The sequence below is a fragment of the Manis pentadactyla genome, unplaced genomic scaffold (assembly GCF_030020395.1).
Source record: "Manis pentadactyla isolate mManPen7 unplaced genomic scaffold, mManPen7.hap1 scaffold_226, whole genome shotgun sequence".
Lineage (NCBI taxonomy): Eukaryota > Metazoa > Chordata > Mammalia > Pholidota > Manidae > Manis > Manis pentadactyla.
The window spans coordinates 1-144179 of record NW_026644648.1 but is presented as its reverse complement, the minus strand read 5'-3'; the positions used below and the strand labels follow the sequence as shown (position 1 = coordinate 144179).

Here is a 144179-nt window from a genome sequence, read left to right as displayed (position 1 = left end):
GGTTGGGGCAGCTGTGGCAGTTTCTTAAAATAAGACAACAATGAAGTTTGTTTCACTGCTTGACTCTCCTTTCATGAACATTTTCTTTGTAGCATATGATGTTGTTTGTTAGCACTTTACCAACATAGAACTTCTTTCATAATTGGAGTCAGTCCTCTGATGCCCTGCCACTGCTTTATCAATGATGTTTATGTAACAGTCTAAATCCTTTGTTGTTTTTTCAACAATCTTCACAGCATCTTCACCAGAAGATGATTCCATCTCAAAACACTACTTTCTTCGCTGATCCAGAAGAAGCAACTTCATCTGTTATAGTTTTATCATGAAATCGCAGCAATTGTTCACTTCTTCAGACTCTTCTTCTAATTCTAGTTCTCCTATTTCTACCACATCTGTAGTTATTCCCTCCACTGAAATCTTGAACCCCTCAAAATCACCCTAAAAGTTGCAATCAACTTCTTCCAAGTTCCTGTTAATGTAGATATTTTGGCCTCTTTTCATGAATGATGAATATTGTTAATGGCATCTAGAATGGTGAATCCTTTCCTGAAGGTTTTCAATTTATTTTGCTCAGCTTCTCCAAAGGAATCACTAGCTATGGCAGCTACAGCCTTATGAAGTGTATTTCTTCAGTTAAGACTTGAAAGTCAAAATTAGTTCTTGGTCCATGGGTTGCAACATGGATGTTGTGTTAACAGACATGAAAACAACATTAATCTCACTGTACATCTCCATCAGAGCTCCCGGGTGACAAGGTGCACTGTCAATGAACAAGGAATCTCTTGAAAGGAATCTTTTTTTCTAAGCAGTAGATCTCAACAGTAGGCTTAAAATATTCAGTAAATCATGCTGTTAACATGTGTGCTGTCATTCAGACTTTGTTGATCCATTTACAGAGCACAGGCAGAGGAGAGTTAGCATAATTCTTAAGAGCCCTGGGGTTTTTAAACTGGTAAATGAGAGTTTGCTTCAACTTAAAGTCACCAGCTGCATTATCCCCTAACAAGACAGTCACTGTTTTTTGAAGCTTTGAAGCCAGGCATTGACTTCTCCTTGCTAGCTATGAAAGACTTAGATGGCACTTTCTTCATCAGAAGGCTATTTTCATCCACAATGAAAATCTGTTGTTTAGTGTAGCCACCTTCGTTCATTATCTCAGGGAGATCTTCTGGATTAAGTTGCTGCAGCTTCTCCACCAACACTTGCTACCTCACCCTGAAAGTTGATATTATGCAGATGGCTTTTCTTAAACCTCATGAACCAACATGTTAGCTTCCAGCTTTTCTTCCACAGCTGCCTCAATTCTCTCAGCCTTCATAGAACCAAAGACAGTTGCAGTCTTGCTCTGAATTAGGCTTTGGCTTAAAGAAACGAATGTTCTGGCTGGTACGATATCCAACCACTAAAACTTTATCCGTAGCAACACTAAGCTGTTTCACTTTCTTTTCATATGTGTGTTCACTGGAGTAACACGTTTAATTTCCTTCAAGAGTTTTTTCTTTGCATTCACATCTTGGCTGCTTGGCACAAAATGCCTAGCTTTCAGCCTGTGCTGGCTTTCAATATGTCTTCCTCAGTAAGCTTAATCATTCTAGCTTTTGACTTAAAATGAGAGACTTGCAACTTTTCCTTCCACATCAATACTTAGACGCCATTGTGGGGTTATTAACTGGCCTAATGTCAATATTGTGTCTCCAGAAATAAGGAGAGAGACCAGAAAACAGCCAATCAGTGGAGCGGTCAAAACACACACAATATTTGCCAATTTAGTTTGCATCTCATACAGGTGATTCATGGCACCCCAAAACAATCACAATAGTAGCAGCAATGATCACTGATCACAGTATTCACATAATATATAAAATAATAATGAAGTTTGAAATATTACAAGAATTATGAAAATGTGACACACAGACACAAAGTGACCAAATGCTGTTGGAAAAATGGCACCAATAAATTGTTCAACATAGAGTTTCCCAACCTTCAATTGGGAAAAAATACACAGTATCTGCAAAGCTCAATTTAAATTAGCAGCACAGAGGTTATGAGAACCATGTTTTGAGAATACAGGACTAGTATGACCCTCAGTTTTCTGGTTTGGGGAACTGACTCTTTGGTAGTTACATTAACCAAGATTAAATAAAGAGGGAAAGGAAGAAAGTTTAAAAGATGTAGGGTGACAATCATTCTACGATGGCTGGGACAATACCGTATTAGTTCTGAAAGTCCTCCATCCTAGGAAATCCCTTGGTCCTGGGCAAGACCAGGTGGCTTGTCGCCCATAATTTAGAAAAGAAAAATGTATTTAGATAAGTAAGAACTGCTTGCTGAAAGTCTACAGATGGATGTCTAATAGGCAATTATCAATCTGGAAACTAAGACAAGACATATAAGCTAGAAGTACACGTTTAGAAGTCACTACTACATAAGTAGAAATTGAAGTAATGGAACTAGATGACACAGGTCAGGATAAATTGCATAAAATAGCAGTAAGAGTAAAGAGGAGGAAAAGAGGAGCAGGAAGACGACTATGGCAATTTTAATGAACATCAGTATTTAAGGAAATGAAGAAAAGGAGTCTGCAAAGGAGAAGGCAGTTTCAGTGAAGACACTGAGGAGAGTGACAGGGTCATCAGTGTAAGCGATCGCACCTGGCAAAAGGGGTGATCCAGAACCCCAACTGCCGCAGAGAGGCAGCCGTTGGCTCTGGTATTTAGGAGACCGTAAGTGAATTTATTTACGTGGAGCTTTACTTACAGTTCAACTTATATAGTGCTGTATTGTAATATTTGAAGAATTAGTAAGAAGAGAGAAAGTGAGGACAATAAAGACTGCAAATTTCCTAAGACTGTACATTAGCCCAGACTAGCAAGTTATAGGCTGAATTCAGAAATCTCTTCACAGCCCTGCAAAGTGTTTGTTCTTCTTTCGTTTCATTCATCAGTAGCATTTAGCATTTGAGACAGTTTAGCTAAAATCCAGATATCCAGCTTTTCTTGGAAAATGAGAAGCTCTGGCATCTGGATTCTGCTGATGAGCACAAACTGACAATTTTCCATTGTCTCCCTCAGGCTTCACATCTTACTTCCTCCAGCAGCAGCCTGGTCCCTAGACATCTGAGAGTGAGATCCAGGTAAGTGAGATCCCCTTCTGAAAGGAAGGGGGAAAATATCTCTATAGAGGATGATTGGGTCCAGGGAAAGCTTTGACTTTATTGTCCATTTTAAAGAAAAGATTAGTTAGAGCCTATCTATATGCTAAATGGGAGAAGCAGGAGGATAATTATTGAAGCAAGGTCAAAATGTGAGAGGGATGTGATATAGAACAATGATGGACAAATCAGCCTTGGATAAGCAGAAGGATTCCTCCAGAGAACCTAGCTATGTATGTAACGAATCTATAATTTAAGAATATGACATTGTAGCCCTATTCAGATCACAAGTCGGCAATTAAGAAGACAATAAAAGCCCTAAAATTTTCAGTTACATCAAGAAACTCATATTCACTTTTCTAAGAGGCCCTGAGCATAGCTCATGTTTTTGTGGTTCTGAAGAATTACACCCAACAGTCCTTCGCTGCTACAGTGTGCTCTCATACAAAGGAATGGCTCCTTTTTTGGTACTGAAGGAAAATATATATGTTGAAGGATATGACATGAAAGTGAGATGAGCAACTTTGCAATCTCCTACTCATTTTCAAGAAATTCTCTTCAGTCATATCGAAACGCAGGTCAACCTAACGTAATCTTAACTGGCAATCTGCAAATGAATGATCTTAAAATTTGTCCATTTCTCTTGTGCATATGCTTCTGAAGTTTACCTAAAAAGATTTAGTGAAATTTGGGGCACAGCACACATTTGTTCTTACTCTCTTTCAAACAGATTCACAAAAGAGAATGCTCAACAGTCTTCTATGACCCACAGGCACAGCAGGTCACAGGGTCTGAGGAGAAATTTGAGATGAAACGAAGCCCATTGCTCTTCTATGCACCTTTTAAATTTTTCTCAGTTCATTTTAATTTAAACAGAATTTTGCTCCTGTGTTCTTTTCTCAACACAATAACATTTCTTTACAAAAGCTTTGATTCTTCTACAAAGATGAGAAGGCAAATGAGAAAGTTATTGAAACTGAGGAAGAATTACAATCCTTCCAAGCCTAGATACATTTTATAATTCCCCAGTCAGAAATCCTAACTTCTAACCTCAAATGTCATAACTTTCTAACCTTCTCAGAATCGATGCCATCCATATATTCATCCATTTCAATCTCATTAAGACTGACACAAAAAAGAATCCACTACTATTTATCTATTTCCTTTCTTCCTGTTTAAATATGCATCTCTGTATTAGTTTTGTTTTGCTGCTGTAAGAAATTACTACGAACTTAACTGGCTAAAAGCAACACCAATTTATTATCTTATCATTCTGAGGTTGGTACCCTAATGCAAGATCTCCCTGGCTGAAATCAAGGTGTTCGGAGGAGTCCTTCTAAAAACCCTAAAAGAAAATGGGTTTCTGTGTCTATTTTCTAGAGCCCCATATTCCTCGACTCATGGACCCCTCTGACCATCTTTGAAGCCAGCAGGTCCTTCTCAGCTGGCATCATGCTGACCTTGCTTTCTCATCCTAGATCCATTTCTGACGCTGACTCCTCTGCATCTCGCTCTTCCATTTTTAAGGAACCGTGTGATAACTACTTGTGAAAAGGTACTGAGTAGGATCCAAAAAGCTCGCATGCAAATCCTGGCTATACCATTAATTAGATCAAGATATTTTAAAATTTGTGAACCTCGACTTCTTTGCTTTAAAAACAAAGACAATAAACAGTTCACAACTTGACTACCTCACAGAATATTATGATAACCAAACAGACTGGTGACTTGAAATAGCAGGTAAAAGAAAAGTGACATAAACTTTAGAGAATATCAGCCTGCGTTAAAATTCAAGCTCTGTCATGTGTCCCTGAGCCCGTTTTTTAAGTTCTCCAAATAAGTTTCGCCATATATAAAATAAAGCTAACTTCTCACGGGCATTAGCAGAAATAAATAAAACATGTAAAGGTGCTTAGAATCATGCTGAAAGTTCACTGTAAGCACTCATTGTTAATTTTGATAAAGTGATTGAAATAATTTGATTACTGAGATTTCCATAGTTTAAATTCAAAGGGAAGTGATAAATATCTTTTTTTGAACTCTAGACAGTATGTGGTTACCACAATTTATTTTTTAAAGATCATAAATCTTTTGTTTTTGTCCCTTTCCTATTAGTAAAAGCACTTGGATTTTTTTTATAGACCACTTTTTCTTTTATTTTAGTATCATTAATATACAGTTCCATGAGCAACATTGTGGTTACTAGATTGTCCCCATCATCAAGACCGCACCACATACCCCATAACAGTCACTGTCCATCAGCATAGTAAGATGCTGCAGAGTCACTACTTGTCTTCTCTATGTTATACTGCCTTCCCTGTGCACCCCCTACATTATGTGTGCTAATGGTAATGCCCCTTATTCACCTTATCCCTCCCTCCCCACCCATCCTCCCCAGTCCCTTCCCCTTTGGTAACTGTTAGTCCATTCTTGGGTTCTATGAGTCTGCTGCTGTTTTGTTCCTTCAGTTTTTGCTTTGTTCTTATACTCCACATATGAGTGAAATCATTTGGTACTTGTCTTTCTCCGACTGGCTTATTTCACTGAGAAAAATATCCTCAAACTCCATCCATGTTATTGCAAATAGGACTGTTTTCTTCTTATGGCTGAATAATATTCATTGTGTATATGTATCCATTCATCTACTGATGGACACTTAGATTGCCTCCATTTCTTGGCTATTGTAAATAGTGCTGCAATAAATGTAGGAGTGCATATGTCTTTTTCAAACTGGGCTGCTGCAGCCTTAGGGTAAATTCCCAGGAGTGGAATTCCTGGGTCAAATGGTATTTCTATATTTGTTTTTGAGTAACCCCCATACCTCTTTCCACAATGGTTGAACTAATTTACATTGCCACCAGCAGAGTAGGAGGGGTCCTCTTTCTCCACACCCTCACCAACATTTGTTGTTGTTTGTCTTTTGGATGTTGGCCATCCTAACTGGTGTGAGGTAATATCTCATTGTGGTTTTAATTTGCATTTCTCTGATGATTAGCAACGGGGAGGATCTTTGCATGTGCCTGGTGGCCCTCTGAATTCCTTCTTTGGAGAACAGTCTGTTCATATCTTCTACCCATTTTTTAATTGGATTATTTGCTTTTTCTTTGTTGAGGTGTGTGAGCTCTTTGTATATTTTGGATGTCTACCCCTTATCGGATATGTCATCTATAGATATATTCTCTCATACTGTAGGATGCCTTTTTGTTCTACTGATGGTATCCTTTGCTGTACAGAAGTTCTTTAGTTTGAAATAATCTCACGTGTTCATTTTTGCTTTTGTTTCTCTTGCCCAGGGAGATACATTAATGAAGAAGTTGTTCATGTTTACATTGAAAGAGAGATTTGCCTATGTTTTCTTCTAAGAGTTTTATGGTTTCATGACTTCTTTCAGGTCTTTGATCCATTTCTAGTTTACTTTTGTGTATGGACTTAGACAGGAATCCAGTTTCATTCTCTTACATGTAGCTGTCCAGTTTTGCCAATACCAGCTCTTGAAGAGGCTGTCATTTCTCCATTATATATCCATGGTTCCTTTATCATGTATTAATTGACCATATATGCTTGGGTTAATATCTGGACTCTCTATTCTGTTCCACTGGTCTATGGGTCTGTTCTTGTGCCAGTACCAAATTGTCTTGGTTACTGTGGCTTTGTAGTAGAGCTTGAAATTGGGAAGCGAGATCCCCCCAGCTTTATTCTGCCTTTTCAGGATTGCTTTGGTTATTTGGGGTTTTTGTGGTTCCATATGAATTTTAGAATTATTTGTTCCAGTTCATTGAAGAATGCTGTTGGTATTTTGATAGGGATTGCTTTCAATCTGTAGATTGCTTTAGATGGGATAGCCATTTTGACAATATTAATTCTTCCTAGCCAAGAGCATGGGATGAGTTTCCATTTCTTAGTGTCCTCTTTAATTTCTCTTAAGAGCATCTTACAGTTTTCAGGTTATAGGACTTTCAATTCCTTGGTTAGATTTATTCCTAGGTATTTTATTTTTTTGAATCAATTGTGAATGGAATTGTTTCCCTGATTTCTCTTTCTGTTAGTGTGTCATTGGTATATAGGAATGCCACAGGTTTCTGTGTATTAATTTTGTATCCCGCAACTTTGCTGAATTCAGATATTAGATCTAGTCATTTTGGAGTGAATTCTTTAGGTTTTTTTAATGTACAGTATCATGCAAGCTGCAAACAGTGACAGTTTGACTTCTTCCTTACCTGTCTAGATGGCTTTTAATTCTTTATGTTGTCTGATTGCCATGACTAGGACCTCCAGAACTATGTTGAATAAAAGTGGGAAAAGTGGGCACCCTTGTCTTACTCCTGATCTTAGAGGAAAAGCTTTCACCTTCTTGCTGTTAAGTATGATGTTGGCTATGAGTTTGTCATATATGGCCCTTATTATGTTGAGGTACTTGCCCTCTATACCCATTTGGTTGACAGTTTTTATAAGGAATGGATGTTGAATTTTGTTGAATACTTTTTCATCATCTATGGTCATGATCATGTGGTTTTTGTCCTTCTTTTTGTTGATGTGGTGGATGATGTTGATGGATTTTCTAATGTTGTACCATACTTGAATCTCTGGGATGAATCCCACTTGATCATAGTGTATGATTCTCTTGATGTATTTTTTAATTCGGTTTCTAGCATTTTGCTGAGTATTTTTGAATCTATGTTCATCAGGGATATTGGTCTGTAGTCTTCTTCTTTTTTGCCTGGTTTTGGTATTACAGTGATGCTGCCTTCATAGAATGAGTCTGAAAGTACTAACTCTTCTTCTATTTTTTTGGAAAACTTTAAGGAAAATGTGTATTATGTCTTCTCTAAATGTCTGATAAAATTCCGTGGTGAATCCATCTGGTTTGGGGATTTTATTCTTGGGTAGTTTTTTGATTACTGATTCAATTTCATTGCTGGTAATTAGTCTATTTAGATTTTCTGTTTCTTCCTTGGTTAGTCTTGGAAGGTTGTATTTTTCTAGAAAGTTGTTCATTTCTTCTAGGTTATCCAGCTTGTTATCATATAGATTTTCATAGTATTCTCTAATAATTCCTTTTTCTTCTGTGGCGTCTGTCATCATTTTTCCTTTCTCATTGCTGATTCAGTTGATGTGTGTGGATTCTCTTTTTTGCTTAATAATTCCGGCTAGGGGTTTATCTATTTTGTTTATTTTCTCAAAGAACCAGCTCTTGGTTTCATTAATTTTTTCTGTTGTTTTATTCTTCTCAATTTCATTTATTTCTTCTCTGATCTTTATTATGTCCCTCCTTCTGCTGACTTTGGGCCTCATTTGTTCTTCTTTTTCCAGTTTCAATAAATGTGAATTTAGAATATTCATTTGGGATTGTTCCTCCTTCTTTAAATAGGCATGTTTTGCTATATACTTTCCTCTTAGAACTGCCTTTGCTGCATCCCACAGACATTGGGGCATTGTGCTGTTGCTTTCATTTGTCTCCATACATTTCTTATCTCTGTTTCAATTTGGTCATTGATCCACTGCTTGTTTAGGAGCATGATGTTAAGCCTCCATGTGTTAGTGGTCCTTTTCATTTTCATTGCGTAATTTATTTCTAGTTTAACACCTTTGTGATCTGAGAAGTTGGTTGGTAGAATTACAATCTGTTTGATTTTACTGAGGTTCTTTTTGTGGCCTAGTATGTAGTCTATTCTGATAAATGTTACACTTGAGAAGAATGTGGATCCTGCTGCTTCTGTGTGTAGAGTTCTGTACATGTCTGATAGGTCCATCTGTTCTAGTGTGTTGTTCAGTGCCTCTGTGTCCTTGCTTATTTTCTGTCTGGTGGATCTGTCCTTTGGAGTGAATGGTGTGTTGAAGTCTCCTAAAATCAATGCATTGCATTCTATTTTCTCCTTTTATTCTGTTAGTATTTGTTTCACGTATGTAGGTGCTCCTGTATTGGGTGCATAGATATTTATAATGGTTATATCCTCTTGTTTTACTGACCCCTTTATCATTATGTAATGTCCTTCTCTGTCTCTTGTTCCTTTCTTTGTTTTGAAGTTTATTTTGTGTGATACAAGTATTGCAACACCTGCTTTTTTCTCCCTATTGCTTGCATCAAATATCTTTTTCCATCCCTTCACTTACAGTCCATTTATGTCTTTGGTTTTGAAATGTGTTTCTAGGCAGCATAAATATGGGTCTTGCTTTTTTATCCATTCTATTACTCTGTGTATTTTGATTGGTGCATTCAGCCCATTTACATTTAGGGTGGTCATCAATACATATGTACTTATTGCCATTGCAAGCATTGAATTCGTGGTTACCACAGGTTCTAGGGAAGCTTCTTTCCTGTCTAACCATGTAACTTAACTCACTTACTATGCTAGAATTCTTTTAACGTAGAATATTATTTAGTAACCAAGATCTGAGGACTAGATGTTCTCATTGCCAGTGACTTCACACTGATTCTGTCCCAGTTCCATAGACAGAGGCAGGAAATACACGTATACTTACAGCCCACTAGGTTTTCCTTTTCCTGTGCATTTCATCTACCCTTTTTGCTATAATGAGAACCCTGATTCCCAACACCAATATGCTTACTCATTTATTTAATCCTTCAAGACACATAAAATAATTTCAGTACTATTAAGCCTATATCACTATCAGCAACAAAGCTATTAAATGAAGTATAGCAATTTTTCTGCATTTTTTACCCTAAGTCTATAACCCACTAAGTGTGTTCAGAGAACTATGCCCAAAAGTTCTTTGAAAAACTCCTTTCCTTATGGCTATTCATCAGTTTGATACAGTTTCTGCCATAATTAATTTAAATTTTTTTCTTTTATCCTTATTTCAGTTGTTCAAAATCATTAACATTTCAAAAGCGAGGTCAAAATATATGAAATATGTATTACATATAAAATATGTAATTATATATAATATATAAAAATTATATCTAATAATTTGCATTTCTGTTAAACTTTTCAATCAGTTCCCACATGTTCACCATAGCTTTTTCTCCTTTCTGTGCTCAGAATGGCACTTTTTAAAATAAGCATGTATACACACACACACACACTTTTTTCCCCTTGTTGTATTAAAAAGACAATATGCTCTATTAACTATTTTACACCATTTTCTTAACTTAATAATTTATCCTACAAATGATTCCACATCTGTTTTAACATCAAATGTTGAAATACTACCTTACACCAGTGAGAATAGCCACTATCCAGAAGACAAGAAATAACAAGTGTTGGCAAAGATGTGGAGAAAGGGGAAACCTCTTACACTGTTGGTGGGAATGTAAATTAGTGCAGCCACTATGGAAAGCAGAATAGAGGTTTCAGAAAAACTAAAAATAGAAATGCTTTGTGACCTAGTAATTGTACTTCAAGGAATTTACCTGAAGAAAACAAAATCCCTGATTTAAAAAGATATATGCCCCCCTATGTTTATTGCCACATTATTTACAATTGTCAAATACTATATTACTTGCTATACATTCACTACTGTTCCAGTTTCACTGTGAATTTATATTTACATTTAAGTAAATTACACTAATGTTAAAGGATTTTAACATTAAGTGCCCTTCTTTGTCATTATTTTGTAGTCTTTGACCTGATATCTACCTTTCCAATATCAGGATCAAAACCTTGTCCTCTCTTTGTTTGCATTTACCTCATAAAACTTCACCTTTTTATTGTAATTATTCTCAGTCCCTCGTTTCAGACATTGCTTATATCAGGATACAGCTGGATTTCAAAATCAGCTAATTGGAAAATCTTTTTCTTTTAATACATAAATTAAGACCATTTATATTATTAAAAATTCCATAATATTATATCTATTGCATATTAAGTTACTTTATTATGCTTTTTGTCTCTATTCAGAGGTCAGTTTTGCTGTTCTTCTATATTTCCTTTGATGTATAGGAAGGTACATATTTTTACTCCTAGTGGTTATCTTAATACTTATATTTTTTAAATGCTCTCATTACTTTATTTACTTACTTAGGTTTCAATATTTTCGTTCATAGAGTGTAATAAAATCTCTTGATACCCCCTATTATTCATGGCTCAGTCAATGAGGTTACTCAATATTTTACTTTATTTCGCTCTTCTCCCATTTTTGTTACATTCTTTACTTCATATATTCCTCTTCCATTCTTGTCCCCACCTTTATTTTAGTCGTGGATCTGCAAATCAATATATTCAATATTCCACATCATTCTTTGAACTAAGTTTCCAGAGTCAGCCTTGGCTAGATGAAACCATCCTGCTCTAGATTCCTCAGGAAGGGCTCATGAGCACAGAGTGCCAGAGGTGCTGCATGTTTAAGGTGACTCCTACACAAGCTGAATAACAGCTCCATATAAAACCCTTAATTTTCTTGAGTGCCTTAAAAATGTTTTAGGATACAAAATCAACACACAGAAATCTGTGGCTTTCCTATATACTAACAATGAACCAACAGAAAGAGAAATCAGGAAAACAACTCCATTCACAATTGCATCAAAAAAAATAAAATACCTAGGAATAAACCTAACCAAAGAAGTGAAAGACTTATACTCTGAAAACTACAAGTCACTCTTAAGAGAAATTAAAGGGGACACTAACAGATGGAAACTCATCCCATGCTCGTGGCTAGGAAGAATTAATATCGTCAAAATGGCCATCCTGCCCAAAGCAATATACAGATTTGATGCAATCCCTATGAAACTACCAGCAACATTCTTCAATGAACTGGAACAAATAATTCAAAAATTCATATGGAAACACCAAAGACCCCGAATAGCCAAAGCAATCCTGAGAAAGAAGAATAAAGTAGGGGGGATCTCACTCCCCAACTTCAAGCTCTACTATAAAGCCATAGTAATCAAGAGAATTTGATACTGGCACAAGAGCAGAGCCACAGACCAATGGAACAGACTAGAGAATCCAGACATTAACCCAGACATATATGGTCAATTAATATTTGATAAAGGAGCCATGGACATACAATGGTGAAATGACAGTCTCTTCAACAGATGGTGCTGGCAAAACTGGACAGCTACATGTAGGAGAATGAAACTGGACCATTGTCTAACCCCATATACAAAAGTAAACTCAAAATGGATCAAAGACCTGAATGTAAGTCATGAAACCATTAAACTCTTGGAAGAAAACATAGGCAAAAGCCTCTTAGACATAAACATGAGTGACCTCTTCTTGAACATATCTCCCCGGGCAAGGAAAACAACAGCAAAAATGAACAAGTGAGACTATATTAAACTGAAAAGCTTCTGTACAGCAAAAGACACCATCAATAGAACAAAAAGGAATCCTACAGTATGGGAGAATATATTTGAAAATGACACATCTGATAAATTTGACATCCAGAATACATAAAGAGCTCACATACCTCAACAAACAAAAAACAAATCACCCAATTAAAAAATGGGCAGAGGAACTGAACAGACGGTTTTCCAAAAAAGAAATACAGATGGCCAACAGACACATGAAAAGATGCTCCACATCGCGAATTATCAGATAAATGCAAATTAAAACTACAATGAGGTATCACCTCACACCAGTAAGGACGGCTGCCATCCAAAAGACAAACAACAACAAATGTTGGCGAGGCTGTGGAGAAAGGGGAACCCTCCAACACTGCTGGCGGTAATGTAAATTAGTTCAACCATTGTGGAAAGCAGTATGGAGGTACATCAAAATGCTCAAAACAGAGTTACCATTTGACCCAGGAATTGCACTCCTAGGAATTTACCCTAAGAATGCAGCAATCAAGTATGAGAAAGAACAATGCACCCCTATGTTTATCACAGCACTATTTACAATAGCCAAGAATTGGAAGCAACCTAAATGTCCATCGGTAGATGAATGGATAAAGAAGATGTGGTACATATACACAATGGAATACTACTCAGCCATAAGAAAAGGGCAAATCCAACCATTTGCAGCAACATGGATGGAGCTGGAGGGTATTATGCTCAGTGAAACAAGCCAAGCGGAGAAAGAGGAACACCAAATGATTTCACTCATCTGTGGAGTATAAGAACAAAGGAAAAACTGAAGGAACAAAACAGCAGCAGAATCATAGAGCTCAAGAATGGACTAACAGGTACCAAAGGGAAAGGGACTGGGGAGGATGGGTGGGTAGGGAGGGATAAGGGGGAGGAGAAAAAGGGGGGTATTAAGATTAGCATTCATATGGGGTGGGAGAAAGGGGAGGGCTGTACAACACAGAGAAGACAAGTAGTGATTCTACAACATTTTGCTACGCTGATGGACAGTGACTGTAAAGGAGTATATAGGGGGGACCTGGTATAGGGGAGAGCCTAGTAAACAAAATATTCATCATGTAAGTGTATATTAATGATTAAAAAAAAAGCAGTTCCTGTGTGGTAACCTCCAATGAGTTCTACACAATGATATAAAGGGCATATAAAAGTGTAGGCAAAGGGTCTGTTTGTGTTTATACAGAGGATCAAAGCCTAATTGGGCTACCCTGAAAATGAACTAAGATACAATATGGAAAAGAACTTCCAACATCAGCACTCTCTGGAAGACTCATGCCAGAAGATGATCATCAAAAATCCCCAACAAAGATCCACGCACTGCTACAGGTGTAGATGCACTCATCCCACCAGTTCCTGGACTTGCCATGGGAATGAAGAAGGAGATATCTAAGCTGGCCTGTGCATACAGTAAAACAACAAATTTGACTGGATTTATATTGTTGGAACTCAACCAAGAATTAGGAGAATTGCAAATTGTAGCTCTCCAAAATCTTACAACTACAGACTATTTACTGTTAAAAGAACATATAGGATGTGAACAGTCCCCAGGAATGGACTGTTTTAATTTGTCTGATTTCTCTCAGACTGTTCAAGTTCAGTTGGACAATATCCACCATATCATAGATAAGTTTTCACAAATGCCTAAGGTGCCTGACTGGTTTTCTTGGTTTCACTGGAGATGGCTGGTAATTACAGGTATGCTTTGGTTACGTAACTGTACTCCTATTATGTTAATGTGTGTGCGCAATTTAATTGGTAGTTTAAAACCTATACATGTTGAAGTTACTCTACAAGATATGTCAAGGAAATAATCAATCTTCCCATGTTTTCTTCCGCCTGCTACTTCTATAGCTTTTCTTCTTCCTTCCTAACTACAACCCTTAATTAGAATTTGTGCCTCATATCGAATTTACCGAGTATCATAATTCTTCCAAGTGGTAAAGACACCTCAAGACAAATCCTGGGCATAGAAGCCACAGGGCATAAATATGCAAAGAAGTAAAAAGCTAACCTTTTCAAACAATAAGGCTTCTCTCTCACTTACCAACTTAACATTTCCCTGTATGGCCCCAGAAGATGACTGGTTAGCCAGAGACGGGTAAGATTCCTCAAGGGAGGAACAACCAAAGACAGGCACAGTCACAGGGGGGCCATCAGGTGAGAAAAAGGGGGATCAACAGAGGTGAGGCTTAGAGCCTCCACCCCCCTGTTCTGAGAGAAATCTTCTGCATACGTGGATGTTTTATGGCCCTTGTCTAGCTTGGATTAACACATAGTCTACAGGCACTCACCTGATCATCTATATTTGCTCTCTTACAACACTAAAACTATGTTTTCTACCTTTATCTTGTATCTACCTACCACTTCAGCATTTTATTAAAAATAATAATAATAAAGAGAGAAATGTGGTATCCACATATAAATCAAGTATAAAAATCAAATGAGTATTCATATTTGAACTGTTTATAGTTCATAATGCATAAGCAAAATCGAAAGCTTCTGTGATGACTGCCCTTGTAATGTTCACCATGTAACTTATTCACTATGTAAGAATTTGTTCTCCATGTAAGAACTTGTTCATTATGCTCCAGAAGATTGGAGACTGATGATAATTAGGCTTGGGGTGGATTAATGACTGTACATTGAGCATTGACACCCCTATACTGAATTTTATTGTTGTTAACAACCATTTGATCAATAAATATGAGAGATGCCCTCACAAAAATATATATATATATACACACTTCCAATTGTAAAATAAATAAGTAACCGGGATGTAATGTATAGCATAAGGAATATAGTCAAAATATTGTAACAACTTGGTATGGTGATAGCTGGTACCTAGAATTATCATGTATATAAATGTTGAATCATTGTGTTGTACACCTGAAACTAATGTAATACTGTATGTCAACTACCCTTCAATAAAAAATAATTATCTAAAAAAAAAAATGTTTTAACACTATTGTTTTAAATCTTGCCTCAAGTGGTTTGGTGCTAACTTTCTTTTCTTTCCTTCAAAAGTGACCTTTTGTTTTTTGTTTGGAGACCAGCAGGATATCTTTAAAGTATAATAGATTAATTAGAATATGTCTCAGAGGTGACCATTGTATCTTCATTATTCCAGGTGTGTAGTAGGCCTTTTTAATGTTAAAGTCAAGTCTTCTATTTCCAGAAAATTCTCCTTGATTATAGTGTTAAATATTAGGTCTGTTTCATTGTTTTCTTCTCTTTTTCAGGTGTCCTAATTATGTATATGTTCATTCTTCTTTGTCTATGCTCTATATGTCTTTCTGATCTTTTTAATTCTTTGTTTTTTTATTATCATTCTGGCTATTTTCATTTAACTCCTCATTAAGCCTTCTAAAATGTTCAGTCAATTTTTCCTTGAGCTTTCCATATTATCCTGGGATGATTTCTCTTTTATTATTATTCCTGAGATCATTTTGCCTTTTTCTTCCACTTCTTTCCTGAATCTGATTCTCATCTCATGTATTCCTGTTTTTATGTCTATTTCTAGTCCAAGATTTTGTATTTCTAATGTAAAGTGTTTGTTCATATCTCATTGGAGGGAGTGTTGTGTTTCTGACTCCTGCTTCACTGTTGGTTTTGAAGAAATACTATTCATTGGCTAAAAAAAATTTCCACTTACTGAGGACAAAATTGTGGTCCCCGAAAATTCATATGTTAATGCCCTGATCCCCAGTGTAACTATATTTAGAGATAGGGATTTTAGTGTTAAGGATAAATGAGATAGGACTGGTGCCCTAATTCAATAGGGCTGTGGCCTTATAAGAGAAAGAGAGAGAGAAATCTCTCTCATTTTCCAGAAACATAAACCAAGAAAAGGCCATGTAGGCACACAGCAAGGTGGCTGTCTGCAAGCCAGGAAGAACCCCACCAGAACACAACCATACTGGCACCCCAATCTCAGACTTACAGCCTCCAGAACTGTGAGGAACAAATTTATTGTTTAAGCCACCAGCCTATGGGATTTTGTTATAGCAGCGACAGCTGACTAATACATCATTTTTTATTTATTTTTATAGTATGGATGTTGGATGCAGTTTTGTATTCTGTTCAGTTCTGTTCATCTGATGTTTTCCTATACAAAAGTAACAGGTTTATCTGGACCAATGTTGGCAGTTTTTAGAATTTTTAGTTCAAGCTCATCCTCCCCCATTATTATAGAGAACTGCAGTTCCTTTAATTAACAGTGCCATTTTTATGGCAGGTACTGGGGGTCTGAATGATCCATATCTTTTTCTGTTTTTTGTAAGTTTTCTTATTTCTGTAGGATTTTTAACTTCCACTGCTTGTGCCCTTTCCTTTCACCAAGACTCCTAGGAGTGCTCCCTACTCCAAGTCCCCCTCTCTCCCCAAAAAAGGTGCTTTCCCAATACATTCACCACTGGTTCTGTGCACTTCCCACATCTTTTCCTTTTCATCCCTCAGTAGCCAGAGCTTTGACCAAGGTCTCCACCCTGTTCTCAGTATTGCTCTAGGCAGGGTGTTGACTCTCTCCTACTGTGTGTGAATTTATCATTGTTTATCACTATTAGGTTCCTATCCACTTTTCTGCTCAGATGCTGACTGACTCCCTAAAGTCATGTGTTCTGAGAATGAATCTGCTGAATTTGTATGCTTTTTCACTATCTACCCATAATTTGAAATTTGTAATAGTCTTAGTGTTCTAATTATGCCATAGATATCAATTTTGGGTAATTTGATTTGCTCTTTTCATTGACCTGCATGGTTTTTGAAGAAATGCTTAGAAATTCTGATTTAGGTAGCTTTCAATACCTATAGGAAGCCGGCAGTCACAATCATCATTTTTCATTCCTTGTAACATGATATGACAGATGTAACAGTATTCAGGAAAATAACTGATTCAGAAGTCTAGGGATCTGGTTCTTCCTCGAGAAAATACCTGTAACTATAACATGCATTATGATTCCCATCTGGTGTGCACTGGCTCAAAGGTATTCCATTACTGATTTCTTGGCCCATTTCTTCAGCCCTTTAATTCCAAGTGCTCCTTTGGCATTTTCTCCTAAATATCTCTTTCCATTATGATCTTAATTTAGTTGGATTAGTTTCATTTGTCACTGAAGGTCTGTCACTCAATTTACCCATCATATTACTTGGGCAAGTCTACATACTCCTACAACTCTTCCTACCCCTCAGTACTGCTTGGAAGCTTAAAGAAATGACTTCACTTTATATAAGGGCTTTTAAAGGCACAGTGCTTTGTAAAGAGAAGAAAATATTTTATCATTAACCCAACTTTAGCTTAGAAGAAATAAGTTTAGGTGTTAATTGGTTATTTCAAGGTGTAACAGCATGTTTATATGAATTTCTAGTCCTTGGTTACTATTATTTTCATTGTATCTTACATGTGGACATCTTCATCTCAAGTATCTTAAACTTCAGCTGTTTGTATTTTAGCTATTTGCATTCCTCAAACTCTAAGACAACCAACTTGCAAATACCTTGTCTGGATTTTTATGTCTAAAAAATCTGAGTATATTTCAACCTTCCCCATCAGTATTCATCATCACTCCATCCATTCTATACTCTTTGGATTCACTTCATTCTTGCATCCATTTATGTCTATTTTAATATCTGGATATTTTTCCCCACAATTTTCAGACAAGGATTTTCTTCTGTTTTTCCTAACTCACTGCTTTTTTTTTTTTTAACTTCCAGGTTCAATCAGATCTTTTTCATTTCCTGGAAAAACTCCTGGAAGCATATTTATAACTGAGGAAATTTCTTACTAATCCTTGTCTTTTGTGTTCATACATGCCTTCCACACCCATATTGTCCCCTTGTTAATCTCACGATTTTTCCAAGCCTTCAGTATTCCAATGCACATTTTTAAAATAAAAGTAGTAGAAAGAAAAAAGAAAGTGAGAAAATAAGGGTTAATAAAAAGCTCCTAGACCAATAAGTTTCTATTCTTTAGTTCCCCCTATGTGCTGTGAATGTGTTCAAGAGTAAGAAAGGAAAATACAGGTTCAGCTCTGGAGGATCTGGGATGAATCTTAACAGCAGACTAATTTGCTACACATTGGTCTTTAGGCTAATAGTAAGACAGATAGGAGTTATAGAAAACAAGCAAATTAAAGATGAAGACATTAGAGGCACAATCCTACCTGGCACTTCTGACATTAAAAGACATGTAAAACCTGACAAATACTTATTCAGAAAAGGGCAGAAGCATGTTTACTTGCTCTGACTGTATGTTTGCATTGAAGCACGTGGTGTCGTTAAACATCCTGGGGGGCGAATGAGGAAGCCTGAGGAGTTTCCCAGTAGGTACTGGTGTGTGGAGACAATGGGTTTCCACCCAACTCAGACTAAGCAATTGAGGCCCTGCATAAAAAGATGGTAAATCAACATCCTTCCAACTTCTAACGGGAAGCAAAAGCATTTAATAGAATCCCATTTTTTCCCCAATGTGATGTATATTTTGCAAAGCTGCTATAAAAATAATAGTCATTATAGACTTCCTGCTTCTGTGTTCACCAATTGCACTAAGAGTTAGAGATACATTAGTCCATTTCAGTTTTAATTATTCTGACTTCTCATTAGAGAAAGGATTAATAACTACAATTTTGCTAACAGCATATAAAGCTTTTTGTGATCTAGACTTAATTTAGCCTAATTCCCAGCACAGTAAGAGCTACTGTACAGTCCATGGAATAAGACAACCTAATTTTATCACTCCATGCAGTTAGCTACATAGAGGCAATGGCCATGAGCCATTTGCCATTCTTAGTCTGTAGACCTTAATTCACTCTCATTTATCAGTTTTGAAAATCAAGATCTGCCTGTTTATAGAATGAAGTGTGCAAATTACAAGAGGGAAAGTTTGACAAACAGTTCAAATATTTTTAAACAATTGATGGGATAAGTATAACTCTAGTTTCATGCACATTTTTTATTTGTGTCAAGTTCTTCTATAAATATAATCATTTAAATCATGTGGCTATGCTCTACTACTTCTCATCTAAAACAGGTTTTTCAACGTATTCAAAGAAATACTTCTATAATGTCAGTGGATGCTATGCAAAACACAAAGAAACTGTTAGATCAAAATAAAGTTAAATATGCTTCTTTTTCATAAAAATTTTCCTAACCTTTAATATGACTTGTGTCTGATGAGTCATTAAGAGTACTGTGGAGTAAGTAGCATTTCTCAATTTAATTTGGCCTGGTATCCTCTTTATCATTAGTCTTCTCAAGAATCACCAAATCATGAGTTGGGAAATACTGATCCAATTAAAACTTCATTTTAAGTATATGAGAATAGGCAATATCCAGACAATAAACTTCCAGGTTCAGGAATTAATAAAATATACCAAGCAACATCTAAACTAAACTGAGGTCTTTATTCCAAAGGTATACAATGAAGTATTACCTTTTACATAAGAACTATGATGGGCCTGAAAATTGATGTAAAATGAGTGTTCTTTAAATGAGCTAATATGTGTTTCATATACATAAGACACAACCAATGCCAGAGAGAGAGGTTGAGGCAATATTTGGAAATGGTGACATTAGCTAGCTAATTTTCCAGTTGGGATTCATTTTTGATGAACACATTATAATTACATTGCCAAACAGAGGACAAGATTATGAGACACAGAACTTCAGTCTGTTTCACTGGGAATGGAATGGTATCAAATGAACTGAAGAACAAGGGAAAGATGCTCAGCACAGACCACTGTATAAAGATGCTGAACCCACCATAACAGGGTCTACAAGTACAAGAGACCTCTTGAACCTTGGTTGCAGGGATATAGGAAGGGGTAACAAAACAGAAGAAATATTAAAGCAATCTGCTGACTTCCAGTTTTGCTTATGAATAGTATTAAGTAACAGACACGCAGACTTTGATTTCTTTTTTAAAGTTTTGAAAAGCTAGGACAACACTGAAACAAGATGTTGGTGTGAGAAATGAGGAAGAAACCTCCCCCAAAAACCACACATAACATGAAAATACAGAAAATACAACTCATCCTGAAAGAGTGACAGGAAAAAAGACTGAAAGAGATGGCATACATCTGGGGAAAAGAGAAGACTTCATGAAAAGGGGTAAAGCAGCAAAGCCACAATCCAGCAGAAACCGAGCCCTCCCCCCACTGAACCTCACAGTCAGAAGGAAGAGAAATGGAACAGGGAGGGAGTAGAAGCCCAGGACGGCTAAACACCCACATCTAGAGATATGCTCCGAGAGCATGAACCCACATTACATGTTGCTCTGGAGAATAGAGGGGTTGGAAAACAAGGACAGGTGGAATACTTGGGGAGACTGAGATCACAGCCGCTTGTGGAGAACAGGTACCCAAAACCGGCTGCTCCAGGACAAAAGAAAGGAAGACAGCCTGAGAGACTTCATAACAGCGAGAGGGCTGCCAAAGGGGCAAGGATTATACAGAGCCTGCTGCTCAGGAGAAAGGACAGGTGGACAAAAACGTCCCTGAACACTCAGCCCAGCAGGTTGGGAACTTTCAGGAGCTTCATGTGCTCCATCCCCCTGGCTGGCAACACAGAACCAAGGCCCCGCACTGTAATAAGCAGCCTGCCACTGCCACTCTTTCCTACCAGACAGCACGTGCTCACAAACCTGCTTCCTTGCCATTACAACAGGCAAGATGGAGGATGGCCCACCTACAGTAACTAAAAGGGCATAGCAAACATACTCCTCCATGTGTGCTCAGCCCACTGGCCCTGGCAGTGGAGGCAGGCACTGCAGCTAGGAAGCAGGAAAAGAGCTCTTTCCTCCTGGTAGGTGCTGGTGCCAGGTGCATGCAACCCCCACCACTACAGGGGCTGGGCAGCTCCAGACAGTACAGCTTCTGGGCAGTAGATGGCGCTGCCTACACAAAGTTATAATTCCATAGTAATCATTAGATATATGAAACGGCAAAAGAATCTTATATAAACCAAAATACCTCAAACACCAGAAAGAGGGCTAAGTGAAACTGAGATCCACAGTGTCCTTCATAAAGATTTCAAAATAAAAATCACCAACATGCGCATGGAACTACAGAAAAATACTCAAGACCTCAGGGAAGACTTCAAGAAACTTTGAAAAATACAGTATCTGAAATGAACCATACAAGGAAGGGATTTAAAAGCAGATTAGATGAGGGAGAGAAGACACTAAATGAAATAAAATTAGATAACAGGAATACAAAGAAGCTGCGGCCCAGAGAGAAAAAAAGATCTCTAGGAATGAAGGAATATTAAGAGAACTGTGTGACCAATCAAAAGAAAACAATATTCACATTCTAGGGGTACCAGAAGAAGAATAGAGAGATATAGAGGGACAGGAAGTGCTTTGAGGAAATAATTGTGGAAAACGTCCCCAAACTGGGGAAGAAAAGAGTCTCATAGGCCATGGAAGTACACAAATCTCCCAAACAAGGGACCCAAGGAAGACAACACCAAGACATAATAATTAAAGTAGCAAAGATAAAGGATAAAGAGAGACTATTAAAAGCACCCAGAGAGATTAAAAAAAAAAGATCACATACGAAGGAAAACCCATCGGTCTATCATCAGATTTCTCAACAGAAACCAGCTCACCAACAGGAGGAAGAGAAACAGAGCAGGGGGGAAGTGGAGGCCGGGAATGCTGAACACCTAACTCCAACTTACAGGTCAGAAAGGAATGGCATGATATGTTTAATGCAATGAAACAAAAGGGCCTAGAACCAAGAAAACTCAATGCGGCAATATTATTATCTTTAAATTTGAAGGAGGGATTAAACAATTTCCAGCTAAGTAAAAGTTGAGGATATTTACCTTCCACAAATCATTAATGCAGTATATTTTAAAGGGACTGCTCTAGATGGAAGTGCTCCTAAGGCTAAATAGCTGTCACCAGAGAAAATAAAACCACAGTATAAAGAAAGTACAGTGAGGATTGAAGATGGCAATGTGAGAGGTGAGAGAGAGGCTTCCTCCTAAAACCACATATAAAATGAAAATGAAATTAATATAATTAATCCTGAGAGAGCAACAGGAAAGAGGACTGTGCCACACTGCATACACCTGGAGAAAAGAGCAGTCTTCACGGAACAGGGTAATGTACCAAAGCTGTGACCCAGGGGGATCCAAGCCCTTCCTCCACCCCAGCTCACCAGCAGGAGGAAGAGAAACATAGCAGGGAGGAAGTGGAGGCCTGGGACTGCTAAATACCTAACTCCAAAGATCTGCTCTGGGAGCACAAACCTACATTTCATGGTGCTTTCATGATACTCTCGTGATTACAGGGTTGGAAAGCCAAGACAGGCAGAATTTCTGGAGAGCCTGAGATTTCAGCTGCTTGTGGAAAGCAGGGATCTATATTCAGCTGCTCTGGGACAAAAGCTTATACCTGTGTGCTTAGCCCACTGGTTCACACAGTGGAGACAGGCATAGAGGCCGGGAAGCAGGAAATAGCTCTTTCCTCCCCCCAGACACCCATACCGCTCCCCTGTGACCACCAACATTGCTTCAGGGGCTGAGCAGCTCAAGAGAGAAGAGCTTCAGGACACAAGAGGGCGCCATATACAAATATGAAAAGCCAAAGGAACCTGGTTCACAGTAAAATTAATATAAACCCTGAGAAAGATGACATGGACATCATGAATATTCCTGAAAGGTAGTTCAAAACGAAAATCATTAACATGCTAATGGAGGTACAGAAAGATATTCAAGAACTCGGGAATGAATTCTGGTAAGATATCCAATCATTGAAGAGCACAATGGAGGGTATTAAAAGTAGATTGGAGACAGTGGAGGAGACGATAAATGAAATAGAAACCAGAGAAGAGGAATACAAAGGAGCTGAGGTATTGAGAGAAAAAAGGATCTCTAAAAATGAAAGAATATTGAGAGAACTGTGTGAACAATCCAAATAGAACATTATTCGCATTATAGGGATACCAGAAGAAGAAGAGAGAGAGAAAGGGATAGAAAGTGTCTTTGAGGAGGTAGTTGCTGAGAATTTCCACAGTCAGGGGAAGGAGATAATCTCTCAAGTCATGGAGCTGCACAGATCTCCCAACACAAGGGAACCAAGGAAGATAACATCAAGACATATAATAATTAAAATGGCAAAGATCAAGGATAAAGACAGACTTTTAAAAGGAGCCAGAGAGAGAAATAAGATAACATACAAAGGAAAGCCCATCAGGCCAACCTCAGACTTCTCAGCAGAAACCTTCCAGGCCAGAAGGGAGTGGCATGATGTATTTAATGCAATGAAGCAGAAGGGCCTGGAACCAAGATTACTTTATCCAACAAGATTATCATTGAAATTTGAAGGAGGGATTAAACAATTTCCAGATAAGCAAAAGCTGAGAGAATTTACCTCAGATGTACCATCTTTACAGTCTATTTTAGAGGGAGTGCTATAGACGGAAGTGTTCCTAAAGTTTAATAGCTGTCACGAGAGGTAATAAAACCACTGTAAAGAAAGTAGAACAGCAAATTACTATGCAAATGCAAAACTAAATTAACTATCCCCAAAGTCAATCAAGGGATAGACAAAGAGCACAGAATATGATATCTAATACAGAAAGAATGGAGGAAGAAGAAAAAGGAGAAGAAAAAGAAAAGAACCATTAGATTGTGTTTGTAATAGCATATTAAGTGAGTTAAGTTAGACTCTTAGATAGTAAGAAAGTTAATCTTGAACCTTTGTTAACCAGAAATCTAAAGTCTGCAATGGCAATAAGTACATGCCTATCAATAATCACCCTAAATGTAAATGGACTGAATGCACCCACCAAAAGACACAGAGCACTGAATGGATAAAAAAAACAAGACCCATCTATATGCTGCCTACAAGAGACTCATTTTAAACCCAAAGACATACACAGGCAAAAAGTGAAGGGATGGAAAAAGATATTTCAAGCAACTAATAGAGAGAAAAAAGCAGGAGTTGCAGTAGTCATATCAGACAAAATAGACTTCAAAACAAAGAAAGTTACAAGAGACAAAGAAGGACATTACATAATGATAAAGGGGTCAATGCAACGAGAAGAAGTAACCATTATAAAAATCTACGCTCCCAACACAGGAGCACCTATATATGTGAAACAAATACTACATAAATTTAAAGGGGACATAGTGTGTAATGCATTCATTCTAGGAGACTTCAACATGCCACTCACTCTGAAGGACAGATCAACCACACAGAAAATAAGTAAGGACACAGAGGCACTGAACAACACATTAGAACAGATGGACCTAACAGACATCTACAGAACTCTGCACCCAAAAGCAGCAGAATGCACATTCTTCTCAAGTGCACAAGGAATATTGTCAAGAATACATCATATACTAGGTCACAAAAAGAGCCTCAGTAAGTTAAAAAAGACTGACATTGTACCAATCAGTTTCTCAGACCACAAAGGTATGCAACTAGAAATAAATTACACAAAGAAAATGAAAAATCCCGCAAACACCTGGAGGATTCATAACATGCTCCTAAATAACCAATGGAACAATGACCAAATAAAAACAGAAATCAAGCAATATATGGACACAAATGACAACAGTAATTCAACACCACAAAATCTGTGGGACACAGCCAAGGCCGTGCTAAGAGGAAAGTATCTTGCAATACAGGCCTGCCTCAGGAAAGAAGAACAATGCCATACGAGTGAGTAGTCTAAACTCACAATTAATGAAACTGGAAAAAGAAGAACAAATGAGGCCCAAAGTGAGTAGAAGGAGGGACATAATAAAGATTAGAGCAGAAATAAATAAAACCAAAAATAATAAAACTATAGAATCAATTAAAGCAAGAGCTGGTTCTTTGAGATAATAAACAAAATAGATAAACCCTGAGCCAGACTTTTCAAGAAAAAAAGAGTCTTCACACATAAACAATATCATAAATGAGAAAGAAAAATTGCTATGGACACTACAGAAATATGAAGAATTATTAGAGAATATTATGAAAAAATTTAGCTAACAAACTGGATAATCAAGAAGAAAAGGACAACTTTCTAGAAAATTACAACCTTCCAAGGCTGACCAAGGAAGAAACAGAAAATCTGAACAGACCAATTACCAACAACGAAATTGAACTGGTAATCCAAAAACTACCTAAGAACAAAACACCTGGCAAAGATGACTTCACCACTGAATTTTATCAAACATTTAGTGAAGACCTAATACACATCCTCCTTAAAGTTTTCCAAAAAGTAGAAGAGGAGGGAATATGCCCAAACTCATTCTACTAGGCCAACATCATTCTAATACCAAAAAAAGGCAAAGACACCACAAAAAAAGAAAGTTACAGACCAATATCCCTGATGAACATAGATGCAAAAATACTCAACCAAACATTAGCAAGCCAAATTCAAAAATACATAAAAAAGATCAACCATCATGAGCAAGTTAGATTTATTCCAGGGATGCAAGGATGGTACATTAGAAAATCCATGAACATCATCCACCACATCAACAAAAAGAAGAACAAAAACCACATGATCATCTCCATAGATGCTGAAAAAACATTTGACAAAATTCCACTTCAAAACTACTAGATCTAATATCTGAATTCAGCAAAGTTGCAGGATACAAAATTAATACACAGAAATCTGTGGCATTCCTATACACTAACAATGAACTAGCAGAGAGAGAAATCAGGAAAACAATTCCATTCACAGTTGCATCAAAAATAATAAAATACCTAGGAATAAACCTAACCAAGGAAGTGAAAGACCTATACCCTTAAAACTGTAAGACACTCTTAAGAGAAATTAAAGATAACAATAAATGGAAACCCATCCCATGCTCATGGATAGGAATAATTAATATTGTCAAAATGGCAATCCTGCCTAAAGCAATCTATATATTCAATACAATTCCTATCAAAATACCAACAGCATTCTTCAAAGAACTAGAGAAAATCATTCTAAAAGTCATATAGAACCACAAAAGACCTCGAATATCCAAAGCAATTCTGAGAAGGAAGAATAAAGCTGGGGGCATTATGCTCCCCAACTTCAAACTCTACTACAAAGCCACAGTAATCAAGACAATTTGGTACTGGCACAAGAACAGACCCATAGACCAATGGAATGGACTAGAGAGCCCTGATATAGACCCAACCATAAATGGTCAATTAATACATGATAAAGGGGCCATGGATATACAGTGGGAAAATGACAGCCTCTTCAACAGCTGGTGTTGGCAAAACTGTACAGCTACATGTAAGAGAATGAAACTGGATTACTGTCTAACTCCATACACAAAAGTAAATTCAAAATGGATCAAAGACCTGAATGAAAGTCATGAAATCATAAAATTCTTAAAAGAAAACATGGGCAAAAATCTCTTGAATATAAACATGAACAATTTTTTCCTGAACACATCTCCTCGAGCAAGGGAAACAAAAGCAAAAATGAATAAATGGGACTAGATCAAACTAAAAAGCTTCTGTACAGCAAAGGACACCATCAGCAGAAAAAGGCATCCTACAGTATGGGTGAATATATTAGTAAACAACAAATCCAATAAGAGGTTTAATATCCAAAATATATAAAGAACTCACATGCCTCAACACCCAAAAAGCAAATAACTGCAATTAAAAATAGCAGAGGATCTGAACAGACACTTCTCCAAAGAAGAAATTCAGATGGCCAACAGGCACATAAAAACGTGTTCCACATCCCTAATTACCAGGGAAATACAAAATAAAACCACAATGAGGTATCACCTCACACCAGTTAGGATGGTCATCATCCAAAAGACAAGGAACAAGTAATGCTGGTGAGGATGCGGAGAAAGGGGAACCCTCCTACATTGCTGGGGTGAATGTAAGCTAATTCAACCATTGTGGAAAGCAATATGGAGGTTCCTCAAAAAACTAAAAATAGAAATGCCATTTGATCCAGGAGTTCCACTTCTAGGAATTTACCCAAAGAAAACAAAATCCCATATTCAAAAAGACATATGTAACCCTATGTTTATCGCAGCACTATTTGCAATAGCCAATACATGGAAACAATCTAAGTGTCCAACAGCAGATGAATGGATAAAGATGTGGTACATATACACAATAGAATATTATTCAGCCATAAGAAAACAAATCCTACCATTTGCAACAACATTGGTGGAGCTAGAGAGTATTATGCTCATTGAAATCAGCCAGGTGGAGAAAGACAAGTGACAAATGACTTCACTCATTTGTGGAGTATAAGAACAAAGCAACCTGAAGGAACAAAAGAGCAGCAGACTCACAGACTCCAAGAAGGGATAACTGGTTACCAAAGGGAAGGATATGGGGAGGCTGTGTGAGGAAGAAGGTAGATGGGTACTAAGGGGCATTATAATTAGCACACATAATGTGGGGGTGTGGCATGGGGAAAGCAGGATAGCACAGAGTAGTCAAGTACTGACACTGTAACATCTAACTCTGCTGATGGACAGTGACTGCAATGGGGTGTGGAGGGAGTACTTGATAATAGGTGGAAATGTAATACCCACAGTGTTGCTAATGGGAAACCTTCATAAGATTGTATATCAATGATACCTTAATAAAAACAAAATTAACAGCATAAAAAATAAGAAGCTAGAGCACCATTTTTGCTCACTCAGCATCCTACCTCATCTCGCTCTGGATACATGCAACTGTTTATCAAAGGTCTAGAATTCCAGAAAGATTTATAGAATATGATAATGACAGAGTATGGCTAATGGTACTCAGATGTCTATATAGTGGCAGAGGTTATAGATTACAGAAAATATCTAGAGATTTATATATCTATAATAACTATTACATTAAAGCTAGCACATATAAAATATATTACATGGCATGAATTATTATTCTAAAATACATATTAATTAATTCAACATTTAAGACTTTTCTATGAGGTTAAAAATGATCACTATTCCCATTAAAGATAAGGAAACTGAGGCACAAACAAATCAAGTATTGTCTAAAGTTAGAGATAGTACATGTATAAATAGAATTCAAACCCAATTGTCGAATTCCAGTTTCTTTGCTCTTAACAACTATAATCAGTCTAAAATATTTCCTGAAGTTTTAGTTTTAATTACTAGGAGTTGACATATCTAATAAAAGTAGTTAATTTTAAATTCCAAAACGAATCATTAATGTCTTTTGCATACAGTAAAGGCATTACTTCCTGGTTTTGAAAACCATTTCTAACTCAAAAGGCACTATCCACATGCTGTACGGGGATATGGGGATACCTGGGGATCTGTTTTAGAGCAGGGAAGCATTTTCCTTCAGTCAAGATGAAGCTGTAATGGAAAGACAGAAAGGGGGAAGTTTGACTTGGTTTCTGTTTATCCCAGGAGCTCTCTGACAGTCTGCTGACCTGCTGTTTTATACGATGAGACTGCAGACCCTGTCAAGGCAGCTTGCAGACAACTTACTTTTCATTTAGGAAATGTGTGCTTAATGGCTTCAGAGTCTGAGGTTTCCTTCGAGTCAAATTTTATAATATGCTGGATTTGGTTTCATTTCATTTGGAATTTGGCAGAAGAGGAGTTGTGAATGAAAATTCCTCATTTATGTACTTTTCTATGCACGCAGAAGAGAGACAAATTAAGACTTCATGTGAAACCAATACCTTGGTGACCGAAATTTTGATGTGCCTTAACATATTTTTTAAGATACTATATATTTTTATATATTTTTCCTGCTTTTCTCAATTTATAGAACTACTACAAATAATTTATATTGGTGTAGTTTAATATCTTTTAAAGGCGGTGATATAAGTTTATCTTAGGAGAAGGATATTTTGTAATTTTAGCATTGACAATACATAGTTTACAAAGGCAGTGTATTTCAGACTGTTTGAGTTTGTAAAAGATTAGTACATTTTTCTCACTACACATCTCCAGTATTTCTTAAGTGAATAATCATCACAGGATATCCGTATTAATCACCTACCCAGTGTCTGCTAATTAAATATGTACAGATATCCATGGTAATGCCAGTATTTGTATGATTATATTGAGGTATTAATGCCCTGGAGATATTAGTACATCCATCTCTTGTTTCTTCATCAAGACCATCAAATCTGCTTTGCTGGTTATGCATTCTGAACTATCCAGCACTTTTCAGAAACATAACAATGGAGAAGAAACAATCTGGGATATTTGGTATTATTGATCACAGCTTGTCTTGATCATTGAATTATGTGGGTGAAATCTTGTCAGAGAATTTTTTCTTCTTGTAGTTGACGTGATTCTCTCGGTGTAGGTTCTCAAGTTTTGAATGTCTGATGTGAATGTTTGATTTCTTTTCAAAGATGGGAAAAATATTTAGCTTTGTGATACACGGATGTAAGCAGAAAATGGAATGATTTTAGGAAATGGGTAATTAAGTTCTATTATTACTTGACAATGAGCTGGCCATATATTTATTCTGTCACTAACTTAGGAATGTTTACTATTCTATTTTCCTGAATACACAGAAGGTGACACAAATGTAATAGAGCAAGTATAAAGATACACTTCACACTTTATTCAACTCTGACCTGAAAAGATAAACAAATCACACTCTCCCCAATTCACATCACATTGCCGACAATAAGAATTTTACATATTTTCTATAATGCATTCTTTTTTTTTGATATCATTAATGTATAATTACGTGAACATTATGGTTACTAGACTCCCCTATTATCAAGTCCTCCCCACCCATACTCCATTACAGTCACTGTCCATCAGCATAGTAAGATGCTATAGAATCATTACTTGTCTTCTCTGTATTTGCTGCCTTCCCCATCTCTCCATCCAACTACATTATGTGTGCTAATGGTAAAGTCCCGTTTTCCCCCATATCCCTCCCTTCCCACCCATCCTCCCAAGTCTCTTTTCCTTTGGTAACTCTTAGTACATTTTTGGGTTCTGTGAATCTGCTGCTGTTTTGTTCCTTCAGTTTTTGCTTTGTTCTTATACTCCACAAATGAGTGAAATCATTTGATAATTGTCTTTCTCCGCCTGGCTTATTTCACTGAGCATAATACCCTCTAGCTCCATCCATGTTGTTGCAAATGGTAGGATTTGTTTTCTTCTTGTGGCTGAATAATATTCCATTGTGTATATGTACCACATCTTCTTTATCCATTCATCTTCTGATGGACACTTAGGTTGCCTCCATTTCTTGGCTATTCTAAATAGTGCTGCGATAAACATAGGGGTGCATATGTCTTTTTAAAACTGGGCTACTGCATTCTTAGGGTAAATTCCTAAGAGTGAAATTCCTGGGTCAAATGGTATTTCTATTTTGAGTTTTCTGAGGAACTCCATACTGCTTTCCACAGTGGCTGAACTAGTTTACATTCCCACCAGCAGTGTACGAGGGTTCCTCTTTCTCCACACACTCACCAACATTTGTTGTTGTTTGTCTTTTGGATGTTGGCCATCCTAACTGCTGTGAGGTGATAGCTCATTGTGGTTTTAATTTGCATTTCCCTGATGACGATTAGTGATGTGGAGAATGTTTCATATGTCTGTTGGCCATCTGAATTTCTTCTCTGCAGAAGTGTCTGTTCAGATCCTATGCCCATTTTTTTATTGAATTATTTGCTTCTTGTTTGTTGAGGTGTGTGAGCTCTTTATATATTTTGAGTGTTAACTCTTTACCGGATCTGTCATTTATGAATATATTCTCCCATACTGTATGATGTTTTCTGTTCTACTGATGGTATCCTTTGTTGTCCAGAAGCTTTTCAGTTTGATATAGTCCCACTTGCTCATTTTTGCTTTTGTTTCCCTTGCACAGGGAGATATATATTCATGACGAAGTTGCTCATGTTTATTTCCAATAGATTTTTGCCTATATTTTTTCCTAAGAGTATTATGGTTTCATGACTTTCATTCAGGTCTTTGATCCATTTTGAGTTTACTTTTGTGTAGGGGGTGAGACAATAATCCAGTTTCATTCTCTTACATGTAGCTGTCCAGTTTTGCTGACACCAGCTGTTGAAGAGGCTATCATTTCCCCATTGTATATCCATGGCTCTTTTATCATATATTAATTGACCATATATGCTTGGGTTTATATCAGGACTCTCTATTCTGTTCCACTGGTCTATGGATCTGTTCTTGTGCCAGTATCAAATTGTCTTGATTACTGTGGCTTTGTAGTAGAGCTTGAAGTCAGGGAGTATAATTCCCCCTGCTTTATTCTTCCTTCTCAGGATTGCTTTGGCTACTCGGGGTCTTTTGTGGTTCCATTTGAATTTTAAAACTATTTGCTATAGTTCATTGAAGAATGCTGTAGGTATTTTGATAGGGATTACATTGAATCTGTAGATTGCTTTAGGCAGGATGGCCATTTTGACAATATTAATTCTTTGTAGCCAAGAGCATGGGATGAACTTCCATTTCTCAGTGTCCTCTTTAATTTCTTTTAAGAGTGTCTTGTAGTTTTCAGTGTATAGGTCTTTTACTTCCTTGGTTAGGTTTATTCCTAGGTATTTTATTCTTTTTGATGCAATTGTGAATGGAACTGTTTTCCTGATTTCTCTTTCTGCTAGTTCATCGTTAATGTATAGGAATGCAACAGATTTCTGTGTATTAATTTTGTATCCTGCAACTCTGCTGAATTCAGATATTAGATCTAGTAATTTTGGAGTGGATTCTTTAGGGTTTTTTATGCACACTGTCATGTCATCTGCAAACAGGGACAGCTTGACTTCTTTCTTGCCAATCTGGATGCCTTTTATTTCTTTATGTTGTCTGACTGCCGTGGCTAGGACATCCAGAATTATGTTGAATAAAAGTGGGGGAAGTGGACATCCTTGTCTTGTTCCTGATCTGGAAAGAAATGCTGTCAGCGTCTCGCTGTTTAGTATGAAGTTAGCTGTGGGTTTGTCATGTATGGCCTTTATTATGTTGAGGTACTTGCCCTCTATACCCATTTTGTTGAGAGTTTTTATCATGAATGGATGTTGAATTTTGTCAAATGCTTTTTCAGCATCTATGGAGATGATCATGTCATTTTTGTCCTTCTTTTTGTTAATGTAGTGCATGATGTTGATGGATTTTCAAATGTTTTACCATCCTTGCATCCCTGGGATGAATCCCACTTGATCATGATGGATGTTCTTTTTGATGTATTTTTGAACTCAGTTTGCTAATATTTTCTTGAGTATTATTGCATCTACATTCAGCAGGGATACTGGTCTGTAATTTTCTTTTTTTGTGGTGTCTTTGCCTTGTTTTGGTATTAGAGTGATGCTGCCCTCATAGAATGAGTTTGGGAGTATTCCCTCCTCTTCTACTTTTTGGAAAACTTTAAGGAGGATGGGTATTAGGTCTTCACTAAATGTTTGATGAAATTCAGCAGTGAAACCATCTGGTCCAGGGGTTTTGTTCTTACATAGTTTTTTGATTACCAGTTCAATTTCTTTGCTGGTAATTGGTCTGTTCAGATTTTCTGTTTCTTCCTGGGTCAGCTTTGGAAGGTTGTATTTTTCTAGAAAGTTGTTCATTTCTTCTAGGTTATCCAATTTGTTACCATATAATTTTTCATAGTATTCTCTCATAATTCTTTGTATTTCTGTGGTATCCGTGGTGATTTTTCCTTTCTCATTTCAGATTCTGTTTATGTGTGTAGACTCTCTTTTTTTCTTGATTAGTCTGGCTAGTGGTTTATCTATTTTTTTTATTTTGTCGAAGAACCAGTTCCTGCTTTCATTGATTCTTTCTATTGTTTTGTTCTTCTCAATTTTATTTGTTTGTGCTTAAGTCTTTATTATGTCCCTCCTTCTACTGACTTTGGGCTGCCTTTGTTCTTCCCTTTCTAATTTCAGTAATTTTGAGTTCAGACTGTTCATTTGGGATTGTTCTTTGTTCCTGAGGTACGCCTGTATTGCAATATATTTCCCTCTTAGCAAGGCCTTGGCTGCATCCCACCAATTTTGTGTTGTTGAATTATTTTTGTCATTTGTCTCCATATATGGCTTGATGCCTGTTTTTATTTGGTCATTGATCCATTGATTATTCAGGAGCATGTTATTAACCCTCCATGTGTTTGTGGGCTTTCTCATTTACCTCGTGTAATTTATTTCTAGTTTCATACCTTTATGATCTGAGAAGCTGGTTGGTACAATTTCAATCTTTTTGAATTTACTGAGGTTCTTTTTGTGGCCTAGTCTATGATCTATTCTTGAAAATGTTCCATGTGCCCTTTAGAAGAATGCATCGTTGCTTTTGGATGGAGTGTTCTGTAGACATCCGTTAGGTCCATCTGTTCTAGTATGTTGTTCAGTGCCTGTGTCTCTTTACTTATTTTCTGTCTGGTTGATCGGTACTTTGGAGTGAGTGGTGTGTTGAAATCTCCTAAAATGAATGCATTGCATTCTATTTCCCCCTTTAATTCTGTTAATATTTGTTTCACATATGTAGGTGATCCTGTGTTGGTTGCATAGATATTTACAATAGCTATATCCTCTTGTTGGACTGACCCTTTGATCATTATGTACTGTCCTTCTTTGTCTCTTGTGACTTTCTTTGTTTTGAAGTCTATTTTGTCTGATACAAGTACTGCAACTCCTGCTTTTTTCTCCCTGTTAGTTGCATGAAATATCTTTCTCCATCCCTTTTCATGCAGTCTGTATATGTCTTTGGGTTTGAAGTGAGTCTCTTGTAGGCAGCATATAGATGGGTCTTGTTTTTTAATCCATTCAGTGACTCTATGTCTTTTGATTGGTGCATTCAGACCATTTACATTTAGGGTGGTTATCGACAGGTATGTACTTATTGCCATTGCAGGCTTTAGATTCTTGGTTACCAAAGGTTCAAGGGTAATTCCCCTACTATCTAAGAGTCTAATTTAACTCACTTCATGTGCTATTACAAACACAATCTAAAGGTTCTTCTTTTGTTTTATTTCCTCCTTTTTCTTCCCCCTACATTCTTCGTATGTTATTAATCATATTCTGTGCTCTTTGTCTATCCCTTGGGTGACATCTACTTAGCCTTAGGAATACTTGCATCTATAGGAGTCCCTCCGAAATGCACTGTAGAGGTGGTTTGTGGGAGGTAAATTCTCTCAACTTTTTCTTATCTGAAAATTGTTTAATCCCTCCTTCAAATTTAAATGATAACCTTGCCGGGTATAGTATTCTTGGTTCAAGCCCCTTCTGCTTCATAGCTTTAAATACTTCATGCCACTCCCTTCTGGCTTGTAAGGTTTCTGCTGAGAAGTCTGATGTTAGCCTGATGGGCTTTCCTTTGTATGTAATCATATTTCTGTCTCTGGCTGCTTTTAACAGTCTGTCCTTATCCTTGATCTTTTCCATTTTAATTACTATGTGTCTTGGTGTTGTCTTCCTTGGGTCCCTTGTGTTGGGAGATCTGTGGATCTCCATGGCCTGAGAGACTATCTCCTTCCCCAGATTGGGGAAGTTTTCATCAATGACACTTTCTATCCCTTTTTCTCTCTTCTTCTTCTTCTGGTACTCCTATAATACAAATATCGTTCCATTTGGATTGGTCACACAGTTCTGTCAATATTTTTTCATTCTTAGAAATTTTTTTTTCTCTTTGTGCCTCAGCTTCTTTGTATTCCTCTTCTCTAATTTCTATTCCATTTACTGTCTCTTCTACTACATCTAATCTGCTTTTAAATCCATTTTATGTTTCATTTCAGATGTGGAATTTCTTAATGATTGAATCCCCACCTTAAATTCATTCCTGAGTTCTTGAACATTTTTCTGTACCTCCATAAGCATGTTTATGATTTTATTTTGAACTCTCTTTCAGGCAGATTGGTGAGTTCAGTATCATTAGGCCCTTTTTCTGGGCTTTGTGAGGTTTTGGTGTGAACCATGTTCTTTTGACATTTCATATTTCTGTGTGGTGCCCACTAGTGCCCAGAAGCTCCAGTCTCAGGAGCTGCTCAGTCCCTACAGTGTGGCTGTGGGTCGTAGGGAAGCGGAGCTGGTGCCTGGGGGGAGGAGAGATCTGTTTCCTGATTCCCGTCTGCGGTGCCTGTCTCGTGTCAGAGCCAGTGGGCCGAGCACACAGCTGTAAGCCTCTATGCTTTGTGTCTATAGCTGTTGTAGGCGGGGCCTCCCTGTGGCTGGACTGATGCCAGTGCAGTGATTGCCAGTATGCAAACTGGTGCCGGCAGGCTAGGAGGAAGGCGCAGCAGACTGTGTGTCACAATGGGGGGCCTCGGAGCTGAGTAGGAAGCCAGGGGGATGGGGCCCCTGAAGCTCCTCGAAGTCCTTACCAGCTGGGCAGAGCATGCTCAGACAACCTTGTCCAGCTCTCCCCTCCCCTGCACAGCAAGCTCCATGCAAACCCCACTCCTCCAGCAGCCCTCTCGCTGCTAGGAAGCCTCTCAAATGGCCTGCCTTTCCTTTGTCCCAGAGCAGCCGGTGTGGATCCCCATCCTCCACAAACGGCCGGAATCTCAGTCTCTCAAGACCTCCACCTGTCTGAGCCACCCAACGTCCAGAGCATCACACAGGGTAGGTTTCTGCTCCCAAAGTCGACCTCCAGGGCTGGGTGTTCCGCAGTCCCAGGCTTCCACCCCCTCCCCTGATCCGTTTCTCTTCCTCCCGCCAGTGAGCTGGGGTTAGGGAAGGGCCTGGGTTCCGCTGGATTAAGGCATTCGTACGTTACCCTGTGTTCGTGAGGTCTGCTCTGTTCATGAGGTCTGCATGCAGTCTGGTTCAGCCTTCTTTCTTGTTGATGTTTTAGGGTTAGTTGTAGCAATTAACTATATTTTCATACTATTTGTGGTCTTGGGAGAAATTCTCCATCTCACCTCTCACGCTGCCATCTTGAATCTCATCTATAATGTATTCTTGAAATAAAACTATCACCATCTTTATTTTTAGCAATAACAGATGAAAATTCTCCCTAAGATTTAGAATTAGAATGTTCCACCAAGCTTACATTTATGTAAAAAGAAAAAAGAAATTAAAATCTAAATAACATATTTTCAGGTCTTTAAAAAGCTGATGGAAAAGACTTCCTATGATAATTAGCCAGATGTAATTATAACACTTTATGTGAAACTCAACAAAAAACAAAAATAAAAACAGAGCATTTTCAATTAAATAAGAAAAGCAGCTACAAATTTAAAACACAAGCTAAAAAAAAAATATTTCCCAAACACTGAGCATTTTGGAGCAAATGGGGGGAGGATGTAACTTCCACACACACTGGGGAAGAATTAGTCAAATAAATGGTGCAGCTCTTAAAGTCCCAGCATCATTTACTTAGACTGGTAAGACTTGTGGACATGGGCCAGGGACAGGAGGAATAAACAATGGGGATGCAGTTCCACATTTCAGAATAGCAGAGTGCCATTCAGAAAGTCTGTGCACTTGGAAAGAGAAACAAGAAATAAAAACAGAAAGAAGGAAAAGGCAAAATAGTTATTGTTTGCAGTAGATGCGACTTATGTTTAGAAAACACCAGAGAAATGAAAATAAAACAAACTATGTGAACAATGAAAAAAAGTGAATCAAGAGACTGACTACAAAATCAAAATATAAGAGTAACAAACAGCTTTTATCATATATAAACCAAGTAAGTTTGAAAATTTGATGGATAAATAGTTCTTATTTTCAGTAGGAATAGCAAAAGAAGATAAAACATTGAGGAAGAAACTCAGCAAGAATTACATAGGGCTTATACAAAGAAAACTTTAAAGCCCCACAGAGTCACATTAAAAAGCCTGGAATAAATGGATATACATAATGTGTCTGGGAAAACCAAAATTGCACACCATTATGATGCCAATTCTCTCTAATCTACTGAATCAATGTGACCTGAAATAAGTTGAAAGCAAAATTTTAACTTTGATCTGTTAAAATAAACAGGAAGAACTAGTGAAGAAAATTGGAGTGTTACAGAATATTAAAATATATTAGAGTTGCATAAATTAGAGTAGCTTGTTATGAGTGAAGTAATACACCCACAGCTCTCAAATCATGCAGAAAAATCACCTAGGATGCATATTAATTCTGAAATTTCCCAATGGGTAAAACACTGAAAATTCTGATTTTCTAGGTCAGGACTAGAGCATGGAGATATGCATTTTTTATAAGATTCCCAGATGATTGTAACACAAGTACAAATATCCGTCCCCTAACTAATCTCCCAGTTTAGGGAATTCACTTTTCACTCTGAAATGTATCACCTGATGCCCTCTAAATACTGAAAACACAGCCAGTGGGCAACACTCTATTACATTCACGAAATCTGTTTTCACGGTTGAGTCAATTATTCTTTCTCAGAACTAAAACTAAAAACTCAGAATTGTTTATGCCTATTTACAGCAAATAATTACCTAATTTAATATTATGTAAACCCATGAAATGTGTTCTTAAAGAAAAAGGTTGTTGCTATGAAAATTAAGTTAAATGTTTTAGAAAACTACAATAAAATCTTTTGAACTAGTGTGGATAAGAAAACTCTTAACAGATTAGGTCACAAATAATAAAAAGGATTCTCAGATTGCTTATGTCTTTCTTTCAAGATCTTGCCCAAACTGCCCCAATATTGATGATACAAAAATTAACAGAACCATAGTCATAGAAAATGCCTGAGATCTAATTCAAGAGACTGGCAAATTGCATTTCTAAGTTTTATATTAAAACATTTAGGCTATTGTGGTCTTTTTTTTTATGATTCTCTGCTTTAACCGGTTTTTTTGATTAACAGAAAACACTATTTCCAATCATGTTGGCTAAACAGACATCTTCTCTGATGAAAAAAAGCACAATTTGAAAAACAGTATACTAGACAAATAGATCAATGAAACAATAGTGTTCACAGATGAACCCGTTAAATAGGAAATTTGGGAAATAATATATTTCCAAATAGATGGGGGAAAGATAGAGAAATCAATAAAGGATGCTGAGAGAATCAACCAGTCACTTGGAAAAATATTATACAGCTGGATCAAATTTTTTGTATTCTTACCAAAAAATACATTTGAAAAGAAAAACAATTAAGGTCAGAACTGTAGGGAAAAAAATCACAATTGTACAATTGAAAGGAGGCAGATGGTTTCAGCATGACATTAAATGTAAGCCATAACGGTTTTAAAAACAAGACAACAGGCCCAAAACGGAGTTCTTTATTCTAAACCCCATATCACCAAACAGAAACTTTATTACAGTTTCGGTTCTTCCAGAACTGCAATCTTAAACCAATTAGGAATCACCTGAGCAGTGCTAGTTAAGTAATCTGCCTGCCAGACCCCTGCCGTTCCCTAAAGGAACGTAACCTTACAATAACCAGCTCCCCCTCATCCCACCGTTTTCTGCTTATTCTAACTCCTTGATTCTCTGCCTTAAGCCTCTGAAAGTCTCTGAAAGTACAGCTCGTCTAGGCGCCTTGCAGTTGGATTAGATGCTGCCCGACTCAAAACCACTGTCGCTCAAATAAACTCTCAAAAATTTTAACATGCCTCAGTTTATGTTTTCATAGTAACCGTGGGGCAGGGAGACTTCAGAGGTGCCCCGACGACCCGCGGGAGCCACGAGCCAGCGGACGGAGTACCTGGTGGGCGCGGGACTCGCGGTTTCCCGCGCTCGCGGACGGCTTCCTCCCTCGCCGCCGGCAGGCGAGCCCAGGGCCCTCCGGGATCCTCCGCAGCTTCTGCAGTCGGGATTTCGGTAGGCAGGTCAGGGTTCATTCGGGCAAGGCTGTTTCCAGACTGGATGGGAAACGGACAGAGGCGTCCTGGGTCCGACGTACAGACCCGACCGCGTCCCGGCTGGGCTGGGTTGGAAACCAGACCTCGTCTGGGCTCATTCTGGGTCCGACTTAAGCTGAACTGGGTGCAGTGAGAGGCCTCAGGTGGTTAAAATTCTGTTGCAAGGCGACAGTAGCAGGTTAACCTTATCAAAGATGATCTTGAATTCGAGTGGCCGTGTTAGGAGGCGGCTAGGCAGACAGAGGCAGAAGGGGGCCAGGCCGTCACCGAGGAAGACGACCCCCTGGCCAGCCGCTAAGCCCTCCGTAGGTCCCAGTTCCAGGTCAAGGACACCTGACCTGGCTCGGGGGCTCCCGTGACTACAGGGCACGCGCAGGGTCTGAAGACCTAGCATCCCCACCTCATTAGACTAACATTAGCACTGCGGCTCTGGCCCACCTGTGGGCTTCGCTTGGGTACTTCCAGCTGAGGTGCCTGCGCGCTGAGAAAAAGTTGATACAACCCAGAGCTGTCAATCAACCTGTCGGTCAAAGGACGTAAGACGCAGGGCAGGACTTCCTGCCTCTTAAGAAAAAATAAAGACCAATCTAACCCTAATAGCCGGGTTTGTTCAGCTTACCCCACAAGCGTCTCTACGGTCTGGAGAGCGTATTTTTTGCCTCACCGCATTTTCTTGCTTTCTGGTCTCTTGACTGAATTATTTCCTTCAAGAAGACAAGAAGTCAAGAAACAACACATTTCACCGGTAAGAGCTGCAGTGGAGAACTTTTAACCTGGATGGGCGTATCAATATCCAAGGTGTCCTAGAGAAAGAGGGATCTCAGCCAAGTATCTGCATCTTTTTCTGTCCAAAAAATCACATTACATAGAGATTTTGGAAATTATTTAAATGACTTTGGGAAAGGACGTAAGACGCAGGGACTCGCTGGGACACTGCACCTGCTCCGGAGCCTACAGCCAGCATCCTGGGAAAACTGGCAGTAGTCGGCACAGGCTAAAAATTCTTACCAAAGTCAGCTCTCCTAGATTTCTCTGTGGTACCTGATCCAGAGAGGAAGGTACAATTTCACGTTGCTCTTCCTGTCCAAATTCAGATTGGCAGGCAAAAAACATCTGTTAACAATTAGATGTTTGAATTGTGACTCTCGAATTTGTTTTCTAGTAATCATGTGTTGTCAATCCTTTATCTCCTGGGAACAGCTATTGCCTGGTATTTGTCTCCTTTTGTGTCCTGAGAACTTTGCTTGGCAACCGTCAGATTGGTGGCCCCAAAAACAGGCTGAACAGAAATGTGTGTTGTACTGCATTTGCAGCCGGGGTCCTACAAACATTCCCTCTCCGGGATCCTGCTAATGTGCATACAAGTAGAGGATTCTCTAATGCCTATTTATTCATGAACTCAGAATCACAGCAAGGCTGCTGCTTCCTTTTTTTGACTTTCCTGTATTCAGTTGTTCCTTGGGGTTAAGAGTTCTCCATTGGTGTTCTATTTATTAGAATTAGACAACATGTGTTAATATATTTATTGATGTTTATAAAACAGCACTAACACTGACAGACAAGACTGACCTCAAAAAGCTGAGTTTTAGGTTGACCTGCAGAAAATTTAAGGATTTTTAGAGGAGTCAAAAGTCAGGTGTCCTTTGGAAAAGATGATGAAAAGTCAGAAGGATGTCTAAAGATTCTGGGTTGGCCAATGAAAAATCGAATGGCCTAAATGAAAGTATTGCATCCTTGTTCAGTATCAATTCACTAATCAAGACTTCATTGATCAAAAGCTTTTCTAAAGAATGTTTTGGAAAAAACGTAGTATTACATTTTTTATTTTCTACTGTTATTTAACTTTTGCAGCAACATGAGAAATAAACTGAAACACTTTTTGGTGATATCTAACTCAGAAATATTAATATTTGACAACTTAGAAGAAATTTAACATATATTAGTATAAAACTATGTAATTTGTAAATGGGAATTGTATCTTTTACTTAATATTATCAAGGCTAACATGAAAATCTTCATATACACTCCCAGAATGACTTTTAGGAAATTCCAAAATATGGTATATAGTAAATTGACCAATCAGCTGTTTAGGGAAGCTTGCTTGAATTTTTTTTTTTTAAGCAATTGGCAACTAGCTTTGACATATATTGGGAATCCCTGGTAGGCGAGGCTCTAGGAATGAAGATAGGCAATACTTCATTTGTACTGCCCAAAAAGGCTGAAAGTTCTAGAACTTTCCAACACTGGGCAGGGACTACAGATAATTATCTGGTGGAACCTGACAGGACTATTTAATAAGTTAAGATCCAGGGGAATATTCCAAAGTCATTTAAATAATTTCCAAGATCTCTGTGAAATGTGACTTAATGGACAAAAAAAAAGATGCAAGTACATTGAAAAGTACCAGAAACTTCATTGAGTCTGGGAGTTCTCCTAAGAACAGTTTTTCTATCTTTGAGGAAATAAATTACCCCTTTTCTAAGGTCTCAATAAATTTCCCTTCTCCGAAAGTCTCAGAGGATGCATGAGGCAACGTCACTGAAAGCCTCTTGGGATTTTCCTAATGATGATTCACTCTGAGCAGAAACTCTGCATTCTTATTACATAATGTTTCTTATCATGGCATAGGTTTGCATTTGTCCAGTAACCAATGGGAACTGGTTTCTCTCTATGGTATGCCTTAGTGGTAACATATATAAGAATTACCTAGGGAAAAATTTAGTGCTACATCCAGCATGAGTGAATGCTTCTTCATACTAAAACAAAATATATATTTCTCTCTGCATTTTTTGACAATCTAATAAACATTTACTTGGGGAAAAATACCCAACTATCATCACCAATAACATACACACATATATATATACAAATGCTATTCCTCCCTTACACGCATGCACACACACTTACACACAAACAAGCAAAATACATTTTCAAGGCTTATCATGTGTCCAACATGACACTAGTCCCTGGAGGTACAGAACTGACAAGCGTAGACTACTCCACCGGGAGTCATTCTGAAGTCTGGGCCGGCCACAAAGTTCTAGTGCTGTGAGAAGAGAGGCCATTCTCAATACACAGTGATGATTGTCGGTTATATGGAGCTCCTGCCCTCCCCTTTATTTCATGGAGGGAAGAAGTTGAAGCCATAAGTAGACCACTAAAAAGTTTTTTTTTTTTTCTAAAAAAAAAAAAACAAATCTGCTTAACGTTGGAGCCAAACCCTACTAAACCTTACTAAACTGTTGGCTCTAGTACATCAGGGGAAACATAACTTTAGGGGCTTAGAGAAATGTCTCCTCTCACCTGCCCAGAGTACGGAAGGATGTTCATGCATTATGATCATGTTCCAGAGAAATCGGCTCTGCTAGGGGGAGGGAGTAGGGTTTGTTGTGAGAATACAGTGTGGTGTGCAGTAACAACATCTAAGAGAAGCAATAGTCACAGATAACATGAAAGGGCTGCTGAGCTCAGGAAAGGAAGCAAGCTGTGGATACCAGTAGTAGACTAGGACGTGTCCTTGAGTAAACATGAGAATCCTCCCAGCATGCAGTGGGAGTTAAAAATGGCAATATATAGCTTGGAATCTATAAAGTGTGGTCCTATGCTGAAAAGTAAAGTTATATGTATGTATAATGCATCATAAATAGAGATGTGCATATACATAGATGTACATAAATAGAGATGGTATATGTTAAGAGTGGTTAACATTGGATGATTAGGTATGTGCAATTTTAATATTCTTTCTATAATTTTGTTTTCCAGCTTCCCTATGATTGAGACATATGCTTTATAATATGCAGTGCTTTATAATATAAAAAGTTAATGTTAAGATGATCTTTATCTTTACTCTCATTTGTTAGAAAAATTGTGAAAAGCAATAGGTGCATTATCAAAATTCCCTGGATAGAATCCAGAAATAACTTCAGAAATTCCAAAGTTACTAAATTTTCTTATTTGAATTATCACTTTATTGTGTAAGGTGCATTGTTATGTCCAGCGTTGCCTTAACGGCATAGAATAACAGCCCATAACAGCTTTTATCTTATTGTTGTTAGAGCACATAATTACCTACAATTCAACTTACTATTTTTGAAAAAAACCTGCTAATTCTTTCAAGAATGAAATTGTTAAAGTTTCATTTTAAATCAGACTATTGTATAAGATTATATATATAACTTCTTCTCTAGCTGAATTTTATCTTTTATTTACCATCCAGATGCAATGGAGAAAAAAACTTTTTTTAATAAAAATTCTAGGCTACATAAAAATATTGCTAACATAACATTTATTCTCCATTTAAATAGCAGTGCAGGCACACTGCAGAGGAAATATTTCCATATGGCCTACATAAACACCGTGGTTATTGATCCCTTAAGGGTTTCTGTGCTGTATAATGTTTGAAGACTAGGAGAATATTTCTATAGCATTTTCTACATTATTAGTTTCCTATTATGATTTTTTTTTCATTTTCACTTTAAATGATGGGTCTCCACTACTACTTTTTGTGGCATATACTACTCTTAACTGCTGTCAGAGTTGCTGAATACCTTTGGTTAGTGTGTTTGATCTACGCTTTGAACCTAGAAAACTGATTTTTAATGAGAACCAAAGATAGATATATATGATACATATACATATATGCTCATGCATATATATGTACACATACACATATATCTATATACACAAACATACATACATACATATAGGCCATTATGGGATTTATGCTTGAAAAATAAAATAAATTAGAGCAGACTGAATCCTGGGTATGAAAAGAGGTGACTGAGACAGAAAGGGGTTTGCCCAGGAGAATCAGTGTCAAATTCAGAAAAAACAAGGTTGTTTTTTATTCCCTATCTCCCCTCCATTTTTTTATATATCTCTGTTAATATAATATTTCCTACTGTGGTCCTCAGAAGCTTAATCCCTGGAAATACTAGCAAGAAGAAAAAAAAGAAAACATTATGGTCAAGAAATGTGGGGGAGCGTGACCTAGTGTACTGCTTTCTACAAGAATCCCAGAGTACATCAGAATACTACAGGTTCCAAAGTCCTGTGATGAATAATCCTGTCCAATTTTTCCCAAACCTATATTGCAATAAAAGTGTGTTTAAGGTAATATTCAGCAGCACCCATAAAAACACATTATCCAGGTCCTGTCTTTCATTATCAGACTTACCTTTTAAACATTAAATAAAGAGTATTCTCATTTTCAGGATTGTGTGTTTCTGAGTTGTCTTCCCACTCATTTTTTAATTCTTTTCATCTTTCCCATATTTCTTATTCCTCCATTTGCTCACACCTTAACCTTTCTTTCATTTATTCATGTTTGTTTAAAACACCTACACTGTTTATTAAGTCTCTTTAACTTATTTCTCATTCCCCTTCATTCTTCTCTGTTATTAACGGCCTTTTATAAAACTGAGCACTTTCATATATTCTTCCTTCTGTTTCAGTTATTTTTCCCCAACTTCTGGAGTTTGCAAATTCCTACTTATCCCCCTCCCAACAAGCACACAGATAAACACAGGATGTGGTATATTCACTGTGTGCTATCTGAGGTCTGGCCTTGCATTAATCTCATACTCCACGCCCTGAGAGGTAGAAACCATGTCTGTCCTTCTCAATGGCACATCTTCAAATGTACCATAGGGCACGGAGTATTTACACACTGTTTAACTGTTGAGTGAATAAATGAATGAATGGTTTATGCCACTAACAGGACTGTATTCTTCAAAGATTCTTGAACATGTTTATACAAAGAGTATATAGGAAATATTTCATTGTTTGAATGCAGTTGCTGTTGTAAAGGCTTTCGTAGTTGAGCAGATCAGTATTTTCCATGAAGGAATAGTAATTTGAGACCTCTAATTCCATGGAGACAGGTAACAATACTCTGTAGTTTGGATTTGACAAACTCTTTATATATATTAATCTGAACCAATTAATTTTTGAGAATTGACTTTGTACTGCTTGGCATACCTACTCAGAACAGTGAAAACATCCAAACCTGTTTCTGTGTAAAAAAGAAATGTTTTGCTTGTTTATACAGAATATCAGGCCCTCAAAAATCCAAAACAGAGATAAATTTAAAACCATTTACATATGAATGAGAAATGTATGGTTATTAACTGTATTATATGCTTGATTTATTTAAAATAACAAACATGATATAAGGATCAAAATAAGCCTATTTACTAAAAGCAGATTGCATTTCATTACAATGCAGCATAAAAGAAATTTAAACACACAGAAGAATGATATAACAAAAAAAACTTCATAAAATGCATTACTTCATTCCAAGAAAATATTAAATATTTATTGTGGCCTGATAGGTTGATTCATTTGGGTAATCAATAATTAATCACTCTGAAAGCTTCAGATCCTTTATAAATATCAAAGACTCTTAATAATTGCTTTACAAATCCTAAGTAGCATAGAATGTACAGACTTTATATATCAAGGGGAATGAATGCAAGTTAGATGAGTGCTGTAAAATGAATAAACTAAATCCCAAATGTTCATATTTTGAAATGTTTACTCTTACAAAAGAGATCAGTATGATGACAGGGAGGTAAAAATACCATCCCTAGCCACAGATAAAACATATGTATGAACAAAAATGTCAACAGAGCAAACTCACTGCCAGTTCTTTTGAAATTAAATATGCATCCAACTCACAATTAGTCTGCATAGAGGAAGAAATAACTTACACAAGTGAGATTTACAGATTAGCACTTCAGCCGTTTGTATTAGCTCTATTCAACTACACCATATGAGAAATGTTAGAATTAGTCATTTGAGTTTCAACTCCTTTATATGCTCATCCTCCAGTTATAATAACCATAACTTTGAGGATTATGATGATTGATAATCAGCTTCACAATTATTGGGTGTGCACAATAACCTACACCAAGACTGTACCCGTGCAGTCTCATAATTCTCTTAATGATTTATTTACTGGTGGATGTTATAGCAAAACCTCACCATAGTGAAATGTGATGTATAAAAATTTCAGCTACACAATACAAGAAGTAATGTTATTGCAAGTACAATTAAATGACTAGGTTGACCCTGTACAAGACATGGGTGAGGGGTGAGAGGAAGAGGTGAGATGCAAGTTGCAGCCATCTGAACCTCAACTGTGCCTATATCACCTTGTGACATTTGTTAACTCTGGCTTCAAGAGCTCCATGTCTGACAATGATGGCTTAGACTCCTAGGTCATAGGCAGTTCCAGGAATCTTTCCATGCCCATTTGGCCAAAGAGATATGGAATGATAGGGCTGAGAAAAATTCTAGGGACTTGGAGACTCACTCACCTTCTCCCCTCTTCCTGGAATAGGCTAGCCTGTCACTTAGACTTTTGTTCCCATCCACATCTCATCATGGCTACCCTCTGCACATAGTATAATGAATAGAAGCTAGTCAGGGAAGAACCCAATGCTAATTGCATTATCTGAATGTGTATTATCATCAGGTGTTACAATTTTATCAAGCCTGCTATAAGGAAATATGAAACTGAAACGTAAAGAAGTTAAGGAACTTGACTTAACAATCTAATCCTAGGATTCTTTTCTTTGAAAGTAACAGTAATCAACACCAATTGACAACACACAAAAAGTTGGAAACTAGCTTGTTATAAATATTCAGGTATTGCCTCTTGACACTCAAAGTCAGAATATAATCAGGAATAAGCTGCACAAGGTGATGGAGTACCATAGGGGGCAAAGAAATGCCTCAGTCCCTGTTTTCTCTACATTCTCTCTGCATTATGTCATTGTTACAAACCAGCTAGCTTTGCTTCCATCCTTGTGGCAGATAGACATCATCAGCTTGCAAATATTATTTTGTCCATTTAAGATATCAGACAGAATAAAATTAAAATCTTCAAGAAAGAATTTATTAAGTATCTCTTGGATTCCATTTTTTTTCTGGTGCTAGTGACACAAAAATAAACAAGATACGATTCTTGCTATTGAGGAAGCTATACTTTAGAAGAAAATGAATATGTATAAGCAAATAATATTTACATGATACGAAAAATACTAAAACTAAAGTGCTTTGTAAGTGTTTCCTTTCTTCTTTCTTCCCCCTACAATCAGTATACTTCAGAGCAGCCTCACAGCTTACCAATCTGATCATGGAATTCCCCAGTTTAAACCATCCATAAACCTCACAAGCATTTCTAATAAAATTCAAACTCATGACCACAGACTAAACCTCCCACAGGAAATATCCCTGCTTATGTTTCCAATTTAATCTCCTACCAGTCTATCCCTTGCCTCTGCCACAAGCCAAGCCCATCCCTACAACAGAAGACATATGCCCCTATTAATACCTCTGCAAGGAAGATGCCGACCCTAGTTCTTGGTTAATTTCTTCCTATAATTCATTTCCTGTAAAATGTCCCCTCCTCTGATAAGCCTTTCAAAACTAAGATATAAGAAAGCACCCCCTCTTTAGTTACTTTTTATCACCATGACCTATTTTATTTTCTCCTGGCATTTATCACTTAAGTTTATATTTGTTTAATGTCCGTGACTCCCACAGAGTCAGTTCAGTAAAAGCAGGGATCTTATCTGTTCTTTTCACTACTTCGTGCCCCAGAGTGTAGAACAGCTCCTGGCATATCACAAGCAATTCATACAATTATTAGTCAAAAGAGTGAGTGAATTTACAGAGTATGGGGCAGGCACAGAGGAAGGGGCCTTGGACAAACAGATTCATAAGACTACTTAGGGCAATTACCTTAAGTCTTCCACAGTCAAATTTTCAGATGCATCCAATACTGTCTCTTGTGATACAGTTTCTAGACCTCACCAGCCTCAAAAGCCAAATGGTTGTCTATTTGGCAAATTCCAGTTGCAAGCCTCTCTCTTAAATATGACTCAAAACTGACTGCAAAAATCCTAAAAGAGTCTGTGCAGCACAGAGAATAGTCAGATATGTACCTCTTATGATATGTTCCTTGCATTTCTATTGGTCTAAACTAAGAGGAGGCTAATTCTTTTTTTTTTCAATATTGAAAAATTAACTTTATTTCAATGCACCAGTAATGAAAAATTCAAAAATTCACATAAAACAATTCCATTTGTGAAAGCATCAAAATGAACAAAATGTTTAGGAATAAATTTAACAAAAGAGGTACAAGACTTGATCACAAAAAATACAAGACATTATCAAAAGAAATTAAACAAGACCTAAATAAATGGAAAAACCTTCTGTTTTCATGGATTAGAAGGTTTACTAATGTTAATTGGAAATAGTCTCAAATTGATCTATATGTTCAATACAATAGAAGACGCTAATTCTTAAGTAGCATATACCAACACAAAATATTATTGTTTCAAATTCAGGTTATAGTGGATTAAAACATGCAGTCCCCTTGCTGAAGCTAAGGCTCATTCTATATAGTGACAGATCATATCTATACCAAAATACCGGTATTTACTTCCCTCCTATTAAATTGCATCTTTGTTGTCTCAGCTTTGTATTCTAGGACTTTTGTATTCTAAACTATTGAGATCATTTTTCCCTTTTTATTGAGATATAATTGATATATAACTGTATCAGTTTTAGGTACACAACCTAATGATTTACAATATGTATATACTGCAACATGAATGATTTCCACAATAAGGTTAGTTAACATCCATCACTTCACATAGTTACAAATGTTTTTGTTTTTTTCTTCTGATGGGCACTTTTAAGATCTACTCTCAAAAACTTTCAAATACACAATACAGCTACAGTCTTGGTGCTATACATTACATCCCCAGGACGTAGAAGAACTGGAAATTGCCCTATTTGACCACCTTCATCTATTTCAATTGAGATCATTTTGAATGTTCATTTTAATACCTATCATATCAGTTATCTCAGCTAGCTTTTTGTCAGCAGTAAACTCTACTAGCATAGTTTTCTCTCTCACCATCTAAGTTAATTGATTAAAATGTGGATGGCTAATCAATATTTCTCTACTCCTAAACCTGCTAAACACGATCCAAATTGATATTTGATTAGACTACTATGTCTACTTTCTACAATGATAATGAAAGAGATATTATATTCCTCACATATCAGTAGTTTCAATGTTTGAATGAAGTTTTTTTCTCTGCTTTTCTTTTTAAGGTGAAGGTTTCATAATTGTTAGAAAATACAGAAACCAAGCAAAACTGAGGCAACTGTCTTAACAACATAAACAATAATAGATTTTAGTTCTTGAAAGTGTCTTTCCTATAATATACATTAAAAAAATAACTCATTTTTACCCAAGCATTTATTTTTAAATGTTAGCACTTCAAATGTAGATGCTAATTTTAAATCCTTTACATATTATGCTGTGCAAGTGAAAATAAAGATTTTTAAAATTTTAAACAAAATGCAGAAGAAATTATTTAAATCACAAGTGACTATACTACTTGTTATTAGTAAATATAAAAATCTGAAATAAGTTGATAACTTTCTGGCAAAATATCACTTACCAAAACTGACAATAAAAGTAGACAGCAGTATAAGGTAATATTCTACTTAAGCTATTGGTCAATGCATAGAGATAAAGGAAGAAAATTAAAGATATTAAAAAATTAAAAATAGGAAAAGATGAAAATATAACTACTTGCAGCTGAAATTATTGTGTACTTGGAAACCAAAAAGAATTCACTATAAAAGTTCAACAAAAATAAGAGAATGTAGTTTAGTACCTGGGTATTCAGAAAGCAATTGCTTCTGTTATATACCAAATAACCATTAGGAAGCAAAGCTTTAAAGGAGGCAAAGATTGCCAGTAGAATAATAGTAAGATGATAAAATACCTAGAAATAAACTTAACAAAAATTACATAAGCCCTATGTGAGAAAAAGTCCACAAAAGTAGATTTAAACAAAACTAAGTTTTCCCATATTTGTAAATAGAAACACCTGACTTCATAATGACAATTTTTCCTTAAGTTTATAAATGTAATATGATCCCAGTAACAGCATCAGTACTATGACACTCTACAACTTAAAGTTTATATAGAAAAAAATAGAAGCGAGAATAGAAAGTCTGAAAAGAGGAGAGTAAAAGGTGAGAACAGTCCTACTGGGTATTAAAATATAAAGCCTCAAAACTTAAAATAGCATGGCAATAGAAAGTCCAGAAATAACCCCAAATGTACATAGGGATTTAAGATACTAATGAATTTTGTCAGGCAACTGAGTAGTCATCCTAAAAGAGATAAATTGGATCTGTATCTCACACTATAGTACAGATTAAACTCTAAATAGATCAAAGATTTAAGAATACAAATAAAACCATGAAATATCTAGAGAAAACTGGGCAAAAAAAAAAAGACTAAAACTTAACAAAATCTCCCTACATGGTTTCTGTATGGAGAAATAGTGACTTTCCACTTTGGCCTTAGAATTGTAACAGTTGGGGTGCCATTAAGGAAGGAGAACCTAGATAGCTAGACTTAATGCAAGGACTTGGTTCACAACTGTGGGGTCCAGGGGCTGCCTAGGCATGACCAGATGTGGGGGGAACAGTCCATCAGGAAGGGTGGGCTGGAAACCCTCAGGCAATGGCTTCACCTAATTAATTGTTTGCAGGTGGAATTTCTTCTTCTGGGGGACTTCATTTCTGCTCTTACGGTCTTTCAACTGTTTTTCAAGACCACCCAGATTATTGCGGATAATCTCCTTTAGTTAAAGTCCACTGGTTATAGACTCTTATCACATCTACAAAAATGCCTTCACAGCAACACGTAGATCAATATATAATTGAATAACTGGGACTACAGTCTAACCAAACTTACACAAAAACCTGTACATTACATAGGAAGAAACAATGTTCTACTAGGAAAGCTGCTATCAGAATATTCATGAGGTATCAGAATTAGGTTATTCTTAAAAATTAAGAAATTCTCTTTTCATACCTTTTAATTTAATGTGTCCTGATTTTTGGGGGGGGAAGTATATAGGCTAGAAACCCAAACAATGGAGCAAAACAGATGATAATGAAATGTAAATGGTTTCCAACTCAAGACAACAGACTGAGTACACACATATGCTTCCTTTCCTCCAGACTGAATTAAAATCACAATAAAGGAATATTTAAATAACTCCAAGAATCCATCAGGAACATAAGCATAACTCTAGGTGTTTCAAGCATAATAGGAATTAATACAGAAAAATAGAAGTTAGCGAGGAATAATAATCAGAAGGGCTCTAACAACAGGAATAAATAGCTCCTAGTTCTTTAGATCACACAGCAGCAAACTGCAATCAAGGAAGTTTACAGTCAGTCAAGAAAGTTCACAAGAGATGCCGTTGCCCGCATCCCCCAGGCCAGTGACTAGCAGTGGCACATAAGTCCAGCAGCTGCTGCAGGAGCGCACACCGGCTAGAGCTTAATATAACCGCAAGGAGAAGAATGGCTCCTGCTTCTCTTTTTCTGTCCAAATCTTCCATGAGTGCATCTTATCAGAAGAACATCCTTAACTGGCAAAAACAATCTTGAACCAAGCTATTCTAGCAGAGCAGTTCCCAGTTTTTAAGCCTTTTGAGGTAGAGTAGAAAACAGGAAAGAGTGGAAATGAATAACTTAACCAGCGAACTGGGAGAAAGGTCATCATCAAGAAATTTCAACACATTTCTAGAAGATGTAAATCAGATGGAAGTATTCTGATAAATGAAAGGGGACAAGGCAGCATTATAAAATATTCAAATAACTGGGCTGCAGTCAATGAGGTAGACTATTCTTGTGGTGTAATTATGGGCAGACATTAGTCCACGGTGGACAGGTACAGAAGATAAAGAAAAGGTAAAGGTACAGAAAGAGACATTAACTGGAGATCTTCTTATTTAACAACTGGGCAAATTCCCCTCCCATCTATACCCTCATGCATAGAATCAATCAGAAATAGTTTAAATTGTACAATAATTAATTTATTATTTTGAAATCTACAGAACTACATGTGTGAAGGTAAAGTGGGGGAACTCTCATGAGTGTTAACACCCAGCACAGATCCTTCATTGGGTTATTATTTGGGAAGCAACCGATTTTTAGTACATTGAAAAAAATGACTATAATATTTTGCAACTCCTTTCACTGAGTAGTCTCTTTTCCCATCCCTTGAACCTGGACTGCTCCTCTTGCCTTATTTTGGCCAATAGAATGTGGCAAAAGTCACTGTGCAAGTTCTTGGAACTCCTGTCTCCATCCCCTCAGACTGTTTCTGTCGTGAGGTAAAGAAGCCCAGCACGGACGACCCCAGGAAGCAAAGGGTTAGGCTTCCTTTCCCGACTCCCCAGCCCTGCCAGCTGAGCCTCAAAACCTCAGACCGTCCATCCCAGCTAAACTGACAACTGAATGAATCCACTTGAATGAGCCCAGGCCATACTCGTAAGAGTATGAGAAGCACTACAGGGTGGTGGTGGTTGTCAGTCATTGAGTCTGGGGTGTTTTGTATACAACAAAGGCCACTTAAAACTCACAGAAGTCTCAGTTTCCTGCACACTCAGAATAGAAGTTTGTCCATAGGCATGTCCTGTCCACAAACTCACCACTCCTTCCCTTACCCAAATAACCCTTATTCAATGAGGTCTTTTTTAACTACCCTGTTTTAAGTAATAAACATAATCAACACCATCTGCTTATACTTCCTCTCCATTCACAGAGACAAGAGATTTGTATTTGTTACATTCACTACTGTGCATTCAACTGTACCTACCACACAGTAGGACTTCAATTTTTACGTGCTAAGTAAGTGAATAAATGAATTGATGGAGTGTAAGTAGTGAAATATTAATTCTAAGCACATTCACCTTTGAGTGAAACAGGGATCATTACTTTGGACCAAAGAAGATGGAATCGCAGTCTTACCATCCCCTGAGAAAGGATCCCTTAGCAGCGATCAAGAAGGAAGGAGGAAGATTCACCTTATGGATAAAGTGAATGCTACATACTGGTTTTTATATTTTTAAGTTGATCTGTATATAAATTGTAAAAGACAATTATAAAATGTGATGCTATTAACCTCAACAATGTAAAAGAAGCCTTACTAAATACTTGAAAAAGAAGTGGGGGAAGAAATAGGGCTATAATAACCTTATTATGCATAATAGGAAAAGAAAAAAGCAATGTCTAGAGCCAGTCGAAGAAGAATTGGGGTATTCAATATAGTATTCAATTGCAAAAGTGACTTCTGGGAAAAGGGAAAATAATGACTATCAAAACCTGAGAAGATAGCAGAGACCAGGTTGGAATAAAGGAGACAGATATCTGATTAAAGTTCCATTTTGTTCCAGAAAGAAGTTAGTAAGTTGCTAGTAAAATAGTATATACAGTGATTTGATATTCAAATATAGCCACCAAAAAAAAAAAAAAAAATAGGTTACACCAAAATAAAAGAGTTGACCTCAGATATAGGCCTGGAAAGAGGTGGGGTACCTTTTGTTTTTGTTATAAACTCCATTGTAAAATTTAATTTTTTTAACCATATGCAATAATATCCTTATTTTTTAAAAACAGTCATAAATGAACGAAAGTTAAGTGTAAAACAAAACAATATAAAATGTTAATCCTGAGAAAAGTGAAATTCATTATTTCCTAGACATTCTTTATAGATCATGAATAAATCTTCATAGTTAAAGTAAAATCAAAGAGAAACTTATCTGTGAGCTATGAAAACTATGTGACACACAAGCAGATTTGGGAAAATAACAGAGACAGTGCCACTCAACATTTTGCAAATCTTTATTGTGATCACAGATGTCAAAAGACTAAAGAAATGCCATAGTCCAGTGTAATAGTTTCTGGTGCTGTTGGTGAACTTTTTTACTATGACCTCCCTCTAACTGTGATCTTATGTAGTTCTTAAGTTATTTCAATCTGACTTTCTACAAACAAAAACTCAATCTCTGTGAAGACTACGAAGTTGTACATTAAGCAGAAATCAGATCAATTTACTTTTAAGTTTGAAGTATAAAATAGCTTTCTGGAATTTTACAGAAAAGCTAATTTCTTCTACTGGGTCTGAGGATGTTCAATTGTTTTGTGAACTTCAGAAGAGTTGATTGTATTATCCATTCCTAAGGTTTTCTTTCTAACTTTGCATTTAAACCTACCTCTTGAGACTCAGCAGAACTGTAAATGTATTGAGTAGGCAGAGGTAAAGAATCTTTTAAAAATAACAGTAATTTTAATGAACTGAGTTGGAAACAGGAAATTAATAGAAGGAAGGAAAAATAGCACAGTCATGTTTTCTCTAGTCAAAACATACAATTTAAAATTAAGATAATCACAAAATTGATGTACCACTCTATGTAATGTAGTGTCCTGGCTTGAATCCTGGAACAGGAAAAGGACATGAGTGGAAAAAATGGTGAAATCCTAAAAAAATCAGAAGTTTAGTTAATAGTGATGTACCAATTGTCACCAACTTAATTTTGACAAATGAAACATGTTCATATAAAATGGTAACATCAGGGGAAACAGGGTGAAGGGTATACAGAATCTGTCTGTACTATTACTGTCAGTACCTGGGATTGGCAAAATGGGGCAGGAATTAAGTAGTAGTGGGACTTTGTAAAAGAAATATTTGACACAAGGGCAAAATGATTAACCTGTCAGATCCAATAGAGGCAAGGAATGCAAAATACCTTGACGTGGCCAGGTATTTACATATGTCCAGGGATATGTTCGTTCTAAGATACTGTCCAGTTGAATTGCTACAACAGAATATGACAGACTGGGTTTCTGACAGACTGCAGATACTTACTTCTCACAGATTTTGGGGCTGAGAGGTCCAGAGCAAGGCACCTACAGATTCAGAGTCTGGTGCGAACCCACCGGTTTACAGGTGGCCGAGTCCTCACGTGGCAAATGGGTGAGGGAGCTCTGGGGACTCTTTCACAAGAGCACTGATCCCATTAATGAGGACTCCACCCTCATGACCTAATCGCCTCCCAGAGGCTCTGACTCTAAATACCATGACACTGGGGGTTAGGTTTCAATATGTGAATTTGGAGAGTGGGGGGGACATTCAGTCCATAGCACCCATTTAACATACACAATAAAAACTCAGAAAAACAAAAGTTTCTGCATAGAGATTTCATTTATTTTCTCATAGATGGTAAGCTTCTGAAAGCTCTAGGTCTTGTTTGTAGCTGTATCCCTGATATTGGGAACATAATAGACACCAGTTAATATCTGATAAGTAAAAAATAGTTTCTCATTAAATATCGTGGCATATTAAAGCTCTAACATGTCACAATTACTCAGACTGAACTGACTAAATGGAACTAGACTAGTTCTGATTCATAGCATGGAGACAGAGCTAGTTGTTGTATAATTATTAGTGAATGCACATCTAGATCGGGTGATATTATTAGGATTGTTACTGACCTCAATAGGACTGTTTGCAGAGAAGTATTTTTCTACAGTTCTTCAGTTGCTGCTTCTTCCACGAAAAAAGATTATATAGCTTTAAAAAAAAACTCTCCCCAACATAGTTAAGAAATATGAATACTTTAAAATATGAAAAGATTTAGCTGTGTACTATACTAATGATTTATTACTTTAGTCCGAATATTAACACATCTCTGAAAACTAACTATATTATTACCAAAGATAATATATCTATAATTTGATAACCTTTATTAACAAAGCTGGCTCTGGATTCAGGAAAATCCTTTCTCTATCAGGGTTAGAAATTCATACATTTAAAACTACAATATTTAATACCTCCATCTGGGAAAATAGTAGAAAATATCTAACTTTGTAACCATTAAAAGAGTTTAATTATTCAGAAGATTTTTAACAGTGGAATTCATTTCACTGACAAGGAGATTATTAAATGTTCTAATGGAATCATTCATTTGAAACAGACTTTCATCTTACAATTAATTTTCCAGTTATCAAAGTGTTAATTTAAATGAAATGTTCATATATTTTTCATGTAATTAATAATATAACTGAAATTCACAAAGTTCAATATCTAGTGTATGTGTCATTTTATGGCTTACTTTGTGATTGGACCAAGAATATACAGTTTTATATATATCTTAAGGAATATACTCCTCAAAGGAAAACCCATCAGGCTATCATCAGACTTCTCAACAGAAACCTTACAGGCCAGAAGGGAGTTGCATGATATATTTAATACAATGAAGCACATGGGCCTTGAACCAAGAATACTATACCTGGCAAGGTTATCATTTAAATTTGAAGGAGGGATTAAACAATTTTCAGATATGAAAAAGTTAAGAGAATTTACCTCCCACAAACCACCTCTACAGTGCATTTTGGAGGGACTCCTATAGATGGAAGTATTCCTAAGGCTAAATAGATGTAACGAAGAGCACAGAATATGATTCACAACATACAAAGAATGGAGGAGGAAGAAAAAGGAGGAAAAAAAAGAGAGAACCTTTAGGTTGTGTTTGTAATAGCACACGAAGTGAGTTAAATTAGACTGTTAGATAGTAAGGGAATTACCCTTGAACCTTCAGTAACCACGAATCTAAAGCCTGCAATGGCAATAAGTACATTCCTGTCGATAACCACCCTAAATATAAATGGTTTGAATGCACCAATCAAAAGACATAGAATCACTGAATGGATAAAAGACAAGACCCATCTATATGCTGCCTACAAGAGACTCAGTTCAAACCCAAAGACATACACAGACTGAAAGTAAAGGGATGGAAAAAGATATTTCATGCAACTAACAGGGAGAAAAAAGCAGGAGTTGCAGTACTTGTATCAGACAAAATAGACTTCAAAACAAAGAAAGTCACAAGAGACAAAGAAGGACATTACATAATGATAAAGGGAGCAGTCCAACAAGAGGATAAAACCATTATAAATATCTATGCACTGAACACAGGAGCACCTATGTATGTGAAACATATATTAACAGAATTAAAGGGGGAAATAGAATGCAATGCATTCATTTTAGGAGACGTCAACACACCACTCACTCCAAAGGACAGATCAACCAGACAGAAAACAAGTAAATAGACAGAGGCCCTGAACAACACATTAGAACAGATAGACCTAATGGACATCTACAGAACTCTACACCCAAAAGCAACAGGATACACATTCTTCTCAAGTGCACATGGAACATTTTCAAGAATTTTCAAGAATATTCATATACAAGGCCACAGAAAGAGCCTCAGTAAATTCAAAAAGATTGAAATTGTACCACCAGCTTCTCAGATCACAAAGGTATGAAACTAGAAATAATTTACGCAAAGAAAACAAGCCCACAAACATATGGAGGCTTAATAACATGCTCCTAAATAATCAATGGATTAATGACCAAAGAAAAATAGAGATCAAGCAATATATGGAGACAAATGACAAGAATAATTCAACAACACAAAATCTGTGGGATGCAGCCAAGGCCGTGCTAAGAGGGAAGTATATTGCAACACAGGCATACCTCAGGAAAGAAGAACAATCCTAAATGAACAGTCTAAACTCACAATTAATGAAACTAGAAGACGAAGAACAAATGAGGCCCAATGTCAGTAGAAGGAGGGACATAAAGATTAAAGCAGAAATAAATAAAATTCAGAGGAATAAAACAATAGAATCAATGAAAGCAGGAGCTGGTTCTTTGAGAAAATAAACAAAATAGATAAACTCCAAGCCAGACTAATTAAGAAAACAAAAGTCTGCACACATAAACAGAATCAGAAATGAGAAAGGAAAAGTCACCAAGGACACCACAGAAATACAAGGAATTATTGGAGAATACTATGAACAATTATATGGTAAAAAACTGGATAACATAGAAGAAATGGACAACTTTCTAGAAAAATACAACCTTTCAAAGCTGACCCAGGAAAAAACAGAAAATCCGAATAGACCAAATACCAGCAAAGAAATTGAAGTAGTAATCAAAAAACTACCCAAGAACAAAACTCCAGGGCCAGATGGCTTCACTGCTAAATTTTATCAAACATTTACTGAAGACATAATACCCATCCTCCTTAAAGTTTTCCAAAAAGTAGAAGAGGAGGGAATACTCCCAAACTCATTCTACAAGGCCAACATCATTCTAATACCAAAACAAGGCAAAGACACCACAAAAAAAGAAAATTACAGTCCAATATCCCTGATGAACATAGATGCAAAAATACTCAAGAAAATATTAGTAAACCGAATTCAAAAATACTTCAAAAAGATCATCCATCATGATCCAGTGGGATTCATCCCAGGGATGCAAGGATGGTACAACACTCGAAAATCTATCAACATCATCCACTATATCAACAAAAAGGACAAAAACACGACCGTCTCCAGAGATGCTGAAGAAGCATTCGACAAAATTCAACATCCATTCATGATAAAAAACTCTCAACAAAATGAATATACAGGGCAAGTAGCTCAACATAATAAAGGCCATATATGACAAAACCACAGGCAACATTATACTTAACAGCTAGAAGCTGACAGCTTTTCCTTTAAAGATCGGGAAAAAGACAAGGATGCCCACTCTCCCCACTTTTATTCAACAAAGTACTGGAGGTCCTAGCCGTGGCAATCAGACAACACCAAGAAATAAAAGGCATCCAGATTGGCAAGGAAGAAGTCAAACTCTCCCTGCTTGCAGATGACATGATATTGTACATAAAAAACCATAAAGAATCCACTCCAAAACTACTAGATCTAATATCTGAATTCAGCAAAGTTGCAGTATACAAAATTAATACACAGAAATCTGTTGCATTCCTATACACACTAATAATAAACTAGCAGAAAGTGAAATCAGGAAAACAATTCCACTCACAGTTGCATCAAAAAAAATAAAATACCGAGGAATAAACCTAACCAAGGGAGTGAAAGACCTATACCTTGAAAACTATGGGACACTCTTAAAAAAATTAAAGAGGACACTAATAAATGGAAATTCATCCCATGCTCTTGGCTATGAAGATTTAATATTGTCAAAATGGCCATCCTGCCTAACACAATCTATAAATTCAATGCAATCCTTATCGAAATACCTACAGCATTCTTCAATGAACTAGAGCAAATACTTCTAAAATTCATATGAAACCACCAAAGACCTTCAATAGCCAAAGCAATCCTGAGAAGGAAGAATAAAGCAGGGGATATCTCGCTTCCCAACTTCAAGCTCTACCACAAAGCCAAAGTAATCAAGACAATTTGGTACTAGCACAAGAACAGACCCATTGACCAGTGGAACAGAATAGAGAGTCCAGATATAAACTGAAGCATATATGGTCAATTAATATATGATAAAGGAGCCATGGATATACAGTGGGGAAATGACAGCCTCTTCAACAGCTGGTGTCAGCAAAACTGGACAGCTACATGTAAGAGAATGAAACTGGATTATTGTCTCACCCCCTACACAAAAGTAAATTCAAAATGGATCAAACACCTGAATGTAAGTCAGGAAACCATAGAACTCTTAGAAAAAAATATAGGCAAAAATCTCTTGGACATAAACATGAGCAACTTCTTCATGAACATATCTCCCTGGGCAAGGGAAATACAAGCAAAAATGAACAAGTGGGACTATATCAAACTAAAAAGCTTCTGTACAGCAAAGGATACCATCGGTAGAACAAAAGACATCCCACAGTATGGGAGAATATGTTAATAAATGACAGATCCGATAAAGGGTTGACATCCAAAGTATATAAAGAGTTTACACACCTCAACAAACAAGAAGCAAATAATCCAATTTAAAAAATGGGCACAGTATCTGAACAGACACTTCTCCAAAGAAGAAATTCAGATGGCCAACAGACACATGAAAAGATGCTCCACATCACTAATCATCAGGGAAATGCAAATTAAAGCCGCAGTGAGATATCACCTCACATCAGTTAGAATGGCCAACATCCAAAAGACAAGCAACAACAAATGTTGGAGAGGATACGGAGAAAGGGGAATCCTCCTACACTGCTGGTGGGAATGTAAACTCGTTCAACCACTGCAGAAAGCAGTATGGAACTTCCTCAAAAAACTCAAAGTAGAAATACCATTTGACCCAGGAATTCCACTCTTAGGAATTTACCCTATGAATGCAGCAGCCCAGTTTGAAAAAGACAGTTGCACTCCTATGTTTATCGCAGCACTATTTACAATAGCCAAGAATTGTAAGCAACCTAAGTGTCCATCAGTAGATGAATGGATAAAGATGTGGTACATATACACAATGGAATATTATTCAGCCATAAGAAAACAAATCCTACCATTTGCAACAACATGGATGGAGCTAGGGGGTATTATGCTCAGTGAAATAAGCCAGGCAGAGGAAGACAAGTACAAAATGATTTCACTCATCTGTGGAGTATAAGAACAAAGAAAAAAATGAAGAAACAAAACAGCAGCAGATTCACAGAACCCAAGAAAGGAATTGGAGAGGATGGGTGAGAAGGGAGGGATAAGGGGGAAAATGGGGAAATACAATTAGCACACATAATGTAGGGGGGTGGGGACATGGGGAAGGCAGTATATACAGAGAAGACAAGTAATGATTCTATAGTATCTTACTATGTGGATGGACAGTGACTGTAATGGGGTATGTGGGGGGGACTTGATAATAGGGGGAGTCTAGTAACAATGTTCAAGTAATTGTACATTAATGATATCAAAATAAAAATATATAAAAATAAAATAAAACTATTAAAAACAGTTTAGAAGAAAAAAAGAGGCTGTCATTTCCCCATTGTATATCCATAGCTCCTTTGTCATATATTAATTGACCGTATATGTTTTGGTTAATATCTGGACTCTCTGTTTTGTTCCACTGGTCTGTGGGTCTGTTCTTGTGCCAGTACCAAATTGTCTTGATTACTATGGTTTTGTGGTAGAGCTTGAAGTTGGGAAGCGAGATACCCCCTGCTTTATTCCTCCTTCTCAGGTTTACTTTGGATATTCAGGATCTTTTGTGGTTCCATATGAATTTTAGAACCATTTGTTCCAGTTCGTTGAAGAGTGGTGTTGGTATTTTGATAGGGATTGCACTGAATCTGTAGATTGCTTTAGGCAGGATGGCCATTTTGACAATATTAATTCTTCGTAGCCAAGAGCATGGGATGAATTTCCCTTTGTTAGTGTCCTCATTAATTTCTCTTAGGAGTTTCTTGTAGTTTTCAGGGTATAGGTCTTTCACTTCCTTGGTTAGGTTTATTCCTAGGTATTTTATTCTTTTTTATGCAAGTGTGAATGGAATTGTTTTTCTGCTAGTTCATCATTAGTGTATAGAAATGCAACAGATTTTTGCGGATTAATTTTGTATCCTGCAACTTTGCTGAATTCAGATATTAGATCTAGTAGTTTTGGAGTGGATTCTTTATGGATTTTTATGTACAATATCATGTCATATGCAAATACTGACAGTTCGACTTCTTCCTTACCAATCTGGGTGCCTTTTATTTCTTTGTTTTGTCTGATTGCCATGACTAGGACCTCCAGTACTAGTTGAATAAAAGTGGGGAGAGTGGGCACTCCTGCCTTGTTCCCCATTTTAGATAAAAAGCTTTCAGTTTCTTGCTGTTAAGTGTGATACTGGCTGTGTGTTTGTCATATATGTCCTTATTATGTTGAGGTACTTGCCCTCTATAGCCATTTTGTTGAGACTTTTTATCATGAATGGATGTTGACTTTTGTCAAATGCTTTTTCAGCATCTATGGAGATGATCATGTGGTTTTTGTCCTGTTTGTTGATGTGGTACATGTCATTGATGGATTTTCAAATGTTGTTCTTTCATTGCATCCCTCAGATTAATCCCACTTGATCATGGGGTATGATCCTCTTGATGTATTTTTGAATTTGGTTTGCTAATATTTTGTTGAGTATTTTTGCATCTATGTTCATCAGTTATATTGGTCTGTAATTTTCTTTTTTTGTGGATCTTTGCCCAGTTTTCATATTAGAGTGATGCAGGCTTCATAGAATGAGTTTGAAAGTATTCACTCCTCTTCTACTTTAAGGAGAATGGGTAGTATGTCTTCTCTAAATGTCTGATAAAATTCAGTGGTGAATCCATCTGGGTCGGGAATTTTGTTCTTGGGTAATTTTTTGATTACCAATTAAATTTCTTTGCTGGTAATTGGTCTGTTTAGATTTTCTGTTTCTTCCTTGGTCTGTCTTGGAAGGTTTTATTTTTCTAGAAAGTAATCCATTTCTTCTAGGTTATCCAGTTTGTTAGCATATAGATTTTCATAGTATTCTCTTATAATTCTTTGTATTTCTATGGTGTCCCTCGTGATTTTTCCTTTTCTCATTTCTGATTCTGTTCATGTGTGTAGATTCTCTTTTTCTCTTAATAAGTCTGGCTAGACATTTATCTATTTTATTTATTTTCTCAAAGAACCAGCTCTTGATTTCATTGATTTTTTTCTATTGTTTTATTCTTTTCAATTCTATTAATTTCTTCCCTCATCTTTATTATGTCCCTCCTTCTGCTGACTTTGGGCCTCATTTGTTCTTCTTCCAGTTTCAGTAATTGTGACTTTAGACTATTCATTTCAGATTGTTCTTCTTTTTTTAAATAGGTCTGGATTGCTATGTACTTCCCTTGTAGAAGAGCCTTCACTTCACTGCATCCCACAGATGTGGGGGCATTGGGCTATTATTTTCATTTGTCTCCATATATTGCTTGATCTCTGTTTTAATTTGGTCATTGATCCATTGATTATTTAGGAGCATGTTGTTAAGCCTCCATGTGTTTATGAGCCTTTTTTTTTCTTTGTACAATCTGTTTCTAGTTTTATACTTTTGTGATCAGAGAAGTTGTTTGGTACAATTCCAATCTTTTTTAATTTACTGAGGCTCTTTTTGTGGCATAGTATGTGGTCTATTCTGGAAAATGTTCCTTGTGCAGTTGAGAAGAATGTGTATCCTGCTGCTTTTGCATGTAGAGTCCTGTAGATGTCTATTAGGTCCTTCTGTTTTAGTGTGTTGTTCAGTGCCTCTGTGTCCTTACTTATTTTCTGTCTGGTGGATCTGTCCTTTGGAGTGAATGATGTATTGAAATCTCCTCAAATGAATGTATTGCATTCTATTTCCTCCTTTTATTCTGTTAGTATTTGTTTCAAATATGTAGGTGCTCCTGTGCTGGGTGCATATATATTTATAATGGTTGTATCATCTTGTTGGACTGCCCCCTTTATCATTATGTCCTTCTTTGTCTCTTGTTACTTTCTGTGTTTTAAAGTCTATTTTGTCTGATACAAGTACTGCAACACCTGCTTTTTTCTCCCTATTGTTTGCATGAAATATCTTTTTCCATCCCTTCACTTTGTCTATGTATGTCTTTGGGTTTGAGATGAGTCTCTTGTAAGCAGCGTATAGATGGATCTTGCCTTTTCATCCATTCTCTTATTCTGTGCATTTTGATTTGTGCATTCAGACAATTTACATTTATGGTGATTATTGATAAATATGTGCTTATTGCCACTGCAGGTTTTGGATTCATGGTTACCAAAGTTTCAAGGGTATCTTCTTTACTATCTGTCTAATTTTAACTCACTTATTATGCTATTATAAACACAGTCTGATGATTCTTTATTTCTCTCCCTTCTTATTCTTCCTCCTCCACTCTTTATATGTTAGGTGTTTTATTCCATACTCTTTTGTGTTTCCCTTGACTGCTTTTGTGGATAGCTGATTTTATTTTTTGCTTTTAGTATTTGGTTGGTCTGCTTTCTTTGCTGTGATTTTATTTTCTCTGGTAACATCTATTTCTCCTTAGGAGTATGTCCATCTAGAGCAGTCCCTTTAAAATACCCTGTAGAGGTGGTTTATCAGAGGTAAATTCCCTCAGCTTTTGCTTATCTGGAAATAATGTTCAAATTTAAATGATAATCTTGCTAGATACAGTATTCTTGGTTGAAGGTCCTTCTGTTTCATTACATTAAATATATCATGCCATGCCTTTCTGGCCTGTAAGGTTTCTCTTGAGAAGTCTGATGGCCTGATGGGTTTTCCTTTGTAGGTGGTCTTTTTCTCTCTCTGGCTGCCTTTAATACTCTGTCCTTTTCTTTGATCTTTGCCATTTTAATTATTATACGTCTTGGTGTTGGTGTTGTCCTCCTTGGGTCCCTTGTGTTGGGAGATCTGTGGGCTTCCATTGTCTGAGAGAGTATTTCCTTCCCCAGCTTAGGGAATTTTTCAGTAATTATTTCTTCAAAACCACTTTCTATACCATTTTCTCTCTTTTTCTTCTTCTGGTACCCTTATTTTGTGAATATTGTTCCATTTGGATTGGTCACACAGTTCTCTTACTATTCTTTCATCCCTAGATATCCTTTTGTCTCTCTGCCTCAGCTTCTCCTTATTCTTGTTCTCTGATTTCTATCCATTAACAGTCCCTTGCACCTCATCCAGTCTGCTCTTAACTCCTTCCATTGCTTGTTTCATTTCTTTTATTTCCCTCCAGACTTCATCCTGTAGCTCTTCCATATTTCTCTGCAGCTCCATCAGTTTGGTTATGACTTCTATTTTGAATTCTTTTTCAGCAAGATTGGTTAAATCTGTCTAAGCAGGCCCTCTCTCTGGCATTTGAGTGATGTTGGACTGGACCAGGTTATTCTGCCTTTTCATGGTGATAGAAGTGATCGCTGGTGAGTGGCGGGTATGTCAGCTGGGAGAACACAGTCCCTTCCTGCTTGCTGGTTGCCTTGCCCTTCTCCGCTATCTGTGCTGGTTAACCGCATACAGAGAGCAGTCCCTGCATTAATCCCTTGATCTGCCATGGGCAGGGAGGCCCTCGGGATAGCCTAGGGCACTGGCAGGGGTCACAGACAAGAGGCGTGTGTTCTCCTGTGAGAATGGCGCCCCTTCATGCCTTCCAGACTTTGCGCCAGCTTCCTCTGACTGTACTGGGCACCTGCACTTAGGAGGCAGTCTCTGGGTCTGGCCCAGTTAGCTGCACACTGGGAGACGAATCTTTGTGGTTGCTGTGGGCAGGGCTGCTCCCCAGCTGGTCCGCAGCAATGGCAGATCAGCTGGTTTGCTTGCAGTGTTGGCAGACGGTAATGAACAGCAGGCTTCTTATCACTGTGAGGGGCTTTGGACCTGCATTGCCACCCGGGAGTTAGGGCACCTGAAGTTTCTTAAAATTCCCAGTCTGCTGGGTTCAGTGTTCCAGGACAATTTTGTCCACCTGTTAAGCCCTTGGCCCTTTAAGACCTTTAATGTGCCCACTTTTATTTTGTCCCAGGGGAGCCGGCTGTGGGTACCCACTCATAGTCTCAGTCTTGGATTTTGCTTTTCTGTCTCTCTAATATCCAGTACACCATGCAATGTGTCTTCTGTGATCCCGGTGCAGATTACTAGGGCTGGTTATTTAGCAGTCCTGTGCTTCCACTCCCTCCCCACTCTGATTCTTTTCCTTCCACCGGTGAGCTGGGGTGGGGGGAGTGCTCGGGTCCCACTGGGTCACGGCTTTGTATCTTACCCTTTTCGTGAGATGCTGAGTTCTTGCAGATATAGATGTAACCTGGATGTTGTATTATATTTTCTGGTCTCTCTTTTAGGAATAGTTGTATTTGCTGTATTTTCAAAATGTATATGATTTTGGGAGGAGATTTCCACCACCCTATTCATGCCACCATCTTGAGAATCCCCTCCAAAATTCTTATATAAGAGCCACGGACTGTGCCTTCAAATATAATTTTGTTATTAAAAATAACTTAGAAATGAAACTGTTTATTGAGGACATTTTTATGTCATATTTAAATGAGAGGGTTTTTTTTTGTATATAATTATTTTTTATTGAAGGGTAGTTGACACACAGTATTACATTACATTAGTTTCAGGTGTACAACATAGTGATTCAACATTTATATACATGACAATTCTAGGTACCAGCTATCACCATACCAAGCTGTTACAATATCTTGACTATATTCATTACATCCCGGTAACTTATTATTTTACCATTGGAAGTGTGTACTTTTTTTTTTGTTTGTTTGTTTGTTTGTTTGTGAGGGCATCTCTCATATTTATTGATCACATGGTTGTTAACAACAATAAAATTCTGTATAGGGGAGTCAATGCTCAATGCACAATCTTTAATCTGCCCCAAGTCTAATTTTCATCAGTCTCCAATCTTCTGAAGCATAACAAACAAGTTCTTACATGGAGAACAAATTCTTACATAGTGAATAAGTTCTTACATGGTGAACAGTACAAGGGCAGCCATCACAGAAACCTTTGGTTTTGCTCATGCATTATGAACTATAAACAGTCAGTTCAAATATGAATACTCATTTGATTTTTATACTTGATTTATATGTGGATATCACATTTGAATGAGAGGGTTTTTTAGTAGTGTTTCTAAATGTGAATTCCTTTTATATGGCCTAGTTTCCCTCATTCAAATCCCTAACCCATTTACTGAAGATGTAATTTGTGCAAAGCATTATGCCACGTGTTAAATGACACTGCTTCCCTAATGTGAATCATTAACTTGGTGAAAGCTAAGTGCATCAGAATAATCCTGGAAGCTTTCATAAACACAGATTCCTAGGTCCCTTTGCAGATATTCTGATTCAGAGGTAGGTGAGGAACATCTGAGTTTTTTAAATCTCCCAAAGTGATTTTACTACAGAAGCAGTTTTAAGAATAATGCTGTAAATAAGTCAAAAAGTAGATGATATGGCTCTCTCTTTTAAGGGGCTCACACTCTAGTTATGAAACTGTACCACATACTGCTATCATTACATCATGGGAAAATTGTGGTAAATGCTGTTAAGAGATTTACAACTGAACCTCCATGATAGGACTTTTTCTTGATAGCCTAAAAGAATGCTCTATGACAGGGGTTCTCACTTTGGGGTCCATGAAGTACCAAGAGGTCCATGGATAGTAGGAGGTTGTTAGTCTTTATTTCCACTAAATGCTAACTGAAATTTATAATTTTCTGCAATTATTAATGTAGGCAAAAATTAGCAATGTCTGAGATCACAATAGAGATCTTAAACTATTGTTTACTCTTACTACTACTTCAAAGTTTTCAGTAGTTACTGTTACATAATGTGCTACCAAAAGCACAAATATATGTTACACATGTACAACTATACACAACTCTTTGGTGTCTTACTAATTACATGTAGCCTTTTTCTTAATTATTCTGAGGTGTCGTAAATGGTTAAGAATGTCTGATCTGATAGAATAGTGGACATAGATAGGATTTTACCAATCATTTAATCCATCTTCTTCATTTAAAATTGAAAAATGAAGTGTAGTGAACACTGTAGTTGACTTACCTCTCCCCTAATTAGTTTTTATAATTGACTTCAAATCAAGGGCAGAATTGGATTGTTTAAAGAAAACACCATCCCTCCTATCAGTGATTCTCCTGGAATGGGCTGCTGCAGGGCTGGAATGCCAAACTTTTCTGAGAAAATTCTATTTTTTTCCTTAAATAAGAGAGATAGGATACCATTCTTTGTCCTCCACTTAAGTGAGTATGAAGAAAAGTCCCCTTTTTTTGCTGATAGCCATCTTTCAGTTGTGGTTGGAGCCATCCTTGTAACAAAAGGGATAAATCTAAGAGAAAAGAGGAAAAGAAGGAAGGTGATTTCTCAACAACTGATTGATGCTGACCCAACTCCACCTTTGCATTCCCAGTTACAAGTTAATGATATGTTCTCAATTGTTATTCTGTATTTTTAAGCCATTGTGAGCTGATTTAAAATTGTTCACAAAGTTGATTTAACATCATTCCACCTATATTTTTAATTCAATATTAACACTACTGTGTGCCAGATACTTCCCTAAGCAATTTATTTATATTGAAACCTACATTCTTCACAAAACCCTATTATTGTCCCCATTTCTACAGATGAGGGAATCAAAGTGCAGAGCAGTTAAGTCACTTGCCCACAGTGGTCCAGTCAGTAGTGAATGGAACTGGGATCTGGAACTGCCTGAAGACTGGAGATCCATAATGGGTGTGTAGCTCCCTGCCGCCCACCCATTTTCTATCTCCCCAAAATCTTACTGCTAGGCTCTATAAAACCATGGGAACTATTTAGCTGTGTCTTGATTTTACTTATGCATGTAAGCCCCATGAGAAAAAATGATAATTGAAAGAAAAAAAGAAAAAATCTTGCATTTGCTTAAAATGTGATAAGTGTTTTTACACAGTTACAATATCAACATTCTTTCAGGAATTGCTGTTTTGTGACTGAGGAACACCTGAGTATGAAGTAAATTAGAAAACTGCATTCTAGGAAGTAAGGAGCTTCATTGGGTTAAGGTTTAATTTTGGGGTAATTTAGTAGCAAATAAGAGGGGAGAAAAAATGTGTCAATATCAAGCAATGGCCACCTCAAAAATGGTGATGTGGTGGGTCCTAGAGGGAGTCAACATGGTGAGTATACAAAAGGGTTCTGGGAACTGAGCAGTGGGAAAACAGAAAAGCAACTGGTGAGCCAGAGACACGTCACTGGGGCTCAGTTCTGGACAATTCTAGTTACGGTAGGCAATTCATGTGGCTTGATTTAATTGGCTTTACATGCAAACTAAAACCCACAGGTAGGACTCAGGTGTGCAATAGTCAATACTATGTAATCATTTAAAACCTGTGTTCTAAACTTGTTAAATCAAAACAGTTGCAAAGAGTATTGGCTAAAATAATAGATTTGTAGTTCTTCCCCTATACAGCTTCACACAATGGGTATCAAAGAGGAAGAAACATTTGCATTTTAAAGAAATATCCATGATGGGTCTTCAAATCTGGCAAATTTCAAAATTACTGATTTTAGATTAATCAAATAAAAAAAAGAGAGAGACAATAGTTATGACTATAAAACGGGGGATGCAATACAAATCAGTTCAGTGGAGATTTGAACAACATTCTTTTTAGGTTGGAAACATGTACAACCTTCATTCATGAGATATCTACTGACTACAAACTATATGCTAGCCATTAGTGCTGTATGTAAGTGGTGATTTGTGATAAACATATTGTGATTTTTCTCCCCAGAAGTAGTCAACAGGAGAGATACATAAGTCAATAGGCAATTTTAATACACTTTGATAAATTCAATATCAGAGTTACGTAGTTTTTTTTATAATTTTACAGTAGCACATAGAAGCTTATGACCTAATTTTAGGAAGCCATGCCTAAATTGAGAATTGAAAGGCAAAGGAGGGATATGTGCAGGATATGCAAAGACGGAAGTCTTCCATGGAGTAAAGCCTTATGTGAGGTGGTGGCAAAGCAGGCAGAACAAGGCGGGAGAGTGACATAGAAAACAGATGATGAAGGGTCTTCAGAAAATGCAGAGAGACACTGGAGAGATTCAAGCAAAGCATAATCAGGTTTGTATTTTAGAAAGTGACTTCAGAGTAGCGAATGAATTCCAGTAAGACCAACTTTATAGTCAAAGAGGTTAATTAAGAAACTGGAGAAGTAAATCAGGCTTTGATTATCGTCACCTTGTATTAATTTTTTTTGTTATGTAATATTATCACAGACTTAGTGGCTTAAAACAACACATACCTGTTTCTGTGGATTGAACGTGGCTTCCCTGCCTTACGGTTTCTATGACTGCCAAGTATCAGCCAGGGCTGTGTTCCCACGTGGAGACTATGGAAGGGGCGGCCTTCCGTTCCTTATGGTTGAACTAAGAGCGTCGGTGTTTGCTGACGCTCGGTCAGATGCTAACCCTCAACTTCTGAAAGTTACCGGCAGTCCTTGCCATGTGACGTTGCTCAACATGGCTGGGCTGGTAGAGGCATCCTAAGGTCTGTCCGTCGTACCTGAATTTAAAAAAGGTCATTAAGGATGAAAAGAAATGTGTAAGTTCAAGCTGTTGTCAGAGCGTCTTGAGTGAGCTTACATTTTTACATCAGTTACCATTACAATTGAGCAGTTCATGAACCTGCAGAATATTTCTTAAACATAAAAACAAAAGCATCTGACCCTTCGCTTCTTGAGTGATTATTTTCTGTATTAGGTGCAAGTGCTGGGACTATAGAATAATTGTCGTCTATGCTGTGTAATGATTATAAACTAGATGTTTGCTCTGAGTAGAGAAGAAGACTTGGAAGGAATATTCCCCTCCATGGACAGTGACTTTAAAGACATTCTTTAATTACTAAGAAAAGATGCCCCAAGAGTGCCACCCTTTCCCAGAAACACTAACAGCAGGCATTAGTCACAGTCTTGGCACAGGAGCAGATGCTGGAGTCATGGAACTTCACTTCCAAGTGGCTAAAACCAAGCATTTCATTTCAACATGTCACAGCTATTTGACATTTCAGGAAAGAGATTACGAATTAGTTTAAGTAAATTAGCCAAAACCTAAGGAATTTTTTCTAAATTACTTCCACCTTGTAGCATTGCCATATGTGTCTCCAAATTCTACTTGTCCTATATATGTCCCGAGTGTGTTATTATTCAGAGAGAGCAAAAGCCTGTTCAAATCATTTGCAGAAATCCCATAAGCTCTAGCAGTATCCTGGGCAGCTAATAGGACTAAACTAGGAATCTTTCACTTAACTGCAGTGCTGAACGTTCACATTCTTGAGTATTGATCTAATGACAGATTACAAAGCGTTCCTCAGTAGGCTTACAGATCAAGTATTATTTTTAACTGATTCCCCATGTAATTGATGGTATATAGGAAGGCAAGTGGTTGTTTCATTGGTATTGGTGCTGCTAGGTGATGCCAGGTGGATCTGAAATGCCTTCCTGATCACCAAGATGTCACATCAGACATGCAAACTCAGTTTGCCCATAGTGAGCCACCACCCCAGTGGGTAAGTCTAAACTGGATGCAGAATGTTGCCCACTGACGTGCCGGCGTCTTTTGGAACAGCTGTGGAACAGCCTTGTGCTCACTCCCCTTCATGGAGTTTTATTTTCTCCAGCTTGCTGCTCCTGCAGGCAAGACACATGGGCAAGGAAACCAAGTGATGCTTTGGAGTCTGCAAGTGTAAATTAGGCTAGAAAAACAATGTATGTAGTTAGCAAAATAACTATGACAATGCTTATATGGCTAATTGTAATACTAATAATGATAAACATAATTTTGTAGTAATGCTGCTAGTAGTAACAATAGCTAATATTTTGGTGGTTCATAGGGGCAAGTCAGAGTGTTGAAGTAGTTAATCACCCTAAGCTAATTTTAATTCCCCATTTAGAAAAGAAACTAAACTTTGGGTCTATTTATATGTTTTATCCAAAATACCTCACTCATAAGTGCCAGAGGAAGATTCACACTTAGCTGTATCTTTCTTGAAGTTCTTTGAAGTTCTTAAAGATATATAATATGGCCAATTTCATTGCAAGGATGTGAAAAATAAAACAATCTGAACAAACTGCTGGTTGAAATAAAAGGGAAAATTTTTAACAAAAGTATATTTAGGAATCAGTTTTTATCATCCATATTTCAAAGCATATAATGCTGTCAAAAAATATGCAATTATTTTTTCTGGAAATCATAATTAAAGGAGTTTAATTAAACATAATTAAAACAACCCATTCCTCAATGCTGATAAATAGATCTGGTGTTCTATAACTGTAACTTGGTTATTTATTCCTTCTATTTTTCTAAAGTCCATTATTTTCCTTTAAATGTTTGAGATGATGTATTTCACAGAGTTTAAAAATAAGTCTGTTCCATTGGGTTGGTTACACCTTCTCCATGTTCACCCCTCAGACAGCACACAAACACTCTTTGTTATTACCTGTAGCAAAAAATGCTTGCCTGTGAAATCATTACCTTCGGTTCTCAATAAAGTCTAAGGTTGAAGCACTCAGCTCATGATTTTTACCCCCTATTTTCTTAGCTTGAATTCTGGACACACAGTCTTGCCATTATAAATACTGCCTGTGAGAAATAAGGAAGTAGAGCCACTTGTGTGCTTCACCAACGGACGTGCCAGATGCCAGCCAACTGCCTAGCATGCAGCCAGTAAAGCAAACAGAAACCACACTGAGGCTTCCATGCATGGAGAATTGTAAGCATAGGCTCGCCGTTGCTTTTATTTGAAAGTGCCCAGTTTATTCTACACATTTTATATATCATGCTCTACCCAGGGCACTACAGAGGATGTGAGGAACAGGATAAACAGTATAGAGCAACTGTATGATGTGTGGGAGGTGGGGACAGCCTCACTGTGAAATGATTGCCCCTTTTTCTACTCACTTTTTTTTCATTGTCTCCCATTCCCACATACTGAGAACATGTTTACCAACCAATGACAGTGTCTCAAGTTGAAAGTGAAGTCATGCCTAGCGCATTATCTACAGCGCTGTCCTCAAAACCTTTCTTTTCCTTTCCCTTTCTCTTCTTCATTCCTGGATAGTCTAATGGTCCAAGCACAGTTGAGAAAGCCTGTGCACTTCTCAATACCCATCATCATTTCAATACAGTCAGGGAAAGCAGAACAGAGCCTTGTGGGGAAAATAATTACACTATTTGTTAAGTTACTGTCTCTCAGCTCCAAACCTACTTTCTCCTCCTCTTTGCAATAGGGCTCTGCAAACCACTTTTGTTGTATACAAACGGTTGCCCGTCAAGCTTTGACAACGAGGGGAGCCAGAGGAGCCTGCTAAGTTGGAGGAGGAGGAAGAGGCTTGCTCTTTCCTGTTCTCTGCTGGTTGCTGTTGGGCTTCCAACTGCTATGGTTCCTGTGGGCATCGCGTCAGCAAGGCTTCACGCTGGAGTGGCAATCCCTCCCCACAGGGTGGCAGAGGAAGACTGGGAAGTGGAGACAGAAAAGGAGACATTCTCCTTTCCGTGTGTTCCCTGTATGCTTCCCCTGGGATTCTTTCCTGCCTTAGTGTCCTGGGAACATCAGCTCAGCAACACATCCTCCCCCTGCAGAGGCAGTTCCTTCCCATAGCAGCAAGTGAACCCCACTTTTGGTTCCGCCAGCACTCACTGCGCCAGCCACACTGATGTCGGCACCGTAGACTGGCATCAGAAGTCTGGCTCCCAGCCCTGCAGGACCCCTCTTCCGAGCTCAGAGGTGCAGCACCCTCGCCGGAGAGCTGTGGCACACCAGATCCAGTCTTGCCAAAGGCCAAGAGAAATATAGCTGAATGACAAATTATCAGGCTCTCTCTGTGAACTCTATAAAGAACTTCCAGCAGTTGTAGAGTGTTTCCAGAGAGCAACTGGAAGATTAAGGTCATGGCTTTAAAGCTGAAGATTTAATTTTTCAGATGATGCTCTTGGTTGGGCATTTTTGGACTCTCTTTTAGAGACTGTTAATATCACTCTGTTCACTAATTTTAACTACTCTATTTTCCCTAAGAGCTTACACATCTTCAATATTGTAAGCTTGTAGAGGGTAGGAACCTTCTGTTATGTATTCTCAGTACATGGGCAGCGCTCAGTATGTCTGAATGCTTACAACAAAGGAATTGTTTGGCTTTGGCTGTAGTTCCTGATTTGTGAACAGCAGGTTGCCAGAAAGGCTCTCCCTACAGCGTTTGGAGACAGGGTGGTCGCAGAGAAATAGAATGGTAACTTAATAGCGGCCTTAATTCAAAGTATCAGCAGGGAAGGAAATGTGAGTAGCAGCAAGAAATGGCAAATTGCAGCTTCTACAGGGCAAAGGTAAAAGAGAGTCAAACAAAACAAAAAGCCCAAGAGACTCAAAAGAGTTATATTAAGATTATATCAGTAAAAACTTCTTAAAACAGCAGTCTCCGGGCCTGACTATCGGCATCATTAATATCACAGGCTAAGAATAGAAGCTGTGAAACCCTAGGAAGCTACCAAAAAGTGGAGAAACACTGAAGGGGTGAAACATACAACTAAAGCAAAGAAAAGCTGCCTCTTGAAGCTTTTTATTCTGCAGCAGTTTCACCCAGAGCAAGCTGCTCCCTTTCCAAATGCCTTAAATCAAGCAGCAGGTGTCCACAGCCTCAAGGTAAGAAATATTAAGCAGACTTGAGGCATTGCAGAGGTGGAGCTGGAAGATTTGTCAGGGTGGTTCTCTGCCAATTTTGTTTCTTTTTACCTTCATATCCTAAAAACAGACAGGAATAAAATTCTGGTTCCATATCCCTCTGTTGTGGATGTCACTGTCATCCTCCACATACAAAGAGGGACGCCCGTTGCTCCTATGAGGCATGGACCAAGTTCCAGTCAAATTCATTTAACTGTTTTAGACATGTTTATATTCAAAACATTTACATATCTTTTCTCATCCTGTTTCTTTTTTAAAAAATAGAAGTATAAGGTGGAGATTCACGATCAAGACAAAAAATGCTACAGTCCACTTACTTTCTATTTACGTGTAATAAATCTTGAGATTAGCATTAGTTCTAGAGATGCTTCCAGAAGAAAATGTCCTGGACTCGAGAATCATACGGTCAAAATCTCAGTATTGGGAGGGAACCTAAATGTTATCTAGGCAAAGAAACAGCAGATTTTTCCTGTGAAAGACCAGATACTGAATATCTCAGGCTTTGTGGACCATACCGTTTCTCTCATATTGCTCAACTCTGCCATTATACCATGAAAGCAGTATCTGCAATATATAAATGAATGAGCATGGTTGTTTTCAATAAAATTTTATTTATAAATACAGGCAGTAGGCTGGATTTATCCCTTGGATCATAGGTTGTGTCCCTTGATATAGGCTATCAAGCCGTTTGGTGGAAGAAACTCCTCTAAGATGGAAGCAAAGTGGTCCTGAATATTTGGGCTCCACTTGATTATTCATCTTTTTATTTGTTGGAAATAATACTCCAACAGTTAAGAGCATAAATCTTAAGTGTACAGCTTGATATATTTTTGCATATGCATATACCCCTGTGGACACCACCCAAATCGTGATACATTTTCAACAGCCTGCCAAGAAGGCTCTCCTGTCTCCCTGCTGAATCAGTTACCCACAGAAGTAACCCCATTCTTACTTCATCAATATAAACTAATGCTGCCTATTCCTGAGTGTCACATAGATTGAATCGAGCAGATTATGGTATGTTATCTGAGGTTGCTGGTTGTTCAACATAATGAGGAATTATTTATCATTTAAAAAATTCTTGTTCCTCTGTTTACAGATGACATGATATTGTACATAAAAAAACCCTAAAGAATCCACTCCAAAACTACTAGATCTAATATCTGAATTCAGCAAAGTTGTGGGATACAAAATTAATACACAGAAATCTATACACTAATGATGAACTAGCAGAAAAAGAAATAAGGAAAACAATTCCATTTACAATTGCATCAAAAACAACAAAATACTTAGGAATAAACCTAACCAAGGAAGTGAAAGACCTATACTCTGAAAACTACAAGACACTCATGAGAGAAATTAAAGAAGATACCAATAAGTGGAAACACATCCCATGCTCATGTATAGGAAGAATTAATACTGTCAAAATGGCCATTCTGCCCAAAGCAATTTACAGATTCAACATAATCCCTATCAAAATACTAACAGCATTCTTCAATGAACTAGAGCAAATAGTTCCAAAATTCATATGGAACCACAAAAGACCACGAATAGCCAAAGCAATCCTGAAAAGGAAGAATAAAGCTGGGAGGATTATGCACCCCAACTTCAAGCTCTACTACAAAGCCACAGTAATCAAGACAAATTGGTACTGGCACAAGAGCAGAACAACAGACCAGTGGAACAGTCTAGAGAGCCCAGATATTTACCCAACCATATGTGGTCAATTAATATATGATAAAGGAGCCATGGATATACAATGGGGAAATGACAGCCTGTTCAACAGCTGGTGTTGGCAAAACTGGACAGGTATATGCAAGAGAATGAAACTGGATTATTGTCTAACCCCATACACAAAAGTAAACTCAAATGGATCAAAGACCTGAATGTAAGTCATGAAACCATAAAACTCTTAGAAGAAAACATAGGCAAAAATTTCTTGAATATAAACATGAGCAACTTTTTCCTGAATGCATCTCCTTGGGCAAGGGAAACAAAATGAAAAATGAAAAAATGGGACTATAGCATGCTAAAAAGCTTCTGTACAGCAAAGGACACCATCAGCAAAACAAAAGGCATCCTACATTATGGGAGAATATATTTGTAAATGACATATCCGACAAGAGGTTAACATCCAAAATATGTAAAGAACTCACACGCCCCAACACCCAAAAAACAAATAACCCTATTAAAAAATGGCCACAGGATATGAACAGACAGTTCTCGAAGAAGAAATTCAGATGGCCAACAGACACATGAAAAGATGCTCCACATCACTAATCATCAGGAAAATGCAAATTAAAATCACAATGAGCGGCTCACACCAGTTAGAATGGCCAACATAGAAAAGAATAGGAACCACAAATGCTGGTGAGGATGCAAAGAAAGGGGACCCCTCCTGTACTGCTGGTGGGAATATAAACTAGTTCAACCATTGTGGAAAGCAATATGGAGTTTACTCAAAAAACTCAAAATAGAAATACCATTTGACCCAGGAATTCCACTCCTAGGGATTTACCCTAAGAATGCAGGAGCCCAGTTTCAAAAAGACAGATGCACCCCTATGTTTATCGCAGCACTATTTACAACAGCCAAGAAATGGAAGCAACTTAAGTGTCCATCAGATGAATGGATAAAGAAGATGTGGTACATATGCACAATGGAATACTACTCAGCCATAAGAAGAAAACAAATCCTACCATTTGCAACAACATGGATGGAGCTAGAGGGTGTTATGCTCAGTGAAATAAGCCAGGAGGAGAAAGACAAGTACCATATGATTTCACTCAACTGTGGAACATAAGAACAAAGCAAAAATGAAAGGAACAAAACCGCAGCAGACTCACAGAACCCAAGAATGGACAAACAGTTGCCAAGGGAAAGGGACTGGGAGAGGGGTGGTGGTGGGAATGGAGGGAGAAGGGGAATAAGGGGCATTAGGATCAGCATACATGATGTAGGGGGGGTGGGCACGGGGAGGGCAGTATAGCACAGAGAAAACAAGCAGTGACTCTATAGCATCTCACTACGCTGATGGACAGTGACTGTAATGGGGCATGTGGGGTGACTTGATAATGGGGGGATTCTAGTAACCACCATGGTGGTCATGTAATTGTATATTAATGATTCCAAAAGAAAAAAAAAAGCTTGCTCTAAAGTGTGAAATTGCAAACATATCTATTACTTCATTTATGTCAAAAAACTATTGAATGATATGGCAGTGGTTATGTAAGTGTAGTAGATCTTTTTATCCCCACCACTGTATTTATTTAGAACTGAAGTTATATTAGAATTGACTTGAGCCCCGTTAAACATATTGACAAATGGTTTATTATCATACACTTGAGACTCCTTCTCTTCCCGTCATATCAAGCCCCTTACCCATCATCCCAGAACCATAACAACTTATGCAGCACAACAGAGGGGTGGTCCAGCCTTCCTCTCCCAGGCTGGTAAGAGACCCAGTGTCTACCAGTCTGCAGCTGCCATCACTGCAGTTTGTCCTCCCAGCCTGACAGGTGTGCTGAGCAGAATGCTCTACCCCAGCCTTGCTGGCCCATGACGCCATGACAGCTCTCCACAGTTCTGTCCAAGTCTCTCTTGCTGAGCTCCCTGGCCATAATCCTTTGAGGAAAAGCCACTCTGCCAGCAGCTCTACATCCCCCATTTTGAACTAGACCATAGATGACCCTCATTTAAGGCCCCAAAGCTTTGTCGTGCTAAGGCCTATAGCTTTGTAGTGCCAAGTTCATGAGGCATCCCCACAGCTATTTACTCTCTTCCTCAGAACCCTATCCTAAAAAAGAGTCAGGACTCTGAGATGCAGTTGGAGTTAGCAGTTAAGAACATGAATTCTGGATTCAGACAGCTCAGATCCAACCCCAGCCCTTTTACTTACTAGCTGTGTGAACTTTAGGAAGATACTTAACTAATCTGTGCCCTTTCCTGCCTGTACAAAACAGGGGTGAAAACAATTCCTACCTTATAGGGTTAATGTAAGGATTAAGTTAATTAATGCATCTAAGTGCTTGGAATAATACCTCACACACAGTAAACTAAGCTGTGTAGCAATAACAAATAACTGAAATGCAAAGCCTTCCTGCTCATCTCTTTTGTGTAATAATTGAGGTATTACTTTTCTGGGCCCCATAGTAATAAAGCTTAATTGCCAGGGTCCGTTTAGTCAAAGGATCCAAACTGGGCAGATACAGAAACAGAAAGGCTAAGTTTGAAACTGAATATATTGTATGAACTTTAATGGCAAAAAGATATACATATGCATAGAAAATCTACAGAAGGAAACATCAAAACATTAGCAGTTACACACTCACAGCTTGAAACTGTCAGCATATGGATAAATTTAATTCTCATTTGTATATTTTTGTAATTTCCAACACAATAAACTTACAACTTTTAATTTTACTGTTAAATTGTTTTCATATGTAGTGTATTGAAAATAATGTAAAACTTGTATTGGAGCTAGAACTCCATATAGTAGAGGCATAACCATTAGGCTAGTCAACTGGCATATAGATAAGGTTTAAAAAGCATGTAAGATAGTATTTCCATATATACAAGGAGTTCATTTATATTCAGGCTGTTAAGGGAAAAGTGAACAAACTTTCAGCTAAGAAAGTGATTTTGAAGTCTGTTAAACCACTGTGCCTTCCCTTCCTTTGTGAATGGTCGCAGGAGCCTGCTGGCTGGCTTGTACCTGCTCATGTGAGAGAAAACCCACACGGATACACCAAGAGTGGTTAGAAAATTCCAGTAGTACAAACATTGCTTGGAAGTCTGATACGAGCCAGGCATTATGCTAGTTATTAGGGATATACAAAATGATGATTTACTCTAGTTAATAGAGTAAAACATCATTATCTTAAAATTTTCAGGGTGGAAAATTTGAAAATAATTCCATTCATTTTTATTCTACCTTAACCTAGGACTACATATATTTTTAATCCTTGTGGAATGTATCTTGATTATTGGAGTTCCTGTTGCATTTCACAAGTTTTAAATATTGACTTAGACACACACACACACACCTATTGTTTTTGATTGTTAAAGTTGGCAGCTCAGGAAACAGACTCTGTTCCTTTCATTCATTGTTCAGTTTTCTGCTCTGATGGACATCAGTTTGTTTAATAAGATGGTAAGTCTGGGAAGCAGTTCTTAAGAGTGAACTGAATAAAATAAATTGCTTACTTCCTTCTACTGTAATTTTTTTTAACTCTTCAAAGAATTCTCCTGTCTTTGGTCTTCCCGTTATTCCCCCACCAATGCCAATTATTAGGACTACCACACTGAAATGGAAGACTGAGAATTTGAGGAAAGGTTAAAGTAACTTTTCTGTGTTTGTTTTACTAGTCATTATACCACCTTTTGTCACAAACACTCTCTCAGCAGAAGCAGATGGATGTCAGAGAAGCGTAATCAGAATATGGGCAAAGAACCTCCACTCACTGGGGAGGTAACTTGAGTTGGAGAAACGGATTTTGAACACAGAGTCACAACACCTAGGTCCTAGTCCAGGGGTCCCACCGGGACCCTCACTAGCTGTGTTAATCAGTAGGCTCTAAACTATCTCCAAGCCTCAGTTTCTTTAGCACAAAATGCACAGCTTAATAAACACAAAGCTGCTAAAAAGCCCAAATGAGCCTCTCTTCCTTTCGGCCTTAGCCAAGCAGTCTTTGGCAATATACGTAATGTATAATTGATCTGTTTCTCTTCTAGTAGTTACAAAATTATAAGAAAGCAGCTAAAACAGTGTACTGGGGTCCATTCACCTGAGGAAATACCACTAGCGGAAAAAGAGAGAAGCAGGTGACCCTATACGTTTAAATTCCTTACTAGGGGGACCTGTGGGTTAGTAGGCTGTTACCATATACTAGGAAGAAGAGACTTTATTTCTGAAATGTCCTGACATTTCATAAATTTCCCTGATATCTTTAGCTAAGGATTACCTATAGCGAATAAGACCCAGGATCTAGGAGGCACAGCTCCCTGAGCAATGTCATTTAAGCTATGTAGTTCTCTGGGGATAAAATGAAGGTGTTTCATAATTATTTCACTCCTGATAGTATGAAAAGCCAGCAAAGCACACTTAGGGACCTCATCTGTTCTGGGCCAGAAGGGCACATCCAACATGGAAAGGGCCTTGTGTCCATGCTCTCTGCTTCATCTGAGCCTTTTCATGTCCTTTGTCCTCATTATCAGGGGATTAGATCTCTGATTGCTGTGAATCTTGTATGGCCATCCAGGCCTATGTGTTAACACAGAAATATTCCAGAACTATTCTATCAGTAGCAATAGTAACAACTTGATCATCCCTTCCTCTGAGAGAACTCTCTGGCCTCACAAACATTTTGATTCCATTCCATAATCATGGAAGAGTCTCTTCTTTTTAACAGTCCCTATGTTAGCACAATTATACTACAGTAACAAACCCCCAAAATTCAATAGTTTGAGGATCAAGAAATATCTTTCTTTCTCTTTAAGAGTACAAGGTAGATATTTCCTGCTCAGGTGGGGTAGGAGAACTGCTCTGTAAAACTGTTTGAGGACCCAGCCTTTTGGAGGCTCTGCCATCTCCAATGGATATAATTTCCAGTTTCAGCGTGAGGCTTGTGATCCCAGACAGCCATAAAGGAAAGAAAGCCCAGAGGAGTGACTTAGGGTAGTTCATGTGCCAGGCCTGGAAACACATCCATCACTTCGGTGGCCTGAAGCTCTGTCACAGGGCCTTACCTAGCTGCAAAGGGGACTATTAACTACAGAAAAGCTTTATGCTGGGAAAGAAAGAGAGAGAAAGGGAGAATGAATTTTGGACAGCTAAGTCTCAGCCACAAGCCCTAAAAGATGGACCGATCCTTTCTGAGTTTTAAAACAAATAGACTACCACTAAAAGAGGTCAGGCAAAAGGTTTTTGACAAGTCTTTTTATGTTCTGTCCAAGAAAACATTAAGTAATTATCAGATATTTTCTTCACTAATGTCTTAGCTCTCTGCTGATAAAGTTTTTACATGGGTTTAAACAGCTGAGTATAAACTCTCCTCCACCCCCACATCTTAGACAAAAAGAGAAATACAGCAACAGTCATATTCCACAGATGTTACTCAGCAGCTGCATTAAAAGAGAGGATGTGTTTTCCATCCACCACTGCCCAGCTACACACACTGTGCTGGCACTGTGGGCAATGCGAGCCTCTGCCTGCACACAGCCTCCTCTCCTGGAGGGAAGATGAGCAAGCAGGCCATACTCCGGGGTGGTGAGATGTGCCAAGAGGAGAGGACAGCGAGTGGAGGCAAGAGATTGAGGGGGAGCAGGGCCATTTTGCATGGGGTGCTCTGGGAAGGCCTGAGGAGGACAGGTGAGCAGAGGCCTGACCAACCAAGAAGGAGAGAGCCGTCCTGCTGTGAAGGGGAAAATGCTCCACATAGCACGTGCAAAGGCCCTGAGAGAGGAGCAAGCAAGGTCACAGGAGGAAAGCCAAGGGAAACGATTAGGCCTGCAGGCAACCCCGAGGGCAAAATCCAGCAGGTGGATTTGCCCAGAGTCCAGGAGGTGGAGGAGCTGGGCAGTAAGTCTCAGCATGTAGCCCTACCCTCTGGAAGCTCTGCATCTTGAGGACTTAATAATTCCAGCACCTCCCAGCTAAGTACTTCACGTACATTGTCTCACTGGAGCCACACAACTCTACGGGAAAGTATCTTCCAGTCCCTTTCACAGGCTTGCAGACAGGCTCCAAGAGATTAAATGGAAGACAGAGCTGGAATTTGAATCCAAGTCTGTCTAATTCCAAACACTGCATCCAATCCTAGAAAACAATGATAATGGCTACCACTTACATGCATATAAGAACCTCTATTTTATCAATGCCTCAGTGACACGAATCCATTCTACAGATGAACAAACCTGGAGAGGGTTATTAAGTAAGCCGTACAACCGCACACTTTAAAGGTCAGGCCGGCATCAATAACACGGCCTCTAGCTCCAAGGTGACGCCGCTGTAAAGACACACAGCACCAACAGGAGGCAGGAGGGCCGGGGAGAACACCCGTGTCAGATGTGTGCCATGTCCAGAACCAAGGCGCTGGAGCCCGCTGAACACGGGTCCGGGTAACAAGGCCGCATAGAACTGCAGGGGCTCAGTTCCCAGCACGTGTGGGAAGACCAGAGCCACACATGTCATCTTTTCAACTCTTCTCAATGTTTGGAAGTTTTCATAACAAGAAAACTTTTTCTTTAAAAAGGCAGAAAAAGCATTTCCAGAAAAGAGACTAATAAAGCTGAGAGCAAGCAGGGGGGAGTCAGGACTGAGAAGAGGGAAAGGAGGGTCAGGCCCACGCAGGGGGCCTAAAGAGACAAACGGGCAGGCAAAACAGATAAAGCCGCAGTGCGCTGCCTACCCGGGCCACACTCTGCCCGCAGTTACTACGGCCCAGAGCTCACGCATTCATTCCACAGTAAATGTCTACTGAGCACCTACTGGGCACAAGGTACCTTCCCAGGCAGACAGCCAAGCTCCCGACCTACCTAAGGAAGCAATGTCTTTAATGGAGGATTTCTTAATGGGGGGCAACACACATTCACATCTGCCTACAGCGAAACACAGTCTGCATGAATACATTCTGAACTTGACCAGGGAGCTAGGGACCCGGGAACCAAGGCCTCAGACCAGCGTCTCAAGGTCTGTGAGCCTGTCTTTGGTGCACAAGGGGCAAACAGCACCCGGTTTCCCACTCTCTGGGGCACTGTCATCAGAGAAGAGACCAGATGGGACAGCGCTATGTCAAAGCACTGCTTCTTACGGACCGCAGCTGGATGCATTAACGATTTAGAAGAATTCATCGTGATGCTCCAGTTAAATTTTTTTTTAACTGAAAACATTGATAAGGCTGTTAAAAAACAAAACCCAAAAAAAGCCAGTAATTGATTCCCATGATACCACTGCCATAAAAAAGAAAAAAAAAAGTCAAGGTTTCATCTATTATTGAAGACAGGATAATATCTCTTTGGTTCTTATCTTCAAGAAACCCAGTGCAGGTGGTGAGGCTACAGGCTGGGAAATGTGGCCACAAACTTGGGAAACTGTGCCTTTACTCCAAGGCCTGTTTGAGTTCTGAATTTCCTTACAAGGCTTTCTTCCCCACGGAGTTCTCAACTGGCCAGAACTTCTTATGGGGGAAAGGGATGTTCATAATCGCAGTATGAGGCTCTAAGAGAGGCGATCTTTTTTTCTTAATTAAAGACTATTTTTCAGAGCAGTTTTAGGTGCACAGCAAAATCAGAAGGTACAAAGACTTCCCATACACCCCCTGCACCCCCTCCACAGGCACAGCATCCCCATTACCAGCATCCTGCAGAAGGGACATTTGTTAGAACTGATGAACCCGTGCTGACCCAACCCAACCCCCCAAGTTAACATCAGGGTTCACTCTCTGTGTTACTCATCATGTAAGTTTGGAAAATTGTATAATGACATGAATCCACCATTACTATATCATAGAGTAGTTTTGCTGCCCTAAAAATCCTCTTTGCTCTGCCTATTCCCTCCTCCCTGCCCCCAACCCCTGGTGAAATCTCCTCTTAATCAAAGAAATTACCCCAACTTGGCCAGCCTTCTGCTCAGTGATGGCACATCACGCGCATGTCTCATCTACACTAATGAGCTGCTTGCACCAGATCTAGCCGGAGAGCTCAGCAGAGTCCCCGTGCACAGCACAGACACCCCCACTGCCAGAGTGTTGGCACAGGGTGCCCTGGGATGCTCGGGACAGGAGCGCCATGCTCAGGGGCCTTCAGTCCCTTGGCTCTGAGCCTCTCCTGGAGGGAGCAGTTCACCACCCCTGAACATAATCCTTAGGCTGAGATGTTTATTTCATGCACCCTCCTGCTGTTACCAATCCCTCTCCTGGACTCAACTACAGAGACAGCAGTCGGCCTGGTCCAGCAGCCTCTGACCCAAAGATTTCCTGCAGGGTCTCCTGAGAGACTTTAACTGCGTTATTTTGGCCTACCCACAATTGCTGCATGTATTTCCTGCCCAGAACCCATCTTTTCTCATGTTCACCACCCTACTACCAATGTGATTAAACCAAAGTCATCTACTCAGACCCAGATGAAAAGGCACCTCACCTAGAAGCCCTCCCTGATTTCCCTACCCCTCAGCAAGCTGCAGAGCATGCAATAATGTACTGCCTGTCTCCTGCAATTAACTCACAACTCTGTAAAGGTGCACAGGGAGTCATCTTGGGTCCCTAGAGCTGCCACACACTGGGTGCTCAGTCAAGACTCAGTCATGCAAAATGAAAGACCCAGAAAGGCTATTCCTACTTAACTACAATACTACCAAACTAACAGCAAACGTAACAGCCACCGCATAGTGAACACTTTCTATGTGCAACCTGTCAGCACAAGACAAGCCTTGTTCAATTCTTACAACCACCTGATGAGGGCGCTCAATAATACAAAGCAAGAAACCACACTGGGACAAGGCCTGAAGGGCCCCAAGTCACCGTCCAGACCCTCTCTTAGGCTGAAAAGCGTGGAAATAGTCCTGGGCAGGACCAAGAGCTAGAAAGAAATAAAGTGCTTTTTAGTGGGGAGCTGTGAGGGGCAAGAAGGTGGTCACGTGGGGGTTCCAGTAGTTTCCATTCCAGTGACAGGAGCAGGATCCATAGAAAGCTGCTGTCAATAGGCTCCTTGGCTCATCAGAGTCCTAACCCCAGCTAAGCCACTTACTAACCTCAAGCATGCTTCCACCTTTGCAAAATACAAAATGGGGATACTGCCACGTTCCCTGCAGGATGGTTGAAAGGATCAAGTTCCCAGCCTGGTGTACACATGGCAACAAAGGCAGGGAAATGACTCAGGGTCCTGGATTTTAGAGCACAATCTCTGGAGTCAGGACCTGGGTTCAGATCCTGACTCAGCAGCTGGGTAGCTCTGAGGCAGATACCCACCCTCTCTGAGCACCAACTTCCTTATCTTAACAGTCGCTTCCTCATACAAGTGTTGTAAGCATTCAATACAGTAAAATGTAAATGAGGTGCTTAGAACAATGCCCCGCACATAGAAAGCATTCAACACAGGTTACCGATCACAATAATGAGAACCTTTCCCTTCAGCGGTGGGGGACAGACAGACAGGGACAAGGTAACAGTGACTACCTAAGTACAGGTTGGTTCAACGGACCACATTTTCAGGAGTTAGGAGGTGAGCTCCTGTGTGCCTCGACCGTGGGAAATAAAAAGGAATTTTGAAAAGTGGTCTATGTCCTAGAGCGTCAGACTAGATAACAGAATTTTCTGAAGTGTCAAACAAGATCACCACGGGCAACGTGAGAAGTCAGTCCCAGACGGCGAAGAGTCACTTGAAGGAGACTGAGCAAGTGTCTGGGTTCTGGGCTTTTAGGCATGGCATGTGGGGATTCCAACCCTGCCACTCAGACTTTGCAGCTGAAAATTGTAGGTTTCAGAGGAAAAAGAAAACTTAAAGGAAGAAGTGTTTCCCAGAAAGTTCCAGAAAACATACGAATGCCCTTCTGACAAAAACAGCCATGGTAGCCTGACCTGAAGGGGCCCAAATCACACTGCACAGAAGTCCCCCAGGAGCAACAGTGGGATGGCCAATGCGGACCTGACCCACGCCCTTGATCCAGCCTTTCCTGCCACCTGGCCCTGACGCGGAGCACCTCCACCCTCATGGACTGCGCCCCTATAACTGCATCCACATCAAAGCAACCGAGGACGCAAACACAGGTAGAGTACTGACACTAGGAATCCTAAAAAAGCCATCACAGAAAGAAGGCCATCAGGCTATACCCCCGGTCCCATGCTGCCATCACAGAATGTTTGTGGTAATGGTCAAAAAAGAAATGGCCCAAGAGTCAGTACCCCACACAAAAATAAATAAATAAATATAAAAATCACTCTTTTGGCAGGCTTTAAATTTATACGCATTCACTTTGCTGACTTTCCTTGGGCAGAAGAGCCAGGAAGTAATGTCGGGGTTGATTTCCATCTATCACGTAAATACCGCATTTCTCCAAGTGCCAGTGACACGCACGGGCAGAGGTGCTCCCTAACCTGCAATTTTGTCTCTTCTCCCCAGCACCACGCATCCCATTGTTTCTTCAGTCTCCATCATTGTGGTTTCCTTATTCTTTATTACCTGCCACAGCACACATTTCAAGTGACAGCAGAGCAGCATTTCTGCACTGCAGCCCTCAGAGTTTCACTGGGTCTCCCTCTCCTGAGGCTCAAAAAGGCAAAGGACCATCCAACTGGAAATCCTGGCCTGGCTTCAGATAACCGAACAGCACCTCCGTCAGGTACACAGGAGAATGTTAACTTTAACGGCATCACTGTGAAAAGGATGGATTCGTCCATAAGTGTTGCTAGGAAGGAACGATTTGGGGAGTAAGAAACAAAACTTATATCACTGTTTCTGCTATGTATCAAAATAAATTTCAAATGGAGTTATTTAAATGGACAATGTATAAATAAAAACTATATAAATATGTAAGTAAACCTTTATGCTACCTTGCAGAACAAGTCCATTAAAGAAATAATAATTTTCGTTTTTTGATTTTTATTAATTTCTGCATATCAAGGACCAGTCTAACAAAAAACTGACCCATTGTGGAAACTTTAAGGTCTTTAGGGCAGTAAACAACCAGAGTGGAAAGAACACCAGTTTTCTAATTGAATCCCAGACCCCCCTTGTCTCAGCTCTGGGACCTGGGCAAATGACAATCTCTTTGCCTCTCAGATACCTCAGCTGGAAAAATGGGACTAATATTGCCGACATCATAGGACAGGGGTTGGCAAAGGTTTTACTGGAACACAGCCACTCTCATCCATGTTCGTACTGTATATGCCACTCTCACTACAGCGGCAGAGCTGAGCTGTTCGACAGAGACCAAGGGGCCTGCAAGGCCTACCGCAGTTACCATCCAGCCCTTTACAGAAAAGGTGTGCTGAGCCCTACCTTAGGACACAGAGCAACTCTTCCGTCTACCTCTGACTGACAGCCTTCTCCACCCCAGGGCTGGAGGTGGCTCTGTGGTTAGGTGCATAGCCTGCCAGACACTCATGCCCTTCTGTGGGGGATGCTGGTAGCCCCCAGTAAGAGACTGCACACTGCCTTTAACATATGGGAAAGGGCATTCAAGCGGCTGCGGCTTCCACACTGTGGACCCCTCCCCACAGCGCCAAAGGTCTCCTCAGCTTTGCTTCTGGTCCTCCTGCTGTCCCCACTCAGCCTCCTGCTCTGGACCTTCTTCCTCCACCCTCACCGGTTTCCCAGAGGCGGCCGCACCTCCACCCAGGGCTCACCTCCGCCTCTCCCCAGCAGATGCCCAAAGGCCGCGTGCACCACAGCACTTCACTGGCCCCTCCGCACCTCTCTGCTTTGTCTCCCACCACATCAAACCCACTCTCCTGCTCTTTAGCCTCTGTGCCTTGTCACAGGTGCTCTGAGGGCCTGGAAGTCCTGGGTGCTTCCCTGACTCTGGGCCTCCTTCAAGTTCCAGCTCAGAAATCACCTCTTCTGTGACTCCCTCACCCACTGGCTGTGGCGAACGTGCAAGCCAGGAGGACCGCCTGTCTTATCCATGCCCCTCTTCACAGACGATGCCTCCACAGGCCTCCCGGTCCCCCTATACCCCGTGGCACCTGGTGAGATGTAGTGTGTCTGGTTGACTCGAACTGAGAATCATACAGTCTTCCAGAAGCGGGGGTGGGCCACAGGCTGAGTGGAGATGAGGAGGATGGAGCTGATGCATCCAGCCTGAGAGCAGATGGTTCTAAGTTGCTCCAGCAAATCTATCTGCTGGAAGCCAAGCTGAGGACAGTTTGCAGCTTCTGGTCACCAGGTGCAGAGGACTGGCCAAGGGCGAATGAGATGCAGGCACAGAGCGGCAGCCCACCAAAGAGAAGAGTGAGGAAAATCCCTCCGGATAAGCCCACGTGGTGCAGAGAAAGTACTGAGATCCACGAAGTGGCTGGCATCTGAAAAGTCAAGCACAAGCTGCCACAGGGCCCTGCAGCCTGACACTAGGGCAAAGCCACAGAGGAACCCCACTCAGAAAAGAATCCTATTGGTTCAGTGAACATGCCACTGGCTGACTGGGTCTCCTGCTGTGCAAAGGTAGCCAAGACGGTTCACTGAGGATGACTTGCTGAGAGAGTGCAGCCACAGGAACAAGGCAGGCATGTAGGAATGGCCACCCCAGATCTTGCCCAGCTCCAGCAAGCACCCAAGCCCCTGTGAGCCCCTACAAAACTCTGCTCTTGAGTCCTCCACCTGAGCAGGTCCTGAGTCGCCCCAGCAAACACACCCAGGAGAGCTCATCGGGCCCCCTTTCCCAAGCCCGCGCCACACAGGTATGCACCTCCACACCAGAACTCTGTCCTTTCTTGGTGCCCCCACCAAGCTACCGGGGCTCCAGGGTCCAGCACAGCCCCTGGCCAGGGCGAGCCTGAGAGACGTTTAGAATGAGTCAAGGGCCAGATGAATAGGCAAAGTAATAAACAAGTGAATAACCAACTGACGCCCACTGCTAAGACCTGCCCCTCATCTCCAGCAACTGAGCGTGGGATGGGCCAGGCAGAAATGTCAACGGTGTTTAATAACAAGTTCAAGGCCTCACCAGAGAAGTTAACCACCAAATGCACAGCTGTAATTTCCTGCCCTAGTGACAGGGATTCAGACGCAAACTGAGCTTTTTCCAGTTCTCTCGGGGATGGATACACATGGAAAAGAGGGGAGAAATTCTTACTTCTCATTACCAAGACCTAAAACCTGACCAGTCCACAAAACCACGCCTCCCTCCTCAGCGTAGGAATCCAGGTTTCAAATACATCAGCAGGGCAGGGACCAAGCCCGTCACCCAGGAACTCAAACAGAAACACGGACCCCACTACAGCTGACACTCCACTCTGATTATGGGTGATTATGGGTGGATGAGGTTACGATATAAAGTCCTGAGGCAGTGCCTGGAGGGTGGGGGAGAGACCTCCCATGTCAGCCATCAAAGGCCATCAGTGGGGGGAACTATCTTGAGATCAATTGATCTTCAACTCCCTTTTCAAAATAAAAAAGGGAAAACCGTGGTAACTAGACAGCTACATCTGGATGGCTCGTGCATGCAGAAGCATACACACACACACTCACTCTCTCACACACATATGCATAGAGCTGTGTACTAATTCTTTAGCTTTATATAGTGTCTTTTCCCAAAGACCTCAGAGAGCCTTACAAACACTCCCCTGGGGCCCGTCCTCGGTTATATATAAAGAGAGCACTTATGAGGGCACATGCCCAGGAATAAAAAATGTCCTTCTGTGGATATATACTTAACCTACACCATCATTTTTCAAACTTACCATACTGCCTTTTATATCTTTTTCTACCTACCCACTCCCTTTTCTTTTATCTCCAAGAGAAAGGATAAACTATACTGAGCTCTAAAACATAACTTTTAAAAATCAGTCTTAGGCCCATTCCAGCTTCCTGTGCTGTCTCTCCTGCCTCTCCCTTTCCCCTGCCCACCCAGGGTTCCTACTCTGAAATCTGTTATGATGGGAGGGAAAAAAATGCCCAAGATATGTTCCCAGGGCTCAGATGGTCAGTAGCTACCGTGCACTGTTTTCCGTCTGCCCAGCAAGGTGAGGGTGAGAAGCACTTTAAATACGCCATCTCATTAACTGCCACATCCTTGAGAAGCAAGGTTTACTAGACATCATATGGATAAGAAAGCAAAGGCCCAGAGACTGGTGGTGACATGCCCCAGGACACACAGCAGGGCAAGGACCCACACTCGGTCTGGCTCCCCTGGAAGCCTGTCCCTGACCTGTGCTCCCACCAACCCAGGGTGCCCACTCCCTCAGGACTCACACCAACTCCCAGTGTACGGCCTGTCCTGACCTTTGTCTGTCCTCATCCTCTAGAAAATCAGGAATCTGATTAAATCCTGCCCTCCCATCATCCACCAAGCTTTGAAACTACTATTTCTACATAATCTAGAAAAAAAAAAAGGCTTGAGGAACCCATGGCAACAGAGTGAGAAATATAAGAAAATCACAAGGGACAGAAGAAAAATACTTGGCAATATCTCAATAAAATTCTAGATCTTTCAGACTTCCATACATGTAGTTTTTAGGTTCTTTGCTCATTCTTGTGTGCGCACACACACATATATGCTTGCGTGCTCTCTCTCTCGCTCTCTCTCTTACACACACACACACACACACACACACACACACACACACACACACACACACAGTGTTTGTTTACAGTAACTTATAGTGCAAACCTTAAGGCAGGTGTCCCAAAGGCAAATGCAGACAGAGCCTCACAAGTAATGAACACAAGGAACTTCCCAGAGGGACCCGGGGACAGCTGGAAGTGGGGAGGACATGCGCTGCCGAGGCAGCAGACCCTGCGTCCAGTCCACTGTCCCATGCAGGGATGCATGCGGACTGCCATCAACGTGTCCGATGCGTCGAGAGAAGCCAGCGCACACCTTTCCTATACAAATCTGACTTCACAAAGGTTCTGACCAAGCAGAACCAGTGGATCACAGGGTGGGCCAGCACTGTGAGACCCCCTGCCCTAAAGTTTGAGCTCCTGACCACAGGTTAGTTTGGAAATGTCAGGATAAGAAAAGCCTCTGTTTTAAAAAATCAACCCTCTGTTCTAGATCAGAGAATGACAGAAGTGTGGAGATGGAAGGGCTGCAGGGCAGAGACCTCGGGAGGTGGAGAGACCAGCAGCAGCTAGGCCCCCAGGGCAGCTCCCAGGAACCTCCAAGTGACAGACTCAGGGACCAGAGAAGGCCGGAGCACCCCTGCCTTGCCCCACCCAGAAAAGCCTCTGAGACAGCACCTGCGTACACAGGAAATTGTCACATTAGGAGTATAGAGGGGTGGGGGGGCCTATTTTTTTCACTCATTTATCAGAATATAGTTGATACACAGTATTATATTGGTTTCAGATGTACAGCACAGTGACTCGATAATTACATACATTTCCTAATGGTCTCTTTCAATTTCAGGCTTTTCCACATATATTTTTTTCTTATCAAGCAGTCAAGAAGCAGTCACTCCATTTATCTCTAAAAAGAAAAGGAGGTCCCAGCACATCACTTAGATTTAAGGATGTAGCCACGAGGACCAAACACAGAAACAGTTTTAAAGGTTGCTTCAAGGAGAAGAAATAGAACCAAGTGACTTATCTGGCCAGTAAGAAGAGGGAAGGGGTTGGAGGGAGTGGCATAGTTGTTTTCTTTTTAATCAATACCTTGAGGAATTCACATAACATAAAATTACCCACTTTAAAGCGAGTTCAGTGGCATTTAGTACATTCAGTGTTGTGCGGCCAGCACCTCTGCCCTGTTCCGGGCTCTCTGCCAGCCCGGTGCAAACCGCACACCTGTGAGGCAGGGTCTCCCCCAGCTCCCCTCCCCAGCAGCCACTAATCTGGTCCTGTCTCCGTGGCATTTCCTATTCCAGATATGCCACATAAACTGACTCCTACACTATGTGACCTTTTGGGTCTGGCTTCTTGCACCTAGCATAGTGTTTTCAAGGTTCTTCCAAAGCATGGCTTGTCTCAGCTCTTTTAATTCCTTTCCATGGCTGATGCTATTGCACGTGTGGCTAGACCACGTGTGTTCATCCATCCATCCACTCACTGGTGGACACTGAGGCTGTCTCCACCTTCTGTGAATAGCGCTGCCATGAACATTTGCATTCATGTGCTTGTTGGAGTCCCTGTTCTCAGTTCTTCTGGGTAAACACCTAGGAGTGGAATTGTGGGGTCATGTGGTGATACTATTTCACTCTTCACAGAACTGCCAAGCTCTTTTCCACAGTGAAGTGACACAGTTGTTTAAAATCCCTGCATCTCATGAAAGAGTGAAATGTGTTTGGTAGATATCTGTCTTCACCCCCCAAGCACAGTCAATTCTTCCTTTTGCCATATTCACCTCAAATATTTTAACAACAAATTACATAGTTGAAAAACAAATTTTGGAGAATGAGGCAGGGGGTTGAGAGGAAGGGTAGAAGACAGCTGCTCACCCCAGATGCTGTCACAGGGCACAGACTGGCTTGCTTAGCCATCATATGCGAAGCTGGCCTCTTCTCTAGCAGTGTGCAGGGAAGAGCTAGTTATATGCTGAACTGTTTTACAAAGAAAGGCCCAGGGGACAAATTCCTAATTATCATTACCATGACCTAAAACCTGACCAGTCTACAAAACCACGCCTCCCTCCTCAGCACAGGAATCCCAGTGAAGGGTCTGGGTTAAGGGACAAGTGGAAAACAAGTGTTACCCGGATTGTGTCAGATAAATGTGAAGCCCCAGAAAGCAGGGCCTACCTGCTCTTCATTGCAAAACAGCTAACTTAGCAGGCACTCATAGAGATAGTACATTCCACAGCAGTATTCACCCGGGCGTTGGTGAGTAACCTGGGCCACCACCCTGACGCTGTTACAGCACGAGTCCATTTGGTTACTCAGAACCCCCCCCAATGCACACATGCACACGCACACACACACACACACACACACACACACACAGCCTGTGCTGTGCAGCAGGGACCAGCAAAACTCCCCTGAGCCTCTTTGGACACAGCATGTCCTATTCTTCTGCCCACACCCCTGTCTGTGGATCTACTGGCCTGGCTCCTGAAGCCACACAGATCCATGACCCTGTGTAAACTGACGAACCACCTTCCTCCCTGGGGCTGTGAAGGAGAACCCCATCCCTACGGCAGGACAGGATTCCCAGCAAGAGGAAACGACACTGGTGGCACTGCTCCTCCCCCACAAGGTCAAAGACCCCAGTGCCAGAATCATCTGAGCCCACAGTTTCACAGATAGGTAGAAAAAAACCAGAAGTGACTCCTCCCTGCTAGAGCCGAAGTGGTGAGGGAGCTTAGGGAGCCACACAGTGGGGGAAGGTGGCTTCCGCCATGCGGGGACAGGGCAGATGATGGAAGACAGCAGGGTCACGTCTCACCCAGGCAGTGCTACACATTAGCACCACATAGGCAGCTATTAAAAAAAAACTAACAACCAAGAAACCAAAGCTCAGACCGCACCACAGCCTAGCTAACCCAGAATCTCCGGGGGGACCCAAGTAACCATGTTTTTGTGGGAAGCACATCAGCTGATGTGGAAAGGCCCCGGCAGGGCTGCGGGAGACCCCAGGCTGAAGATGCAGCACAGCAGCCTTGGGCACAGCGAACATCATAGACTCCTACTGCAGGCGGGCACTGCCCCGGGGCACCTCACAGACTTCAACGCAGTCGGCTCTCCCAACAGCCCCCGAGGTACATGCTGTCGCCATTCCTGTTTATCAGATGAGCAATCTAAGGCTCAGAGAAGTTAAATAATCTGCTCTGGGTCACACAGCAAGGCAACTAGGGTCCTGCTGTGCCTGGAGCCTGCGTTCCCCCAGTGAGGCTGCAGAGCGAAACGGCAGAGGCCTCTGTCCCAAGGATCACAGCGGTTTCTCTAGGGAAGTTTTCAGGTGTTTCCTCCTCCTGGGAAAGGTGACTGATCACGTACCCCAACACGCAGACAAGCCCTGTTAACCGCTCCAGCCTGGTCTCAGACATATTCCTGTGAAACAGAGTCCGCAGCAGGGCTAAGAGCATTAAAGGGGGCCCAGCACCCCCAGAGGAGGCATGGGGTTTCAGTGTGGCAGCAAGCAGGCCTAAAGGGGAAGGCTGACGAGAGGGCCTCAGGTTCTAGCTGTTCCCCTGCACGTGGCTATTTTCCATCCACTGCCAACCTTGAAGGCTAAGTGTGGGCTTGGCTGTATTAAGGGAACCAATGAGTTATTTCACAGAACTGGTGATGTCATCCCCAATTATACAGGTGGAAAAAAACAAGAAGTTAAATGACTTAGCTAATAACAGCTGCTAGCAGGTGAAATTGTGCATAAATTGTCTCCAAACAATCACATGAAGCAGGTGCTACACTCAAACCCAATTTGTAAATAAAGAAACACCAAGACACAGATCAGAATGCAGGCCATTTGACACCAGGACCCACAACCCTAACTACCAGGTGATCTGGCTCCCCAGCCCCTCAGTGGGCTATCAGGGCTGCGTGCTGGCTTAGTATTTTACCCCCAAAATCAACATTCTCTAGACTCTCACTGGAGAGACAAAGTCTCAGCAGGTGCTGCCCAGCTTGGCCAGAAGTCACGGGCTTCACCCAGCTTCACCCTGTCCCTCCTCCCCTAGCAGAGCCCGGAGGAGGGAGACCTGGAGACAGCTGATCCTGGGGACCCAGGGCCGCCTAAATGCAACAGGGCCCTGGACGCTGGGGCTGTGAGAGCAGGACATTCCCTACTTTACTGAAGCTGGCTCCAGCTGGCTTCTGTCACCTGAGAACAAATGAGTCACTTCATATGCTGCAACTTGGAACCTGCATTGAGTTGGCCCTGGAGACTATGTGACCAGCAGGCTGGGAGATGCAGGACGAGGAAACGATAAAAGCAAAGTTGTGTGATGTGAGCACAAGTCACAGATGAGGATGTGGGTCCACAGCTGGTTCAGCCACTAACTGGCAAGGGGCTTTAGGCACTTCACACCCAGTTTGGGTCTATGAGATGAGGAGGTTAGACAGCTGATCCTCTGGAATCCTTCTAGCTCTGGGATGCTGCAGTTCATCAGGAAGAGCAGATGAACGTTCCAGTTCCTGGTTCCACAGGCAGGGGAACACCAGGCATGCCCATCGCCTGCTCCTGTCGGCTGGCTACTACTACTTGGCATTAACCAATGCAACCAGCAGACACATGACCCTGCTCTATAAATGGAATATGTCCAAAGCCCAGGGCTGCCAAGGCTGTGACGGCCACAGCACCAGCGTCTGCTACAATGGCCTCGTGCCCAGCACAGTGCTGGGGTTAAATGACAGCAAGGATGATTAACTGCATGTGAAGTGCCCGTAAGTAATTCGGACATCGGATGCCAGCTTCCTCCCACCCTCGGGCTGTGATCTCGTATGTATGAGCGATTCCCAGACAGAACCACACCCCAAACCTGCAATTAATTAGAAGCACTGAGAGGGCAGAGGCTGCTCTCACACCAGCTCTAGGCGGCCCTGCTCCACGGCTCGATCCTGATGTCTGTGACACAGAACACCAGCTCCATGACGCCAAGGAAGACTCCTGGTCCTAGTCCCAGCCAGGCTATTTACCCCCTGTGCAGCCGTGGGCACCACTTACCCTGAGTCCTCCTGAGCTTCCCCACCTCTGAAATGGGTATGCTGGCACCTGCCACCCACCTCTGAAATCACAGATGCAATTCAACAGAGAGAGGCAGTGAGTTGCTCTATAAATGGAATATGTGATGCTAGTGTTTGCTAAGCAATCACACCTCAAGCCACCTCCTCAGTCAGACAGCTGGAAGGGAAGCGGAATGATGCCCCCAAGTCATGTAACACAAGCAAGCGAGGCCTAGAGGGGAGGAGTGACAAATCGAGAGATGCCCAGACCCGAGCAGCCAAGAAACAATGGAAGTCATATGGCTCTCCTGGCACCGAGCCCACTGCGCTGACCCTAACGAGCACTGTGTTTCCCACCACTGCTGCCAACGGCCATGAGGACTCCTCCCAGGGCCCTGATGACTCAGGAGGTGACCTCCAACACCAGGCAGCACACACGGGCCTCCCCCAGGGCGGGCAGGGAGGCAGGAGTTAAATGTCGAGCTGCCCTGTGCAGGTAACAGAGAGTCCTAAGCTAACAGGGGGATATTCAGGACCGGCCGTCTTCGAGGAAGAACGGAATCACAAGCTGAACAGTTAGCGGCCTTTAACAGTCACAGATTTAACACTCTTCCACCTTTAGAGCCCAGCTTAGACAGCCTCTCCCATGGGCCTTCTGGATGCTACCAGACGAAGCCTGGTCTCCTCCTGGGGCGGGAGGCCTGGGGACCTTCAGCTTTTACAACCTCCCCTAAGCGGTGAGTCCTGGGTGAGCGGGAGTGCGCCCACCACCTCTGGATTTCCCTCCGGTGTCCGGCCCAGCCCAGGGCCTGAAAGCCTCCCTCGCAGCTGCAGGGGACTGGGTGACTCCGCCTGGACCACCGGGTCGTAAGGGGAGTCTGCCAGTGGACCTGTGGGGAGGCTCTTTTCCTGATAAAGGGAAGCAACAGCAGCTGCTGCTCCTTCCCCCCCGCTTCCTGTGTGAAGATGGGAATGGCCCCCGGAACAGCAGCAACCGTCCTGCAAACAGCAGGTGACAGACTCTGGACGGAAGTTAGCGGGAATGGGGGCAGAGCTGCGGAACCGCGCCACAACCGCCTCCAGACTGCCGGCTACCGCCCGGTGCAGGCAGAACGCGATGCCTGGCTAAGCTGCCGGGCTTCAGTTACGTGCGGCTGAAAGCATCCCTGAGCCCCTCCACCCAGCACCCTCTGGCCCACCTGGAACGGAACAATGACCTGGGCCCTCTTTGCCTCTGAAGCCCTCCCTGGGATCACCCCACACCGGGCCCAAATCCCACTCAGAAGTGGGTCCCCGGACCCCTTTGAGCCGCTGTCTGTTACACGGGGAATCACACTACCTGCACCCCAGGTTGGCCTGGGGACCAAGTGAGATGAAGACTCCAGTCGGATGTGACTGACAGGACGGGAGCAGGGGTGAGCCTGTCATTTCTGTCTCTCACACCCAGTAGGTCCGCAGTAGTCACTGATTTCTCTGTTGTGCAGAGCACAGCCAGAAGAACTCCAGCTGGGGTCAGAGGGGCTTCGGTGTGAAACACGCGTCTCTGTGAGTTACCTCAGGCAAGCGACTTGACCTCTCTGGACATTTTCCTCACCCGTAGAATGGGGAGAGCCATATTCACCTCCTAAAGCTGTTCTGGGACTGAGATGAAGGGGAAGCACCAACCTCAGCAGGGCCTGGAAGGCCCACCCCTCCCACCTCCTGGTTCCTGCCCCCCGCCCTGGGGCAGAATCACCCCAGGTCCAGCCTTCCAAAGGAATCTTAAGGAGACCGCAGGTCCTCTTGTGGCCACTAAGTTCCTTTCAGCTAAGCCCCTTCGCCTTCCCAAGGAGCAGAGGTGAGGGAGGAAAACCTCCTTCCTGGCAGAAACGGCCACCGCCTGACTCAGAGGGATTTTGCACTTAACACACAGCCCAAGAGAACCCCTCCCTTCTTTCATGCTGAACCCCTGTTCCCCAAACGTAAAAAGCCACAGAAGAAGGCCATCCTGCTCTCAGATGGTTGGGGCCTGGGGCCTTGACCCTGGAGGCCAGCAGGGAGAGAGCGTGAGGACTGAGGCCCTCCGTCACCTGATTCCTCCGGGCTCAAAAACCCCCCCAGCCAGGCAGGAAGCCTCCCTTTGCACACGAACCTGCAGTCTGGGTGTTTTTGTGCTGAGAATTACAAATGCTGGGCCTCATCAATTACATCCTAGAAGGAAGTCTCCAAACTGCCCAAGAAACTCGAAGGAAAAAGGAAAGTGTGAGATGGAGGCTGACTGGGCGCTGACGCCAGGAGGACCAGGTGTTGTGAGTGCCCAGCAGATGCGAGGTAAGTGCTGACTATTCGCAGCTGTGCTGCACCTCGAGGGGCAGGTGGTGCTGCTGAATGCACAGGCCCTGGGGCAGGTCCAAGGTCCCACAGGGGGTGCCCACAGGCAGCCTAAATCTGGGCTCCTTCCTCATGGCGGTCCACAGTCTTTTCTGCCCCAGGCTGTTCCTAAAATCAATGAAGGGAGCATGGGAGAGACCTGTGTGCACGCTCACAGTCATGAGCATGCTGGTCTCCGGGACCTGCCCCTCCACTAACAAGCTCACACCCACCTGCTCCAAGAAGGGCGGCTCCAAGTCCTCCCACTGCACCTGCCCTGGGCAGTGCCAGTGCCTCCCACGGACATTCGATCACCAACTATTCCCGAGCACCTGCTGAGCACCTCACGTGGCCCGAGCCAGTGGGGACCCAGAGGTCCCTCTCACAGAGCCTCAGGCCAGTCCGGGAGACAGATACTAAACAAGGGCAGGAAAATTGTCTCAAACTGGGAGGGATGCTGGGAAGCAAAAGAAAGGGCGGGCAGAATTCTGTGAGGAAGGAGTGGCCAGACAAGAAAGTTACGGTGAAAACTGAAAGGTGATTCAGGGAGGCAGGGAGGGGATTCCAGGCAGAAGGAAGAGCCTGATTCAGGTCCTGAGGGCAAGAAAGAACGTGGCAAGTCTGAGGACCAGCCTGAAGGCCACTGTGGCTGGGAAGTGACAGGCACTGGAGCAGGGAAGAAAGAAAAAGGGGGCTCATCAGACAGGATCCGTAGGCCAGGCAGGAATTTGGATTTTGCTCCAAGTGCAGAAAAGGGCTCCTGCAGGGTCTAGAGGAGGGAGGGAGCACACAGCTATACACACGTCCCACCTGCCTCATGCCGCTGTCCCGTGGATGAGAACGAGGGTGCAGCTCCTCTCTAGGAGGCCGTGTGCGCGTTCCACTTTATTAAAACCTTGGGGCCCTTACGGAAAATACAAGCCACCAGCCTGTCCTCAGGGGGCCAGAGCAGCAGACCCTTCACAGGGCTGGCGGATGGAAGTGACTGTGGATAAAAGGAGAGTTCCTGTGGCCAGGATTCTCACCTGGCCCTGCTTGACTAGCTCACTGCACACCTGTGGGCACTACATGGCTGTTGACTCTATAAAAAAGAGCTCCGCCCAGTGCTCTGGGTGCAACACAGTGGCAGGGCTGCAAGGCTGCAGGAGAGCAGAGCAGAGGCTGGAGTGGTGGCAGCGCCGAGGACAGAGCCCAGAACATGGCTGTGTGGGACGACTGAGCAGAGAGGCCAGAGGACGGCTGTGTGAGACGGCTGTGCAGAGAAGCCCAGAGAATAGCTGTGCGGACAAAGGGGCCCAGAGGCAGAGACTGGCTTGCTGCCTACAGACTCCCTCTGAGTGAATGGGATTTTAGTGACTGACCTGCCACCTGGAAATAAAGTTGGGTATAACCCTTTCACCCCAAGAACGTTTTGCTGTCATTTTCTTTGATCACATTGAATCCATAGCGAACTTACCTGGGGCTGAAACCCATTGGCAAGACAGTGACCCACAGTAGAGAGGGTGGCCTCGGGTACTAGGGCCTCGTTTCCAGTAGTGGCGATCAGCCTGGGGCTGCACACTGGTTGGGGAGTCCCGCTGCTCAGCCCTCTGGAGACCAGGGGCATTAAGCAGCCCAGCCCCTCACACCTGCTCCCTCGAGGCACTCTCCTGAACTCACACCTGGGCTCAGCAGGCCCGCAGGGGAACCACGTTGAAAGCTTGCTTCTGCATAGTCTACGGCCTGAGGCATCTGTATAAAACCCACTCACAGGGACAGAAGACAATCTGAGCCGTGCTCCACCTTGAGAGCTAGAAAATTAGTCTTTAATCAGGCTAATACACAGGCACCATGCTGCGCTGCAGGAGATATTAAACAGGGAGGACTCGAGCCTGAGGCCCACCGGTGAGGGCTGGGAATGGCTGAGCAGAAGTAAAATGAAGCTTCCACCTCTGTCCTGCTTCAGGAAAGTGGGGGGCGGAGGGGGAGTCCCTAAGCAAGAACACAAGCCCTGTTGCAGTCTGGGAAACTTCCCACCCCGCTCAGCACCAGTGCCCACCCCACCCTGCTTGCTGAAGGGCAGCCCCCGCATTGTTTTCAAAGCACGGGCAAAGTTCACATTCACTTTGCCCTGTGGGGAAAGAGGGCAGGTGAGGTCGGTCCTGTTTTGAAAGGGAGCTAAACAGGTTAACTTTTGGCCCTGCAAGAATGTTCATGCCTTACTCACAGGAACTATCTAGAGTCGGTGGTACTGGGCTTTTCCGCTGGAGAACCGGCAGCCTCCCCTCGGTCACTCTATCCCCGGGCTCCTCGTGCCCTCCCCGGGCTCCAGGTGGTAGCAGCAATGAGCGCGTGCCCGGGCGGCTGCACCTAGGCCACGAGGACCGTGCAGCGGTGGGGCCGCTGTAGGGGAGAGGCAGCCTGGCGCAGTGGACGGAGCCAAGGCTTTGGGTTGAGCCTGGGCAAATCCTCACACCAGGGATCATCAGCTGTGTACCTCGGACGATGTGAACCTCCCTGGCCCCCAGCTGTGCTGGGCACAGCGATATGATCGCCCAACTCACAGGCTTGCCAGGGGAATTCAGTGAACTACAGGCTATAAACTCAGTGCTCATGTCAGCACTGTGACACAGCAGACAAGCCTGGATACCTCTTATCCCTTTCCTAAAAGAAGGGACAACACAATACTTCCAAGACCCAAGGGTTAAGGGGCAGAGGCACAATTAGGGTCCAGACGCTTCCGGGGCACCTGTCCGCCTTGGCCTGCGTGGTCAAGTCCAGCCCAGTCGTCCTTTCTCATGGAAGTCACTGACCAAGTCTCCCGTGACTGGGCCTGGCACTTCACTTTAGAGGGCAGCAGGACTGGCCCTCCAAAGGGACATCTGGATCCCAGCCCCAAGAGCCAGGTGACATTCTCCCCCAGCCTCACCCTGACCCCTTCCTCACTCCCATCAGTGCTTCTCTGAGCGTCAGGTGAGAATCAACTTTCGCTGTCACCAAGAGTGCGTCTTGTGCCGTCAGGATTGTCCTAGAAGACCCTGGCCTTCCAATGCCAAACCGTCCCCCATCTCAGCTGGAGTGGTGTAATTATCCTCTTTGGAATGGCAAACAGAGATCAGTACATCAACAAGAAGATCTCTATGGTTCAACAGTGACCTTTCCCTTTTTTCCTGTATTTTTCTAGCAATTCCTAATACGTTGCTATTATCTCATTCCAGGGCTGTCAATCAATCCTTGGCCATAAGAACTGTCTAAGACAGAATTCATTTCATAGCCTCATCAGTACCTAATTCCACCACTGTAAAAAACTCTTTAATCAATCTGGGCTGCCATTTCTTCATTCTTAAGATGGTCAAAAGAACAGCTTCCTGCAGAGCCCGGCCCACAGTGGGCAATCTGCACGCCGACACCAGCTCCTCACCTTGACGCCTCTGCGTTCACTCTAGCAACAATGACTAATCAATCCAAGGTGCCGGGCCCTAGGCCAGATGCTGAGAGGACCCGCTCACAGATGAGGACAGAGAGGAGTCACCACCCCTGATCCCAGCCCCCTGCCCACAAAGAGGGCAGACACCACAGGGCGTGACAAGCAAGTGGCAGGAGCAGGGGGCGTTGTGATGGAGATCAGCAGAGAGAGTAGATGCCACCAAAAGTCAGGGCAGGAGGTGACAAGAAATGCTTCCTTAGAGGAAAAATGCCTTGCCAAAGGCTTGACAGGTGAGTAGCTGACCTCCCAAAATTAGGTAAGATCCCCCAGCACAGAGCAAACTACTTATTTTAGGAACTATGCCAGTTTACATAAAACTGGTGAAATCCAGATCAGCTCTGTGGCAGTGTTGTTCCCTGGTTTTGTGCTCTGTTCTAGAAGGTGTTATTACTGGGGAGAGCCGGAAGAAGGGTACATCGAAATTCTGTTTCTTACAACCTCTTGTGGGGCTTAAGTTCTTTCCAAAAATAGTTCTTCAAAAAAGTGCCCACAAAAAAGTGCAATGGTCAGACTGACAGCGTTGTCTTCCACCTGTCGTAGGTGCCATCTGCGCCACAGGCCCGTTTTCCTCTTCTTCATGTAGCTGGCCCCATGACCACAGCCAGATGACTAACTCCAGCTGCCCTGAGGTGAGGGGGAAGCCGTGGAGGGAGTCTGGGTCATGCCTTTAAGGGGAGGGACCAGGCCTCCCCCCAGGCAGAAAATGCACTTGATGGCCAGGAGCAAGGGCAGTATCGGGGGCCGGGTCCCAGTTCCATCCCATGTGAACCGCCATTACCCCAGGTCTCTGTTACAGCCCTCCCAGCGACTTCCTGCCGGATCCTCTGCCGTATTCATTTTTAACAAGGCAACCAGCACATTAGCAAGGTGGATTTTCAGCCCAAGCCTCAGCCCACACAAGCCGGGGATGAGCAAATGAAATTTACAGAAGCCAAACTGCTTGGAACCCTGGGCACAGCTACTCGTGTGAAGCTGTGACTGTCTTCTGCCTCTCCCTTGTCCCCAGTGTAATTTAGATGGAGATGCAGGCCCACCCCTCCAGAGGAGCCAGCTTAGTGAGGACGGACGAGGGAGGGGCTCCTCCAGGAGCAATCACCCTTTATCCCCTCCCGCGCTAGACCAAACAGCACACCCACGGCTGGGCTCTCTATTAGATGTGGTTGGGGTCCCTGGGTCCTGGCTTCTCAATCACCTGAACTTAGTATCTGTGTGAAGAGAACTCTGCACAACTCCTCTCTCCAGAAAGACTTCTCCATTTGAGGGACGGTGGCTTATCCATGTGAGAGCACCATACTGCTGGATCTGGAGGCTTTTGGGAAGAGAGGGCTGCATTGTCCCCATTTTCTCAGGTTTCCACACCAGCATACTACTGAAAAAAAGACATCTGCTGCTTCAAGTCATCAGTGCTACTCAGAAGGGGAAAAATTCTAATTTAGAATAAAGGGTTGAACATCATTAAAGATACATGGCATTTTTTTATAATTCTCTTTTCAAATCAGATTCTTAGTATAGTTCGGCTTCATATTTAAGTTAACTGTGGCTCAACCTATGAAGAAGTCTGCTTTTTGTGTCGTCTCACACTCAGAGGGTTGAGGCTGGCTTACCAGAAACTCCCAAAGTCAGCCTCCATCTCCTTCCTGCACTGATGAGCCGGAGACTAGCAAAAAGAAGCAGTGATCAAATCCGAGTAAGTCCAAGCTCAGTACTAGCTTGACACAATGTGGAGAGTCGGATCAAGCTGATATTCCCAGCAGACCCCCAGATACAGCAGCAGAAGGCAAGTCTTTGGCATTCTTTCCAGTTCATTTCCCCAATCTGTCTGTTGGACCTATCTCTAGAAGGCAAAGAATGCCCTAAGTACAACAGACAGCAATAAAGACAGGGGTCACCAACTATTTTTAAATGGATTTGCCTAGAAAAATAAAGACTTCCAGTCTTCAGTGATTGGTGCACCAACTATTTTGTGTGCCACCACAGTGCATGAAAATGATGGCGCCAACCCAAAGCTCATCCTGGAGCAATTCTGGTTGAAGCCAGGCCACCAGACCATGGATGGCAAGGGCATTTTAAAAGGCACTGGCCTCAGAGAACTCCAGTGGGGGTGATCTCTGTGTCTGGTTTCCCTTCAAAGGAATGTCCTGGCATCTAAGTGTGCACAAGCATCAAACTACATCTTGATTTTCAAACAAGGCATTTATTTCACTGTCAGATGGTCTGGGACAAGGAGTAGCCACAGTTTCAAGAAAATAAACTTGGGTTCTCTACTGCCTCATTGGGAATGAGAGCCTTCGATGGAGGTTTCTAATTCCAGGAAACTGAAGTGAGAAGAGGCCATTTGTTTCCAGTATAGTTCATCTTTTTATCAGTGAATTTTAGAAGGGCCCTAATCACACAGGCCTCTAGGAATGAATGAATAAATTAATGACTATAAGAACACAATGGAGATGATAAAGGGAAACAAGGACACATTAAGAAGACACTTCCCTTTCTCATTATTGCGAAGGGATAGCTGTAATTATCTAAAGTTGCCCATATAAAATGATTTAAATTAATTAGGGGTCAATAAACGGTGATTATTAGAGGGAAGAACACCATCAGAAGGAAACTACAGGTTCTGAAAAAGCCAAAGGTGGCAAACAGCTTTTTAGGACATCTGGGTTGAAATGAGAATGAATAGCAGAGAGCCTTGAGGAAGAACAAAACAGGGTTCCTTCAGCCTAGCACAGTGCTCCAGTCAGGAAACACAGGCCCTGCCCATTCGGGCAGGAAGCTAATTGATAATTATTAAAAAGTGTGATCCTAAGGGGTTAACATTCAAAATATATAAAGAGCTCACACACCTCAACACCCAAAAAGCAAATAACCCAATTAGAAAATGGGCGGAGGATCTGAACAGACACTTCTCCAAAGAAGAAATTCAGGTGGCCCAAAGGCACATGAAAAGATGCTCCACATCGCTAGTCATCAGGGAAATGCAAATTAAAACCACAGTGAGATACCACCTCACACCAGTTAGGATGACCAACATCCAAAAGGCAAGCAACAACACATGCTGGCGAGGACGCAGAGAAAGGGGAACCCTCCTACCTGCTGGTGGGAATGCAAACTAGTTCAACCATTGTGGAAAGCAGTATGGGGGTTCCTCAAAAACTAAAAATAGAAATACCATTTGACCCAGGAATTCCACTTCTAGGAATTTGCCCTAAGAATGCAGCAGCCCAGTTTCAAAAAGACAGATGCACCCCTATGTTTATCGCAGCACTATTCACAATAGCCAAGACATGGAAGCAACCTAAGTGTCCGTCAGTAGATGAATGGATAGAAAAGAGGGGGCACATATACACAATGGAATATTATTCAGCCATAAGAAGAAAACAAATCCTACCATTTGCAACAACATGGATGGAGCTAGAGGGTATTATGCTCAGTGAAATAAGCCAGGCAGAGAAAGACAAGTACCAAATGATTTCACTCATCTGTGGAGTATAAGTACAAAGGAAAAACTGAAGGAACAAAACAGCAGCAGACTCACAGAACCCAAGAACCCAAGAATGGACTAACAGTTATCAAAGGGAAAACGGTTGGGGAGTGGGGAGTAGGGGATTAAGGGGCATTACGATGAGCACACATAACGTAGGAGGGGCACGGGGCAGGCGGTATAGCACAAAGAAGACGAGCAGTGACTCTGTAGGATCTTACTATGCTGATGCACAGAGACTGTAATGGGGTATGTGGTGGGGAACTGATAATACGGGGGAAATGTAGCAACCATAACATTGCTCATGTGAAACCTTCATAAGACTGTGTTTCAATGATATCTTAATTTAAAAAGTGCTGATTCAAGAAATGGTGGTTTAAGAAGAGCACAGAGCTGCTGAAGTAGCAGCTTAAAGATTCAGAAGTCTGCTCTCCGTCCCGGGAGGAACAGTGCTGGCCGAGAGAAGAGGCGGGCTGGGGCCAGGTCTGTTTACCTTGGCACGTCCTGCACTCATCGTTTAATTTCAAAATAGCCCAGGTCAACCCCTTCAGCAGCACCCCAGCGCCTCCACCAAGCGGCTGCACCTGCTGCCTGGACTGGGACAGGCATCTACCAGCTGCTCTCCTTGTCCGCCAGTCATCTCCCCACCTGGTAGCCAGAGTGGCCCTTCTAAGACTTGGAAGATCAGATTGTGTCACTAGTCTGCCCAAAGTCTCCGCTTCTTTCCCTTCTCACTGGGAGTAAAAGCTAAAGCCACTCCCACCTGCCCCACCCCTGACCTCTCCTGCTTAAGCCACACCCAGCACCCTCCAACCCCAAGGCCTTGGTGCTGGCTGTCCCCTCTGCTGAGAACACTCCTCTTCTAACACCCTCATGGCTCCCTTCCACACTGCTTCAGGCTTCCACCCAAAGTCCCCTCGTCAGATGGGCCTCTGCAGACAGCAGGTGCAGCAGCCCCTCTGCCACTGTCCATCTGTGCTCTCGTTCCACGTCATTCTACTTCAGAGGACAGAGCTCTGTGTTTCCTGCTACATCCCCAGAGCAGTGGTGTTCACACAAAGGAGATTTTGCCCCCCACGGAACACATGGCAATGGCTGGAGATGTTTCTGGTTGTCAAAACTGGGGTGGAGTGGGCTTCCGGCATCTAGTGGGCGGAGGCCAGGGGTGCTGCTAAACGTCCTACGGTACACAGGACAGCCCCCAACAGAGAATAAGCCAGCCCAAAGGTTGTGGTGCTGAGGCTGAGACACCCTGCTCAGAGCCCACCACAGTGCCTGGCACTGTAGGTCCTCAGTATTTGGTGAATGAATGCCTGAATGAATAATGAACAGCCAGCATCAACAGAGCACCAGGCTTAGGAACCAGGCCATGAGGTCCCACACGTTCCTGTCCAGCACTCTGTGTGTGACACGCATGCCCCTTAATCACTGAGCCTCAGCTTCACAGGTCCGCCTCATGGAGCTGTCGTGGAGATCAGATGAGGGGAAGAACCATGACGGGCTCAGCACATGCCTGGCAAGCACAGCACATGGCATTTGCATTTCCATTCACTCCGAGGAGATTGACTGTTCACACTGGCGGTCACTGGGCATCGTGCACCCCAGAGAGATCATGTGTGTCCAGGGTCCTCAGCTCAAAGCCTGGATCAGACAAACCAGGCATGAGGGCATCTGTTCATGGGGAGCAAATGCAGGGCCCAGGCATGCCAGCACCCTGGAGACACAGGCTCACGTGGCACGCTGCTTCCTCCCCCAGGAAAGCCCATCTGGCTGGAGAGCGCTCCGGGTCACAGGTGCGCAGCAGGGTAGTGTGAGCCCGGGAGCAGGACACAGTGGCACCATCAGAACGGGCTTTCTTCTCAAGGCTGGCGGACTCGCGCTGCGCTGGGAGCCCAGGCCAGCAGGATGCTGCAGAAGGAACCCAGAGGCAAGGGAAAGCTGCCACAGACAGGCCGCATCCGCTCCTGTTCCCGGGGCCTCCTCCTGTCCACAAAGTTCTGAATTCTCAGCTAAGTAATTCAGAAAACTCAGCGGGACAGGGTGCAAGTGTGGGGAGGGGAAGATGTCAGAAGATGCCGAGGCCAGCGCATTCTCAACCCCCTACTCAGCCTATGCCTCCCACAACCCCACACGGGAGGCACTAACCCACTGGCCCTTCCTTAACTGAGCCCAACGAGCCCACGAGATACACATCCCATTCAACACCATGCTTCCGGATTCCAGGCTGCAGGGAGAAAAGGAGGAGATATGGTTTTGAGAAAGATCAGGGAGAAGGGTGGCATGAAAACATGGAACCCAGCTGGCAATGGGAAGGGTCACAGATTAACCCTGCTAGGCACCAGGGTCAGGGGCCATTCTTCACACGCTTTGTTACATCAATTTTCCCCAGCAAATCTTTCATGAAGGGATTATTAATCCATTTTATAGAAGAGAAAACAGAGCCTCAAAGTCACCTACCCATGGTCACAGATGTAAAAACAGCCTGAAATTTAAATGTCCTTTTCCAAGTGAGGTGGTCTATGCTGGAGGGAGACCACCAAGGCCCCAACTTCCCATTTCCACGTGGAACAGGTTGCACCCGCCCTGATTCCTCACCCCACACCCTCTGCCCCTCACTCGCTGCTCCCAGGAGGGAGGGGTGACCGCCCCACCTGGGAGACCAGCGGGAACTGAGCAGGCTTGTACTGCTCCCCGAGGGTTCTCTCTCAGGGCCATGATTACGCTCAGGAACTGGCCCTGTGGGGTCCCCGTGACTACCGAACTCAGAGACATTATTGTTGTAAGCCTGCTGGCCCACGGATTTAAAGCTCTGTTTTCCAGTCAGCGTTATGGGTAACAACACTACCGTTTTCATCTGTGTCTCTGTCTGGAAGAGGTGACATCTAGGGTGATTAAGTGCTACCCAGGCAGGTGGGGGAGAGGGAAGGACATTCTAGGCAGAAGGGCTGGCAGGGACAGCACGGTGAAACCGGTGTGTACAGAGACCAGGAGTGGCTTAGTGTGGCTGAAATGCAACCTGACGGACCTGTCAGAGGGTGTGGGCGCGGCCGGGTCCAAGTACAGGTGCTCTGCTTGTCCAGCCCCCTATTCAGTCTGGAAGCTGTGCTATTCCAGAGGGTGAACGCCAAAGGGTGGAGTCCTGTGGGGGAGAAGCTAGTGGCTGAGATGAGAAAGGGAAACTCTTCACTGTGTCTCAACAGTATCTCTTGAGTTTTTCCCATATAAAGGCATTAATATACAAAACAAAAACTTCAACAGTGATTTTTAAAGTTAATATTTAGGATCCAGAGAAGGTTGCAAAGGGGGAATGGAAGGGAAACATAAGCCCCCACCCCACCACCCCTTACTGATCAGGCCTCTCAATGGTGGCTGTTATTGCCTCTTCTTAGAAATAAGGAAATGGGGGTCCAGAGGGGAATTCACGAGCAAAGCAGACAGCAGAGCCAGGAATCCACATATGAGCACAAATACAATTTTGCACAGAATTGCAAGAGGCTTCTGAAGCTGTGAGTCTATGAGCCTCTAGTAAAGCTCAGGCACAATTCACCTAGGCTCTGTGCTAAGCCCTTCAGTTACACCATGAGAATCCTGCAGGCAGGTAACATTTCACCTCATTTCATGGACTGGGAAGCTGAGTTCAGAGAAGGTAAGGCACTTGCCCAAGGTCACGGGCCAAACCCCAGTGTTCTTTCCACCCCAAAAGGCTGCCCTCTCAACTCAATCCATGCGTGGCCATCCACACCAGGGTACTCAAGAAATAAAGGATGCATAAAGTACAGACAGGATTTATACTTCTAATCTCCTAGCAGCACTGATGAGAGAAACTTGGTGGTGACAGTAAAGGGCTGCTGGCCACTATCAAACCTGAAGGTGACACTTGCTTTTCACAAAGGAAGTTGATTCACCTTTACAAACTCTGTAAGACAGCATCTTTTCCCGGCAGCCCACAGGAGTCTGGGCGTTCACACAAATGCCATCCTGCCTCTTTCCAACCAGCCACGCTTCCTACATAGGCCAACACCTGGCCTAAGGTAGAAAAAGTTGTGGGCCAAATATCATGGTCAGGATGCTTATGGCTGCTAGCTCACCTAGCCAAAGGTCATTCAGGGTCAACTCCACAGCCCACACATTTGCAAAGAGCCAGTCAGCAAGGGGGAAACGAAGACACCTGCCTTTGACAGAACACTAATGAGATCAACCAGGCAAGATACTAGAAACACCCAGACTTCCCCAACTTGGCTCTTTTCATTAATGTATTTTTAACTGAAGGACATTTGATATACAGTACTTTATGTGTACAGCATAGTGGTTCGACATTTACATATATTGCAAAATGCTCACCAGACAACTTAGCTCTTTAATGGTTGCCAAACAAAGTGAGTATCATGACTCCTTTCTCGAAGCACAACAAACCCTTGAGGACAGCCTCCTTGCTTTTCAGTTGGGGAAACTGAGGCACACAGACGTCAGAGGACCACCTCCATCAGAGCTGGAATCATGTCTTGCCAATGGGTTTCAGCCCAGGCAAGTTCACTATGGATTCACTGTGACCAAAGAAATGACACTAGAGCATTCTTGAGGTGAAAGGGTTATACTCAACTTTATTTCCACGGCAGCAGGTCAATCACTAAAATCTCGCCCACTCAGTGCAAGTCTGCATGCAGCAAGCCAGTCTCTGCCTCTGGGCCTCTCTGCCCTCACAGTCTCCCACACAGCCGTCCTCTGGGCCTCTGTCCTCGGCACTGTCACCACTCCAGCCTCTGCTCTCCTGCAGCTGTGCCACCGTGTCGCCCAGACCACTGGGCAGAACTCTTTATATAGGGCCAATAGTAATGTATTGCCCACACGTGTGCAGTGAGCTGGCCAACCAGGGCCAGGTGAGAATCCTGGCTACAGGAACATTCATTTTATCCACAAATCAGAACCAATTTTCCTGATGCCCCATCCAGTGCCCCGTCTACCACCCTCAGCTGCCCCCTCCATGATGGGTGGGGAGAGTGAGGGTCCACGCACTCGCCGTGCCACTCCTGGCACCAGGCTTAAGCTGTGGGCCAAGCCAGAGAGGCAATGCTCATTAACAGTTGTGTGCCCACCCTTGGGAACCCGCTTTCAGTGTGGCTCTACAGAACACTTTTTTTTTTTTTTTTATTAATAATTATTTTTTATTGAAGGGTAGTTGACACACAGTATTACATTACATGAGTTTCAAGTGTACAACACAGTGGTAGAACATTTATATACATAATTCTAGGTTCCAGCTATCACCCTACCAAGCTGTTACAATATCTTGACTATATTCCTTATGCTATACATTACATCCCGGTTACTAATTTATTTTACCATTGGAAGTCTGTCCCTTTTTTTTTTTTTTTTTTTTTTTTTTTTGTGAGGGCATCTCTCATATTTATTGATCAAATGGTTGTTAACGACAATAAAATTCTGTATAGGGGAGTCAATGCTCAATGCACAATCATTAATCCACCCCAAGCCTAATTTTCGTCAGTCTCCAATCTTCTGAAGCATAACGAACAAGTTCTTACATAGAGAACAAATTCTTACATAGTGACTAAGTTACATGGTGAACAGTACAAGGGCAGTCATCACAGAAACTTTCGGTTTTGCTCATGCATTATGAACTATAAACAGTCAGTTCAAATATGAATACTCATTTGATTTTTATACTTGATTTATATGTGGATACCACATTTCTCTCTTTATTATTATTATTTTTAATAAAATGCTGAAGTGGTAGGTAGATACAAGATAAAGGTAGAAAACATAGTTTAGTGTTGTAAGAGAGCACATGTAGATGATCAGGTGTGTGCCTGTAGACTATGTGTTAATCCAAGCTAGACCAGGGCAATAAAACATCCACGTATGCAGAAGATTTCTCTCAGAACGGGGGGGTGAGGTTCTAAGCCTCACCTCTGTTGATCCCCAATTTCTCACCTGATGGCCCCCCTGCGACTGTGCCTGTCTTAGGTTGTTCCTCCCTTGAGGAATCTTACCCGTCTCTGGCTAACCAGTCATCTTCCGGGGCCATACAGGGAAATGTGAAGTTGGTAAGTGAGAGAGAAGCCTTATTGTTTGAAAAAGTTAGCTTTTTACTTCTTTGCATATTTATGCCCTGTGGCTTCTATGCCCAGCATTTGTCTTGAGGTATCTTTACCACTTGGAAGAATTATGATACTCGGTAAATTTGATATGAGGCACGAATTCTATTTAAGGGTTGTAATTAGGAAGGAAGAAGAAAAGCTATAGAAGTAGCAGGCGGAAGAAAACATGGGAAGATTGATTATTTCTTTGATATATCTTCTTGTAGAGTAACTTCAGCATGTATAGGTTTTAAGCTACTACTTAAATTGCACACACACATTAACATAATAGGAGTATAGTTACATAACCAAAGCATATCTGTAATTACTAGCCATCTGCAGTGAAACCAAGAAAACCAGTTAGGCACCTTAGGCATTTGTGAAAACTTATCTATGATATGGTGGATATTGTCCAACTGAACTTGAATAGTCTGAGAGAAATCAGACAAATTAAAACAACCCATTCCTGGGGACTGTTCACATGCCATATGTTCTTTTAACAATAAATAGTTTGTAGTTGTAAGACTTTGGAGCGCTACAATTTGCACTTCTCCAAATTCTTGGTTGAGTTCCAACAGTATAGATCCAGTCCAATTTTGTTGTTTTACTGTATGCACAGGCCAGCTTAGATATCTCCTTCCTCATTCCCATGGCAAGTCCAGGAACTGGTGGGATGAGTGCATCTACAGCTGTAGCAGTGCGTGGATCTTTGTTTGGGTTTTTGATGATCATCTTCTGGCATGAGTCTTCCAGAGAGTGCAGATGTTGGAAGTTCTTTTTCATATCGTATCTTAGTTCATTTTCGGGGTAGCCCAATTAGGCTTTGATCCTCTGTATAAACACAAACAGACCCTTTGCCTACACTTTTATATGCCCTTTATACCCTTGTGTAGAACTCGTTGGAGGTTACCACACAGGAACTGCCCTTTTTTTTTTTTTTTTTTTTTTTTGCTATCACTAATCTACACTTACATGACGAATATTATGTTTACTAGGCTCTCCCCTGTACCAGGTCTCCCCTATAAACCCCTTTACAGTCACTGTCCATCAGCATAGCAAAATGTTGTAGAATCACTACTTGCCTTCTCTGTGTTGTACAGCCCTCCCTTTTCTCCTACCCCCCCAGAACACTTTTTTAATTTCTCACATTTGTCAGAACTAGAATAACCGTTAGTTCACTTTCATTCCTTCATTCCTTCAACTAGGGTTTCTTGAGAAACGAGTCTGTGGCAGGCGGGAGTTCAGGCACCGGGATGCGGCGGTGAGCAGGCAGGAAGAGTGCCTGTCCTCAAGGTGCTTACAGCCCAGGGCAGGTACAGAAGGTAAACGCAGTCTATCCCGGCGGTGGGGGCTTCAGAGCCCTGAAGTCCACGGATGTGAGAGGTCCCGGCGGGTGACATGACGAGCGTGAGGGGCAGGCCCTTTCAATGGGCCGTCGGAAGGAAGTCCTCCAAAGGTGGGCATTCAACAGACCTGAGTGCTTCCAGCTGACGGTGGGGCATCCCAGATGCTGGGGGTCTCCAAGGACCATGGGGAGGGGGAAGGGGAGGACGGCCTGGCCCAGCACGTCCGAGCCCTTGGCCTTCCACAGCCTCTCTGGAACAGTTCTGTCAACTCTAAGGGCCAAGAGTCCCATTCTGCAAGGATGGTGGGAGGATTAAATGGCAATATAGATAAAGCCGGTTCACAGAAGCAAAATAAAGGAGGAGATACCCACATTATTCATCTTCTCCAGGCACGCCTTGAAGGAAAATCCAGAATTGCTCTAGAAATAGGTACGAACTTTAAGGATGGATGTTATACCTGAAGACTGGCGGTGATCACCTGGAAATAACCAGGACTAGGGGGTAGAGCTTGAGCCCCTGGAGCTACTGAATGGGCTCAGAACGCAACCACAAAGAGGGTCTCCAGAAATGACATCAGAGAGAGGTGGCTTCAGAGTGACGCCACCGCCTGACACCCAAACACATGAGGACACTGCACCTCTGCGTGGATTCTCTCACTGTCCTCGGCCTGGCCCTCAGCCTCCCCGGCATCGACCTGACCAGGAACCAAGCGTGGCAATGCTAATGCTCACCACCATGGAAGCCCCTACGCACCCGCTGTGATGCCTGGCTCGGTACCGTATCTTGTACCTTCACCTGCTGGTACATTCAGCCCTCAGAACAGCCCTGAGGACCCAGCCCCAGAGAGTCTGGGGGGGGAGGGGAATGAAAAAGAACGAGAGAAGCCCAGCAAGGAAGTACTGGAGCCGGGGCCGGAGCCCAGGACGGTGGCTCCAGGCCGCCCCCGTGAGGCCTCCCTCGCTCTGCTGGGGCCGGTGGCACTCAGCACGTCACTGAATCACGGGGACAGTGCACTGTGCTCAGGGCACCAGCTGGACACTGTTGGCAGCCTGAGGGTGTGGATGCCACGTCAGCTCAGACGTCCCCACCCTCAGGGGCACAGGGGGGACTTTGAGAACCTCTGACATGAGGAATGGCCATCAGGGCAGGGGGACTGAGAAGCCCACCCTGTCCTTGCAAGACGATGCAAGTAAGTCACATCCCTCCTGCTTAAGACCCTCTGCGGGCTTCCCACCACTCTTAGGATAAAATCCAAATGGACTGCCTGCTCCACCATCCTCCTGCCTGGCTGTCCCCTCTCCCCTCCACCCAGCCACACTGCCACAGCCACCAAACCACCCTGTCCCCTCATCCCACAGGCCTCAACGCGGGATGTCACCTGAGGCCTCCTGACAACCACCTTAAACCAGGCCCCCAAACACATGCTTCGCCCTGCCTGGCACTTGCTGAGACTTCCAGGGGCAGGTCCATGTGCCTGCTGACACCCCTGCTGGGTCCTCTCCACTGGCCTGGCAACTCCTCAGGCAGGGTTCTGGCTTCTGGGTCACCAGTGTACAGGCCAGGGTCAGCACAGTGTCTCACAAGGTAAGCACGGGGCACCAAGAGTTTTGAGTAGTAGAAAGGATCTGGCAAATAGTGAAAGAAAGAATGGGGGAGAAGAGAATAAAAAGAATGAAAGTGTACTTTTTTCTTCATCAAGAAAAGCACTCCCCCAAAATTTGCTGCAAGTGTAGACCGAATGTTACATGTTCTTATAAAGCACCCATCAATAAATAGTTTGGGAGGAAATTTTAGAGGTGATGGGTGTGTTCAGTATGGACTGTGGTGACAGCTTCATGGGGGTACTTAGCTCCAAACCCATCAGGTCACACACATTAAATAAGTGCAGCTTTTTGTATGTCAACCAAACCTCAATCGAGTGTTTATTTTTTTTTAAAAAAGAACAGAAAAGAACTCCCCAGAGAACTGTAAATGCCACCCCTCTCTCTGCTGCTCTCTCATGGGTGACCATGCACCACACAGCCACAGTTCCTGCAGTTCTGAGAGCAGCGTCCCGTACAAATGAGGGGGCTACAGAGGCTGACCACCGAAGTCCTTTCTAGGGTAAGACATGTGGGATAGCGTCCGTGACTATCAAATAGCACAGGGCAGCACCCATGTCCTCCAAGCACACTGTGGGCCTCACAACGTGGTACCCCACAACGTGGCATCACCCCCTGGCAACATGTAAACACTCACCAAACACTTTCCCTGATCGGCGACCGCAAACCCTGCCACCAATGCCCTGCTATGGCTCTTCTGCCCGCACGTTCCTGGCTTGCAAGACACGCTCCTGCCTCTTCCGAGCTCGACCTTCCTGGCTGAACTGAAAGGTGACACTATTAAGTCTGCTGAGGAGGCTGAGCCAACGCCCTGCAGCCTACGACGTCCACAGCAGACCCGTGGCTGGCGCCCACCCTTCCCAATCACACGGCCTCAAGAGGCAAGCAAAGTAGAGCCAGACAGGCCATGTTCACAGCAGCAAGGAGAGGTGGGCCCTGCGCCACCGGTACCCAACAGCTCCTCCCCCAAAGTCACATCTCAGCAGCAGGGAGGCCAGAGTCAAGTTGCCAGGCGAGCCTGTAAAAGGCAAACCCCCTTCTTCCCAACCACATCAACACCAGGAAAAAGAGGAGAGAGGCCAGAGGTGGACATGGGGCCACAGCCCCAGGAGTTTGGCTGCATGGCCTTGAGCACTGCACTCAGTGATTTTCCCATCTGTGCAATGGGCCAGTGGTGCCTGCACCTTGCAGGTCAATGCAAAGCAGGGAGGACTCCAGGGAGGCATCGAGCACGGTGCCTGTTGCCTTACCATTTAATGAGTACTAATCACTGTCATAATTATTGCTGACCACCAGGAGCCCCTCTTATGCCATCCCCATGAACCACACTTGTCTACCGGTCTTCAACCTTAGTTACTTTGCTTGACATTAAAGCTTGGTGATTACACGGATGGGAAGAGTCCCGGCCGAAGGCAGACACACTGGCTATTCCAAAAGGCCTCACAGCTCTGGGCCTGGGTCGGCCCCCACCACAAAGGCCCACATCAGTTCTCTTGCAGCCCAACTCCCATCTGGACCCTCTTGGACCCCACACTGGGACCCAAAGGACTACTTAATCCAAAACTTTGTGGAAACATTGTTGCCACAAATTCAGTTTCAAAGAATTCCAATAGTTAAATGAAACTAGAAAATGAAACTGTATTCATTATAAAACTTGGTGTTTGGAGTAAACCAGCTTAAAGAGCAAATGATGACAAGGTGGACAGCTATTCTGTACTGATTCCAAGCCAGTCTGAGAAGGACTTGTAGCCTCAAGGCTAAGCACCTCCCGAAGCCCCACCTGCTAATGCCACCACATCGGCATTAGGAATTCAACATATGAATTTTGGGAGGGGACACACACACCCAGACCATAGCTGTCAGACCAAAAGTGCCCCAGAAAATAATTAAACAAGTTTGGAAAGCTCATCCTGAACACCCAGTATCCTCACTCAGGAACTGCTCGCTTTATTAAAAAGATAGTAATAAGTTTAAGGCTCTCAAACCTGGATGCCGACCATTATTAGCACAACGCTGCATGCCCTGCTAATCTAGAAGCACGAGGAATTGTGAAGGCTTTGGAGTCAGAAAACCCAGGTCCATCACCAGCCTCGCCACTTACTCTACCTAGGCACCATACAGGCACATAGTAGGTGCTCAATAAATATTTATTGAATGATATCCTCTCTGAGAGACCTTAGACAATTACCTAACCCCACTAAACCTCTGTTTTCTTAAACCAAAAAGGAGAATAATATTACCTGTACTTCAAAAGTTACTGGGGGATTAAATAGAAAAAATGTAAATTTAAAAGCTTAGGCATAATACTTGGCATATAGTAAGCTCTGCAAAGCAAATTGTTACTTTTCCTTGGTTATATTTTTACCCATTGTTATTGCCAAAACTGTAGTGATAATGTAAACACACTGACTACAGAAAAAGGATGGAGGTGAGATGGGGGGTTTCTCCCCAGCAATAAATCCAGTGCTACCTCCTCAGACCTGCTGTTTCTAAATACACCAGTTGAGTTCCAGAAGTTTCATTTCAGGGCTTGTCAGGAACTAGTGGTAAGAGCCCACAGAGAAGAGCTGAAAAAGGCAGAGGCCCCCACCCCACCTGGCCGGGTGAGCTCAGTGGGGACAGAAGACTCAGCCGCCCCTAGGATTGTAGGTGGCAGAACAGAGGGGCGCACGAAGTGGAGAACTCTTTTCCAGCAGCTCTCACGACCAAGGAAATGAAAGGGCAGACAAGAGAGTCCGGGGGACCCCCATGAAGATGAGGGTGCTGTCAGCACCCCTTTGGGCCTCCTCCCCAAGCCACACAGCCCCAGGAGCAGCAAAGAGCCACTGCACTGGTCCCATCCCACCTGTGCGCATTTCCTCTGCACATCAGGCAGATCACCCAAGAGAGGGCAAAAGAGCCCAGAAAGCAGAGGCTATGGGCAAGCACCTCACAGGCCGGGACAGGGGCACATCAAACAGCATGGAGCGGGCCCACAACCTCCCGGGAGGGCACAGCCACCCGGCCACAAGGGCCATCTTCCAGCTCTTAACATAGGAAAATGCATTCGTTAATGCTGTGGCATGCAAAGAAGCTGTAGGGGTCAGACTCCTGGCACACACCGACTCAGCACCAAAATGGCTGCTCCCAACAAGCCCGTAGGGACGGGCCCAACCTCGGCCCCCAGCTCCACAATGAGGAATGTTACCACAAAGGAACTGTAAACAGTAATCGTGGCCAATATTCTCAGAATGCGCTCCCGGCAGGCCCAGCACTTCTCATTTGTTGCTCACAAAGAATGAAGAAACTCACTGCAGGAACATAAAACAAGATAACAAAAAACCTTTCTGGTGCCCCCCTCACTCTCTACAGAAAGAAAAAAAATCTAGTAAATTATAATAACCCGAGCGATGGGAGAGTACACCGTCATTCCACAGGAGGCCTGGGAGATGAAGAAAAGGATGACTACGAAATACAGTTACAGGAGCAGAACACAAATAGGCACGTTGATAATAGCTACTATGTATCGACTCTTCACTCTGATCTGAATACTTTGCCAAGCGCCTCACAGTTCATCTCCACACCCACCATACGAGATGGGGTTCATCACATCCGCATGCTCAGAGCAGGAAACAGGCCCACAGAGGCTTGAGGCCACCAGCTGGAACGGTTTCCAAGCGTGCCCTCCAGGCTGGGCGAGCAGACTGCCCCCCAAAGCAACAGGCATGATGCAGTGACGGCCACAGACAGCTCTGCACACCCAAACACAAATTACAAACCTACCTGCAGAGACAGAAGTATGGGTGTTTGGGCTGCTGGAAACTGTCTTTACTACTTCACTAAACAAATCCATTTTTCATCACAGGCTTTGTGTTTTCTCTAGCACCAAAGGGCCTTGTGGAAAGAGAGGGCAGTAACATGGGTCTGGCTGCACCACCTTCTCTTGGGCACTAGATAAGGACAAGCACATATGCCCAAAAGGCCAGGACAAATCCCTTTGCCATGTCACAGACTCTCCCAGAGGGGAAAGCTGCTTGCCAGAGGACTTGTCAGTTACCCCAAACACCAGGGATTTAGTGCACCGCTCTAGCTCGACTACAGTGCCAGGGCAGCCTCCTGTACCAGGTGTGAAATGAGCCAGGAAGCCGTCAGGGAGCCCTGGGGAGCACAGACTCGGGAGTCTCTTGTTGGACTCCTCCAGGGTTTCTGAGGGTACAGCATCTCCCTTGGTGTGCTTCACGTGCTGAGACGCAATTCTCAATCAGAAGCTGGGTAGGCGTTGGGACGCCATGCCTGAGATGCCCCATGTTATGAACTGAAGTGTGTGTGTCCTCCAAGTTCATGTTGAAGCCCTGACCCCCAATATGACTACATTTGAAGACAGGGCCTTTAAGGAGGTAACTGAGGTTAAAGGAGGTCCTAAGGGTGGGGCGCTAATCCAATAGGACTGGTGCCCATTTAAGAACAGGGATGTGTGAGCAGAGAGAAAGATCGTCTGCAGCCCAGGAGGGAGGCCTCATCAGAAACCAGCCCTGCCAGCACCTTGACCTTGAACTTCCAGCCCCCACAATGGTGAGAACTAAGTGTCTGTTGCTTAAGTAACCCAGTCTGTGGTATTTTGTTCCATGGTCCCAGCAAACGAATGCACCCTGGATACCCAGACAGACTTGCTCTTCTCATTTTTCTGTGATGATGCAGGAGATGGTACAGGATGAGGGGAGGCACAAGTCAAAACTACCCTCCATTCAAAGCGTCTACGAATCCTGATCTCTCACCTAGAACACAAACAGGGTGGACCACAGTGCTGTCCCAAAGTCTCCCTGAAATTTACAGCCACCCCCACCCTGCACACAACCACCCCCAACAAACCACGTTACTGCAAAGCAGCCAGGGTCACCACGTGCACATAGTGACCCATTTCCTCAGAGGTTCCAGGCATAAACTCTGGATACACCCCTGCTTGCCAAAGACACCAAGTCATAAAACTGGATTTACATTTTCTGGGAAAGTGCATGAGTACAGCCAAGAAAACCAGTGCAAATCTCTGCCATGAGCATCACTCGAGGCTGTTCAGAGGGATGTCCTTAGTGAAAATGCCCAAGCAGAGCCAGCACCTTCCCCAGTGTCAGGAAACAGTGGAGGGACACGGCCGGGCCATGATCCCTGCAGACCCCCACGGCAGCTGACAAAGCAAACCAGGTTTACCTGAGATGGGGACCCCATCCTGGGGCACAGGAAACCCGCATGGACGCACAATGCCAGCTACCTGCCAGAGGGGGAAACGAAGATACCCAAACCACACAAGGGCGCCCGTGGACACAGGAGGGGCCTGCAAAGCATGGTATTCATGGCCACAGGCTCGGGGTCATTGTTCTTCATCAAATAAATGTAAATAAGACAAAATTTGCACCGGTGTTCTTAAGGGTCAATACACCTAAGAGCAAATCTCATCACCCTGCATGAAGGTGTGGCCCGCACAGAGAGAAGGCTCGGCAGAGGCCAAGGGGCAAGGCGTCCAGCAGGGACTCGGGACCTCGTTCCTCAACGCCTCTCCAATCCTGTTTCCCCCCAGGAAACACTGGGAGTTTAGCGCCAGAACACCCTCAGCCCTCCCAAGGCTTCTCCCTTGCCCTCTCTCTCTTCTCTAACAATGGGAGCAGGTCTCAGTCAGAAGCTGTGATGGGCGGCAACATCCAGGCCGACTGAAAAACACTGTTTCCTTTCCATTGTCTTTATCGCACAGTTACCGGCTATTTATGTCCACTAAAAGTAGCTGTCCATTTACAGTAGCCATATAAAGTTCCCTTTCTAAATAAAGGAATTCAGATTTTTTTAAGTGCACCATTTTTTAAAATTATAGTAATAGTACAGTGATAGATAACTGAAATTTGAAAACCAGCACCCTCAGGGTTCTCTGAGCCCATGAGTCCCCCAAAGCGGGTGACCTATAAATATCCGCACAGCTGGATTCACAGCTGGGAAGCACCGTGCTGGGCCACACACTCCCGCTGTACAAAGCGAGGCCCGTCATTCCCACCCTGCCAGCCTCACAGTGCCCACTCGTTTCCTCATTCATCCTTGAATCACAGGACACTGGTTGTCTCCCAAACTCTACTCTTCCTTCCTTAGCAATGAAAACCCCAATTTTTAAGGGGTTGTGGGGGTACACTGCCTCCTTAGCAGTCAGGGGAGGCCGCAGGACTGGTATTGGCCACATAAGTTGGATGCTGTGTGCACCCTCTAGGAAGGGTCCTTACAGCGTTGGGGACTGAGGGCAGTCCCCAAATTCACCTCTTCTATGCCATGGATCCATTCTGCAGCCTGGTGAAGCCCAGGGGCCCCTTCTTGGAAAAGTATTTTAAAACACAGAAAATAAAACATAGGAGATTACAAAGGAAATTGATTATACTGAAACAGAATTATCAAAATGAAAAAAACAAAAGTGATGTAGTAATATATGGGATTCTTTATCATCACATTAAAAAGCCACTCTATCTTCGAGCAGAAATGACTCTGAGATTCTTTTCATGTCTGTGACAGGTGCCTGTGACTTCCGTCAGTGACAGGCCCCCTGCTAACACCACTATGGTTTCTAGGGTTTGCTGTTACTTTTATAATTGAAGATAATGCTAAAGTTCAGTCAGAGGCTAGAGAAAAAAGTTATAATTTCTTTCTCCATGCAAATTCAGATCCCTGAATCCTACCTACGGAAATGGAGGAAGTCTCTCCTCTTTCCCCCTCCCCCTTCCTGATACCTAGGATGAGAATGGGATGGCTGCAGCTGAAATAGCCACTTTGGACTAAGAGGCAAGGGAGGAGGAGTCCTGGTCTCTGAGGATCACAGAGCCACGTACCAGCCCCAGCCTGTCTACCTCTGAACAGAGAGATGAGTTTCTATCTCGTTAGGCCACAGTAGGTTTATTCTTGCTTATATAAAGTCACTCAAACCTGATCTTAATTGCCATATCTCTAATACTTTTCCTGAGTGGTGAGGTTGCAAACAGCTTGAACCTGATCCTTAGCAACCTTCAGTCATCTTTGAGAAACAAACCCTGACTTAGAAAAATGGTTCCTCCAGAGCTACTAAGGAAACCCACATAGAACAGTTATTCTGTAGCCAACAGCCTTACAGGAGGCAAACCCCAAAACCTTGAACCACACAAGCTCCCCGTCTATCTCAAGGCCGCTCCACCTCTGCAGTGTGTCCTTTAGTGCAGGCATGGGCCCAAGCACCACACATTAACCACAGCTCAGGAAGCTTACAACCAAGCACCACACTTCAAGGTCATGACCAGATGTGCACACACACGACCTCTCTCTGGAAAGTTCACAGTCATGTGGGAGCAAGCGCAAAGGCACCGGCATGATGTGCAGGCCCAAGAGTCACCCCGGTGTTGGCAGAGATGGCTCAGCAAGTACTTACTAATTGTCATCGACTCTGGCACCGAGGAAGAAGTTAACAGGCTGCTCAGAGGGCTTCCTTGGTCTGGAGGACTGGCTTCCACACTGGGAAAAGGCAGGCAGAAGGAAGTTACACTCAGCAACTTAAAATACAACCTCACCATTCAAAAAGTTGCAGGTGCTAAGTTTACTCAGGTGCACTGCTACACGGAACAGAGGCCGCCCTTTGAAGTTACAGTCAGTCCTCATTATTTGCAGATACCATATTTGCATATTCACCTACTCAATAAGGTTTATTTGTAACCCAAGATCAAGTCTCACGGCACTTCCCTGGTCGTTCATGAACATATGCTGGGTGGCAAAAAACCTGAGTCACCGAAGCTCATGCTCCCACCTGACATCAAACAAGATGAGTTCTGCCTCCTTTAACGATCACACAGGGAACGAACGTGTCCTTTGGGTGGGCTACTTAGTGCCATCCTTGTGCTTTCTGTTAGTGATTCTGCTCTTGGACATGGCCCCCCAGCATAGTGTCAGGTGCTGTCTGCTGTTCCTAAGCACAAGAAGACTGTGATATTCATTATGTGGAAAATGTGTATGTTAGGTAACCTTTACTCAAAGCCTAAGTTATAGTGCTGTGGGCCATGAGTTCAATGTCAGTGAATCAACAAAACGTGTTAAATAAGATGTCTTTAAACAGGAATGGACAAAAACAAAGTTAGGCGTTAATCAGTTGACCAAAATGTGACCAGATGTTCACAGGGACTAACCCTGTATTTCTCCTAAGAGTGATGATTCGGTCTTCATGGTGACTTGCAAACAATGAAGATTGACTGTATGTTTACAAAGAAATTCCAACATGGAAAAATAATACTTAACATCTTTCATGAAAATAGTAGGGTCATATTATGGTTCCTACACACACACACAACTAGGAAGAAAAGGGCCAGACCATCAATGGAGCTTGGGGCTTGAGAATAATATTTTTTCATTTACTGTTGCATTTTCCAAATGTTCAAAAGTAAACAGCAAAAAGGACTGTAAGGTAAGCAGTGACTCCCACCCTAGGGCTCATTAAAAATGCAAACGTGACATATCCCTGGGACACCAAATTAAAACCATAAAGAGAAAGGAGGAGAAATTTATAAGAGCAACAGGGATCGTGGTGGCATCAGGGAGACCTGAGTGTCCGTCTCAGCCCTGCCACCTAATACACAATGACTTGGGGCAACTTGGTTTCCCTTTGAGATACTTTTATTTGAAAAAAGAAACAACCCACAGAGTGTTTGCTGCTGTATGCCAGACTAAGCACTTCACAAATATATGGTATCTAAGCGGCTTACATAGTGCACAATATTAAAATTGTTCAATATTATCACATATTAAAATCAAGCAAATAATTATAAAGGAGATACCCAGAGATGGCCCAAAAGTGTAAAAAGTAAAGTGGTAGGTAAGTCAAGTGTGACCAACACTGTTTCTCAAGCTCTGAGATCCTTGGCAACTTTGTACATTATGTGATATAAGACTACCCCAAACACGAACGTGAAGGAAAGCCTTGACTTTTAATCTCAGCAGGTGCCCCCCTAGCCTTAAGAGAGAATAAAACGCAGAACTGTGAATAGGACAATTCAATTCTTGGTTTCTGGCAACTTGGTTTCTGAATACTAACATACACCGAGAGTCTGTCTCTGGGAGAATGTGGTCCTCCGGCTCTGTCCCGTTCTCCAGGCTTCCGAGGGGGGCATCTCTGCACAGAGAGGAATCGCAGAGAAAAAGTCAAGTTTCTGTTTTCATCTCATTTTTCTCCATGAGACAAAGACACAGTACAGACATTGGCTTATCGGCTAAAGCAACTGATTTACAAATGTTTCTACATCTGCACACTGGGTTTTAATCTGCTGCCTGTTGCATTTTTTCAACCATAATCTCAGATTTGGCATCAGTCACTGAGAGGAGGGCCCATAACCCCACTTAACCTTTTTTTTTATCTCGATCCACCTGAATTCCTGCATGAAGTTCATATTTAGCACAAACCTGAGAGTCAGGAAATAGTAAGTCAGCTGTTAGACAAACTACTGCTGTAGTGGCTTGATATGGGCACAACGGGGCAGGCATGGTCTAGCCGCTGACAGTAGGCTCACGTCCAAACTGAGGGTCTGCTGCTTTCTAAAAGCCACTTGCCCTGCATTACGTGCCATTAACTGAGAAAGGATTCATAAGTGAGAAAAGATAAGTGAGGCCATAAATAATCTCCAGAAACAACAGGCAAAAGGCACTGAAGACTTCCACAAATGTATTAGCTGCTGTTCACATCTCTTTCCAGGAAAAAGTGCAACTTCATGCCCCTTGGTCTGGACGGTGACATGAAGGCCAGTGTCCCCCGGGACACAGGCTCACTGGAGAAGCTTCTGGCTCGCCGATGCCCAGTACAGAACGAGGCCTGCACCGCGGACAGGGGACGCAGAGCCGAAAGACGCGCCTCGCGGCCCTCAGCCCTCACGGCCTCCCCCACCCTCCCGTTTAACGCCTGGTTTCGTCCTGCCCAAGGCTCCCCAGCTCCTACAAGGCTGAACTGAGGGAACCCTAGGAAGAAAGGTTTCTCACCTTTTCTTCTGCCCGGCTGCCTCCATTAAGCTATTCCATCCACTCACTCCTGCCTCTTTTAAATAGTTCCAAAGGACTCTCCCCGGGGTGGCAGACGACAGGCCAAGCAAGCCCTCCTCCTGGAGCTCCTCTCCTGGCCTCCTAACATACTCTTCGCTCCCGCTCCACCCTCTTTTTCTCTGATTCCAGTACGAAGGCCCCCGAGGCACAGCCCCATGGCCTCTGCACCTTGGCAAACCCAGGGCTTGGCTCCAGTGCTAGCCTCTGTGCGGCTGACGCCTCTCAAGCCCTCACCGCAGCCGAGGGCCTCAGCCTCAGTCCTACTCCCACATCTCTGTCTGGTAGAAAGCTCCCCTGGGGTACCCTCTGGGGCCTCCCAACTGACCCTCACCTACAAAACCATTCCTGTAACCACTCCCGAGCTGCGACGTCAGAAGAGTGCCCACACCACCCCGCTGGCCATCACAGAGCTACGTGGTATCCATAACCTCCCAGTTCCACCCAATTATCTCCCACCCTGGCTCCCAAGCCGTTTCCACGGCTGCCCTAGTTGAAGGCTCAGTACCTTCTCGGGGTCTGCTGCAGAGGTGCCCCCAGTTCCGTCTCACCCTCTCTAATCTAACTCACACAAGGCTGCCTGATTCTGCTTCCTGAAGCAAAGACGGGGACGCAACACACACAACGGAAACCCATGGCTGCATAGAGGCCACCACCCTCCAGCACCACAGACACTACACCCACTTGGCCCAAGTGGGCCTCCCTTGATAATGCACAACCATGGCCCAGGAAGCTGAAGCAGGCCTGAGGCACTGGGGCCACAGAGCAGTCGCAAAGACAGACCACCTCACTCATCCTCAGGGCCCCCTCTGAGGTGGGTGCGACTGTTATCTTAAACTAACAGATGGGCAGTAGGCCCTCATGCGTTTAAGTGACTTGTCCAAGACCACAGTGCCAATATGTGAGGATTTGAACCCCGCTCTGCCCCATGGCAGAGCTGAGCCCATAGTCTCATTCAGCTGATCTGAGATATGTGCTTTTCTATCGACATGTCCCTGGAGTTCCCACCTCCACTCATTTGTCCACAGTGTGTCTCCAACTGGACATCTCTTTTCCATCTGCCAGATGTCCACTCACTGCATGTCCCCACCCCCACCTACTGCATCAGTCCCCTCACCCACTCACCCACCCAGCAAACGCTTCCTGAGCCACCACTGTGGGCCTGACACTGGCCAGGATCGGGGTCACACTGGAATCAAAACAGACATGGTCCTGTCTTCATGGACCTCCAAGACTAGCAGTGGGGAAAGGCATTAGCAAGTAATTATACAAATATACAATTACAAACTAAGGTCAGAGCAGTGGAAAACTGGAAATACACAAGGTTTATGACCAACAAGGCCTGGCCTGCCTGCCAGGAGCCAGAGAAGCCTCTGTAAGACAGCGACCCTTGGGCCACGACCTGAAGGATGGGCAGAGGGGGAAGATGCAGGACAGGGGGCTGCAGTCTCGGTTCCAGAAGCTGCATGCAGGCTAGTGTGGCCGGAGACACCAAGCAAAGGGAAATGAGAAGAGGTGAGGCTGCGGGGTGGTCGGGAGCAGGGGTGGCCACAGTGAGGGTTCCGGGTTTTATCCCAAGTGGGGTGGAACAGTTTACGAAGGGTAATGATGCACTCTGATTCAAGTTCTTAAAAAACCACTCTGTTTGCTAAAAGAAGAAGGGACAGGGTAGCTACAGGGTTGAAGCAGAGAGAACTATTGATGGTTCTTCCCCATGCAAAACTCCAGGAGGGATTCGCCTTTGGGTCCCCAGAGCTGGCATGGTGCTAGTGCACAACAGGATCGCCCACGAATGGAGTAAACTGTGCGCCCTAGTGGCCCGTGAGCCACATCAGTGGGGCAGGAACACAATGCACGCCCTGCAACCACCACAGCATCTAAGAGTCCAAACAGTAAAACTACCCTGGGGGAGCAATCAGCCACTTCAGATGAGAGCAGCACTGTAGCAGCGGCTCCTCGGCCTCAGCCAGCTGACAGACAGATGGGACCCTGGGAATCTGCAGAGACCCACCACAGGATGAGGAGAAGCCCCCGAATGATAGACCCGCCTGGAGGAGAAGGGGGTCAAGGTCACAGACGAACCAAAGCTAGCTTTCAGAAACTGACTGTGCATTTACTAACCCAACACTAAGCACAGGCCCCTCCACCAAGAGGCAAGCAGGAACAGTCACACATGCAGTAGGTAGAAACGGGTGCTTGTTCACCTCCTCCTGTTATTCTCAGCTGAGAGAAACTTTGGGGGACTGCCCTCCCTTGCAGCTTCACAACGATGCTAGTAAACATGTGTGGCTTCATTGTGAGTAAATGCAGGCACAGAGGAACTGATGTTTCCCTTCCTCCAACCTGCCTGTCAGGTCTCGTGTGATGCTGGAATGGGGTCTCCCTTCTGTGAGGCCCCCGAGCCCTAAAAATGTAGCTCTGAAGTACAGACCACTAAACTGCAGAGCCCCCTCCTCTAAGATTCAGACACCCCTTCTCTGCTGCGTTCTCCCTGCCAAGACCTAGCTACCCAAGCCACCCATCCTTCCCCACCAGGTGCTCCCCTCCCTCTTTATCCTCCTCTCTCGGTCTTTCTCCAAAAACCCACACAGATAGTGGTAGTAGAGGCACCAACGTCTTCCAAGATGATGGGAGCGCCTCCTAAGGGACGAGTCCTCTGTGTGCAAAGTCATCAGTACAGACACCCAATGGCTCCCAGGCCAGGATGGGGGAGAACAGGCTACTGCTGCTCAAGCAGGAGGGCGTCAGCCAAAGGGACCCTGGTCAGAAATGGAGTGAAACAAAAGGCGTCTGGGAGCGGAGTGCTGGCAGGGCCCAGGGCAGGCAGGCCAGCCCAGCGCCACCTGGCACACGTGCCTCCCCTGGAGACAGAGCACCAGGCCAGAAGGGAATCAACCCAACACGGCACTCCAGTCAGGTAACGGATTCCCCTCACTCGGATTCCAGTGTCTTCGTGTGGCCCTAGAACACGGTGCCTTCCCATCTGATGTTCCCACCCAGGCGGGTTTGCCCCTCAGGCTGACACAGGCTTCCAAAACACCTGGCAGCTTTGTTACTGTAGCAAATTGAAAAGCTGGCAGACCAGCTCACACACACCACCTCTGGTGCACACAACCAAGATAAGCTGGGACTGAGAGTCCCATCAGCAGTGACAAGATAGGGCTTCTGGGTGTGTGAGGCTGACAGACAGATGGGACCCTGGGAATCTGCCGGGGGCGCCTTCCTGCGATGACTCTGGAGGCCCGCCAGAGGCCACTTTCCCTGGTGACAGTGGAGAGCCCAGCGAGGGAGAGACAGTGCTGGGTTCGGTAAGGCTAACCCCAATGTGAACCACAAATAGCCATGTCCCAGGAGCAGCCAGCCAGCAGCCTCCAGGGACTACTAGTTTGGAAGAACCCAGTTAAGAAATGAAGGAGCCACTTGAAACAGAACAGGCCAACAAAAAAACACCCTCGGTCGGGGGTTGACACTAGGTGATTCAGCTGGAAGCCGTGAATAAACTCTGGGAATGTCAGGGGCCCTAAACACACCTCAGGACCACGTGCTGTCTGCAGCCCCGCCCCCTTCTCAGACATCCCGCGGCTTGCACACTGCCACTGAAGGGACGAGATAACCATCCCCGTCCTGGGCCGTCTGCACCAAGGCCGCCACCTGAGTGGAAGGAGGGGCCTGCAGACCCGAGCAGGGCCCACCAGATGGCGCCTCTGGGAGAGTCAGCCGGAACCCAGCACCTGCTGGCTGCTATGGAAGGCCGTGGCTGCGGCGAAGGTCTGCACCTCAGCCGAGTACAGGCAGCCTCGTGAGGGAGTGTGGGGTCTCAGAGTGACCTGGCCAGGTGAGGAGCCCCTCCACTCCAAGTTCCCAGCTCCCAAGCCCACGGGCGCCCACAAGATACCCTGTCATGTTGCACTGTGCCTCATCTCTTCCCACATTAACCTGGGGAACAGTGACCACACATCTGGGAGGAAGGGGACACAGTGATAACCACCACTGCCCCATGGGCTGTGGTCAGGGTGGGTGCGTGCACGCGGGCCACCTTACAGCCTTAGACCTACTTCGAGGGTTTGATGAGTGTTGGCTGTCACTCTCACCACCGACTGCACCTTCCAAAAGAGACGAGCCTATTAGATAACGCCACTCAGCCACCCTTCCCATCAGCCTCAGGTTCCACCAGGAATACTCACTGCTCTGAGAGGTCTCCCAGCCCAGCTCCTGCAACTGCCAGAGGGGGTCTGACCTGACCCCCACCGCAGACTGCTGCCTCTCCTTGTCCCCGCCCTGCCCCTCCGCTTGAGCTGGGTTGAGTGGGTTTCTGTTCCCCACACAGCAGCAAGAACAATAGTCCATCATCCGGTTCACAATGTCAACATCTTCCTGAGCAGTTGGTGGGCCCCCATCACTGACGGCTTCCTAAAACTGGCCCTGGGAAGATGAGCAGGGTGCCCACATAAAGAGGTGTCAGCACCAAGGCCTCACTCAGCCGGTGGTGCTGTGTGACAGTGTGCTGTGCAGTGCGACGGCCCACTCCACAGTGACATTCACCATACAGGCTACACTCGCACGCACCCTTGTGGGCGAGCTGGGCTCATCCACATCCCCACCACCACTCCCCACCCCAAACCTCGCTGCCCCTGTGACCTTCTCTAGCTAAAGAAAACAGTAAGGAACCACACAAAGCATACTCAATCCCATGGAATGGGACAGAAATGCTTACCCATCCAAAGGCAGGTTTCAAGCAAGCTAAGCCCTGATCCCCAGGCCCTATGCTGCAGAGAGTGCCAAGACTGTCACAGCTACGGGTTCTGTGACCTCCCTTCTCCTAAGAAGGAAAAACAATGGTCACCATTTGCGGTCATCTTGTACATGAATGACCACGTTCAACAAATCACTGGAGAGAAAAAAAAATAGGATTGGGCCTCCTGGGTGACTCACTCACAAGAGCATCTAACAACACCCAGGTTCAGCAGGAAGAGAAGCCAGATCCTCTGTCATCTCTAATCTCAACCAGCTTCCCTGCTCCCACTCCTACCTGCACAGGTAACCCAGACACTCCTGAGGCTCTTGGAGCCAAAGCTCATATGGGAGGAAAAGAGTAAGCAGGAAACACCCACCTGCAGGGCCTAGGAGCCCACTGCGCTGACCGGAAAGAGGACATCAATGTCGCCATGGGGCACCTGCAGCAGAGCCCAGGTGTGTATCTCGGAGAGGCAGGTGGGCCCATCCAGTGGCCTAAGATGAAAGAAGACAGCTGTGTGACAGGGGGGACAGCCCCTGAGGGCTCAGATCACCACGAGCATCTGCCGGCCTCCCACAAGTTGCCTCTTGGGAACTAACCAGGCCGTGACAGAGCTGAAAACAGAAGGAGACATGGGCCGGGAATAGAAGTGTAGTGTCAGGATTAAAGATGGCGGCGTGAGAGGTGAGACAGAGGCTTCTCCTAAAACCGCATATAATACGAAAACATAATTAATACAACTGATCCTGACAAAGCAACAGGAAAGGACTGCGCCAGCATGCACACACCTGGAGAAAACAGCAGACATCACAGAACAGGGTGACGTACCAAAGCTGAGGCCCGGCGGGACCCGAGCCCCTCCCCAACCCCAGCTCACGGCCGGAGGAAGAGAAACGGAGCAGGGAGGGAGTGGAAGGCCTGGGACTGCTGAATTCCTAGCTGCGGAGATCTGCGCTGGGAGCACAAACCTACATTTCATGGTGCTTTCATGAGACTCTCGTAACTAGGGAATTGGAAAACTAAGACAGGCAGAATTCCTGGAGAGACTGAGATTCCAGCCGCTTGTGGAAAGCAGGGATCCATATCTAGCTGCTCTGGGACCAAAGAAAGGTGGGCAGTCTGAGAGACTTCCTAACAAGGAAGCCCTAAGAGGAAGGCTGCTAAAGGGGCAAGGATTGCACAGAGCTTACTGCTCAGGAGAAAGGACAGGTAGACAAAATTGTCCAGGTGCACTCTGGCCAGAAGGCTGGGAGCTTTCACAATTTCCACGTACTCCAGCTCCCTGGCTGGCTACACAGCTCCAAGGACGCCCTCTGTGATAGGCAGCCTACTGAGCCTTTCTCCCGGCCAGCCCCATCTGGGTCGCAAACCGGCAAACCCTACCCTGGCGTTAGGCCAGCCAGAGGGAAGCTCTATCTACAGCAACTACAAATGCAAAGCATAGAGACTTACACCTGGGTGGTCGGCCCACTGGTTCAGGCAGTGGGGACAGGCACAGCAGCCATGAAGAAGGAAACAGCTCTTTCCTCCCTCCAGGCACTAATACCGCTCCCCTGCAACCACTGACATTGCTTCAGGGGCTGAGCAGCTCCAGAGAGTAGAGCTTCTGGACACTAGAGGGCGCCATATACAAATAAGAAACGCCAAAGGAACCTGGTTCAGAGTAAAATTAATATAACCCCTGAGAAAGAGAACACAGACCTCATAAATCTTCCTGAAAGGGAGTTCAAAATAAAAAACGTTAACATGCTAATGGAGGTACGGAAAGATATTCAAGAACTCAGGAATTAATTCTGGTCGGATATCCAATCTTTGAAGAGCACAATGAAAGGTATTAAAAGCAGATTGGATACGGTGGAGGAGACAATAAATGAAAAAGAAACTAGAGAAGAGAATACAAAAAATCTGAGGCACAGAGAGAAAAAAGAATCTCTAAGAATGAAAGAACATTGAGAGAACTGTGTGACCAAAACAAATGGACCAATATTTGCATGATAGGGGTACCAAAAGAAGAAGAGAGAAAGGGATAGAAAGTGTCTTTGAGGAGGTAGTTGCTGAAAACTTCCCCAATCTGGGGAAGGAGATAGTCTCTCAGGACATGGGGATCCACAGATCTCCCAACACAAGGGACCCAAGGAAGACAACACAAAGACACATAGTAATTAAAATGGCAAACATCAAGGATAAGGACAGACTATTAAAAGCAGCCAGAGAGAGAAATAAGATCACATACAAAGGAAAGCCCAACAGGCTAACATCAGACTTCTCAGCAGAAACCTTACAGGCAAGAAAGGAGTGGCATGATGCATTTAATGCAATGAAGCAGAAGGGTCTGGAACCAAGATTACTTTATCCAGCAAGATTATCATTTAAATTTGAAGGCGGGATTAAACAATTTCCAGATAAGCATCATCTGTGGTTCAGACCACAAAGGTATGAAACTTGTTGGAGAGAATTTACCTCCAACAATCTCTACAGTCTATTTTGGAGGGCCTGCTATAGATGGAAGTGTTCCTAAGGTTTAATAGCTGTCACCAGATTAAGAGCAAAATGTAACAGTGATGGTTAATTTTATGTGTCAAGTTGGCCAGGCCACAGTACCCAGGTATTTGATTAAAAGTTATTCTAGATATTTCTGTGAAGGTATTTTTTAGATGGGATTAACATTTTAAATCAGTAGATTGTGAGTAAAGCAGATCACCCTCCATATTTTGGGTGGGCTTCACCCAAGCAGTTGAAGGTCTCGATAGAAAAAGCCCGAGATCCCTCAGAGGAGAAGAAACCCTGCCATCGGACTGCTCTTGGACTCAAACTACAACTCCTCCCTAGGCTCCAGCCTGCCAGCCTAACCTGCAGATTTTGATTTGTCAAGCTTCAACAATCACATGAGCCAATTCCTTAAAATAAGTATCTCTAGATAGAGAGAAGTAGGGAGGGAGGGAGGCAGGTACATACATGTATACAGCAGTTCCATGCTTTTCCAGAGGGATCATTCCAAGATTCCCACTGGATGCCTAAAACAGCAGAGAATGGAACACTATCCAAGCCATATTTTTTTCCTAGACATATATGGCTATGACAAAGTTTAATTTATAAATCAGGCACGGTAAAAAAATCACTAATTTTAGTAATAAAATAGCAAAGTTATAACAATGTAGTGTAATAAAATTTGACTGTGGTCTCTCCTTTTCTCAAAACATCTTATTGTACTGTACTCACTGTTCTGATGATAATGTGAGATAATAAGATGCCTATGTGATGAAATGAAGTGACATAGGCACTATGACGTAGTGTTAGGCTACTACTGACCTGAAAAAACGTCAAGAAGACGATCATCTTCTTCGGGACTGTCAATGACTGTGGGTAACTGAAACCATGTATAAGGGGACGTACTGCACCTGTGCAGACATACACACATATCCTACTGGATCTGTTTCCCTGAGAACCTGACTAACACAGCAGGTGACAAGACCTGGATCTCAGGTATAAAACATTCATACCCCATGAGCTCAAGCAATGCTTTGGGACACTGCCCTAACAAACACTTCAGGAGTAGGAAAAAAACTTGTGCATGAAACGACTCATTTCCAAATGGCTGAAAATAAAAAAGCAAAAATCAAAACAAAAAAGCCAACAATTTAAACACTCAACAACGGGGGAACCTTTAGGAAATCATGACATACTGAACTGACTGAATGTCAACTAATCGATATTCACAATTATGTAAAATCATGGAAAATATTTGACAGTATAAGCTTTGGAGCACAACATAATTTACCCTTAATCCCAGCTTTTGGAATTGCTCTAACCAATCTGAGCTCTCTACAGAATCCTGTCCTTTCATCCATCAAGTGGAAGTGACTCCCACTAACCTCCCAGGGCAGCTCTAATAATTACGATAAAGTTAGCAAGTAGCTTGCCACGCCTGGCATATCACGGATGATCAATAATGTAGGTATCCATGTGAATGAGGACATAAGTAAAAATGAAAAACAAAAGCAGGCATAGTCTCATGAGAAGGAAAAAAAATCATACTAAAACATGAAGATGAAAAGCTGAGGGCTGGAGACATGCTGTCCCCCTTGACGAGACCAGGGGGTCTCAGCATCTTCACTTCACACTCTGGAAGTCGGCCATGATTAGGGTGGCACTGTTCACTGTAAAGCCTATATGAAGAGGTAACTAGCTTATCTGGCATGAAGATAAAACCAAGCACAGGAAATCTCACAAGAGCAGCATAACAGCAGCTGACCTGTGTCACCTTCCTCAACATACCAGGCCCAGTGCCAAAGGCCCCAGACACAGGAAGTAGCCCGTCAACTTGACAACTCCACAAAGCAGGTGCTGTTTCCCTCCCAGGTCTCTGATGAGGCCTGAAGCTCAGCAGGTGGAGTAACTTAGCCCACTTTGGCCAGCCTAAGCCACGTAGCAAGTAAATGAGAACCCAGCTTGTCTTGATTCCAAGATCCAAGCTCTTAACTATCCTTTCCTGCTTTGTGCCTTCCTGTGCATCCAGCCCCTCCCGCAGGTATAAACCTACTGCATGCCCAGTGCTAAAGCAGCAGGCACAGTGAATGAGCGCGGTTCACACCCTTATAGATAAACAGAGAAGTTACCAGCCCACAACTATTCTCTAGTATAACCCTGCCTTTCTCCTGAGCTCCCCTGGGTAGTGGAAAGTTAGAGATGTGAGGAAAACCCAAACAACGGAAACAAACGATGTATGTATAAAGCAAGAATTTCAAGGCATGCTTCTTGACACCAACTTTGGGGGAAGTGCCTTCAAATACACTACCCTTCCCCAGATCAGGAGAAGAGCAAGTGCACACTCCTTCCTCCTAAATGGAGATCTGAAAAATGAATGGTGCCCTAAGCACAAAAAAACTTGCGGCCTTATTTCACCCAATAGTGCAGAAAGAGAGAGCAATGAGTTAATGAATGTACCACCCCCTCTGCTAAAAGTGCCAGTGCAACGTACTCCTCAGGGGACTCCGAGTGGCCCGCACACTTCCTGCCCGACATGTGCCTGTACACATCGTCCTCGTTTTCGTCCACGTCCTCGTCATCGACGCTTTTCACATCGAGCTTCTGGTACCCAAACTCCCCGTTCAGAGACACAGAATCAATTTTCCATGAGTTGCTGCTCTGACTTCCGTTGGAATTTGGCCCAAAGGGGCTTTCAAAGGCTGACATGACATTGACCGAGGAGCGGTCAGAGTTCTCCTCCGAGCTCTCCCCTGCCCCAGGAATCTTTGAAAACCTCCCCAGAGTTCTGCTCATCTTCCTCGTCATCAGATGAGATGTTGGTCACCTTCTTTTTCTTCGTCCGCTCCTTTTTACATCTGGCATCTGGCAAAAGAAAGGATAAGACATAAGAAAAAGTAGGCAAGATAAAGACAGGATCAAACCATTTTTGTCTCTAGATTGTGGAAAGTCCTCTGTTATTCTACTGAAAAAATTAATTTAAGGTAAATTCATATTTTTTTGTAATCTTTGAGGTGGAACAAAATGGATGTTCTGATTTACACAAATACGATTTAAATAAAATACATTAAAATTGTTCCTTCTAAGCAATACTTCTAAAACTTTGATTCAAAGGATGCTACCATTACAGAAATGATTTTCATTGTTCACTTTGAAAATACTCTCATGGCTGGCAGATGAGACCAAGAAAACCAGTTTGAGGGTGGAAATCAATTGTTCAATGGCTACAATTCCTCCTATTTCTACCCAATGCCCCTGACAATGGGACCTTCCTGCTCCTCCCTCACAGATGCTGTCTATTTCTCTACCCCCTTGAATGTGAGCTGGCTTAGTGTTCTGCTTTTACCAACAGAACGTGGCAGACATAATGCAGCGTGACAGTTCTACAGCCTAGGCATCGAGACGTGTTGTGCCCTCTTGGAATGCTACCCTGCAACTACCATGGAAGGAAGCTAGCCTAGTTTATTGAGGATGAGAGGCCATATACAGCCACCCCAGCCAACAGTGAACACTAATTCCAGAGACTTGAGTGGGGCCATCACAGACCTTCCAGCTTGGCCACCAGCTCAATGCAGCCCCAGAAGGGAGCCAAGTGAAACCAACAGAAGAACCATCCTGCCAACTCATTAAAAAATATTGAATTGCAGTTGTTTTAAGCCACTACCTTCTGGAGCTCTTTGTTACACAGCAAAGGCTAACTAAAACTGAAATCAAGATTGCTGTGGTAACCAGAACTTAGATGAGCCAGTTTATTCACCCATGTTAATCATCAAATATGGGTGTGAGATACTGTGAGCTGATTCAAAAGACTCCATTCCATCTAAACCAAGGTGTGATGTGGTGATGCTCCCCAAGTATCACACCCTGAGGCAATGTTCCCAAACAAAGCAGAGTCCCCAGAATGGATGGAAAGAACACATCTTTGGGTATACAAGTTTCAGGGTTTCTGCCATGCAAAGTCCACAACAGTCCTCAGTCTTAGGTCGTTCTCATGGGGTCTCTGCTGGAGAAGAAGGCAAGACAGATAAAGCCAGTATATACCAAACACTGCATGAGATTCTGCATTTTCACCATCAATAATTCCAGAGAGATGACCATGATTACTGCCTTGCTCAAGGGACTTGAGAATACTAGGACTAAGAACTTAACCCCAAATTTCCAATTTTGCTGCAAGAACATTCTGGGTGTCCCCGAAGGCTCATGGGTATTATAAACTTCTCTCAAAATTAATCTTAGTGGAATCAACTTTCTCTTGCCTCCTGGTGGCCTAGAGTCAAAGCTGCTCAACTGCTCCCTTCCCTGTAGCCTCCATTGAAATGTCATCCCTTAACAGCATGCATTTCCCATAGCTCCCTACGCTTGGCTTCCATCCCATTTGCCAGAAGGATAACAAATTATTTGTATAATTTGTCATTAAATGTCTACCCCCACCCATCCCAAAGGAAACTGTAGGCTAAATGCTAGTAATTGTCTTACTCAGCATGCAATAAATGAACAACAGAAGAATGGATGGGAATAAATGAAGAGCAGCCTCACCTGGCTTCATGTGACTACCCCACCCCGACCTTTACTTTGTTCATTTGAGCTGTTTGCTCTCCTACCTTATCATCACCACATTTCTGGAAGGCTCTCAGGTCCCTTCCAAACAAATTAAAGGCAAGACGAATAAACACAAACATGACCTGGACAGACAGGTGCATCAGATTTCATTCCCCTCGGCACTTTCAGATGCGAGTCGTGCCCACCTCGCCCCAGTCTGTCATCTTTTCACCCAACCCCCTCTGCTCTGCCTCACACACCCCTTCTCACTTACCGGCAGTCACATGCTTGGACACAACAGGCAGAGGGTCGGTCTCCTGCTCAGGTCTGATGAGGCTAGAGACTGCAGAGGAGGCCGTGATCTCCCTAAAAAGGCTGCTCACTCCTTGCGTGGATTCCTTCAGCAAGGAGGTCACATTCTGCGTTGACTCTTTCAGGAGGTCTGAGACAGTAGGAGCAAACTTACTCTGACCATTTAAGTCCTTGTTGTCAATGTTAATCGCAAAGAGTATAGAGTTCAAACCTGCCAGGAAAAGAGGAAAGTCTGGAGTGTCTGCTGTTGAAAACCCAATTGTGACCCCAACACGATAAACAAGCTGCAGTTGGTACAGTACACGCTGATCTTAAATGTTAATAAAGACCTCCTGCAAAATCGGGGTCAGAAGACACCAGCCACCACAGATGTTGAATCTTTCCAAATTCTCTCCCTTTCTGTCAGGAAGACAAATGCAAATAAGTCAACCAAGGGGAGGATAAGTCGTAAGTTTGGGAGTCAGACTGCCTGGGGTGAATCACAGCACTGCCACTTACTAGCTATGAGGCCTTGGTCAAGCCATTCATAACCTCCCTGAGCTTTCGTTTCCTTACCTGTGAAATGGAGACAACGATATCTCTTTCACAGGGTAACTATTAAGGATCATCACCCACAAAAAACACTCGGCTCAGAGGCAATCAAAAACTGTGTGCCAATATCATTATTACTATCATTATTATTACTTTACATAAAAACTTGAACTGGTATCCCATAGCCCACAGAAGGAATCATGGTCACCCCCTGACTTTTCCTCTTCAGTGGACAAAACTAACATAACTTTCAATGTTTGGGACTTGGCAAAAACTTTCAGGAGAACAAAAAAAGAGGAGGCAACAAAGGATTTGGAAAAAAGAAGCAGGTTACCCACTTGTGTCGGGTTCATCCTTTGATAAGGCAATTTAACAATTCACCAGCTGACATCAGTCCAGGGTCTCCACATTGGCAAATTACGTACATGACTCCATATCACACGGCCCCATTACAGGGACTGCTATGCTACCGGATCCCCACCTTCCCCGTGCACAGGAGGAAAGTAAAGGTAACAAAGGTGATGGGTCTGCACCAGCCAGTAAGGGATAGAGCCAGGCTTCAAAGGCAGGTCTCCCACCTCCAATTCCCCAGATCTTTATATTACACTTGCAAAGCCACAGCCCAAACCCCCTCGATCCCATGCTCTCCCTGCCAGACTATCAATTCTAGAGAAATGGACTCAATGCTCAGTACGCTAAAGGAAGGACAGTGGCAAGTGACTCATGAAGTTGGTCAGGGATGGGGAAAACCACAGCATCCCTTGGAGTTATAAATTCACTCCCAGGCAGCCTCTGCTCACCAAGCCTCACAGGGCCCATCACCCCTTGCCTTGGCCAGGCTTACCAGCTGCCATGGTAGGAAGCATGCTAGATCTTTCTTCATCCATCACAAAAGACCAGTCTTCCTAAAAAGTGCTGCAAATTGAAAGAGAAAGGGAAAAAGCTCTGAATAGTGGTTCTCTGCATCCATTAGCCAGACAATCCCATTAGATGGCTCCCTGGAAAATGCATGCCTGGTCATCCCAGAGTGGGTATATGAGGTGGCTGCTGGACTGAAGCTTCCTTTATAAACAAAGGGTTGAACACATATCCTACGACTTCCTCACTGGTCCCCTGAGATCTCTAGGGTCCCCCGAGCTTCAGAGTGCTGAAATAGGCATGAGATGTAAACATGATAGTTCTGAAGCAGCAAAGGAGAAGGGGACAAACAGAGGGGTGACTTGCACTCAAGCAGTGTCTCCATGAGATGGAAAGACCCCTCACTGGGCTAACACAAGGAGAGACAATTTCAGAACGAAATTAGAGTTCCATGGCTCCATCAGCCAGGGCACCAGTATGTAACATCTGCTTGGGCTGCAGACCCAAAAGTCCAAGTCATCCCTCACAAGGCCTGTGAAGCTAAAAAGAACCCCACAAATCCAAATGGCAGTGTGTATGTGTGAGGTGGGTGGGGGTGCTCAGAGAGGCCTACAGGGTCTGTCCAAGGTCATCTGGCAATAAATGGTACAGCCGGGGCTCAAAGCAGGTCTCCCAGTGCAATTCCCCAGCTCTCTTTCCAACCCCCTGCTAAGTAATATCAAGCAAATACCCTCAACCCCTGACTTCCTTCCCTGCCAGGCCCGAGAACTCTAAGTTAATGGAGTGAAAGCTCAGTTTCACTAAAGCACCGTCAGGGATGAGTGACCTGCAACTCAGCAGCAACTGGACACGTTAGCTGCTCTGGTGACTGAATACAACTAACAAAAAGAGAACAGAGATGCGTCACTTTCAATAGTCACCCAGCAGAATATCAGTGGAAGCCCAAACTACACTTTGCAACCATACCTCTGATTTCCAAAATTGTAATTCTTTAAAAATCTGAGCCAGTTTTCATGCATGTCAATTAATCTGGTTTTCCCACACTGAGTTGGGTAAGTGGCTAGTGATTCAGGTAAGATTAAGTGTGATCCTTAACAGCTGGATTCACTTCAATTGTTCATAGTTAAAGGCTGCCTTGAGAGTGAGTGTACAACTTTGAACTACTTGCAAATGATCTGCTGGGAAGAGCTTCAAGAAAATTTATTGTTAAGAAACGTGAGAATGTTCTCCATAACTAAAGCTGGTTAATGCTTACACACAGACATTCACAGCCTCCCGCCTCAGACCCCAAGCAGCACACAAGTACAGCCAGTGCCAGTCATCCTGGCCCCCATCCGTCCCATTTCAGACCCACAATCTGGGCACACAACTGGACGAGGAGCCACAGGCAACATCCGCGGGAGAACTTCGAGGGTATTTGTAAGAGCCTTAGTGTGCCCTTCCAGAATGCCTAATGAGTGACTGGTATCATTCCTGGATGACCACAAGCAGCAGAAGAAACACAAGAGGAAACTTGAGCAGGAAACACACAGCAACATATGACATCACAGGAATGCACCATGGCACTAATGAAGCACCAGATTACTTAATTATATGAAATTTCAAAGTTGAGGATCTGGGCACTGCTGATGCGGAAGTTACTCAAGGGACCAGGACAGGGTCGAGTACTGTCCCTCTGGTGACACAAAATGACATGTCTTGTCCACCATTCTCAGAAGGAAAATAACAGAGACAGAGACAAAGACAGAGATATCATAAACATCATGAATACAGGAAAAAAGAGAATAGTCAGGCATTTCTGACGGGAATGTGGCCGGCCGCACTATGGTTGATGCATATTCAGTGCTTCAGCCACATCGCTGGGGGCAGCCATACTCCCCAAAGCTGAGCGTGCCTTTGGCCATGTGACTTGCTGCCAATTAAATGTGAGTGAAAGTGAAGTAACCCTGCAGGCAAAAGCTTAAAAAGTCAGCGCTTTGTTCAACCACATTCCCTATTCCTGCCTTGGCAATTGTGAAAGCATTTACAGAAACTGAGCCTCCAGTCAGCCTGGGTCCCTGAGATGAGAAACCCCTACACAGCCATGACAGACTTGCAGCAGGGAGAGGAAATGCATGTGGCTATCTCAGCCACTGGGAGTTTCGTGATGTTTGTTATGGCAGCGTGGCCTGCCCTATACTAAGTGACAGAGTGAACTTTTTGTTTATGAGCAAGAAAAAAAGAAAACATAATAGAATTCATTCTTCTGAAATGACAAATGACTTCTCTCCCCAACATAAAACTTCTATATTTTTTTCAGTCAGTTTGGGATGGAGTAACTTCAAAAATCCAGAAGTTGTAAAGAACCCAGCACACATGGAAAGACCAAATATGAAACCGAGTCCTAAATACCCCACATCTAAAGAGAAAGAAGCTCTGAATCTGAAAGAAGCCCAAACTAAAAGCTCACTGTGTCCTAAGACAGCCAACTTCTGCACACCTGTGGCTTTACCAGTAACAGCGTCAAGCATGCTCGCTACACACAGGAGCCATGCTGAACCCTTTACAGGCAGTTCCAGTTACCCTCCCAGCAAATGCCTCATAGCACAGCTGAACGACTGGGGCTCTTGAAGGGGAACCCACTTGCCCCACAGGGAGGGACTAGGATGCAAACCTAGGCAGGCTGACTGCAAGTTGCACGACTCTAACCCCTTGGCTACACGCCCTCCCAGCCCCACATCGGGTACCTGAGCCTGCCGCGGTCGGCCAGGAGCATGTGCAGGTAGCGCTCCAGCGATTGTTTGTTGAGGGCGCAGCACAGCCAGGCCCAGCCACGGCCCACGTCGGAGGTGATGTGGCGCAGGGAGCAGAAGCGCTGCAATTCGTGCTTGTTGAGGACCTCCTTCACGTAGAACCAGAACACCGGCTCTGCGGAGACAGTGGACAGGCTGTGGCTCACCAACAGAGACGGACAACGCACTGGGGTAATGGTCTCTGGGCAGTTTTGAGGATTTTTTTTTTCTTTAGTTTTGAGGATTTTAAGAGTTACTTCCTTAACACAGAAAAGGAAGACACCAGAGAGTATGCCAAACATAACAATGACCCCCCAATCTACCATCTAGGGATGACCACTGTCCCTAGAAAATGAAAATACATTGTCAAGTATTCCTTCCAGTCTTTTCTCCTGTACTTTTCTGTTTTATACAAAACTGACATCTGCAATAGGCTGAATCATGGCCCCCAAATATAATCACATCCTAATCCCTGGAACCTGTCAATGTTAACTTACATGGCAAAAGGGACTTTGTGGAGGTGATTAAATTGAGGGTCTTGAGAAAGGGAGGTTATGCTGGGTAGTCACTGTGGACCCACTGTAATCTCCAGTCTTTAAAAGAGGGAGGCAGAGGGGGATCTGAGGTATAAGAGGACAAGGCAACACGGCCGAGGAGGCCAAGAGGGGGATGATGGGGCCACAGCCAAGGAATCCCAGAAGCCACCAGAAGTCAGAGGAGGCAAGAAGAGATTCTGCTCTAGGGCTTCCAGAAAGAAGCAGCCCTGCCATCATTGTCGTAACTTTAGCCTAGCGTGACTGACTGTGGACTTCTGCCCTCCCTAACTGTGAGAAAATTAGTTCACGTGGCTTTAGGCCTCGAAGCGTGTGGTTTGTTAGACAGTCATCAGAATTTCATATGCCATCATAGTGAGTGTGTGTGTGTGATGTACATATATATATATATATATATACACATACATATATATATAGTTTTGTATCCTGGTTTATTTCTTATCTAGATCATAAACATTTTTCCTGTAATATTCAAAGACCTTTGAAAACATGATTTTTGATGGTTTTCCAGTTAAATATAATTTATTTCTCTACTGCTGGGAACATGATATATTGCCAGTTTTCACTATATACTGCTTTGAACATCTGTATATAACTAATTGTTCTCATTCCTAGCTCCCCAGGAGAGACTGCCATAGATCTGAGAATACGAAGAGATTTAAGGCTTTAGGGAAAGCTAAGTAAGTTTGTCTTTATCCACAGAACAGTCATTCTATCTTCTCACATCCCACCTGTTGATTCACACACATTTCTTAGTCATAATTCTTGTGCATATCTAATTTTGTGATCAATTTTCTTTACTTAACATTGGCTCATCAACACTTTTTCATGCTATTTTTCATGTTATTTTTCATAATAATAACACCAAAAGCAACAGCCACTACTATTTATTGAGCATTAACTACATACCAGCCATTGCACTGAACACTTTACACCTGACCCCAGTTCTCACAACCCCCAAGGCTGTTTCCATCTCAAAGGCAAAGTCCGAGGCCTAGACAAGTGAAGTGACTCGTGCAGTGATGCACAGTCAGCAAGTGGCCCAGCAGAAGAGGCTGGAGACAGCTGACTGCAAACTGCTACCTCACGCTGCCCTCCCACACACAAGGGAAGGAAGGCTCTGCTTCCTTTGAAATTATCATGTTCACAACTGCTTACTACCCCAAGAGAGAATATGCTGAGTCTCTGCGGCCAGATGGGGACTCTAATCCAGGAGCTAAACAGGCTCATAGACCCCTCTGAAAATATGAAAAGATCTTTGGTCTTCCTTCCAGAAGGATACAAATACACACATCTCCACAAACCAAACACCAGCTCAACAAAAGCTCATGCTGATATTTCAGTTCAGTTATATCAGCAGAGACTGCATTCTTCCTAGGAGCCACGATCTGGGCAAGGGTGTGGGCTGCCAAGGAGGGACAAGAAGGACACGTCCCTAACAAGCATCCCATCTAGCAGACAGGATGACAGGTGGGGGAGGTCAGGCAAGGAATGACCCTGGGCAGGTCACTCAACCATGCTAAGCTTCAATTCCTCCTCCTTAAAATAAGCCCCCAAGTAAAGAAACACCTGGGTTTGGAGGTCCATGGAGAACAGGAGGTAAAATACTGAGCACAAGGCCCAGCCCATGACGACCAACCACCATGTGTTTAATAATTACTTTCTTATACGAGAGCATTTGTGTCATTTCCTCTTTTCCCATTTCTGTTAACAGCATCTAAATGTATATGCATATGAGCATACACACCTGCAGGTCAAGCCAACCTCTAGGATCATTTCAAATAAACATCTCAAGAGGGACTGGAAACAGCACCAACAGGGCAGTTCACACAGGACTGCCATCTCTGTCAGTCCCCAAATGACACACTAATCCCCTCCCCAAACCCATAAGATCAGCACACACCGTACAAGAGTGTTACTGCCTTGGTTCCACTGGAAGCCTCTCTCAGAAACCAGGGCAGGGGACCTGGGTTATTCAATACCTTGTTCTGAAACACATCAACCAGTGTGTAAATCCATTTGTAACTCCATCACAACCCAAATCAAGTGACTCCCACCTGCATCCTGCCTTTCCTGAGGACTGCAGTGACCTCCCTCTGACCTTGAACACACATGAAACACTTAGAGGTGTGTTTTCACCTTTCAATTTTGCAAGTTGCCTACTGCTACAGAATCCTTCTAAAGCTTGCCAGAGCGATGCTGACGATGATAAGGATGATCCCAGGGGGGCTCCGCTTCCACTGCCAGAATTAATGTGGCCAATTTAAAGTGCAGCTCACCTGCCACTTAACACTTGCAGTGTCCATACTTTAATTTGGAAATACATACCAATCTCTCACTGCTTTGAAACAAGAGGCTAATTCCAAAAGTGGGCAAGGGCTTCTTCTTCTCTGGACTCCTGAAAGGCATCTGCCAACAAGAACAAGATCCAGGAAGGGAGTGTTGAAGCGAGCTACCGGGAGTCACTTGTTAATAGAGGGCGACCGATAGACAGCACAGGGCCTTTGGTAAGGTTCGTAACAGGCTCAACTTTAATCGAGGTCAATAATGCAAGAATTCATACATTGGAGGCCAAAGAGGACAAAAACTCGGGCTCAAAGATCAGTTTCGGCATTGTGTGACCTTGGGTAACTTATTTTGCCCTTCATTTTCCTCATCTGTAAAATGCTGTCTGGTATAAAGGGAAAAACAGGAAAATAGAGCTTACATGGAAAGTGCTTAGTGCCAAGGACCCCAGTAGGCAAGCAGCATCCCGCCCGTCTTCGGGAACCAAAGGGGAACCATGCTCCTTGGGAAACTGCCTTCAGCACTATCAATCTCTCCTTCCCACGGGGATGGGCAGGCAGGCAACTCAGGCTGGGCAATGACCTGGCCACAGCAGGGTGTGCGCCATGCCTGGCCTCCCTCATACCCACCCTCATCCTGGCCCTTGTTTGATATTTTGTGCATCATGACTTTTATGTTTTAATTTTGATTTTTTTAATACTGCATGAAAATATTATTCATCTTGAAAGCTGAGTTTTTGGTGCTCCCATCAATTTTGAGGCTGAAGTGAGTACCTCACTGGCCTCATCCTAGTCCCAGCCCAGGACGACTTGGTCTTCCGTGCAACCTCTACCTGAACCACTAGGACACAGGCCTTGTCTCCTTCAAGAATGGAAGTCAGCAAGCAATGAACAGAGGGCCACATTTGGCCCACCACCTGTTTTGTTAATAAAGTTTTTTTGGAACACAGTCACAGCCATCTGTTTACATACTGTCTTTGGCTGCTTTTCTGTTAAGAAGGTAGAGCTGGGAAGTTACTACGGAGATGCTACCCCACAAAGCCTAAAATCCTATCTGATCCTTAAGGAAGAAGTTTTCTGACCACTATTTTAGAAATAGGAGCTCCAATAATCATAATCATGTAGAGTGAGCCTACCTGGGAAAGATGCCAACCCAGACAGAAGGGGGGCTGAGAGAGATGTGGGGGATGCTGAGCCCCTCGATCCAACTCAACCCCTAGTTTTCTTACTTGAGTCAACATGTGCCCCTTTTTGCTGAAGTCTAAATGGCTTGCTGTCACTTGCAACCAGAAGAACCCTAATGCAGGAAGATAGGGTGTATTTTTCAATCATTCACAAGCATTTATAGAGGACCGATAACATGCCAGGCACTGAGCAATGCCTGCATGCACTGAAGAGGCAGATGCATCCCAAAAAATAAACAAGAAAAGCTCTGCTCAACAAGAAACAGAAAACCC

The 144179-nt window shown here is 42.8% G+C and overlaps 1 pseudogene; it reads right to left on the bottom strand.

Annotated features, from left to right (window-relative positions):
• Window positions 1–67272: 67272 nt before the first annotated feature.
• On the bottom strand, window positions 67273–141069 carry LOC130682327 (putative protein SNX29P2; annotated as a pseudogene).
• Between the last annotated feature and the right edge of the window lie 3110 nt (window positions 141070–144179).